The sequence below is a fragment of the Pogona vitticeps genome, chromosome 2, assembly GCF_051106095.1.
Source record: "Pogona vitticeps strain Pit_001003342236 chromosome 2, PviZW2.1, whole genome shotgun sequence".
Taxonomy (NCBI): Eukaryota; Metazoa; Chordata; class Lepidosauria; order Squamata; family Agamidae; genus Pogona; species Pogona vitticeps.
Genome location: NC_135784.1, coordinates 27,142,932 through 27,284,651, shown reverse-complemented (window position 1 = coordinate 27,284,651; position 141,720 = coordinate 27,142,932). Strand labels below are relative to the sequence as shown.

Sequence of the window (141,720 nt, the reverse complement as noted above, 5' to 3'; positions counted from 1 at the left end):
CATCATGGTTTTCTAGTGCAAGCGCCCTTGGCATTGTATTCCCAACAAAGCAGGTGGGGTTGAACCACCTGACCCGCTCCTACGCGGGGATTCTGATTCAGGGTGACCTTTCTGTTCAAATGGCCACTATCAAACCTGTCCCCCAAATTGGGTATGGCTGGTGTCATGTGCCACATCCAGAGACCCGGCAGTGGCTCATCACAGTGAAGATTTGGGGAAATTGCACTCATACAGAACGATTCGTCATAATGCAGCCAGGCCTCCCCTGCAAAATCTACATACGCCCTGTATATCAAATTGAGATATTGGAAGAGGGATTGTGTTCGCCACAGTTAAGCCTTAACAATCACCCCAGCATAAATTAAGAACCCTGGTAGCCAGTTGGACCATGTCCTATCCGGCTTCTTCATCCTACGCCTCTCCTTGTCCTTATCATCCTCCTTGTCCACGTGCTTCTTTTCCACATCTTTATTTAGCAACGCAAAAAAAAATCCAGATATTGATCCTTCTATATTTTTTCTTCAGTCGCTGGGGTGAGGTGATCACCCAAAGGCCTTGATTAATTGGCAGATGGTAAAGATCATAGAAGCACGGTATTATAACCCATGTCAGGGACAGACGGGTATGGCCACACACCCACGCCAGCCGCGGTGTTAAACTGGGCTGGTAATGCAACCTGAGGGTATGGCGTACCCCATCCTCCAAACTGCATGTTTGAACATAGCCACGGCGTTTTAGGAGTCTAATAAATAAATAAATAAAGCACCACTAATCTCTTCCCAGCACCGACCGTTGGGGAAGGGGAGAGAATGAGGGGGGAGAACAAGGTGAGCTGTGCTGATGAAGTTTTAACTCAGCATTGGCCCCAGCATTTTGGACTTCCACAAACAGAATCCTATGGTCAGTGGCCTCGCTGAGGCATGAAAAGATGGAGGCCTCCTTTGTCTTCCCTGAAGGACAGCCAAACATGCCAAAACAACTCCTTTTGGGACCCATGAAGTAGCCTGTGCTCTGGAGCTGTCCGTGGGACCAGCTGCGAAGCGAGCTGACCTGGCAGAATTGATTTTTGAACCCAATAATTATCAAAATCACAGTGATTTCTTACACTTCTCAGCAAAGTTCAACAGAGGATATTTTCCTCCTTTGAATCCCAGGTGAGAGCCTCAGAGCGACTCAGGAACTTCTTCTGTGCAAATCCTGGAAAAGCTAGTGCATAAAGACCACCTGGGCCACTGAGCACCTGGGGCTGATGCTGAGGAAAGGCAAGGTTTGTGCCGGAGTGAGCTTTAATTGAGCTAATCTCCCCTTCAGATGCGAGAAGAGGCGTCTGGGAGGCCCAATTGTATCAGAGAAGAGGCTGGCACTGAAGTCGTGCTCCTGAGGGGAGGGTTTGGCTTCTAACAAGTGGGCTCTGAGAACCAAGGAAGAGAGGATGGAAAGAACTTTACTGAGCATCTTCAGCTTGATCCAGTGGTATCTGCTGATGCTGATGCTGCCACCCTGTGCTTTTCATTTGGGGATCAAGAGACAATGCCCCTGGACGAAGATCAGAGATCAAAAGGCTTTCTTTAATTATTACAGGCCAGGAGATTACCAGATTACTGGGATCATAACTACCGGAAATTCGATATTTCAGCCGTATCATTTCTACAGTTCTCCCTCCAACAATGTTCTTGTGTAAGTAATGGTGACTGGTGCCACATTTTCCAATTTTCTCATGGCAAAAAGGAGACTTCTCTTATCTGGCTCTAGAGAATCATGTACTTCCCCCTCTCCTGCAGGTTTCGCTTAATAAACCAGGTTCTGGGAGTGGTTCATAAATGTAGAGGTGGCTCTAGTTATTTTGTGGCTACCTGAGGGGGGGGGGCTCCAGACTTTTTAGCCTCCCCACCTCTGAAGCTTATTTGCACTTTTATTCTGTTTCTATGGACACTCGCTATCTGAGTTTCAGATGAACAAATGATAGGCGAAATGATTGATGAAATAGCATCTTGTGTAACTAAAAATCATTGTGACCTCTGTAATGAAAGTGATTGTTTTCAAAAAGCTGGTTTTTATGAAAGCAAATGGTTGTTAAGAATTTTTTCCCACTTCTGTATTTTTCTTTGCTGTTGAGTTGATTGGACTTCTTTGCGGGTGGGTTTTGGGGCACATTTTACGCCCAGTCATATTCTGAACTTTTCTCTTCTTTAAATGTTAGCAATAAGGTGATGTTTGCCACTTGAATTTGGATTTGGCTGAAGTAGAAATATGTGCAGTTCCACGTGTAGGAAATACTGGAGGATGAAATAGGTGACTCTTTTCCCTTTACCCTAATATTTAGTAGAGCTGTATCTTAACTCTTTTCTATTTTTTAAAGAAAGGACATTTCTGTTGATTGATACACTTGTTTCAGTGACGCTGCTGGCAACCCCAGGAAAGAGGCTGAAAGATTCAAGCCCCAGCAGGAGAGCCAGGGCTGTGGACACAGGTGGTCCCAGATCCATTTTATTTGGTCACGTTGTTTCTGGGTTTGGGAGTTGCAGCGTTCCTAGGTGTGTTCATTATTGTTATGTGCCAAAGGCGAGGAGCAGCCAATGCAATGCAGCCAGAGTGGGTGAAATATGTTGGAATTTTTTCACAACACTGAGAAGTCTGGCCGCCGCATTCTGCACCACCTGAAGTTTCCGAATCAGCCTCGAGGCAGCCCCACGTAGAGCGCATTACAGTGGTCTAATCTTGATTGTTTATGATGTTTATGTTAAAAGTTTTCCCAAGACGTCTGGCTGTTCTTATGGTATCATTCTTTGCTTCATATCTCTAAATTCCTCAGCTTCATCTTGACTCAACATTAGAAGTATTGTTGTTTTCTGATTCTTTCATATGAATAGTAAAATAAGTTATTTTCTGATGGTTAATATCCGGTTCCAGTCCATTTTTGTTCATTCACACCAAGCGCTATAATTTTTGAATGTTCAATTTTTTGCTTTACAATTTCCAGTTTACCTTGGTTCCTATTTCTCATGTCCCATTGTCCAACTGCAGTTGAATTACGGCATCAGACTTTGCTGTGCATTAGCCACCAGCTATTGTGGCAACGTTAATCTAGTTGCTTCATTAGTAGCAGGGTTATTCTTCCTTGTCTTTTGCTTTTCCCTATCAGCTGATTGAGTGCCTTCCTCACTGTGCAGTTTTCTGGTGAGAAACATTCCTCCTTTTGCCTTCTTTCGCACAGCAACAAAAGTTACTTTGAGTGCCACAGCTCTTGTCAGTAATGACATCGTCCAGTAATGTTACTGCCTAGAAGCTGCCGTTCAGGAATTTATTTGCCCTCATCACCAGTAGAATGACCTGCTGATGTGACCAATTATGATCCTGATGACAGTGGACTCTCCTCATTATATTATATTGTCACAACCCTTTGAAACTCCCTCACCACATTTAGGTGTTCATCCAAGAGCAGGTGCAAGTACTTTGTGGTCTTTGCCAGATGTGTAGTGTGTTCCTGTACCTGAGGAGACCCAGCATGTAGCCTTGAATGCAGGAGACTTGTGGCGCAGTGATTTAACAGCTGTACTGCTGCCAAAACTGTGCTTAAGAGCCAGTGTTCAATCCCAGGTAGCTGTCACAAGGTTGGCTCAGAGTTCTATCTTTCCGAGGTTGGTAAAATGAGTACCCACTTTGCGGGAACGGGCAATGTGTAGCCTGCATAATTAAATTGTAAACTGCCCAGGAAGTGCTTGAAGTGCTATGGGGTGGTATATAAGCAACACGTTTTTTGACTAGCACTAGGGAGATTTGGATTCAAATTTCCACTGAGCCTTGATGTTTTCTTGAATTACTCACTTCTATGCAGCTTAATGAAGCAGAAAAGGAGAATAGGAGGATAAAGGAAGTAAGAAAAGTTGCAGGTAACCTATTGCAGAAAGCGATGACCCCACTGGAGAAGTCAGACCGCAGAGGAATCCCATCTTAACATATGAAACAATGAAAGCAAAGCTGCCAACTGTGGGATGTAAAAGAAATTTCTCTACTCAGTCTAGCACTCTGTTAGCTTCTCAGGATCTTCATTTCCACATCACAGGATACCTGTGACATCGGTTTCTCTCCTGAGATATAGGAGGTGAGAGGTGAAATTACACACCCAGCCATGAACTCCCTAATTTCTAGAGAATTTCCAGGGGGCTCAAGATGTAACCCTCTTGGAGCAAAACCACAACATGGCCTTGTGCTCCCTGAAATTTAACTCACTCCAATTGGCACAGATTGCAGCCTGCTTCTTTCCTTCCTGTATTTCCTTCCCTCAGTGGGTCCGAATCTTATCTCAAGGAGATCTCTCTTCTGTGCACGAAAGGTAGTTGGGACCCATTTTTAGGCTTTCGTATGCAATTCGGAATTGTTGTGAGGGTCAAACTTAATGTGCAGTAAAAGAAAGTGGCCTTTGTTTCTTTTCGTTCTTGGACTACATATATGAATAAATTTTGAATAGATGTTACAAGTCCAGTGTGAAGGTTAGGACTTCCCAAGAAGTCTCATTATTTCCTTGTACAGTGCTTGATGAGTCCCCTTTTTGTAACAGTCTAGAAGGCACGACATTCTGGCACGTCCTGCCCTTCTTGTTTGCTGTTCGTGAGATCAACGAGAAGCCAACCCTTTTACCCAACATGACTCTGGGCTACAACATCTATGAGAATCATTTCAGTGCAAGGACGACTTCGGAGGCTTTGGTGGACCTGCTGTCTGTGGGGCAGCAGCATGTTCCAAACTACCTCTGTGGGAAGCAGACTGGCTTGTCGGTGGTTCTGGAAGGGGCCGACTCAGAAATCTCCACCCAGATTTCAACAATATTGGACGTCTACAAGATCCCACAGGTATGAAAGGGGTGGAGGGTGAGTCGCCTTGTATTATTAAAAATCTCTATAGATTGCCACATTGGGGAGGGCAATGTCAGGGAGGGTGAAAGACAGATGATATAAATATTACAAGTGTTATTGATGCTCTTGTGTGGATATACATTACTTTTTGTTCCTCCCTTTGATGTTGAACCAATAATGAAGATCCCTGAGTTTTCATTTATATGATATCAGTTTTGATCCACAGAATCATGCATTTTCATACATCAGCTTTCCTGAGCGAGAAGTGGTAGACCTCATTTCACACAACCAGGTAAAGAAATAAATAGAAAAGAAGTGCAGGGAGGATTAGGACCTGGGAAACTGGCTTGAGAAAGCCAGGATAGCCATGTTATGTCCAACCTCTAGTGGAAAATGTAGAGGAACAGGGATGAGAAACAGCAACAACGATGGATGGATGTTGTGCATACCAGAGGAGTGAGTTATTCCAGGATGAAATGTAATTTAGATGCTGTAGAGAAAGGAAGGAAGGAGGGAAAGGGAATTTCGACAGAAGCAAGGGCTGGGCTAAATCAGGTAAAACAGTCCCAAATACATATCTCTCTCTCTCTCTCTCTCTCTAAGAGGGAAGCCATCTTCCAAAATGTTTTTAGATGGAGGAAGGTGCATTCCTTTACTGTAGCAACACAGCAGATAGTAAAAATCATTTTAGATCATCTGAGTAATCTGAGTTTTGTTCCCTTTCTTTCTCATTAGGTCAGTTATCGTTTTGTCAGTCAAATACCAAAGGAGACACACCAATATCCTTTTTTCTATCGAGCAGTCCCAAATCAGGAGCCTCCTTACCTGGGGATTGTCAAACTGCTCCTGCACTTCAGGTGGACTTGGATTGGCCTCCTGGCTCCAGATAATGAAAGCGGAGAAAGATTTATGGGCACTTTCTCGGTTGTGATCACTAAGAACGGCATATGTATTGCTTTCTCAAACAAAATACCCATAACGTTTTTTTTAAGAAGAACAGTTTCTGACTTGGTTTCCAATCTTAGCAGCACTGAAGTCAATGTTGTTGTCTGTCAAATAGACTCTCAGGCCATGATCTTTCTTGCATTGACAATTCAAAGAGTTGGAGTGATAAAAAAATCCCCTCTGGGAAAAGTATGGATTGCAACATCTTTGCAGGATCTTACCGTGAGATTGTTGTTCAGAATGTTTGATCTCCAGTACACCCATGTTTACTTGTCCTTCTTGATCCAGACCAACAAAGGGACACAATATAATGATTTTGAAACGATTCTCATTAATAATGACCAGTTAAGCAAGGCAGCATTTCGTTGTTTCTCTCCAAGAGATACGTTGTCTGTGAAAGTCTGGAACAGGTGCATTGAGAGAGAGAAGAGGGAGAATCTGCCCCAGGATGTGATCGAGAGGATCCTGTCTCAAGACAGCTACAGCATTTACAATGCCATCCAGGTTGTGACACAGTCTTTGCATGCAGCACACCTTTCCCGATCAAATTGGAGGAAGACAATGGGTGGGCATAGCCTGACAGCTCAAAGGATCCAGCCATGGCAGGTACTCCTTTCTATTCACAGAAGGGAAAACCGTTATTAATTGCTGAAACCAAGATCTGTGAGGGTCCTGTGGCAATGGAAGCAGATTTTCTGTGTGGGATCTGTTGTCCCAATGAACCATTCTCCACTTTCCAGTGATCAGTGAGGGTGGTGAAATGATCCTTTGTTAAAATGAGAATTCTCTTGATGTCCAGTTCACCAATCTGTTTCTCGGCTGCACAGACAAGTCTGGAGTCTCCTTACATGATAGGGTTCGGTCTCTACAGAATTTATGTATTGGCTGACCAGTTGGGGGAATGGTTCAGGGCTTCATAGCCTGTATCAGCCTCTTCTAAATGAGAACAGGCTCAGATATGAAGCCATTCTGGTTTGATTCCCTTACCCCACCCCCGATTTTACTAGATGCAATGGAGAGGATTTAGGTTTGCTTCCTGTTTTCCATGATTTTGGTTCGGCTTTAATTATGGTGAGGGCCAAGATGTCTAACAGGATTTCCTGATTGTCTAATGAGCTTGCTTGTCCTTTTAGCTTCATCCTTTTCTTAAAAATGTCCAGTATCACAATATTGCCATGAATGGAGTTTATTTGGATGAGAATGGGGAGCTGGCAGCCGACTTCCATATCGTGAACTGGTTAATGTTTCCCAACAAATCGACCGCTGGAGTAGAAGTTGGGCGTATAGAGAGACGGGACTCCCCTGAGATCAAGGTGACCGTTGATGAAAATGCCATTGGATGGTCCAGTTGGTTTAACCAGGTGGGAGAAACCACTTGTTTCATTTCAATCCCTTGATTTCCTCTTGATTTTTAAAAAGTCTATCTCATTTTCTTCCTTATGATCTTCCTGCGGTATCTTGGATATGAAAAGAGTGTTCCTGTACCAACAGGACTTTTACTCTGCTCATGTTCTGCACCTTATATTAAGATTAATTGCAAGATTATAGTAAATCATGTCCCGTACGTGGGGATCATCCACAACCAGGAGACAGAGGAGCCATATGAGATCTTGGAGAGTTGTGGAAGGACGGCAGGTCTCTTTTTTGCACAACACAAAGACTGCCTCCCTGCTGTGGGGATTGTTTGGTTTTCTGAAGGGAGGCAGGCCAAATGGAGCCCCTTGAGGTGCATATGCCATGCAGATGCAAAGATCATGCCAAATGCATCCTGGACCTCAACAGGACCTTAAGCTACCCTACTTAGCCTTGTCCAGCCTAGTCCCATTAAGCTGTCCAGACCATCCTAAATAAAAAAAGCAATGGTGTTAAGGGTGTCACTTGTTAATAAAACCCAGCATGCAATTAAAAGTCTCCCCTTAAGATCTTAACTATCCCAGAAATGATTTCCACTAATGCAGAAATGAATCTCCTAATGAACATGTTTTCTTTCAATGCTGCTTCTCCTGATGCTCAGACCGTGCCCTTTTCTAGATGCACCAAAAGTTGCCATCCAGGACATGTCAAGCTGGTGAAGGAGGGAGAGCCCGCCTGCTGCTATGGCTGTGCCCCGTGTGCAGGAGGAACCATCTCCACTCAGGAAGGTGGGTGACTCTGGGGCGACAGAGGTTTTCAGGAGAAGCATTACTAAGCATAACTCACCTGTACTGTCTGATTTTCACTGTAAATCCCACATCTGTTGTTTTCTGAAGAACATAAAAGGAGGGTTACCAAAAAGGGACGTCAGCATCCTATGCCTTTTGGCCCCAGTAGGATGTGTAGGGCCAGGTTTCTTGAGCCTATGGTAGAAAATCACCACTGTATGTGAGGTAATCTTCCACCCACTGGTGGGGAAAAAAAACAGAGGTCTAAGGTAAGGGTCCACTCACACACTGCAGAAGGTTCTTCAGAAGCATCTGAGACAGTTCCTCTATGTTACAGTAATACAGGTGGGGTTTGAAATGGACATCTGTTTTTGTAAGAGAATTCAACCAATTTGGTACATTTGGATGAGCTAAAGTAAGCAGTTTGAGTCGGGAAGGTAGAGTTCAAATCTGGTTAGATGTTATTAAAGAGGCATACCATACATCTGGGAGGATAAAATGGAAAACACTCAGGTATGCTGTACAGAGCCCCGGAAATGAATACCAGAATACAGATCTAAAATCAAGAAGATTAATAATTCCAACTCCTGCTTTATGCAGGAATTCAATTCAAATTAAATCTGATATATGGTTGTCTAATTTTCTCTTCAGTCCTCCAGTACCTCATGGGAGTTGACGACACTACTTCTGTTAATGAGGTCTAAACTATCATTGGCCTTTCTTGCAGCCACTTTGCACTTATCCCTTTAAAGTTTCATTCTGTTGTTTTCAGCCCATTGCTAAAACCTGTCAAGATTCTTTTGAATTTTGTTCCTGCCTTCTGAGGTATTAGCTCTTCCATCCAATGTTGTGTCATCAGGAAATTTTAGAGGCATTTCATGCACCCCCTCATCCAAGTCATTAATGGTGGGTGCAGGATTGAGCCTTGTGGTACCCCAGTTGTGCCACCACCTAGCACTGGCGGAAATTAGAGGGAACATTGCTTCCCAGACACTGAACATAAGGGGACGTTTATTGGAGCAGATCAGTGGATCATCTGGTCCAGCACCCTGTTTCTCACAGTAGCTACCCAGATACCATCAGCAGGAAGGCACAGTCCGTTGCTGTCATTGCCCTCAGCAGCTGGACTTCCTTTCATATTGCCTCTTAGCTGGATGGATGTATATAGCCATTATGATGAAAAAGCACTAATAGAAAAACCCTCTCTTCCCATCCCTATTACGTTCTTTTCATTTGTGTACTTCGTTATACAGTGGTGCCCCACATAGCGACGTTAATCCGTTCCAAGATTAACATCGCTATACGGAAACATTGCTAAACGGAACAAAAAACCCATAGGAATGCATTAAACCCTGTTTAATGTGTTCCTATGGGGAAAAAACTCACCGTTCAGCGAAGATCCTCTATAGGGCCACCATTTTCACCGCCTCAATAAGCGAGGCGCGAAACAAGCGGCCATTTTGGAACCGCCGATCAGCTGGGCTGTGGGCTCTTGCGAAGGAGAGTGCTTTGCCTGGAAGCCATTCGGATGCACCCTACCCTGCCCCCGCTGCCGCTGAGACCCTTCCGAGCCCTCAAAGGGCTTTCTCCAATGTCGGAGGGGGGCCCTTTGAGAGCTCGGAAGGCAAATGTCGGCGGTTGGCGGTGGCTTTGGGGTCCTTCCAAGGCCGCCGCCCACCACCAACATTTTCCCCCAGCTGAGCGGCGGGGGTCCCTCCGAAGAGGAATGCCTGTGGTGGCATCGGAATGATCCTTCGGAAGTGTCCTTCCAAGGCCACCGCCTGCATTTTCCCCCAGCTGAGCAGCGGGAGTGGTCCTTCGGAGGCTCCTGCCGCTCAGCTGGGGGAAAATGGTGCCTATGGGGAAAAATCGCAAAGCGATTTTTCCCCATAGGCAACATTGCAATTCGATTGCAAAAGTGATCGCAAAAAAGCCATCGCTATGCAGATTAGTCGTTAAACGGGGCGCTCGTTATATGAGGCACCACTGTATCTGGAATCTTATTGATCAGAGGCAGAATGTTGTGCTGCTGCCGACACTGCTGTTGTTCCTGTTTTTGTACCAGGCTGAGCCCCCTTCCACATCCTATCATCCCTGTGTTTTTCAGCCATTCATATGCTCTGTCTCACACAAATTCCGTTTTATGCTGACCTGCCTTTGATGCTGGACTGCATTTCCCATTTCCCTATGGAGGGCAGTTACAATCCATCAACATAGAGAGGCTATATATTCCCCATTCCCTTTTTGTAAATGAAAAAGACCAGTGATGATAACTGATGTAAGATGGATTATATGAATGCTGAAGCTGTTGTAATTCTTTCTAGACGCAGAAGACTGCGACAAATGTCCAGATGATCAATTTTCGAATGAGGACCGAGATCAATGTGTTGACAAAGTTATCAGCTTCCTCTCTTATGAAGAATCTTTGGGGATTTCCCTTACTTTCTTGGCCCTGTTTTCATCCCTAAATACACTCTTGGTGTTAGGTGTATTTGTGAAACACCGAGAAACGCCCATCGTCAAAGCCAACAACCGGGACCTCACCTATGTCCTCCTCGGCTCCCTCCTCCTTTGTTTCTTGTCCCCCTTTCTCTTCATTGGCCGACCCCAGAGAGTGACCTGCCTTCTTCGACAAACTGCCTTCAGTGTCATCTTCTCAGTTGCCGTCTCTTCCCTGTTGGCAAAAACCATCATGGTAGTGGTAGCCTTTATGGCCACTAAGCCAGGGAACACAATGAGGAAATGGCTGGGGAAGATTTGGGCCAACTCCATTGTCCTTTCTTGTTCTGGTATTCAACTGGGCATCTGCATTGTTTGGCTGGGCGTCTCTCCTTCATTCCCAGACTCTGACCTGCATTCCCAACCTGGACTTATCATACTGCAGTGCAACGAGGGCTCCGTTGTGATGTTTTATAGTGCCCTTGGCTATATGGGCTTTCTGGCTGCCACCTGTTTCACCCTGGCTTTCCTAGCCAGGAAGCTGCCTGGGGCCTTCAATGAAGCCAAGCTGATCACCTTCAGCATGTTGGTCTTCTGCAGCGTTTGGGTGTCCTTTCTGCCCACCTACCTCAGCACCAAAGGGAAGTACATGGTGGCCGTGCAGGTCTTCTCCATCCTATCCTCCAGTCTGGGGTTACTGGGCTGCATCTTTGTCCCCAAATGCTACATTATTGTGTTTAGGCCTGACCTGAACATCAAGGAGCATTTAATGTTAAAAACTCAGAATGATAACTGATCCTTCATTTTATTTCGGGGAAAATGACAGTTATTTTTCTCCTGTACTTACAATGAACTAGCGTTCAACACATTTTCTAACTTCACATTCACTGAGAGGACAACTAGAAGGGAAGAGAAAGATGAAGGTATTTGATCCCCTAGTACAGGAAAATTCATCAAAATGACTTATTTGAAAGTTTGAGTAATTTCAGTGGGCATCTCCTTCTCTACGGTGAGTGTGCCAATGATCTGTACTAAAAGTCACAAAGACTGTGGTCATGCATGGCTTAAGCAAGACTAGAGCTGAAGGGTATACAAGGCTGAGTCCGTGGCTGCTCCAATCATTTTTGTTTTGGGGAAACTGAATGTATGATTCTGTCTTCCTTGCACCATACAAGGGGACAAGTGGTGGAGAATGTTAACTTTAAAAGATTTAGCAGACGTTTCTCCTTGCGAAGTTTTGAGACAGGAATTTCCAGTGCACTAAATCACACTCAGATAGCAGGAATGCATGCAGAGAAATATATTTAGATGGCTATACAAACTGACAAAGTGTCCTCAGGAACTTAACATTTGGTAGTTGACAGGGCAGAACTTCACCAAGACAATCAAACAAGGAACTGCAAAGAACATAATGAGTCTTCCCTTAATTTATATTCCTTTACCCAATCAAATCAGGGTTTGCTTTAGGATAACTTATCTCTCACGGCTGTGTTTTTTTAGCCACCTGTACTCACCATAATCAATTGCTAATTACAACATATTTGTATATTTTCCAATTGGCTGAATAAAGTTGCATGTTCAGTTGATTTGCTTTCCTGCTTTTAGCAAGAGGTTGGACTCCATGGCCTTGTAGGCCTTTTCCAACTTCATTAGTCTATGGTTCTATGATTCCATAATGTCCCCAACATAACTTAAGGCAATGTGTGAAATTTGAAAGGTGTCTCAGAGGTCCAGATATTTGATCCAACCCACCCACCCACCAACACTCACTGAAGGGCTTTGAACCAGTATGGTGGAGTAAACAAAGCGTCCAAGTGAGAACCAGGTGATACAGGTTCGAATCCCTGCTCAACCCTGGAAACTCACTATAGACTTGGCAGAGGGAGCAAAGATAGAACCACTCCATCAACATGTGACCTCATACCCTGAAAACCTTATTAAAGTAGGTGTAAGTGGGAAGGGACTTAAGAGTAGAGAATGACATTCGCTAGGACTGTAGCCTTGACGACTGAGTGGGAGGTAGTTTATTTATTCAGTTTATTTATATGATTTGTATCCCGGCCATCTAGTCTATGCGACCACTCTGGGCGGCTTCCAATATAATATAAACAATTAACATAACACAAAGTTACACAAATATTCAAATGAAAACGTAAAAACCAGAAAAGTAAAGTAAAAATAGATAAAGAAAAAAGAAGAAAGAATCAAGTTTATGGGGCACTTCGTAGGACAATACATGCCGACAGATTTCTGTTGCCAGGGACAAGCACGGGGTTATAGGCCTGGGCCCTCACATGGCCTGAATGCCAGTGGTCCATGTGTGGTTGCTCTGATGTCCTTCCTTCAAGAACAGAATGGAAGATTTTGGAGACACGCCTTAAAGAAGGACAAGCTCTATTTGGCATCTTTCTTCATAAACCTTCACCAACTATTTCTACTGCAAAGGCTCAGCAGACAGGAGATCTCGCTGAGCTATGCTGTTTCAATCTCCAGTGCTGCCAATACACTGAGGCCTTGTGGGTGATTTAAAAGCGATTTTTATGCTCCATACATTTTGACAAACCCCCTCTCATGCTAAATATTACATGATTTTTTTTAAGGCCTGAGCTGAACAGCAAGAAGCATTTGATGCTCAAAACTCAGGATGGTACTTGATCCTACAATCTTCTTAAAAAATAGTTTTTGGCAATTTTTGTCAGCTGTAATTATAGCGAAGTTTATATGTTTCCTTAGTTAACATCTCTCTTCACTTCACATACGTATATTGAGATGAAAACTGGTGGTGAAGAGAAAGAGAAAGATATTCTATCCCTTAGTATGATCATAGGTCATAGGAACTCACACAGCATATTTGAAATACTCCCTTCGCTGCCACAAATCCATCTCCTAAAATCAGGGGTGGCCCAGGAGGCAGAGCAGCAACCTCCAGCTCCTGCCCACCTGTGGCAACTTGCGGAGCAACTAATACGAGACAACCTCTTTAGGGCAAGGGTTGCAGGACATTCCACAAATGTGCTGATGACAACATTGGAAGCCCTTCATACCCTCTTTCCCCGAAAATGAGACCTACCCTGAAAATAAGCCCTAGTATGATTTTTCAGGATCCTTGTGATATAAGCCGTACCCCCCGAAATAAGCCCCATTTCAGTGAAACCCGGCCCTCCATTCTTGTGCAGCAGCCAGAAGATGACATGACTTTATTTGCATAAATGTAGATTGTTGTACATGAAAACAAGCCCTAATGTGTTTTTGGAGCAAAAATTAATATAAAACCCTGTCTTATTTTCGGGGAAACATGTAGTTCAGGACCTTGCTACTTCTCTGAGTACCTTTCCCTCAAAATATCTCCTCATCCCACCCACACCTCTTCTACTGGGATGTTATGAGAGCTGACCCTGAGGAAGGCCCAGAAATCTGCCCCCCCCAAAAAAACTGTGTCTTTTCTGTGGTGGCTACAACTTTCTGGAACTGGCTGCCCTCTGGGGTTAAATTCCAAATTCCTCCTTGGCTTCTAGAGACAGATTAAACCTGACTGTTCACACAGACCTTTTATGCCTTCCCATAGATTCATCCTGTCGCCAGTAGTCAGGTTCCTCCCCCCCACGCCACTTTCCCTGTGCCTGTGAACTTGATGTCATCTGCCACTGCTGAATAGTATACTCTTTACTTGACAATTTGTTTCTTTTAGTGTTGTCTCAGTATTTAAGTCACTTTTTCTTATAGCTAATGTCCTCCCACCCCCTGATTTTCCTATGTTAATTATGTTACGGCTCTTCTGTGTACCGTATATATTATGCCCTTTGTTTGCTACCCAGTTTGGTGGCATGGCCACTAGCTGGGTGAGGTAAAAGTGTAATGAAATAAATAAGTAAATGTTTCTCTGTCTGAGGAAGTGAATTTATCCACAAAAGTTCACATTAAAAGAGTGCAGTTAGTCTTTAAGGGGCCCAAAGGGTTTTGTCCTTGCTCTTTCTCTGTAGAGAGAGTTGCTTCGAGTCAAGAAAATCATAAAGAGCCTCAGAGCAGGCTTTTAATGGGACAACAAACAGAGATTTCTCTTTAAGCAGACATTGTTCTCCTTGGCTGTTGCCCAGCCTCCCCACCCCCACCTTAGGCCTTTATCTTAAGAGAAATGCAGTTTGGCTGGAAATAACATTGGTCCCTGTTTTTAAAAAAGAAACACAAGTTTGTAATATTAGGAGAACAGCCAGTATACGGTATATTGAATCCAGAACAAAATCTTGTTGTCGGACATTTTCGGCCCTGTAATCTAGATCAGTGGTTCTTAACGTGGGCGATAATGCCCCCCAGGGGGCGATTTCATTTTTCAATGGGGCAGTAGAACGAAAAGGGGCGGTGTGGGGGCGCTGGAGCAGAAGGGGGCAGTAGGGGGGCGCTGGAGCAAGCCAAACCTGTGAAGATGGCTACAGCCTTTTTACAGTGTGCATGAAAGTATATTTTCCTCCAATCTTAATTTAGTTTCAGAGTTTTCGTCTTGAAATTTTTAGTTCCTGCATTGCAGTTTGCTTTCATGCCCTTTTTATATTTCTTTTTGCTTCTTAAAATTCGCTTGAAACTAAATCATTAAATGTTACTTTTGGGGGGCATTTCATTTTCTTGGAATTGAATTTTGTTTTCAGGGGTCATTGCATTTAAGTGTCTTAAATAAATAAATAAATAAATAAATAAATAAATAAATAAATAAATAAATAAATAAATAAATAAATAAATAAATAAGATATCATCACCGTGGGGAGGGGGGCGATGATAACTTCCTCAATGGCTCAAGGGGGCGTTTCTTTCAAAAAGGTTAAGAACCACTGATCTAGATTGGAAGGAATTAATTTAAACCCCTGAAAATCTTTATTCTCCCCTTTTAGTTCTAGGTCCCAAAGGCTCCCTTCTGCCCTTGGGATGTGGGGGAGGAAGCCTTAAATAGTCACGTAGGTTTCTCGGGCCATTTCACTATGTTCTGCAGGTTTTTCTTCCTAATGTTTCACTAGTCTCTGTGGCCGGCATCCTCAAAGGACTGGAGTCAGAACTCTGTGTTCCGGAGCTGGCATCTGAATGGCACAAGCCAGAATGTGGTTACAGTAGGAAGGGAACCCGACTCCCTCTTAAAATGGGATCGCTTGTTCTTAAAGGCCTGATTGATACGGGAGCTGATGTTAGCATTATTGCAAAGGAAGACTAGCCAGAAAGCTATCCCACCCAGCCAGTGAAGGACATTTGGGGAGTTGGAGGCTATGAGCAAGCCCAGAAAAGCCTTCAGCCCATTGTTCTGGACAGTCAAGGTGACTCTCCTAGACAAATCACAATCACTCCTTACATTCTGTATATTCCCTTTCCCATTTGGGGTCGGGATCTCTTGAAAAAGGTGGATGCAAAATTGCAGACAAATTTATAATCCAAAGGAAGGGGTGGTGGTGAGTGAAAGTCGATTTAAAAATCCCTGAACATTTGACATACTTTGAAAATCCTAATATGGGAGCTAGAAGTGACTTAACCAAGTGCAGGATGGCCAATGGGACAGAAAGGCAATGCATCCCAGAACATATGATGATAGATTTCTATTGCTAGACAGACATATGGATATAGGGATCGAGCTCAACATTGCCTGCATACCAGTGGCACTATGTCTGGTTGCTCCGAGGTCCCTCCTTCAAGAACACTATGACAGATTTTGAGTGTCGGGTGTGGGGAGGCACACTGTTTAGAATGACAAGCTTTCCTTGATCTCCTTTTTCTGATCCCCAGTACTCCCAACACTCTGAGGCATTGGGGACCACTGCTTTAAAGGGTATTTCTGTACTCCAGATATTTTGACATCCCTCTTCCTAGCTGGGATCCAGTGTGGTGCAGTGCACAGAGTGTGGGAATAGGATTAAAGAGATATGGGTTCCAATTCCCAATCAGCCATGGAAAAGTCACTGGGGCGTGGCAAAAGTCGAACATCTCTTACCTCTAGAAACCTATGAGGGTAGGCATAAGATGGAAGGGACTTCATGACACTTAACAAGAACCCTCAGAGAGAGCCTTGAAGGCCCAGAGCAATTCCCATGGGGCAGCAAAGTGCTCCATCCCAGGATACAGGTCAAATGTATGTTGCCAGAGACAGGCAAGTGAAGACAAGCCGAGGTCTCACTCTGACTATAAGCCAGTGGTACTGTGTCTGGCTGCCCTGAGATCCTCTCTTCAAGTATTGGAAGGTATTTTATGAGATGAAGAGGAGCTAGAGAAACTCTATTGAGATAAGATGTCATGAACTTTTTAGCCCACTATTTTTTATTTCATCGACGATGGCCCCCAGAAGACAGCGCTCGGTCCAGGCATCAGTGGGGAAGATTTGATAACTGATGAAACATGGCTTCCTTGAAGGAGGCACACCCATAAATATAGTGTGTGCCATCCTATGTTGGTTTGGCCATTTGGGCTCAGTGGCAGAGGCAGATACCAGCATTAATTTTCCACAGCATATTCAGCAGATGGTTTCTGTGAGGTAATGTGGGGAAATGAATAATATGGATTAAGGTTACCTTAATCTCCCCAAGTCCATAAGGCTGAAGACCAAGTGAAGTCAAATGTCTCCATGGTCAGCCGGGAAGAGCTATGGAAACTTACTTTTTGGACTTCCACACCCAGAATTACATGGTCAGTGGCCTCCTTTAGGCATGGAAAGATGGAGGCCTCCCTTTTGGGACCCATGAAGTAGACCCTGCGGCCGAGTGGCACAATAAGCATATTTTCTGGAGCTGTCCGTGGGACCAGCTGCGAAGCGAGCTGACCTGGCAGAAGTGATTTTTGAACCCAATAATTATCAAAATCACCGTGATTTATTACACTTCTCAGCAAAGGTCAACAGAGGATATTTTCCTACTTTGAAACCCAGGTGAGAGCCTCAGAGCGACTCAGGAACCTCTTGTGTACAAATCCTGGAAAAGGTAATGAATAAAAACCTCCTGGGCAACTGAGCACCTGGGGCTGATGCTGAGGAAAGGTGAGGGTTGTGCTTTAATTGAGCTAATCTCCCCGTCAGATGTGAGAGGAGGCATCCGGGATACCCTATTGTATCGGAGAAGAGGCTGGCACTGCAGTCGTGCTCCTGTGGGGAGGGTTTGGCTTCTAACAAGTGGGCTCTGAGAATCAAGGAAGAGAGGATGGAAAGAACTTTTCTGAGCATCTTCAGCTTGATCCAGTGGTATCTGCTGATGCTGATGCTGCCACCCTGTGCTTTTCATTTGGGGATCAAGAGACAATGCCCCTGGAAGAAGATCAGAGATCGAAACGCTTTCTTTAATTATTACAGGCCAGGAGACTACCAGATTACTGGGATCATAACTACCGCAAATTCTATATTTCGGCCATATGACTTCTACAGTTCTCCCTCCAGCAATATTCTCGTGTAAGTAATGGTGACTGGTGCCACATTTTCCAACTTTCTCCTGGCAAAAAGGAGATTTCTCTTATGTGCTTCTAGAGAATCATGTACTTCCCCCTCTCCTGCAGGTTTCCCTTAAGAAGCCAGGTTCTGGGGGCGGTTCATAAATGCAGAGGTAGCTCTAGTTATTTTGTGGCTACCTTTTCAAATGTGGCCAGTTCTCTGAGCAGTAACTGAGCAGGTGCTCCAGCCCTTTTATTTATTTATTTATTTATTTATTTATTTATTTATTTATTTATTTATTTATTTATTTATTTATTTATTTATTTATTTATTTATACCCCGCCTATCTGGCCCACCGGACCACTCTAGGCGGCTTCCAATATAAAATCAGATAATAAAAACATAGACAAATACATAATGATCAAACAGCAACATCAGTGAAATAAAGAAGGAAAAGTAAGAGAGAAATCAATAATTGGCTGGAGGGAAGGCCTGGATAAATAACCATGTTTTTAGTTGGGTTTTAAAGGTGCCCAGCGTAGGGGCCGCGTGAATCTCCGGAGCGAGATTGTTCCAGAGGCGAGGAGCCACCGCCGAGAAGGCCCGGTTTCATGTTTTCTCCTTCCGGGCCTTTCTTGGCATCAGGCTCCTCAGCCTCACCTCCTGACTCGTGCAGGTGATCCGGGTAGACTTTGGTGGGAGGAGGCGTTCCGCCAAATATCGAGGTCCTAAACCGTTTAGGGCCTTATAAGTAAGCATTAAAACTTTGAAGTTGACACGGAAACAGATGGGCAGCCAGTGCAATGCGGCCAGCGTTGGAGAGATGTGTTGGTATTTCCTAACTCCTGTAAGGAGCCTGGCCGCCGCATTTTAGCCTCCCCACCTCTGAAGTTTATTTACACTTTTATTCTGTTTCTATGGACACTCGACCTTTGAGTTTCAGATGAACAAATGAGAGGCAAATTGACTGCTGAAATAGCATCTTGTTTAACTAAAAATCATTATGACCTCTGTAATGTATTTCAGCGCCTGAAAGATATTGTTTCGGAAAAGCTGGTTTTTATTTAAAAAATGTTTGTTAAGAATTTTTTTTGACTTCTGTTTTTCTTTTCCTGTTGAGTAGATCGGACTTCTTTGCAAGTGGGGTTTGGGGCACAAATTTATGCCCAGTCATATTCTGAACTTTTCTTTTCTTTAAATGTTAGCATTAATGTGATCTTTGCCACTTGAATTTGGATTTGGGTGGATTAGAAATATGTGCAGTTCCACATGTGGGAAATGCTGGGGGATAAAAGCGGTGACTCTTTTCCATTTACCCTAATATTTAGTAGAGCTGTATCTTAACTCTTTTCTATTTTTTAAAGAAAGGACATTTCTGTGGATTAATACACTTGTTTCAGTGACGCTGCTGGCAACCCCAGGAAAGAGGCTGGAAGATTCAAGCCCCAGCAGGAGAGCCAGGGCTGTGGACACAGTTGGTCCCAGATCCAATTTTATTTGGTCAGGTTGTTTCCTGGTTTGGGAGTTGCAGCATTCCTAGGTGTGTTCATTATTGTTATGTGCCATGAAGTAGCCTCACACGTATGCTGACCCCATGAATGAGTGGCCTCCAAAATGTGATATCATTAGCAACTCTGCTTATCACTCTGAATGTCAAACCTTTAGCATCCTTTATGAAGCCACACCCTCTTCCTCTTTCTCTACTGCCTTCAGTTTTTCCTAGTATTATTGGCTCTTTCCTTGTTGTCTTCTCATGACCTGCTTAAAGAAGGACAAACTCCGGTTCATCATTTTTCCCCCGAGAGACAGTTTGGGCTTGATTTGATCAAGGACTCACAAGTTTTCTTTTTAACCGTCCAGGCTATAAGCAAAGCTATCTTTCAGCACTATATTATTATTCTTTAAAAAATATTCACATCAGTTTTCTTCATCATCCAATCTCAACCTTCTTCAGATTGCTTGGCTGCAGTTTCCAGTTTCTTTGATGACTGGATGCACTGGTAAAAATATGGTTTTTCTGTAGCTCTCATCTTTATGTTCTTAATGGTCAACTGCAATTTTATTGTGTATCTGGGTTTTTCTTTTGATAAACAAAATGTCTTTTATATTCTTCATTAATAATATCTCTGGTTTCTATCCATTGTAACTGTTGTTCATGATCCAGGGAGTTTAGTAATCAAAATTTAGTTTTATGTGGAATTTGAATTCATCAGAAATATTACTCTGATCATGGGGCATTCTTGGCAAAATACTGGAGTGGCATTGCCATTTCCTACTCCAGGTGGATTGCGTTTAGTCGGAACTCTCCACTATGTCCTGTCCATCTTGGGTGTCCCTGCATGGCATAGCCATAGCTTTTATTTTCTTGGGCTCCATGATCACTGCCGATGGAGACAGCAGCCACGAAATTAAAAGACGCCTGCTTCTTGGGAGGAAAGCGATGATAAACCTTGACAGCATCTTAAAAAGCAGAAACATTACCTTGCCAACAAAAGTCCGAATAGTCAAAGCTATGGTTTTTCCTGTCGTGATGTATGGAAGTGAGAGCTGGACCATAAAGAAAGCAGACTGCCAAAGAATTGATGCCTTTGAATTGTGGTGCTGGAGGAGGCTCTTGAGAGTCCCCTGGAGTGCAAGGAGAACAAACCTATCAGTTCTAAAGGAAATCAACCCCGAGTGCTCCCTGGAAGGACAGATCCTGAAGCTGAGGCTCCTGTACTTTGGCCATCTCATGAGAAGAGAAGACTCCTTGGAAAAGACCCTGATGTTGGGAAAGTGTGAAGGCAGGAGGAGAAGGGGACGACAGAGGATGAGATGGCTGGACAGTGTCTGCGAAGCAACCAACATGAACCTGACACAACTCCGGGAGGCAGTGGAAAATAGGAGGGCCTGGAGTGCTCTGGTCCAAGGGGTCACAAAGAGTTGGACACGACTAAATGACTAAACAACGATAAGAAATATTATTTAAATAATATTTTGTCACTATAATTATTTTATTGTTCTTTTCCAGCTTTATTCAGTTGTACATTTTGATATTAACAATTTGTGGCCAGTAGGAGAATCTGCTCCTGGTTTTGCTTTGGCTAGTGTAATACAGCTTTTCCATCTGCTACTTCTAATTGTCCACTTCATGGATTGCTGCCTAAATAGTTTCTGTCCTGAGGAGGTGAGAGGTGAAATTACATACCCAGCCATGAACTCCCTAAGTTTTAAAGAATTTCCAGGGGGCTCAAGATGTCACCCTCTTGGAGCAAAGCCACAACATGGCCTTGTGCTCCCTGAAATTTAACTCACTCCATTCAGCAAATATTGCAGCCTGCTTCCTTCCTACCTGCATTTTAATCCCTAAGTGGGTCCGGATCTTATCTCAAGGACATCTCTCATCCATGCACGAAAGGTAGTTGGGACCCATTTTTAGGCTTTCGTATGCAATTTGGAATTGTTGTGAGGGTCAAATTTAGTGTGCAATAAAGAAAGTGGCCTTTGTTTCTTTTTGTTCTTGGAATATATATATAAATAAATTTTGAACAGATGTTACAAGTCCAGTGTTAAGGTTAGGACTTCCCAAGAAGTCTCATTATTTCCTTGTACAGTGCTTGATGAGTCCCCCTTTTGTAACAGTCTAGAAGGCACGACATTCTGGCACCTCCTGCCCTTCTTGTTTGCTGTTCGTGAGATCAACGAGAAGCCAACCCTTTTACCCAATATCACTCTGGGCTACAACATCTATGAGAATCATTTCAGTGCAAGGACGACTTCTGAGGCTTTGGTGGACCTGCTGTCTGTGGGGCAGCAGCATGTTCCAAACTACCTCTGTGGGAAGCAGACTGGCTTGTCGGTGGTTCTGGAAGGGGCCGACTCAGAAATCTCCACCCAGATTTCAACAATATTGGACATCTACAAGATCCCACAGGTATGAAAGGGGTGGAGGGTGAGTCGCCTTCTATTTTTTAAAATCTCTATAGATTGCCACATTGGGGAGGGCAATGTCAGGAAGGGTGAAAGACAGATAATAGAAATATTAAAAGTGTTATTGATGCTGTTGTGTGGATAAAGGTAAAGGTAAAGGTAAAGGTTCCCCTTGACAATTTTTGTCCAGTCGTGTTCGACTCTAGGGGGCGGTGCTCATCCCCGTTTCCAAGCCATAGAGCCAGCGTTTTGTCCGAAGACAATCTTCCGTGGTCACATGGCCAGTGCGACTTAGACACGGAACGCTGTTACCTTCCCACCGAAGGTAGGGAAGGTAACAGCGTTGTGTGGATACACATTACTTTTTGTTCCTCCCTTTGATGTTGAACCAATAATGAAGATCCCTGAGTTTTCATTTATATGATATCAGTTTTGATCCACAGAATCATGCATTTTCATACATCACCTTTCCTGAGCCGGAAGTGGTAGACCTCATTTCACAAAAAAACAGCTTAAGAAATAAATAGAAAAGAAGTGCAGAGAGGATTAGGAACTGGAAAACTGGCTTGAAAAAGCCAGGATAGCCATGTTATGTCCAACCTCTAGTGGAAAATGTAGAAGAATAAAGATAAGAAACAGCAACAACAATGGATGGATGTCATGATACCAGAGGAGTGAGTTATCCCAAGATGAAACGTAATTTGGATGCTGTAGAGAAAGGAAGGAAGGAGGGAAAGGGAATTTCGACTGAAGCAAGGGCTGGGCTAAATCAGGTAAAACAGTCCCAAATACATCTCTCTCTCTCTCTAAGAGGGAAGCCATCTTCCAAAATGTTTTTAGATGGAGGAAGGTGCATTCCTTTACTGTAGCAACACAGCAGTTAGTAAAAATCATTTTAGATCATCCTAGGAGTCTGAGTTTTGTTCCCATTCTTTCTCATTAGGTCAATTATCGTTTTGTCAGTCAAATACCAAAGGAGACACACCAATACCCTTTTTTCTATCGAGCAGTCCCAAATCAGGAGCCTCCTTACCTGGGGATTGTCAAACTGCTCCTGCACTTCAGGTGGACTTGGATCGGCCTCCTGGCTCCAGATAATGAAAGCGGAGAAAGATTTATGGCCACTTTCTCGGCTGTGATCACAAAGAACGGCATATGTATTGCTTTCTCAAACAAAATGCCCATAGGGGTTTTTGTCAGAAGAACACTTTCTGACTTGATTTCCAATCTTAGCAGCACTAAAGTCAATGTTGTTGTCTGTCAAATAGACTCTCAGGCCATGCTCAATCTTGGATTGATAATTCAAAGAGTTGGAGTGTTAAAAAAATCCCCTGTGGGAAAAGTATGGATTGCAACAGCTTTGCAGGATCTTACCGTGAGATTGCTGTTCAGAATGTTTGATCTCCAGTTCACCCATGTTTACTTGTCCTTCTTGATCCAGACCAACAAAGGGACACAATATAATGATTTTGAGACGATTCTCTTCAATAATGACCAGTTAAGCAAGGCAGCATTTCGTTGTTTCTCTCCAAGAGATACGTTGTCTGTGAAAGTCTGGAACAGGTGCATCGAGAAAGAGAAGAAGGAGAGTCTGCCCCAGGATGTGATCGAGAGGATCCTGTCTCAAGACAGCTACAGCATTTACAATGCCATCCAGGTTGTGACACAGTCTTTGCATGCAGCACACCTTTCCCGATCAAATTGGAGGAAGACAATGGGTGGGCATAGCCTGGCAGCTCAAAGGATCCAGCCATGGCAGGTACTCCTTTCTGTTCACAGAAGGTTCCAGGGAAAACTGTTACTAATTGCTGAAATCAAGATCTGTGAGGCTCCTGTGGCAGTGGGAGCAGATTTTCTGTGTGGGATCTGTTGTCCCAATGAACCATTCTCCACTTTCCAGTGATCAGTCAGGGTGGTGGAATGATCCTTTGTTAAAATGAGAATTCTCTTGATGTTCAGTTCACCGATCTGCTTCTCGGCTGCACAGACAAGTCTGGAGTCTCCTTATATTAGTTTTTCCCCCAAGATGGTGCCGGAGACGGGCGGCTAGCGCTTCTTTCCACCGCACCGGCTTGCCTCTTGGATTTTCCTCACTTTTTATTTGTTTTTTCTTTCTGCTTTCTTTTTCTTTCCTTTCTTCTTTCTTCCCCCCTATTCTTTCCTTGGTCCTCCTCCTCGCCTCCCTGACGACTGGCTGCCGGACGGAGTGCGGGTTGGTGGAGCTGGAGCCAGGGCTCTAACGCAGGGCCGGAGTTGGGGCTTGATTGGAGTCTTCTGGCTTGTCAGCGGAGCTCGGAGGCTCAGAAGCCTTCACCCGCCCGCAGGAAGCGGTGTCTGAGCGTTGTGGGGGAACGGGCTTTCCGATCCAGGCTGACATTGGAGGCTGCCTTGGAGGGGAGAAGACTGGAGCCTGATGACCCGGCGCCCCCCCCCCCCCTTTGTGACGAGCTCTCTCCCGACTGCATGGTTGAGGCTGGAACCGGGACTGCTGAGTTTCCTGTAGCAAAAGGAGGTGGCTGCGTTGCCCAGGAGCTCTGCCTGCCTCGTGTTGCTGTGGTGGAGAGGCGGACCATCTCAAGCTCCGGTGGTGAGACGGTGGGGGGAAGACCCTGGGTGGCTGTGGGGAGAAGAGAGCCGACTTGCCAGGCGGCCACTATGTTGTTCTTTCGGACGGCAGCCTCCTTCCCTAGATCGGACTGTTCACTCTGCCCTTCCCGGACTGCGCACAAGGAACCCTTACCTCCCTTTCAAGGAAGGGAAAAGGGAAAGCCAGGGTCTGAGAACTTGTTTGCCTGGACTTTATTGCTTTTAACGCTGCCCACACTCACCACTGTAATGCAACTCGTGAGTAACATCCTCACTCCGACATCTCCCTTGCCATTAACATTTATATTAACAACTTCTGAAACAATAAAAACTCTAAGACCAGTAAAACTTAAAAGGACAAGGCTGCGAGGCGGAGGAGGACAGACTTGGACTAGATGAGGGAGTAATTTATTTGGGTGCTTTTTAAAAAACTTATTACTATTTTTTGTATTCGGGATTTTTAATTATAACACTGTATAATTTTGAACCATATTGTATTTGTCTCTGCACTTTGTTAAGTTGTGGTATTATTTAGGATTCTGCTTTTCTATTCTATTTTTTTCTTTTTCTTTCTTTATCTGGCATGGAGTGGCAGGCCTATTCGCCCAGTGATGGGCCTTTTAACATCACTGTGATCACGGGTAAAGGAAGATATGGTGTTGGCACAGTCCCTACTCATGTCAGAAGAATGATGAACAGATGTTTGATGGCTGTTCATTGTTCTGTGATCAACCCCCAGTATCGAGGTAGCCAGTCCAGCCAACCTTCCACTCTAAATCTGGTGCTGTTGAATGCCAGGACTGTATCCAATAAAACCCAGGTGATCCAAGACCTTATCCTGGATGAGAATGCAGACCTGGCATCCATAACCGAGACGTGGATTGGCGGGGAGGGGGGTCCTCCCCTGGCTCTCATCTGTCCGCTGGGTTATGCCATCCAGCACCAGGGTAGACTGGAGGGGCCATTGTTTATAAATCCAGCTTGGAGGTTACTAGGCGCTCCTCGGTGGTAAAACCAGTTCTAGAGGCACTCCACGTGTTGATAGGGGCCAGGGATGGTATTGGGATTTTGCTGGGTTACCGTGCCCCCTGCAACCCAGCCACTTCCCTTCCGGAGCTGGCCGACCTTGTCTCCGCGGCACTGTTGGGATCCCCAAGGCTTCTTGTCCTGGGTGATTTCAACGTCCATGCGGGGGCAGAGGTTTCTGGGCCAGCTCTTGAGTTCCTGGAAACCATGGCTTCCTTGAACATGTCCCAACATGTCAATGGCCCCACCCACGTGGGTGGCCATATGCTGGACCTGTTTTTTCCACCAATTGGAGCGAGTGTGGTCTGATGGTGACTGACCTTGTGTTGGTCCCCTTGCCATGGCAGATCACCATCTGGTAAAGTGTAACCTCACAGTGGCTCTCCCCCCTCGCAGGGAGCAGGGACCTATTTCTATGGTCCGCCCTCGAAGGCTACTGGATCCGGTTGGATTCCAGGACGCCATGAGAGGTGTTACGGCTGACCTGGCTAGTTCTCCTGTCGACGCTCTGGTGGATAGCTGGTCCACGGCTGCCACCAGGGCCATAGACACGATCGCGCCTAAACGCTCTCTCCGGCGCAGAACCCGCCCGGTGCCCTGGTTTAACCTGGAGCTTCGAGCGATGAAGCGAATAAGGAGAAGGCTGGAATGTAGATGGAGGAAGAACCCGGCAGATCATAACTGGATAGCTGTTAAGGTCACAACTAACCTTTACCTGAATAAGGTAAAGGCTTTATGTTGATCATTCTTCGCTAACCGGACATCCTTGACATCTCGGCGGCCTTTGATACCGTTGACCACAGTATTCTCCTGGGGAGGCTCTCCGAGTTGGGAATTGGTGGCTCGGCACTCACCTGGCTCCGTTCCTTCTTGGAGGACCGTCCCCAGAGAGTACAGCTTGGGGAGAGTGTCTCAGCCCCATGGAGTCTCAACAGTGGGGTTCCACAGGGGTCGATCATCTCCCCAATGCTCTTTAACATGTATATGAGGCCACTGGGTGGGGTCATCAGGGGATGTGGAGCTTCGTGTCATCAATATGCTGATGACACCCAGCTCTACATCTCCTTTTCACCAACTGCAGGTGATGCCATCCTGTCCCTTCAGCGCTGCCTGGGGGCCGTATTGCAATGGATGCAGAAGAACGGGCTGAGGCTGAACCCGGACAAGACGGAAGTTCTGAGGGTGGGTGCCCCCGTGGTAGGCGGCTTGGGTGACTCTCTCACATTTGGGGGGGTTGCCCTGGCCGTGAAGAGTGGGGTCCGCAGCCTGGGCATATATTTGGATCCAACGCTCACCATGGAAACGCAGGTGGCGTCAGTAGTCTGCACCGCCTTTTTCCATCTTTGGCGGATTGCCCGGCTGCGACCCTATCTCGACACGGGGACGCTCACTACCTTGGTGCATGCGCTCGTAATCTCAAGATTAGACCACTGTAACGTGCTCTACGTGGGGCTGCCTTTGAGGCTGATACAGAAACTTCAGGTGGTGCAGAATGCGGCGGCCAGACTCCTTACTGGAGTGAGAAAATACCATCATATTTCTCCAACGCTGGCCGCATTGCATTGGCTGCCCATTTGTTTCTGTGTCGACTTCAAAGTTTTAATGCTTACTTACAAGGCCCTAAACGGTTTAGGACCTCGATATTTGGCGGAACGCCTGCTTCCACCAAGGTCTACCCGGATCACCCGCGCGAGTCAGGAGGTGAGGCTGAGGAGCCTGGCGCCGAGAGAGGCCCGGAAGGAGAAGACATATATAGAGAGATTCGCGCGGCCCCTACGCTGGGCACCTTTAAAACCCAATTAAAAACATAGTTGTTTACTCAGGCCTTCCCTCCAGCCAATTCTTAATTTACTTATCTTTTCTTCTTTATTTTTTCTTTCTCTTACTTTCCCTATTTTTTTTTTATTTTATTGTACTTGTTATTGAATTAGTATGCACTTGCCTGTGTTTTATTGTTCAGTTTTGTATTGGAAGCCGCCTAGAGTGGACTGGTAGTCCAGATAGGCGGGGTATAAAATAAATAAATAAATAAATAAATAAATAAATAAATAAATAAATAAATAAATAAATAAATAAATAAATAAATAAATAAATAAATAAATAAATAAATAAATAAATATTATAGGGTTCGGTCTCTACAGAATGTATGGATCGGGTGCCCATTTGGGGGAATGGTTCAGGGCTTCATGGCCTGTATCAGCCTCTTCTAAATGAGAACAGGCTCAGATATGCAGCCATTCTGGTTTGATTCCCTCACCCCACCCCTGATTTTACTAGATGCAATGGAGAGGATTTCGGTTTGCTTCTTGTATTCTATGATGTTGGTTCGGTTTTAACAGATTCTACAGGAATGAATGACCTCCATTCTACATTCTGTTCTGCACAGCCCAGCTCAGCTCCTGCAAACCCAAGAGAATGGGCTGTTTAAGTGGGTAAATTCTTCTCCTATTTGCACCATTCCTTTTCCTGTTGCCTAAATTTATCCCAGTATTCTTTCATTTTGTCTTTTCTTCTCGTGATGTGCTCAAAATACTATTGTCTCAGTTTAGTCACTTTTGCTAACAGAGTTCAAGTTCTACGTGATCTAGTTATATTATTTAAAAAATCCCTAGTAATTCTGGTGAGGGCCAAGATGTCTAACAGGATTTCCTGTTTGCCTAATGAGCTTGCTTGTCCTTTTAGCTTCATCCTTTTCTTAAAAATGTCCAGTATTACAATATTGCCATGAATGGAGTTTATTTGGATGAGAATGGGGAGCTGGCGGCTGACTTCCATATCGTGAACTGGTTAATGTTTCCCAACAAGTCGACCGCCGGAGTAGAAGTTGGGCGTATAGAGAGACGGGACTCCCCTGAGATCAAGGTGACCGTTGATGAAAATGCCATTGGATGGTCCAGCTGGTTTAACCAGGTGGGAGAAACCACTTGTTTCATTTCAATCCCTTGATTTCCTCTTGATTTTTAAAAAGTCTATCTCATTTTCTTCCTTATGCTTTTCCTACGGTATCTTGGATATGAAAAGAGTGTTCCTGTACCAAAAGGACATTTCCCTTGCTCATGTTCTGTACCTTATATTAAGATTAATTGCAAGATTATAGTAAATCATGTCCCGTACGTGGGGATCATCCACAACCAGGAGACAGAGGAGACATATGAGCTCTTGGAGAGTTGTGGACGGCAATTCTCTTTTTTGCACAACACAAAGACTGACTTCCTGCTGTGGGGATTGTTTGGTTTTCTGAAGGGAGGCAGGCCAAATGGAGCCCCTTGAGGTGCAAATGCCATGCAGATGCAAAGATCATGCCAAATGCATCCTGGACCTCAACAAGACCTTAAGCTATCCTAATTAGCCTGGTCCAGCCTGGTCTCCAGACCATTCTGAATAAAAAAGCAATGGTGTTAAGGGTGTCACTTGTTAATAAAACCCAGCATGTAATTAAAGGTCTCCCTTAAGATCTTAACTATCCCAGAAATAATTTCCACTAATGCAGAAATGAATCTCCTAATGAACATGTTTTCTCTCAACGCTGCTTCTCCTGATGCTCAGACCGTGCCCTTTTCTAGATGCAGCAAAAGTTGCCATCCAGGACATGTCAAGCTGGTGAAGGAGGGAGAGCCTGCCTGCTGCTATGGCTGTGCCCCGTGTGCAGGAGGAACCATCTCCACTCAGGAAGGTGGGTGACTCCAGGGCGAAAGAGGTGATCAGGAGGCGCATAATTAAGCAGAACTCACCTGTACTCTCTGCTTTTCACTTTAAATCCCACATCTGTTGTTTTCTGAAGAACTTAAAAGGAGGGTTACCAAAAAGGAAGTCAGCATCCTATGCCTTTTGGCTCCAGTAGGATGTGTAGGGCCAGGTGTCAGAAGATCACAACTCTGTGTGAGGTAATCTTCAACCCCCTGGTGGGAAAAAAACAGAGGACTGAGGCAAGGGTCCACTCACACACTGTACAACGTTCTTCAGAAGCATCTGAGACAGTTCCTCTATGTTACAGAAATAGAGTTAGGGTTTGAGATGGATTTGTAAGGTTCTGTAAGAGAATTCAAACTGGTCTATCGGTACATTTGGATGAGCTAAAGTATGCAGTTTGAGTGGGGAAGGTAGAGTTCAAATCTGGTTAGATGCTATTAAAGATGCATACCATACATCTGGGAGGATACAATGGAAAACACTCAGGTATGCTGTACAGAGCCCTGGAAAGGAATACCAGAATACACATCTAATATCAAGACGATTAATAATTCCAACTCCTGCTTTATGCAGGAATTCAATTCAAATTAAATCTGACATATGGTTGTCTAATTTTCCCTTCAGTCCACCAGTACCTCGTGGGAGTTGGCGACACTACTTCTGTCAATGAGGTCTAAACTATCATTCATCTTTCTTGCAGCCACATCATACTGTTGGCTCTTCTTCTGCTTTTGATAGAAAACAATTAAAGATCCATCTCACACAAATTCTTTTTTATGCTGACCTCCCTTTGATGTTGGACTGCATTTCCCATGAACCTGTATCTCTCTACTATGGAGGGCAGTTACAATCCATCAACATTTCAAGGCTATATATTCCCCATTCCCTTTTAATAAATGAAAAAGACCAGTGATGATAACTGATGTAAAATGGATTATATGAATGCTGAAGCTGTTGTAATTCTTCGCAGATGCAGAAGACTGCAACAAATGTCCAGATGATCAATTTTCGAATGAGGAACGAGACCAATGTCTTGAGAAAACTATCAGCTTCCTCTCTTATGAAGAACCTTTGGGGATCTCCCTTACTTTCTTGGCCCTGTTCTCATCTCTAAATACACTCTTGGTGTTAGGGATATTTGTGAAACACCGAGAAACGCCCATCGTCAAAGCCAACAACCGGGACCTCACCTACGTCCTCCTCGGCTCCCTCCTCCTTTGCTTCTTGTCTTCCTTTCTATACATTGGCCGACCCCAGAGAGTGACCTGCCTTCTCCGACAAACTGCCTTCAGTGTCATCTTCTCGATTGCCGTCTCTTCCCTGTTGGCAAAAACCGTCATGGTAGTGGTAGCCTTTATGGCCACTAAGCCAGGGAACACAATGAGGAAATGGCTGGGGAAGACTTTGGCCAACTACATTGTCCTTTCTTGTTCTGGTATTCAAGTGGGCATCTGCATTGTTTGGCTGGGCATCTCTCCTCCATTCCCAGAATCTGACATGCATTCCCAACCCATGCTGATCATACTGCAGTGCAACGAGGGCTCTGTTGTGATGTTTTATAGTGCCCTTGGCTATATGGGCTTTCTGGCTGCCACCTGTTTCACCTTGGCTTTCCTAGCCAGGAAGCTGCCTGGGGCCTTCAATGAAGCCAAGCTGATCACCTTCAGCATGTTGGTCTTCTGCAGCGTTTGGGTGTCCTTTGTGCCCACCTACTTGAGCACCAAAGGGAAGTACATGGCGGCCGTGCAGGTCTTCTCCATCTTATCCTCCAGTCTGGGGTTACTGGGCTGCATCTTTGTCCCCAAATGCTATATTATTGTGTTTAGACCTGACATGAACACCAAGGAGCATTTAATGTTGAAAACCCAGAATGATAACTGATCCTTCATAAGACTTAAGAGTAGAGAGAGTGTAGCCTTGATGACTGAGTGGAAGGTAGTTTACTTATTCATTTTATTTATATGATTTGTATCCCGGCCATCTAGTCTATGCGACCACTCTGGGCGGCTTCCAATATAATATAAACAATTCACATAACACAAAGTTACACAAATATTCAAATGAAAACGTGAAAACCAGAAAAGTAAAGTAAAAATAAATAAAGAGAAAAGAAGAAAGAATCAAGTTTATGGGGCACTTCGTACGACAATACATGCCGACAGATTTCTGTTGCCAGGGATAAGCATGGGGATATAGGCCTGGGCCCTCACATTGCCTGAATGCCAGTGGCCCATGTGTAGTTGCTCTGACATCCTTCCTTCAAGAACAGAATGGAAGATTTTGGAGACACACCTTAAAGAAGGACAAGCTCTAATTGGCATCTTTCTTCACAAACCTTCACCAACTATTTCTACTGCAAAGGCTCAGCAGACAGGAAATCTCGCTGAGCGCTGCTGTTTCAATCTCCAGTGCTGCCAATACACTGAGGCCTTGTGGGTGGTTCAAAAGCGATTTTTATGCTCCATAATTTTTGACAACCTCCCTCTCATGCTAAATATTACATGATTGTTTTTAGGCCCGAGCTGAACAGCAAGGAGCATTTGATGCCCAAAACTCAGGATGGTACTTGATCCTACAATCTCCTTAAAAATAGTTTTTGGCAATTTTTGTCAGCCGTAATTATAGCGAAGTTTAGGTGTTTCCTTAATTAACATCTCTCTTCACTTCACATTCGTACATACATTGAGATGAAAACTGGTGGTGAAGAGAAAGATAAAGGTATTCTATCCCTTAGTATGGCCTTAGGTCATAGGAACTCACACGGCTGATTTGAAAGACTCCCTTCGGTGCCATGAATCCATCTCCTAAGATCAGGGATGGCCCAGGAGGCAGAGCAGCATCCTCCAGCTCCTGCCCACCTGTGGCAACTTGCAGAGCATCTAACACGAGACAACCTCTTTAGGGCAAGGGCATTCCACAAATGTGCTGATGACAACATTGGAAGCCCTTCATACCCTCTTTCCCCGAAAATAAGACCTACCCTGAAATAAGCCCTAGTATGATTTTCCAGGATGCTTGTCATATAAGCCCTATCACAAAAATAAGCCCCAGTTCAGTGAAACCCGGCCCTCCAGCCTTGTGCAGCAACCAGAAGAAGATGACATGACTGTATTTGCATAAATGTAGATTGTTGTACATCAAAAAAGTCCCCTCCAAACAAGCCCTAGTGCGTTTTTTGGAGCAAAAATTAATATAAGACCCTGTCTTATTTTTGAGGAAACATGGTAGCTCAGGACCTCGCTACTTCTCTGAGTACTTTTCCCTCAAAATATCTCCTCATGCCACCCACACCTCTTCTACTGGGATGTTGTAAGTGTCAACCCTGAGGGAGGCCCAGAAATCTGCCCCACCCCTGTAACTGGGTTCTTCCCTGGCCGGGGGAGCGCTGGTGGTGAAGGCGGGAAAGAGACACGGAGGCTCTTCATATAGTTCAACATTAACATTTTTATTACTAACAGAACTCAACTCATTTGTATCAAACGGGTCTTGTAAACAGTTGGCAGGTAATAAATGATACCTCTTGGAACGTACATCTCGTGGTCTTTCTTGTTCCCCTAATAAGGTGCTGGTCCGAATCTCTCGTGGTCGGTCATGGGATGCAGGGGGGCACTCCAGACAGCACACACCGTGCCACAACAAGGGTGCCTCGCCCAATCACCCTCCAAGGGTTTCTTCTGGCATTCCGGACTAGGGTGTATTACCCTCCTTCCGCCAGGGTGATTTCGCGGATATACTGTTACAGTCCATTCTAAAGGATCAAAAGTCTTTCCTCTACCTCCAGGTAATTTTGGATCGGGAGTAAACCTCCTCCCGTGGCTAAATTAGGGAAACCGGCTACAGCACTAACCGATGTCCCAAATATGAGCATGGGCTCGGTCTGAACCCCTCGGCTCTTTGATCTTTCTGGATCAACGTCAGGCCAAAGTCTGAAAGCCCGCGCATTTCCCTCTTCTTTTATCTCCTCCCAGATTATCAGATCTAACTCCTCCCCCCCTCATCGACAAGACACACCTCTGATGATCTCTCTTCTATTGCGTCTGTCTGATCTATTTCCATCAACACTTCCTCAGCACATCCACTCTCTTCTACCGTGCTTTTCTCCTCAGAGGACGGCACACTCTATGTCACTCCTTCAGAAGCCTCCAAAAACTGTGTCTTTTCTGTGGTGGTTGCAACCCTCTGGAGGTGGCTGCCCCGTGTGGAGTTGAAATCCAAATTCCTCCTTGGCTTCTGGAGACAGATTAAACCTGGCTGTTCACACAAACTTTTAATGCTTTCCTACAAATTCATCCTGTCGCCAGTAATCAGGTTCCCCCTCTTTTCCCTGTCCTTGTGAACTCGATGTCATCTGCCACTCTTGAATAGTATACTCTTTACATAACAATTTATTTCGTTTAGTATTACTGCAGTATTTGTTACGTCACTTTTTCTTATAGCTGATGTTCCCCCCCACCTCCTGCTTTTCCTATGTTAATTTTGTTATGGGTCTCCTACGTATATATTACTGTAGGTCCTTTGTTTGCTACCCAGTTTGGTGGCATGGCCACTAGTTGGGTGAGGTAAAAGTATAATTAAATAAATAAGTAAATGTTTTTCTGTCTGAGGAAGAGAATTTATCCACAAAAGTTCACATTAAGAGAGAGTTAGTCTTTAAGGGGCCCAAATGGTTTTGTTCTTGCTCTTTCTCTATAGAAAGAGTTGCTTCAGTCAAGAAGATCTTAAAGAGCTTCAGAGCAGGACGACACACAGAGATGTCTCTTCAAGCAGATGTTCTCCTTGGCCGTTGCCCAGCCTCCCCACCCCCACCTTAGGTCTTTATCTTAAGAGAAAAGCAATTTGGCTGAAAATAACCTTCATCACTGTTTTTAAAAAAGAAAGACGGGTTTGTAATATTAGGAGAACAGCCAGTATATATTGAATCCAGAGCAAAATCTTGTTGTTGGACATTTTCGGCCCTGTAACCTAGATTGGAAGGAATTAATTTAAACCCCTGAAAATCTTTATTCTCCCCTTTTATTTCTAGGTCCCGAAGGCTCCCTTTTGCCCTTGGGATGTGGGGGAGGAAGCCTTAAATAGTCACGTATGGGTGCTGAATTGATGGTGGAGGTCCTGATCCCACCAGAAGTCTTCTGACTTCAGTTTTTGACTGTTAAAGGCTCCCCACCAGCATCCCAAGCCTCAGAACATGAAAGGGACAGGAAAGGCGGAGAGGAAGCGCTCCATTAGTTTAAAGAAAAAAATGAAATATGGTTTTTGTAGGTTTTTCGGGCCATTATACTGTGTTCTGCAGGTTTTTCTTCCTAATGTTTCACCAGTCTCTGTGGCCGGCATCCTCAGAGGACTGGAGTTAGAACTCTTCTGTTCTGGAGCTGGCATTTGAATGACACAAGCCAGAATATGGTTACAGTAGGAAGGGAACCCATATTTGAATCAGGTTCAGCATGTTTAAATGAGTTTGGGGGGGAGGATGAATACACAATGCACAAGGACGCTCCGGACACATGTTTTCCCCGCAGGATATGCGTTTTGTCAGAAAGCGAATTATTTTGAGGTACCTCCAGTGGGTTGTTCATTTTCAGTCTGATGTAAAATTCAATTAATTTGAATCAATTCTTCATTAGTGAACTGTACAAGCACTACGTTTGCCTTGGAAGGAAGAAACAGGAGGTGGCGGGTGCATTCTGGTGGAGGAGAGCACTCCTTCCTACCCAAGCCTAGAAGCTGCTGCTCTCCATGTTTGTGTGTTGGTCTCTCCTCCACCTGTCTGTTCTTAATTTGCAGCAGCTCTTACCCACCTCCCCTCCATCCCATTGCATTGTCTGCTATCTCAAATAACGATAGTTTGACACAACTACAGAAAATTTTTAAGAAATTGAATTGCAAGGGGGGGGGGAAATGCCCTCAGTGTCAGAAAGGTTATCACTCAGCCAATTAATGCCGGTCTGTTCCAACACCAGGAAATTCCAAGTTGGGTGGACTTCCAGCCCCAGATCAAGTGGGGGGAACTCAGTGAATACTACCCCAGATCAAGAAATCTGACCTGCTACTGTTAACAGTGCTGATCATGATTTGATCACGGCTGAAGAGGTCGACTATCAATTCCCTCTCACTGTCTACAAAGTTAACACAGCACATCATGGACCAATTCCCAAAGACACTGTGGGTCTCATTCTCCCCCGCTCTAGCATCTCCGCATGGGGATTGATGGGGATTATGAGGGATCTCTCATTATTCAAACCACATATAATATACCACAGGCCCTTCCTGCAGGTGAACCTATCACTCAATTGTTGTTGCTTCCATTAACACAGATGGGTCCTTCTACCAACCTTCGTAATGGGAGTTTTAGTTCGATTTGCTGCCTTAACTACCATTGAGCACTCACAGCCCCGACTCCCTCTTAAAATGGGATCGCTTGTCCTTAAAGGCCTGATATATATGCGAGTAGGGTTGCCAGATGTCAGGCAAAAGGAGGACATGCCCTCCTTTTTAGCCTAATGTCCTCCGTCAGGAAGGGAAAGGTCAAATGCCAGGCTTTTGTATATTTTATGTTATAATTTTGGATGGGAGGGGGAGAGGTGGAAGGACCCCCTTCCCCCTGGCTTTCCCCTCCCCCACCTGCCCGTCCACCCCCGGTAGTTTGAAAAAAAAGACTCAATTGAATTTATTTTTAATTTTTAACATGACTGTTTCTTGGTCAGTTCACTAAGAGACATTTATTTGGCAGCTATTGTACTAATGTTGTATTGATTGTGGGTTTAAAGTGGATTCAATATGTCCTCCTTTGTCCTCCTTTTTGTCTTTCTATGTCCTCCTTTTTGTCTTTCTATGTCCTCCTTTTAGTACCAACGTATCTGGCATCCCTATATGGGAGCTGATGTTAGCATTATTGCAAAGGAAGACTAGCCAGAAAGCTATCCCACCCAGCCAGTGAAGGACATTTGGGGAGTTGGAGGCTATGAGCAAGCCCAGAAAAGCCTTCAGCCCATTATTCTGGACAGTCTAGGTGACTCTCCTAGACAAATCACAATCACTCCTTCCATTCTGTATATTCCCTTTTCCATCTGGGGTTGGGATCTCTTGAAAAAGGTGAATGCAAAATTGCAGACAAATTTATAATACAGGCCTCTATGCAATCTGACACAGCCTTGCCATTAACCTGGCTCCATGGACCACCTGTCTGGGTTGATCAATGGCCATTGTCTAAAGAAAAGCTGCATGTAGTGGAGGCCTTAGTTAAGGAGCAATTAGATCAAGGACATATAGAGTATTCCACCAGTCAGTGGAATACCCCCATTTTTATCATCAAAAAGAAATCTGGGAAGTGGCGTTTGCTACTTTATAGACCTGTGTACAACCATTCCCGACCTACTCAAAGATATCAGTGCAAAGTCTTTCCTCAGGGAATGTTGATGTCAACATTTTGTGGATCTAGCCCTAATCTTAAAGCCAGCTAATTTGTTATTAGGCAGCCTCGATATCTGCTGAACAGTATCTAGTTTCCTCTGCCAGGGGTAAGCCTAGCTCCTGTGCTATTGACTGAAAAGTGTTTAAAATGAATCTACATTTTCCTGTATTCCTTTCTCCATAAAAAAGTAACCATCCAAATAATGGGCCGTAGACTTACAGCCCGCCCTACTCTAAGTTTCCACTCAGTAAACAAGCTGAAACGCTCCAAAGCAGTGCACAAAACTGATCAGCCTATAGGTAATGCTCTGTCAATGTTAAAAAAAATCCCTGAAAATGAATTCTTAACAGGTTGAAATGCTGCAGGTGAAATGGCAAAATTTGGAAAGCTGATTTTAAATCACATTTCTCCAGCTCTGCCCCCACACAGCACTTTCGTACCATGCGAACCGCCTCATTAAAGAAGGTGTAGTGCACAGTACAAAGCTCCTGAGGGATGGTGTCATTAACCGATGCTCCCTCTGAGTAGGACAAGAGGTGTATTAGCCTTAACTCGCTTTAGGCCTTTTTGACACTAATCCCAATGACAAAACCCTCAATGTCTCCAAAGGAGCCATTTTAAAGGGTCCCAGCAGTCTCCCTTCTTTAACTTCTTTCTCAATATTCACCTGGACGACCTCTTCCATTCCGTACACCAATTTGAGGTTTTACACAAAAAACGCCTTGCGCTCGCCAGTTGCCGGAATCCTAAAGCCATATTTGAATCCCTCCAACAGGTAACTAGCATCCTCTCTGTGGGGATACTCCCTCAACCATTCTTCCGGAACTGTATCCTTAATTGGGCTGGGTCAATTAACCACATCCTGGGCCCTTATTCTGACACTGGGCCCCTTCTCTAAAACATGAGGTGGTGAGATGATGACCCCCACATGCTGAACACTCATGCCTGAAACATCATGGTTTTCTAGTGCAAGCGCCCTTGGCATTGTATTCCCAACAAAGCAGGAGGGGTTGAACCACCTGACCCACTCCTACGCGGGGATTCTGATTCAGGGTGACCTTTCTGTTCAAATGGCCACTATCAAACCTGTTCCCCAAATTGGGTATGGCTGGTGTCATGTGCCACATCCAGAGACCTGGCAGTGGCTCATCCCAATGAAGATTTGGGGAAATCGCACTCATACAAAACGATTCGTCATAATGAAGCCAGGCCTCCCCTGCAAAATCTACATACGCCCTGTATATCAAATTTAGATATTGGAAGAGGGATTGTGTTCACCACGGTTAAGCCTTAACAATCACCCCAGCGTAAATTAAGAATCCTGGTAACCAGTTGGACCATGTCCTATCCTGCTTCTTCATCCTACGCCTCTCCTTGTCCTTATCATCCTCCTTGTCCACGTGCTTCTTTTCCACATCTTTATTTAGCAACTGAAAAAAAATCCAGATATTGATCCTTCTATATTTTTTTCTTCAGTCGCTGGGGTGAAGTGATCACCCAATGGCCTTGATTAATCGCCAGATGGAAAAGATCATAGAAGCACGGTATTATAACCCATGTCAGGGACAGACGGGTATGGCCACACACTCACGCCACCCATGGTGTTAAACTGGGCTGGTAATGCAACCTGGGGGTACGGCATACCCCATCCTCCAAACTGCATGTTTGAACATAGTGATGGCGTTTTGGGAGTCTAATAAATAAGTAAGTAAGTAAGTAAGTAAGTAAGTAAGTAAGTAAGTAAGTAAGTAAGTAAGTAAGTAAATAAATAAATAAATAAATAAATAAATAAATAAATAAATAAATAAATAAATAAATAAATAAATAAATAAATAAAGCACCACTAATCTCTTCCCAGCACCGACCGCTGGGGAAGGGGAGAGAATGAGGGGGGAGAACAAGGTGAGCTGTGTTGATGAAGTTTTAACTCAGCATTGGCCCCAGCATTTTGGACTTCCACAAACAGAATCCTATGGTCAGTGGCCTCCCTGAGGCATGAAAAGATGGAGGCCTCCTTTGTCTTCCCTGAAGGACAGCCAAACATGCCAGAAAAACTCCTTTTGGGACCCATGAAGTAGCCTGTGCTCTGGAGCTGTCCGTGGGACCAGCTGCAAAGCGAGCTGACCTGGCAGAAGTGATTTTTGTACCCAACAATTATCAAAATCACAGTGATTTATTACACTTCTCAGCAAAGGATATTTTCCTCCTTTGAATCCCAGGTGAGAGCCTCAGAGGAACTCAGGAACTTCTTCTGTACAAAGCCTGGAAAAGCTAGTGCATAAAAACCACCTGGGCCACTGAGCATCTGGGGCTGATGCTGAGGAAAGGTGAGGGTTGTGCCGGAGTGAGCTTTAATTGAAGCTAATATCCCCGTCAGATGTGAGAGAAGGCATCCCGGATACCCAATTGTATCAGAGAAGAGGCTGGCACTGCAGTCGTGCTCCTGAGGGGAGGGTTTGGCTTCTAACAAGTTGGCTCTGAGAACCGAGGAAGAGAGGATGGAAAGAGCTTTACTGAGCATCTCCACCATGATCCAGTGGTATCTGCTGATGCTGATGCTGATGCTGCCACCCTGTGCTTTTCATTTGGGGATCACGAGACAATGCCCCTGGAAGAAGATCAGAGATCGAAAGACTTTCTTTAATTATTACAGGCCAGGAGATTACCAGATTACTGGGATCATAACGACCGCAAATTCTATATTACAGCCGTATCATTTCTACAGTTCTCCCAACAACAATGTTATTGTGTAAGTAATGGTGACTGATGCCACATTTTCCAATTTTCTCAGGGCAAAAAGGAGATTTCTCTTATCTGGTTCTAGAGAATCATGTATTTCCCCCTCTCCTGCAGGTTTCCCTTAATAAACCAGGTTCTGGGGGTGGTTCAGAAATGCAGAGGTACCTTGAGTTATTTCATGGCTACCTGAGCAAACCCTTTTAGCCTCCCCACCTCTGAAGTTTAATTGCAATTTTATTCTGTTTCTATGGACACTCGCTATGTGAGTTTCAGATGAACAAATGATAGGCGAAATGATTGATGCAATAGCATCTTGTGTAACTAAAAATCATTGTGACCTCTGTAATGAAAGTGATTGTTTGGAAAAGTTGGTTTTTATAAAAGCAAATGGTTGTTAAGATTTTTTTTCCACTTCTGTATTTGTCTTTGCTGTTGAATTGATGGGGCTTGTTTGGGGGTGGAGATTATGGGCACATTTTATGCCTAGTCATATTCTAAACGTTTCTCTTCTTTAAATGTTAGCATTAAGGTGATCTTTGCCACTTGAATATGGATTTGGGTGGAGTTGAAATCTGTGCAGTTCCACATGTGGGGAATGCTGGGGGATAAAAGAGGTGACTCTTTTCCCTTTACCCTAGTATTTAGTAGAACAGTATCTTAACTCTTTCTGTTGATTAATACGCTTGTTTCAGTGACGCTGCTGGCAACCCCAGGAAAGAGGCTGGAAGATTCAAGCCCCAGCAGGAGAGCCAGGGCTGTGGACACAGGTGGTCCCAGATCCAGTTTATTTGGTCAGGTTGTTTCTGGGTTTGGGAGTTGCAGCGTTCCTAGGTGTGTTCGTTATTCTTATGTGCCATCAAGTAGCCTCACACGTATGGTAACCCCATGAATGAGCGGCCTCCAAAATGTCATATAATTAGCACCTCTGCTTATCACTCTGAACGTCAAACCTTTAGCATCCTTTATGAAGCCCCACCTTCTTCCTCTTTCTCTACCGCCTTCAGTTTTTCCTAGTATTATTGGCTTTTTCTTTGTTGTCTTCTCATGACATGCTCAAAGTAGGACAAACGCCGGTTCATCATTCCCCCCCCCCCGAGAGACAGTTTGGGCTTGATTTGATCTAGGGCTCACAAGTTTTCTTTTTAACCATCCAGGGTATCAGCAAAGCTATCGTTCAGCACTATATTATTATTCTTTAAAAAAATATTCACATCAGTTTTCTTCATCATCCAATCTCAACCTTCCTCAGATTTCTTGGCTGCAGTTTCCAGTCTTTTTTGCTGACTGGATGCACTGGTAATAAAAATATTTACAATTCTAATATCTGAAAATCTTTAATGTCAAGATTAAAGCAACATACGTTTTCTGTAGCTCTCATCTTTATGTTCTTAATGGTCAACTGCATTTATTTGAGAGCATTTTATTTACCGTATTTTTTTCACCATAAGACACACCGCTCCATAAGACACACCAAATTTTTAGCAGAAGAAAACAGGGGAAAATAATGTTTTCTTCGTTCCATAAGACACACAGACTTTCCACCCCCGTTTTGTGGTAAAAAAGTGCATCTTATAGTGCAAAAATACGGTATTCATTTCATTGGCTTATGTTTCAAGCCATTCCTGCTTTCTACCTGAATATTTGGCATATTTTTAATTATTGATGTTAATCCCACCAGTTTTCAATCCTCCTTGATCTGAATCCAGTCTAATTTTCCATATAAAATGAGCTGATTACAGAATGAACAGATATGGAGATAAACACTTTTCTTATGCATCTGCTTATGGAAAAACATTCTTTCTCTCCACATTCTGTCCTAGCATTGAGTCTTGTCCATCAGGACAATCAAGTTATTGATGCACACCTATTTTTTTCTGTTACTTCAAATATTTTATAGGTATTCCATCCAATCCTGGTGATTTCTTTCTTCCAAGCACTTTGAGCATGACTTTCACTTTATATTCAGAAATTACAGGTTTTTCAATTGATATCTGTTTGCTTTGAGGATCTTCCGTAGAAGTCTTCAGTATACTGCTTTCTCCTTCTTTTTATTTCATCCTGGTGAGATGTTATGTTCTTCTGTTGATCTTTTAGCATTCGTAATGTAGGTTTAAATTTCCTTTTGACTTCTTTGGTCTTATAGAAGAGATCTCTTGTTTTCCCCTTTCTCTTGTACTATTTCTTTGCACTGAGTATTGTAAGGGTTATTTATCCTTACCCTATTTCTATAGATTTTTGCTTTTGATCTGTCCGTAACTATTTTACGTGTTTCTTCTATTGTATATTTGGCTTTTCTTTTGATAATCAATACAGTATGTCTTTGATATTCTTCATTAATAATATCTCTGGTTTCTTTCCATTGTAACACTCTCGGTTCTACTTTGGTTCATACCTGTGTGTTCCAGCCATCTATGATTGTCAGCACGTTGTGCTTTGATATGTGTGATCATTTTCCTCCTGGTCAATCATAAAAGCTTTTGATTTCTTTTTCTTCAGCATCTGAAAACCACTGGTTCTGCTTTGGTTCATCCTTATGTCTTCCAATCATCTATGATTCTCAGGAATCTCTGGTCAGTTTCTTCCTGGACCTTTTCATTACAGGTTTTGATTTCTTCTTCAGCATCTGTGCTGGTAACTTAGATGTGAATGCCGTTTATGTTAAAAGTTCTCCCAAGACATCTGGCTGATGTTATGGTATAATTCTTTGCTTCATATCTCTAACTTCCTCAGCGTCATCTTGCCTTAGCATTAGAGGTATTGTTGTTTTCTGATTCTTTCATATGCCTAGTAAAATAAGTTGTTTTCTGATGGTTAATATCCAGTTCCAGTCCATTTTTGTTCATTCACACCAAGCGCTATCATTTTTGAATGTTCAATTTTTTGTTTTACAATTTCCAGTTTACCTTGGTTCCTATTTCTCATGTCCCATTGTCCAACTGCAGTTGAATTACGGCATCAGACTTTGCTGTGCATCAGCCACCAGCTATTGTGGCGACGTTAATCTAGTTGCTTCATTAGTAGCAGGGTTATTCTTCCTTGTCTTTTGCTTTTCCCTACCAGCTGACTGAGAGCCTTCCTGACTGTGCAGTTTTCTAGCGAGAAACATTCCTAAGTGGTTCACCATTGCCTTCTTTTGCACAGCAACAAAAGTTACTTTGAGTGCCGCAGCTGTTGTCAGTAATGACATCGTCCAGTAATGTTGCTGCCTAGAAGCTGCCGTTCAGGAATTTATTTGCCTCCATCGCCAGTAGAATGACCTGCTGATGTGACCAATTATGATCCTGACAACAATGGACTCTCCTCATTATATTATATTGTCACAACCCTTTGAAACTCCCTCACCACATTTAGGTGTTCATCCAAGAGCAGGTGAAATTACTCTGTGGTCTTTGCCAGATGTGTAGTGTGTTCCTGTACCTGAGGAGACCCAGCATGTAGCCTTGAATGCAGGAGCCATGTGGCGCAGTGATTTAACAGCTGTACTGCTGCCAAAACTGTGCTTAAGAGCCGGGCTTCAGTCCCAGGTAGCTGTCCCAAGGTTGGCTCAGCCTTCTATCCTTCCGAGGTTGGTAAAATGATTACCCAGCTTTCGGGGTCGGGCAATGTGTAGCCTGCATAATTTACTTGTAAACCTCCCGGGAAGTGCTTGAAGTGCTATGGGGCGGTATATAAGCAACACGTTTTTTGACTAGCACTAGGGAGATCTGGATTCAAATCTCCACTGAGCCTTGATGTTTGCTTGAATTACTCACTTCTATGCAGCTTAACAAAGCAGAAAAGGAGAATAGGAGGATAAAGGAAGTAAGAGAAGTTGCAGGTAACCTATTGCAGAAAGCGATGACCCCACTGGAGAAGTCAGACCGCAGAGGAATCCCATCTTAACTTATGAAACAATGAAAGCAAAGCTGCCAACTGTGGGATGTAAAAGAAACCTTGTGCACACTGAAATTTAACTCACTCCAACTGGCACAGATTGCAGCCTGCTTCTTTCGTTCCTGCATTTTCTTCCCTCAGTGGGTCCGAATCTTATCTCAAGGAGACCTCTCTTCCGTGCACGATAGGTAGTTGGGACCCATTTTTAGGCTTTTGTATGCAATTCAGAATTGTTGTGAAGGTCAAACTTAGTGTGCAGTAAAAGAAAGTGGCCTTTATTTCTTTTCATTCTTGGAATATATCTTAAGACGCACATAATTTTTAGAGGGGTTAAACAGGGAAAATATATTCTGAACCAAATAGTGTAATAAAATATTTAATACACTATAACAGAATAACATTTGAACCATGTAAAGTGAACAGCAGTCAACAGTGGCATTAAGAACCATTACCACTGTCATTAACAAATGGAGAGACTTAAAGCTTTGTGTACTCATGTACCATAAATTTAATTCAAGAACATATAGACCATTATCAGCCAGTGATAAGACCTATACCACGCTACCTATATTTTACATTTCCTTTCATCCACCTCCTCCCCATGCTTATAGAAATGACAGATGAGATTGTTGTGCAACTCTGCCCATCTATAGCTCAATCCTATATTAAATTAGAAATGGTTTGTCTGATTGGGCACTGCATTGAGAGGTCCCTTTTAGTTGTGTGGAGGATAAATAGTGGAATTAAACTATTTAACAGCTGGTTTTCCTTATTTACTTTAGGTTATGCAAAAGAACAGCAACACAAAGCTTAACCTGATCCCATTCACCAGCAGTAGCACATGCTCAGCATAAGACCAAATCTCCATTTTCTGACATAATTGAACGTTTATAGCATGCAAGGCACAACACACAAAGCCAGGAACAATGTTCTTGACCAGCCAAAAAAACTGAATACAAACTATAGTAACTGAAATCAGGAAGCAGGTACTGTAATCTACTTAGAAGTCACGAGGCACAGTTAGTTTCCTTGCTGCAACACCCTTTGGAAATACATTCTCTATTAGATGCCCAGAACTAGTTGAAAAGTTTGCCAGTTGAATCCAAATTTCCCATAGAAATACATTGAAAAAGGTCAGAAACTTTAAAAAACCTAAAAGAAATTCATTTACCAGGTACTGTAGACTGAGCCTGGCTCTTCACGGTGCCTTGGTAGACCCCAGAACAACAAAAAAGAGCCCCAAACAGCTAAATGCCAGCAGGCAGCCTGCAGACGGCAGCCATTTTCTGCTCTTCTCCGTTCCTGCCCTTTCCCCACCTAACAGCTGATCAGCCACTTCCCAGGCAAGCAGGTTTCAACTCAAACGGAGCACCTTTTAATCCAAACAGGGTTTAACTCAAAACAAGAAGCTTATAAAGAAAAACAAGCAGCTCTCTAACTGCTTGGACTAGCAAGGAAGCAGACAAGCAGCCTCTTCACTAACTGAAAGTTTCAATTTCCCCTGCTTTCCCCGCCTTCCCCACATATTAGGTATGCTAATATATGTGCACTGGAGGATTGTGGGAGGAACATCTAGCCCCTGATGGGGGTCCTGTGGGACTGAGGAGCTCTCCTGGCCTCTTTCAGCACTGGGGCTGTGCAACCCTGTTCTGATCAGGAGGTGCAGCCAGGCGGTCACCATGCCTTTTGAGGGCAGGGCACACAAAGGGCCAGGAGGCTTAGGGGCCATTCAGACTCAGACCTGGCAGGGAAGATACCATTCTTGTAAGAGTGGTTTTCCCAGGGTAAGGCTCATCTATTGCACTTCAGATGAGCTGACCCCTGTGATTTCCCCAAATGTGGGAAAATCAACTGCCTAAATGGGGGACTATGTTTCTGGGTTTCCCCTGGTTTTTATAGAATTGTTCCTTCTCATTTGGTCATTGGCTGTTTGCATTGCTTGCTGCCACAGGCCTGTTTGCCTTCCTGGTTTTCCAGTTGAGCTGTAGGGAGCAGATCTTGGAAAGCCAGCAGTGCAGAATGCTGAGGTCTGAACAGCAAGCAGTCTCTGCTGCAAGTTCAGAGGCCTCCTGGCATGGCAGTGGGAGGCTTTTGGGTGGTGGTGGCTGGACCCTGGGTTATTGTATTCACTCCATAAGTCGCATGTACTATTCCTTCCACCTTTTTCGAGAGAAAAAGTGCGTCTTATGGAGCGAAAAATACGGTGTGTGTGTGTGTGTATGTATGTGAAGGTTAGGACTTCCCAAGAAGTCTCATTATTTCCTTGTACAGTACTTGATGAGTCCCCTTTTTGTAACAGTCTAGAAGGCACGACATTCTGGCACATCCTGCCCTTCTTGTTTGCTGTTCGTGAGATCAATGAGAACCCAACCCTTTTACCCAATATCACTCTGGGCTACAACATCTATGAGAATCATTTCAGTGCAAGGACGACTTCGGAGGCTTTGGTGGACCTGCTGTCTGTGGGGCAGCAGCATGTTCCAAACTACCTCTGTGGGAAGCAGACTAGTTTGTCGGTGGTTCTGGAAGGGGCCGACTCAGAAATGTCCAACCAGATTTCAACAATACTGGACATCTACAAGATCCCACAGGTATGAAAGGGGTAGAGGGTGAGTCGCCTTGTATTATTAAAAATCTCTATAGATTGCCACATTGCCACATTGGGGAAGGCAATGTCAGGGAGGGTGAAAGACAGATGATATAAAGACAGATGATATAAAGACAGATGATATAAATATTAAAAGTGTTATTGATGCTGTTGTGTGGATATACATTATTTTTATTACTCCCTTTGATGTTGAACCAATAATGAAGATCCCGGAGTTTTCATTTATATGATATGAGTTTTGTTTTTAGACAGAGGGAGGTGCATTCCTTTACTGTAGCAACACAGCAGTTAGTAAAAATCATTTTAGATCATCTCAGGAGTCTGTGTTTTTTTCCCTTTCTTTCTCATTAGGTCAGTTATCGTTTCGTCAATCAAATACCAAACGAGACACATCAATACCCTTTTTTCTATCGAGCAGTCCCAAATCAGGAGCCTCCTTACCTGGGGATTGTCAAACTGCTCCTGCACTTCAGGTGGACTTGGATTGGCCTCCTGGCTCCAGATAATGAAAGCGGAGAAAGATTTATGGCCACTTTCTCTGCTGTGATCACAAAGAACGGCATATGTATTGCTTTCTCAAACAAAATACCCATAGGGGTTTTTGTCAGAAGAACACTTCTGATTTCCAATCTTAGCAGCACGAAAGTCAATGTTGTTGTCTGTCAAGTAGACTCTCAGGCCATGTTGTATCTTGGATTGACAATTCAAAGAGTTGAAGAGTTAAAAAAATCCCCTGTGGGAAAAGTATGGATTGCAACAGCTTTGCAGGATCTTACCGTGAGATTGTTGTTCAGAATGTTTGATCTCCAGTTCACCCATGTTTACTTGTCCTTCTTGATCCAGACCAACAAAGGGACACAATATAATGACTTTGAGACGATTCTCTTCAATAATGCCCAGTTAAGGAGGGCAGCATTTCGTTGTTTCTCTCCAAGAGATACGTTGTCTGTGAAAGTTTGGAAGAGGTGCATTGAGAAAGGGAAGAGGGACAATCTGCCCCAGGATGTGATCGAGAGGATCCTGTCTCAAGACAGCTACAGCATTTACAATGCCATCCAGGTTGTGACACAGTCTTTGCATGCAGCACACCTTTCCCAATCAAATTGGAGGAAGACAATGGGTGGCCATAGCCTGGCAGCTCAAAGGATCCAGCCATGGCAGGTACTCCTTTCTGTTCACAGAAGGTTCCAGGGAAAACCGTTATTAATTGCTGAAATCAAGATCTGTGAGGGTCCTGTGATAGTGGGAGCAGATTTTCTGTGTGGGATCTGTTGTCCCAATGAACCATTCTCCATTTTCCAGTGATCAGTCAGGGTGGTGAAATGATCCTTTGTTAAAATGAGAATTCTCTTGATGTCCAGTTCACCAATCTGCTTCTCAGCTGCACAGACAAGTCTGGAGTCTCCTTATATTATAGGGTTCAGTCTCTACAGAATTTATGTATCAGCTGCCCAGTTGGGGGAATGGTTTAGGGCTTCATGGCCTGTATCAGCCTCTTCTAAATGAGAACAGGCTCAGATATGCAGCCATTCTGGTTGGATTCCCTCACCCCACCCCCGATTTTACTAGATGCAATGGAGAGGATTTAGGTTTGCTTCTTGTATTCTATGATGTTGGTTTGGCTTTAAGGGCTCTCCAGCAATGAATGACCTCCAATATGTTCTGTTCTGCACAGCCCAGCTCAGCTCTCCCAAACTCAAGACAATGGGCTGTTTAATTGGGTAAATTCACCTCCTATTTGCACCATTCCTTTACCTGTTGCCTTAAATTTATCCCAGTATTCTTTCATTTTGTCTTTTCTTCTCGTGATGTGCTCAAAATACTATTGTCTCAGTTTAGTCACTTTTGCTAACAGACTTCAAGTTCTACGTGATCTAGTTATATTATTTAAAAAATCCCTAGTAATTATGGTGAGGGCCAAGATGTCTAACAGGATTTCCTGATTGCCTCATGAGCTTGCTTGTCCTTTTAGCTTCATCCTTTTCTTAAAAATGTCCAGTATTACAATATTGCCATGAATGGAGTTTATTTGGATGAGAATGGGGAGCTGGCAGCCGACTTCCATATCGTGAACTGGTTAATGTTTCCCAACAAGTCGACTGCCGGAGTAGAGGTTGGGCGTATAGAGAGACAGGACTCCCCTGAGATCAAGGTGACCGTTGATGAAAATGCCATTGGATGGTCCAGTTGGTTTAACCAGGTGGGAGAAACCACTTGTTTCATTTCAATCCCTTGATTTCCTCTTGATTTTTAAAAATTCTATCTCATTTTCTTCCTTATGCTTTTCCTACGGTATCTTGGATATGAAAAGAGTGTTCCTGTACCAAAAGGACATTTCCCTTACTCATATTCTGTACCTTCTATTAAGATTAATTGCAAGATTATAGTAAATCATGTCCCGTATGTGGGGATCATCCACAAAGAGGAGACAGAGGAGACATATGAGCTCTTGGAGAGTTGTGGACGGCAATTCTCTTTTTTGCACAACACAAAGACTGACTTCCTGCTGTGGGGATTATTTGTTTGTTTTTTTGAAGGAATGCTAGCCAAATGGATCCCCTTGAGGTGCATATGCCATGCATCCTGGACCTCAACATGACCTTAAGCAACCCTACTTAGCCTGGTCCAGCCTGGTCTCCAGACCATCCTGAATAGAAAAAAGGAAGGGTGTCACTTGTTAATAAAACCCTGCATGCAATTAAAGGTCTCCCCTTAAGATCTCAACTCTTCCAGAAATAATTTCCACTAATGCAGAAATGAATCTACTAACTAGCATGTTTTCGCTCAACGCTGCTTCTCCTGATGCCCAGACGATGCCCTTTTCTAGATGCACCAAAAGTTGCCATCCGGGACATGTCAAGCTGGTGAAGGAGGGAGAGCCCGCCTGCTGCTATGGCTGTGCCCCGTGTGCAGGAGGAACCATCTCCACTCAGGAAGGTGGGTGACTCCAGGGCGAAAGAGGTGATCAGGAGGAGCATAATTAAGCAGAACTCACCTGTACTCTCTGCTTTTCACTTTAAATCCCACATCTGTTGTTTTCTAAAGGACTTAAAAGGAGGGTTACCAAAAAGGAAGTCAGCATCCTATGCCTTTTGGCCCCAGTAGGATGTGTAGGGCCAGGTTTCTTGAGCCTGTGGTAGAAAATCACCACTGTGTGTGAGGTAATCTTCCACCACCTGGTGGGAAAAAAAACAGAGGACTAAGGCAAGGGTCCATTCACACACTGTAGAAGGTTCTCCAGAAGCATCTGAGATAGTTGCTCTATGATACAGTAATACATAGAAGTGGGGTTTGAGAGGAATGTCTGTTCGTGTAAGAGAATTCAACCTTTTGTAAGAGAGTTCAACCAATTCGGTACATTTGGATGAGCTAAAGTATGCAGTTTGAGTGGGGAAAGCAGAGTTCAAATCTGGTTAGATGTTATTAAAGATGCATGCCAAACAACTGGGAAGATAAAATGGAAAACACTCAGGTATGCTGTAGAGAGCCCTGGAAAGGAATACCAGAATACAGATCGAAAATCAAGACAATTAATGATTTCAACTCCTGCTTTATGCAGGAATTCAATTCAAATTAAATCTGACATATGGTTGTCTAATTTTTCTTTCAGTCCTCCAGTACCTCATGGGAGTTGGCGACACTACTTCTGTTAATGAGGTCTAACCAGTGGTTCTTAACCTTTATTACTCAATTGTTTTTGAACTGCAACTCCCAGAAAACCCAGCCAGCAGAACTGATGGTGAAGGCTTCTGGGAGTTGCAGTCCAAAAACATCTGAGCAACAAAGGTTATGAACCAGTGGTCTAAACTATCATTGGCCTTTCTTGCAGCCACTTTGCACTTATCCCTGGAAAGTTTCATTCTCTTGTTTTCAGCCCATTGCTAAAACCTGTCAAGATTCTTTTGAATTTTGTTCCTGCCTTCTGAGGTATTAGCTCCTCCATCCAATGTTGTGTCATTTGGAAATTTGGGAGGCATTTCATGCACCCCTTTATCTAAGTCATTAATGGTGGGTGCAAGATTGAGCCTTGTGGTACCCCAGTTGTGCCATCGCATAGCACTAGCGGAAATTAGATGGAACATTGCTTCTCAGGCACTGAACATAAGGGGACGTTTATTGGAGCAGATCAGTGCATCATCTGGTCCAGCGCCCTGTTTCTCACGGTAGCTACCCAGATACCATCAAGGAAGGCACAGTCCGTTGCTATCATTGCCCTCAGCAGCTGGACTTGCTTTTCATATTGCCTCTTAGCTGGATGGATGTATATAGCCATTATGATGAAAATGCACTAATAGAAAAACCCTCTCTTCCCATCCCTACAACGTTCTATTCATTTGTGCAGTTCGTTATATCTGGAATCTTATTGATCAGAGGCAGAATGTTGGGCTGCTGCCGACACTGCTTTTGTTCCTGTTCTTTACCAGGCTGTGCCCCCTTCCCCATCCTATCCTCACTGTGTTTTTCAGCAATTCATATACTCTGTTTCACATAAATCCCATTTTACACTGACCTCCCTTTGATGCTGGACTCCCTTTCCCATGAACCTTTATCTCTCTAAAGGCAGTTACAAACCATCAACATCGAGAGGCCATATATTCCCCATTCCCTTTTAATAAATGAAAAAGACCAGTGATGATAACTGATGTAGGATGGATTATATGAATGCTGAAAGTGTTGTAATTCTTTCCAGATGCAGAAGACTGCGACAAATGTCCAGATGAGCAATTTTCTAATGAGGAACAAGATCAATGCGTTGACAAAGTTATCAGCTTCCTCTCTTATGAAGAACCTTTGGGGATCTCCCTTACTTCCTTGGCCCTGCTCTCATCCCTAAATACACTCTTGGTGTTAAGAATATTCGTGAAACACCGAGAAACGCCCATCGTCAAAGCCAACAACCAGCACATCACCTATGTCCTCCTCGGCTCCCTCCTCTTTTGCTTCTTGTCTCCCTTTCTGTTCATTGGCCAGCCACAGAGAGTGACCTGCCTTCTCCGACAAACTGCCTTCAGTGTCATCTTCTCAGTTGCCATCTCTTCCCTGTTTGCAAAAACCGTCATGGTAGTGGTAGCCTTTATGGCCACTAAGCCAGGGAACACGATGAGGAAATGGCTGGGGAAGACTCTGGCCAACTCCATTGTCCTTTCTTCTTCCAGTGTACAAGTGGGCATCTGCATTGTTTGGCTGGGCATCTCCCCTCCATTCCCAGAATCTGACATGCATTCCCAACCTGGGCTTATAATACTGCAGTGCAACGAGGGCTCTGTCGTGATGTTTTATAGTGCCCTTGGCTATATGGGCTTTCTGGCTGCCACCTGTTTCACCCTGGCTTTCCTAGCCAGGAAGCTGCCTGGGGCCTTCAATGAAGCCAAGCTGATCACCTTCAGCATGTTGGTCTTCTGCAGCGTTTGGGTGTCGTTTGTGCCCACCTACCTGAGCACCAAAGGGAAGTACATGGTGGCCGTGCAGGTCTTTGCCATCATTTCCTCCAGTCTGGGGTTATTGGGCTGCATCTTTGTCTCCAAATGCTACATTATTGTATTTAGGCCTGACCTGAACGCCAAGGAGCATTTAATGTTGAAAACCCAGAATGATAACTGATCCTTCATATTTTTGGGGGGGGGGGAGGAAATGACACTTATTTTTCTTCTGTACTTACAATGAACTAGTGTATTTCCCTAATCAACGTATTTTCTAATTTCACATTCACTGAGAGGAATTATTAGAAGGAAAGAGAAAGATGAAGGTATTCTGTCCCCTAGTACAGGAAAATGCATCAAAATGATTGATTTGAAAGTTTGAGTAGTTTCAGTGGGCATTTCCTTCTCTACGGTAAGTGTGCCAATGATCTGTACTAAAAGTCACCAAGACTGTGGTCAGGCATGGCTTAAGCAAGATTAGAGCTGAAGGGTGTACAAGGCAGAGTCTGTGGCTGCTCCAATCATTTTTGTTTGGGGGAAACCTGAATGTATGACTCTGTCTTCCTTGCACCGTACAAGGGGAAAAAGTGTTGGAGAATGTTAGCTTTAAAAGATTTAGCAGAAGCTTCTCCTTGCAAAGTCCTAAGACAGGAATCACACACCGATAGCAGGAATGCATGGGGAGAAATATATTTAGATGGCTATACAAACTGACATAGTGTCCTCAGGAACTTAACATACAGTAGTTGCCGGGGCAGAAATTCACCAAAACAATCAAACAAGGAACTGCAAAGAACATAGTAACACTTCCCTTAATTTATATTTCCTTTACCCAATCATATCAGGGGTTGCTTTAGGATAACTTATCTCTCACTATTGTGTTCTTTTAGCCACCTGTACTCACCATAATCACTTGCTAATTACAACATATTTGTATATTTTCCAATTGGCTGAATAAAGTTGCATGTTCAGTTGATTTGCTTTCGTACTTTTAGCAAGAGGTTGGACTCCATGGCCTGATAGGCCTTTTCCAACTTCATTAGTCTATGGTTCTATGATTCCACAATGCCCCCAACATATCTTTCTTCTAAGGCAATGTGTGAAATTTGAAAGGTCTCTCAGAGCTCCAGATATTTGATCCAACCCACCCACCCACCAACACCCACTGAAGGGCTTTGAACCAGTCTGGTGGAGTGAACAAAGCGTCCAAGTGAGAACCAGGTGATACCGGTTCGAATCCCTGCTCAGTCCTGGAAACTCACTATAGACTTGGCAGAGGGAGCAAAGATAGAACCACTCCATCAACATGTGACCTCATACCCTGAAAACCTTATTAAAGTAGGTGTAAGTGGGAAGGGACTTAAGAGTAGAGAATGACATTCGCTAGGACTGTAGCCTTGATGACTGAGTGGAAGGTAGTTTGTTTATTCATTTTATTTATATGATTTGTATCCCGGCCATCTAGTCTATGCGACCACTCTGGGCGGCTTCCAATATAATATAAACAATTTACATAACACAAAGTTACACAAATATTCAAATGAAAACGTGAAAACCAGAAAAGTAAAGTAAAAATAGATAAAGAAAAAAGAAGAAAGAATCAAGTTCATGGGGCACTTTGTAGGACAATACATGCCGACAGATTTCTGTTGCCAGGGACAAGCATGGGGATATAGGCCTGGGCCCTCACATGGCCTGAATGCCAGTGGCACCATGTGTGGTTGCTCTGACGTCCTTCCTTCAAGAACAGAATGGAAGATTTTGGAGACACGCCTTAAAGAAGGACAAGCTCTATTGGCCATCTTTCTTCACAAACCTTCACCAACTATTTCTACTGCAAAGGCTCAGCAGACAGGAGATCTCGCTGAGCGCTGCTGTTTCAATCTCCAGTGCTGCCAATACACTGAGGCCTTGTGGGTGGTTCAAAAGCCATTTTTATGCTCCATACTTTTTGACAACCCCCTCTCATGCTAAATATTACATGATTGTTTTTAGGCCTGAGCTGAACAGCAAGAAGCATTTGATGCTCAAAACTCAGGATGGTACTTGATCCTACAATCTTCTTTAAAAATAGTTTTTGGAGGCAGAGCAGCAACCTCCAGCTCCTGCCCACCTGTGGCAACTTGCAGAGCATCTAACACGAGACAACCTCTTTAGGGCATGGGTTGCAGGACATTCCACAAATGTGCTGATGACAACATTGGAAGCCCTTCATACCCTCTTTCCCCAAAAATAAGACCTATCCTGAAATAAGCCCTAGTATGATTTTCCAGGATGCTTGTCATATAAGCCCTATCACAAAAATAAGCCCCAGTTCAGTGAAACCCAGCCCTCCAGCCTTGTGCAGCAACCAGAAGAAGATGACATGACTGTATTTGCATAAATGTAGATTGTTGTACATCAAATATGTCCCCTCCAAACAAGCCCTAATGCGTTTTTTGGAGGAAAAATTAATATAAGACCCTGTCTTATTTTTGAGGAAACACGGTAGCTCAGGACCTTGCTACTTCTCTGAGTACTTTTCCCTCAAAATATCTCCTCATGCCACCCACACCTCTTCTACTGGGATGTTGTAAGTGTCAACCCTGAGGGAGGCCCAGAAATCTGCCCCATCCCCCAAAACTGTGTCTTTTCTGTGGTGGTTGCAACCCTCTAGAGGTGGCTGCCCCGTGTGGAGTGAAATTCCAAATTCCTCCTTGGCTTCTGGAGACAGATTAAACCTGGCTGTTCACACAAACTTTTTATGCTTTGCCACAGGTTCATCCTGTCGCCAGTAATCAGGTTCCCCCTCTTTTCCCTGTGCTTGTGAACTTGATGTCATCTGCCACTGTTGAATATTATACTCTTTACATAACAATTTATTTCGTTTAGTGTTACTGCAGTATTTGTTAAGTCACTTTTTCTTATAACTGATGTTCCCCACCCCCCACCTCCTGCTTTTCCTATGTTAATTTTGTTATGGGTCTTCTGCGTATATATTACTGTATGTCCTTTGTTTACTACCCAGTTTGGTGGCATGGCCACTAATTGGGTGAGGTAAAGTAAAATTAAATAAATAAGTAAATGTTTCTCTGTCTGAGGAAGAGGATTTATCCACAAAAGTTCACATTAAGAGAGATTTAGTCTTTAAGGGGCCCAAATGATTTTGCTCTTTCTCTATAGAAAGAGTTGCTTCGAGTCAAGAAGATCTTAAACAGCTTCAGAGCAGGACGACACACAGAAATTTCTCTTCAAGCAGACGTTCTCCTTGGCCGTTGCCCAGCCTCCCCACCCCCACCTTAGGTCTTTATCTTAAGAGAAAAGCAATTTGGCTGAAAATACTTCGTCCCTGTTTTTTTAAAAAAAACACTGGTTTGTAATATTAGAAGAACAACCAGTATATATTGAATCCAGAGCAAAATCTTATTGTCAGACATTTTCGGCCCTGTAACCTAGATTGGAAGGAATAAATTTAAACCCCTGAAAATCTTTATTCTCCCCTTTTATTTCTAGGTCCCGAAGGCTCTTACCCACCTCCCCTCCATCCCCATTGCATTGTCTGCTATCTCAAATAACGATAGTTTGACACAACTACAGAAGATTTTTTTTAAAATTGAATTGCAAGGGGAGGGGGGGGAAATGCCCCCGGTGTCAGAAAGGTTATCACTCAGCCAATTAATGCCAGTCTGTTCCAACACCAGGAAATTCCAAGTTGGGTGGACTTCCAGCCCCAGGTCAAGAGGGGGGAACTCAGTGAATACTACCCCAGTTCAAGAAATCCGACATGATACTGTTAACAGTGCTGATCATGATTTGATCACGGCTGAAGAGGTCGACTATCAATTCCCTCTCACTGTCTACAAAGTTAACACAGCACATCATGGACCAATTCCCAAAGACACTGTGGGTCTCATTCTCCCCCGCTCTAGCATCTCTGCATGGGGTTTATTTGTTGTACCAGGCGTCATTGATGGGGATTATGAGGGATCTCTCATTATTCAAACCACATATAATATACCACAGGCCCTTCCTGCAGGTGAACCTATCACTCAATTGTTGTTGCTTCCATTAACACAGATGGGTCCTTCTACCAACCTTCGTAATGGGAGTTTTGGTTCGATTTGCTGCCTTAACTACCATTGAGCATGCACAGCCCCGACTCCCTCTTAAAATGGGATCGCTTGTCCTTAAAGGCCTGATTTATATGGGAGTAGGGTTGCCAGATGTCAGGCAAAAGGAGGACATGCCCTCCTTTTTAGCCTAATGTCCTCCGTCAGGAAGGGAAAGGTCAAATGCAAGGCTCTTGTATATTTTATGTTATAATTTTGGATGGGAGGGGGACAGGTGGAGGGACCCCCTTCCCCCTGGATTTCCCCTCCCCCACCTGCCCGCCCACCCCCGGTATTTTGAAAAAAAAAGACTCAATTGAATTTATTTTTAATTTTTAACATGACTGTTTCTTGGTCAGTTCACTAAGAGACATTTATTTGGCAGCTATTGTACTAATGTTGTATTGATTGTGGGTTTAAAGTGGATTCAAATGAAACATTCAATATGTCCTCCTTTGTCCTCCTTTTTGTCTTTCTATGTCCTCCTTTTTGTACCAATGTATCTGGCATTCCTATATGGGAGCTGATGTTAGCATTATTGCAAAGGAAGACTAGCCAGAAAGCTATCCCACCCAGCCAGTGAAGGACATTTGGGGAGTTGGAGGCTATGAGCAAGCCCAGAAAAGCCTTCAGCCCATTATTCTGGACAGTCTAGGTGACTCTCCTAGACAAATCACAATCACTCCTTCCATTCTGCATATTCCCTTTTCCATCTGGGGTTGGGATCTCTTGAAAAAGGTGAATGCAAAATTGCAGACAAATTTATAATACAGGCCTCTATGCAATCTGACACAGCCTTGCCATTAACCTGGCTCCATGGACCACCTGTCTGGGTTGATCAATGGCCATTGTCACGCAGTGGAGGCCTTAGTTAAGGAGCAATTAGATCAAGGACATATAGAGTATTCCACCAGTCAGTGGAATACCCCCATTTTTATCATCAAAAAGAAATCTGGGAAGTGGCGTTTGGTACTTTATAGACCTGTGTACAACCATTCCCGACCTACTCAAAGATATCAGTGCAAAGTCTTGCCTCAGGAAATGTTGATGTCAACATTTTGTGGATCTAGCCCTAATCTTAAAGCCAGCTAATTTGTTATTAGGCAGCCTCGATATTTGCTGAACAGTATCTAGTTTCCTCTGCCAGGGGTAAGCCTAGCTCCTGTGCTATGGACTGAAAAGTGTTTAAAATGAATCTACATTTTCCTGTATTCCTTTCTCCATAAAAAAGTAACCATCCAAATAATGGGCTGTAGACTTACAGCCCGCCCTACTCTAAGTTTCCACTCAGTAAACAAGCTGAAACGCTCCAATGCAGTGCACAAAACTGATCAGCCCATAGGTAATGCTCTGTCGATGTAAAAAAAAATCCCTGAAAATGAATTCCTAACAGGTTGAAATGCTGCAGGTGAAATGGCAAAATTTGTAAAGCTGATTTTAAATCACATTTCTCCAGCTCTGCCCCCACACAGCACTTTCGTACCATGCGAACCGCCTCATTAAAGAAGGTGTAGTGCACAGTACAAAGCTCCTGAGGGATGGTGTCATTAACCGATGCTCCCTCTGAGTAGGACAAGAGGTGTATTAGCCTTAACTCGCTTTAGGCCTTTTTGACACTAATCCCAATGACAAAACCCTCAATGTCTCCAAAGGAGCCATTTTAAAGGGTCCCAGCAGTCTCCCTTCTTTATCTTCTTTCTCAATATTCACCTGGACGACCTCTTCCATTCCGTACACCAATTTGAGGTTTTACACAAAAAACCCCTTGCGCTCTCCAGTTGCTGGAATCCTAAAGCCATGTTTGAATCCCTCCAACAGGTAACTAGCATCCTCTCTGTGGGGATACTCCCTCAACCACTCTTCCAGAACTGTAACCTTAATTGGGCCGGGTCAATTAACCACATCCTGGGCCCTTATTCTGACACTGGGCCCCTTCTCTAAAACATGAGGTGGTGGGATGATGACCCCCACATGCTGAACACTCATGCCTGAAACATCATGGTTTTCTAGTGCAAGCGCCCTTGGCATTGTATTCCCAACAAAGCAGGAGGGGTTGAACCACCTGACCCGCTCCTACGCGGGGATTCTGATTCAGGGTGACCTTTCTGTTCAAATGGCCACTATCAAACCTGTCCCCCAAATTGGGTCTGGCTGGTGTCATGTGCCACATCCAGAGACCCGGCAGTGGCTCATCACAGTGAAGATTTGGGGAAATTGCACTCATACAGAACGATTCGTCATAATGCAGCCAGGCCTCCCCTGCAAAATCTACATACGCCCTGTATATCAAATTGAGATATTGGAAGAGGGATTGTGTTCGCCACAGTTAAGCCTTAACAATCACCCCAGCATAAATTAAGAACCCTGGTAGCCAGTTGGACCATGTCCTATCCGGCTTCTTCATCCTACGCCTCTCCTTGTCCTTATCATCCTCCTTGTCCACGTGCTTCTGTTCCACATCTTTATTTAGCGACTGAAAAAAAATCCAGATATTGATCCTTCTATATTTTTTTCTTCAGTCGCTGGGGTGAGGTGATCACCCAAAGGCCTTGATTAATTGGCATATGGTAAAGATCATAGAAGCACGGTATTATAACCCATGTCAGGGACAGACGGGTATGGCCACACACCCACGCCAGCCGCGGTGTTAAACTGGGCTGGTAATGCAACCTGAGGGTATGGCGTACCCCATCCTCCAAACTGCATGTTTGAACATAGCCACGGCGTTTTAGGAGTCTAATAAATAAATAAATAAAGCACTACTAATCTCTTCCCAGCACCGACCGTTGGGGAAGGGGAGAGAATGAGGGGGGAGAACAAGGTGAGCTGTGTTGATGAAGTTTTAACTCAGCATTGGCCCCAGCATTTTGGACTTCCACAAACAGAATCCTATGGTCAGTGGCCTCCCTGAGGCATGAAAAGATGGAGGCCTCCTTTGTCTTCCCTGAAGGACAGCCAAACATGCCAGAAAAACTCCTTTTGGGACCCATGAAGTAGCCTGTGCTCTGGAGCTGTCCGTGGGACCAGCTGCGAAGCAAGCTGACCTGGCAGAAGTGATTTTTGAACCCAATAATTATCAAAATCACAGTGATTTATTACACTTCTCAGCAAAGGTCAACAGAAGATATTTTCCTCCTTTGAATCCCAGGTGAGAGCCTCAGAGCGACTCAGGAACTTCTTCTGTACAAAGCCTGGAAAAGCTAGTGCATAAAGACCTCCTGGGCCACTGAACACCTGGGGCTGATGCTGAGGAAAGGCAAGGGTTGTGCCGGAGTGAGCTTTAATTGAGCTAATCTCCCCGTCAGATGCGAGAGGAGGCGTCTGGGAGGCCCAGTTGTATCAGAGAAGAGGCTAGCACTGAAGTCGTGCTCCTGTGGGGAGGGTTTGGCTTCTAACAAGTTGGCTCTGAGAACCAAGGAAGAGAGGATGGAAAGAACTTTACTGAGCATCTTCAGCTTGATCCAGTGGTATCTGCTGATGCTGATGCTGCCACCCTGTGCTTTTCATTTGGGGATCAAGAGACAATGCCCCTGGAAGAAGATCAGAGATCAAAAGGCTTTCTTTAATTATTACAGGCCAGGTGATTACCAGATTACTGGGATCATAACTACCGGAAATTCGATATTTCAGCCATATCATTTCTACAGTTCTCCCTCCAACAATGTTCTTGTGTAAGTAATGGTGACTGGTGCCACATTTTCCAATTTTCTCATGGCAAAAAGGAGACTTCTCTTATCTGGTTCTAGAGAATCATGTACTTCCCCCTCTCCTGCAGGTTTCCCTTAATAAACCAGGTTCTGGGGGTGGTTCATAAATGCAGAGGTAGCTCTAGTTATTTCGTGGCTACCTGAGGGGGGGCTCCAGGCCTTTTAGCCTCCCCACCTTTGAAGCTTATTTGCACTTTTATTCTGTTTCTATGGACACTCGCTATCTGAGTTTCAGATGAACAAATGATAGGCGAAATGATTGATGAAATAGCATCTTGTGTAACTAAAAATCATTGTGACCTCTGTAATGAAAGTGATTGTTTTCAAAAAGCTGGTTTTTATAAAAGCAAATATTGTTAAGATTTTTTCCCACTTCTGTATTTTTCTTTGCTGTTGAGTTGATTGGACTTCTTTGCGGGTGGGGTTTGGGGCACATTTTATGCCCAGTCATATTCTGAACTTTTCTCTTCTTTAAATGTTAGCAATAAGGTGATGTTTGCCACTTGAATTTGGATTTGGGTGAAGTAGAAATATGTACAGTTCCACGTGTAGGAAATACTGGAGGATGAAATAGGTGACTCTTTTCCCTTTACCCTAATATTTAGTAGAGCTGTATCTTAACTCTTTTCTATTTTTTAAAGAAAGGACATTTCTGTTGATTAATACAATTGTTTCAGTGACGCTGCTGGCAACCCCAGGAAAGAGGCTGGAAGATTCAAGCCCCAGCAGGAGAGCCAGGGCTGTGGACACAGGTGGTCCCAGATCCATTTTATTTGGTCAGGTTGTTTCTGGGTTTGGGAGTTGCAGCGTTCCTAGGTGTGTTCATTATTGTTATGTGCCAAAGGCGAGGAGCAGCCAATGCAATGCGGCCAGAGTGGGTGAAATATGTTGGAATTTTTTCACACCACTGAGAGGTCTGGCCGCCGCATTCTGCACCACCTGAAGTTTCCGAATCAGCCTCGAGGCAGCCCCACGTAGAGCGCATTACAGTGGTCTAATCTTGATTGTTTATGATGTTTATGTTAAAAGTTTTCCCAAGACGTCTGGCTGATGTTATGGTATCATTCTTTGCTTCATATCTCTAAATTTCTCAGCTTCATCTTGCCTCAGCATTAGAAGCATTGTTGCTTTCTGATTCTTTCATATGAATAGTAAAATAAGTTATTTTCTGATGGTTAATATCCGGTTCCAGTCCATTTTTGTTCATTCACACCAAGCGCTATAATTTTTGAATGTTCAATTTTTTGCTTTACAATTTCCAGTTTACCTTGGTTCCTATTTCTCATGTCCCATTGTCCAACTGCAGTTGAATTACGGCATCAGACTTTGCTGCGCATCAGCCACCAGCTATTGTGGCAACGTTAATCTAGTTGCTTCATTAGTAGCAGAGTTATTCTTCCTTGTCTTTTGCTTTTTCCTATCAGCTGACTGAGTGCCTTCCTCACTGTGCAGTTTTCTAGCGCGAAACATTCCTCCTTTTGCCTTCTTCGCACAGCAACAAAAGTTACTTTGAGTGCCACAGGTCTTGTCAGTAATGACATCGTCCAGTAATGTTGCTGCCTAGAAGCTGTCGTTCAGGAATTTATTTGCCCTCATTGCCAGTAGAATGACCTGCTGATGTGACCAATTATGAGCCTGACGACAATGGACTCTCCCCATTATATTATATTGTCACAACCCTTTGAAACTTCCTCACCATATTTAGGTGTGCAGGTGCAAGTACTTTGTGGTTTTTGCCAGATGTGTAGTGTGTTCCTGTACCTGAGGAGACCCAGAATGTAGCCTTCAATGCAGGAGCCTTGTGGCGCAGTGATTTAACAGCTGTACTGCTGCCAAAACTGTGCTTAAGAGCCGGGGTTCAATCCCAGGTAGCTGTCCCAAGGTTGGCTCAGACTTCTATCTTTCCAAGGTTGGTAAAATGAGTATCCAGTTTGCGGGCAATGTGTAGCCTGCATAATTAACTTGTAAACAGCCCAGGAAGTGCTTGAAGTGCTATGGGGTGGTATATAAGCAACACGTTTTTTGACTAGCACTAGGGAGATTTGGATTCAAATTTCCACTGAGCCTTGATGTTTCCTTGAATTACTCACTTCTGTGCAGCTTAACGAAGCAGAAAAGGAGAATAGGAGGATAAAGGAAGTAAGAGAAGTTGCAGGTAACCTGTTGCAGAAAGCGACGATCCCACTGGAGAAGTCAGACCGCAGAGGAATCCCATCTTAACTTATGAAACAATGAAAGCAAAGCTGCCAACTGTGGGATGTAAAAGAAATTTCTCCACTCAGTCTAGCACTCTGTTAGCTTCTCAGGATCTTCATTTCCACATCACAGGATACCTGTGACATCAGTTTCTCTCCTGAGATATAGGAGGTGAGAGGTGAAATTACACACCCAGCCATGAACTCCCTAATTTCTAGAGAATTTCCAGGGGGCTCAAGATGTCACCCTCTTGGAGCAAAACCACAACATGGCCTTGTGCTCCCTGAAATTTAACTCACTCCAATTGGCGCAGATTGCAGCCTGCTTCTTTCCTTCTTGTATTTCCTTCCCTCAGTGGGTCCGAATCTTATCTCAAGGAGATCTCTCTTCCGTGCACGAAAGGTAGTTGGGACCCATTTTTAGGCTTTCGTATGCAATTCGGAATTGTTGTGAGGGTCAAACTTAATGTGCAGTAAAAAAAAGTGGCCTTTGTTTCTTTTCGTTCTTGGACTATATATATGAATAAATTTTGAATAGATGTTACAAGTCCAGTGTTAAGGTTAGGACTTCCCAAGAGGTCTTATTATTGGCTTCTATCTAAAGAGCCCCCTTTTTGTAACAGTCTAGAAGGCACGACATTCTGGCACGTCCTGCCCTTCTTGTTTGCTGTTCGTGAGATCAACGAGAATCCAACCCTTTTACCCAATATCACTCTGGGCTACAACATCTATGAGAATCATTTCAGTGCAAGGACGACTTCTGAGGCTTTGGTGGACCTGCTGTCTGTGGGGCAGCAGCATGTTCCAAACTACCTCTGTGGGAAGCAGACTGGCTTGTCGGTGGTTCTGGAAGGGGCCAACTCAGAAATCTCCACCCAGATTTCAACAATATTGGACGTCTACAAGATCCCACAGGTATGAAAGGGGTGGAGGGTGAGTCACCTTGTATTTTTTAAAATCTCTATAGATTGCCACATTGGGGAGGGCAATGTCAGGGAGGGTGAAAGACAGATGATATAAATATTTAAAGTGTTATTGATGCTGTTGTGTGGATATAAATTACTTTTTGTTCCTCCCTTTGATGTTGAACCAATAATGAAGATCCCTGAGTTTTCATTTATATGATATCAGTTTTGATCCACAGAATCATTCCTTCTCCTACATCAGCTTTCCTGAGTGAGAAGTGGTAGACCTCATTTCACACAACCAGGTTAAGAAATAAATAGAAAAGAAGTGCAGGGAGGATTAGGACCTGGGAAACTGGCTTGAGAAAGCCAGGATAGCCATGTTATGTCCAACCTCTAGTGGAAAATGTAGAGGAACAGGGATGAGAAACAGCAACAACGATGGATGGATGTCGTGCATACCAGAGGAGTGAGTTATTCCAGGATGAAATGTAATTTAGATGCTGTAGAGAAAGGAAGGAAGGAGGGAAAGGGAATTTCGACAGAAGCAAGGGCTGGGCTAAATCAGGTAAAACAGTCCCAAATACATCTCTCTCTCTCTAAGAGGGAAGCCATCTTCCAAAATGTTTTTAGATGGAGGAAGGTGCATTCCTTTACTGTAGCAACACAGCAGATAGTAAAAATCATTTTAGATCATCTGAGGAATCTGAGTTTTGTTCCTTTTCTTTCTCATTAGGTCAGTTATCGTTTTGTCAGTCAAATACCAAAGGAGACACACCAATACCCTTTTTTCTATCGAGCAGTCCCAAATCAGGAGCCTCCTTACCTGGGGATTGTCAAACTGCTCCTGCACTTCAGGTGGACTTGGATCGGCCTCCTGGCTCCAGATAATGAAAGCGGAGAAAGATTTATGGGCACTTTCTCGGTTGTGATCACAAAGAACGGCATATGTATTGCTTTCTCAAACAAAATACCCATAACGGTTTTTTTCAGAAGAAAAGACTTGATTTCCAATCTTAGCAGCACTGAAGTCAATGTTGTTGTCTGTCAAATAGACTCTCAGGCCATGCTCTATCTTGGATTGACAATTCAAAGAGTTGAAGAGTTAAAAAAATCCCCTGTGGGAAAAGTATGGATTGCAACAGCTTTGCAGGATCTTACCGTGAGATTGTTGTTCAGAATGTTTGATCTCCAGTACACCCATGTTTACTTGTCCTTCTTGATCCAGACCAACAAAGGGACACAATATAATGATTTTGAGACGATTCTCATTAATAATGACCAGTTAAGCAGGGCAGCATTTCGTTGTTTCTATCCAAGAGATACGTTGTCTGTGAAAGTCTGGAACAGGTGCATTGAGAAAGGGAAGAGGGACAATCTGCCCCAGGATGTGATCGAGAGGATCCTGTCTCAAGACAGCTACAGCATTTACAATGCCATCCAGGTTGTGACACAGTCTTTGCATGCAGCACACCTTTCCCGATCAAATTGGAGGAAGACAATGGGTGGGCATAGCCTGGCAGCTCAAAGGATCCAGCCATGGCAGGTACTCCTTTCTGTTCACAGAAGGTTCCAGGGAAAACCGTTATTAATTGCTGAAATCAAGATCTGTGAGGGTCCTGTGGCAATGGAAGCAGATTTTCTGTGGGGGATCTGTTGTCCCAATGAACCATTCTCCACTTTCCAGTGATCAGTCAGGGTGGTGAAATGATCCTTTGTTAAAATGAGAATTCTCTTGATGTCCAGTTCACCAATCTGCTTCTCGGCTGCACAGACAAGTCTGGAGTCTCCTTATATTATAGGGTTCGGTCTCTACAGAATTTATGGATCGGCTGCCCAGTTGGGGGAATGGTTTAGGGCTTCATAGCCTGTATCAGCCTCTTCTAAATGAGAACAGGCTCAGATATGCAGCCATTCTGGTTTGATTCCCTCACCCCACCCCCGATTTTACTAGATGCAATGGAGAGGATTTAGGTTTGCTTCTTGTTTTCCATGATTTTGGTTTGGCTTTAATTATGGTGAGGGCCAAGATGTCTAACAGGATTTCCTGATTGTCTAATGAGCTTGCTTGTCCTTTTAGCTTCATCCTTTTCTTAAAAATGTCCAGTATTACAATATTGCCATGAATGGAGTTTATTTGGATGAGAATGGGGAACTGGCAGCTGACTTCCATATCGTGAACTGGTTAATGTTTCCCAACAAGTCGACCGCTGGAGTAGAAGTTGGGCGTATAGAGAGACGGGACTCCCCTGAGATCAAGGTGACCGTTGATGAAAATGCCATTGGATGGTCCAGTTGGTTTAACCAGGTGCGGAAAACCACTTGTTTCTCTTCAATCCCTTGTTTTACTCTTGATTTTTAAAAATTCTATCTCATTTTCTTCCTTATGCTTTTCCTACGGTATCTTGGATATGAAAAGATTGTTCCTGTACCAAAAGGACTGTTCCCTTGCTCATGTTCTGCACCTTATATAAAGATTAATTGCAAGATTATAGTAAATCATGTCCCGTACGTGGGGGTTAGTCATCCACAACCAGGAGACAGAGGAGCCATATGAGATCTTGGAGAGTTGTGGAAGGATGGCAGGTCTCTTTTTTGCACAACACAAAGACTGCCTCCCTGCTGTGGGGATTGTTTGGTTTTCTGAAGGGAGGCAGGCCAAATGGAGCCCCTTGAGGTGCATATGCAATGCAGATGCAAAGATCATGCCAAATGCATCCTGGACCTTAACAGGACTGTAAGCTACCCTACTTAGCCTGGTCCAGCCTGGTCCTATTAAGCTGTCCAGACCATCCTGAATGAAAAAAAGCAATGGTGTTAAGGGTGTCATTTGTTAATAAAACCCAGCATGCAATTAAAAGTCTCCCCTTAAGATCTTAACTTTTCCAGAAATGATTTCCACTAATGCAGAAATGAATCTACTAACTAGCATGTTTTCTCTCAACGCTGCTTCTCCTGATGCTCAGACCGTGCCCTTTTCTAGATGCACCAAAAGCTGCCATCCAGGACATGTCAAGCTGGTGAAGGAGGGAGAGCCCGCCTGCTGCTATGGCTGTGCCCCGTGTGCAGGAGGAACCATCTCCACTCAGGAAGGTGGGTGACTCCAGGGCGAAAGAGGTGATCAGGAGGAGCATAATTAAGCAGAACTCACCTGTACTCTCTGCTTTTCACTGTAAATCCCACATCTGTTGTTTTCTGAAGAATTTGAAGGGAGGGTTACCAAAAAGGAAGTCAGCATCCTATGCCTTTTGGCCCCAGTAGGATGTGTAGGGCCAGGTTTCTTGAGCCTATGGTAGAAAATCACAACTTCACTGTGTGTGAGGTAATCTTCAACCCACCGGTGGTGGAAAAAACAGAGGACTAAGGCAAGGGTCCACTCACACACTGTACAAAGTTCTTCAGAAGCATCTGAGATAGTTACTCTATGTTACAGTAATACAGGTGGTGTTTGAGACAGACATCTGTTTTTGTAAGAGAATTCAACCTTGACTATCGGTACATTTGGATGAAATAAAGTAAGCAGTTTGAGTCGGAAAGGTAGAGTTCAAATCTGGTTAGATGTTATTAAAGATGCATACCATACATCTGGGAGGATAAAAAGGAAAACACTCAGGTATGCTGTACAGAGCCCCGGAAATGAATACCAGAATACAGATCTAAAATCAAGAGGATTAATAATTCCAACTCCTGCTTTATGCAGGAATTCAATTCAAATTAAATCTGACATATTGTTGTCTAATTTTCTCTTCAGTCCTCCAGTACCTCATGGGAGTTGGCGACACTACTTCTGTTAATGAGGTCTAAACTATCATTGGCCTTTCTTGCAGCCACTTTGGACTTATCCCTGTAAAGTTTCATTCTCTTGTTTTCAGCCCATTGCTAACACCTGTCAAGATTCTTTTGAATTTTGTTCCTGCCTTCTGAGGTATTAGCTCTTCCATCCAATGTTGTGTCATCAGGAAATTTTAGAGGCATTTCATGCACTCCCTCATCCAAGTCATTAATGGTGGGTGCAGGATTGAGCCTTGTGGTACCCCAGTTGTGCCACCACCTAGCACTGGCACAACTGGGGAACATTGCTTCTCAGGCACTGAACATAAGGGGACATTTATTGGAGCAGGTCAGTGGATCACCTGGTCCAGCACCCTGTTTCTCACACTAGCCACCTAGATACATTCGGGAACACCATCAGCAGGAAGGCACAGTCCGTTGCTGTCATTGCTCTCAACAGCTGGACTTGCTTTTCATATTGACTCTTAGCTGGATGGATGTATATAGCCATTATGATGAAAATGCACTAATAGAAAAACCATCTCTTCCCATCCCTACTACGTTCTTTTCATTTATGTAGTTCGATGTATCTGGAATCTTATTGATCAGAGGCAGAATGTTGGGCTGCTGCTGACACTGCTTTTGTTCCTGTTTGTTACCAGGCTGTGCCCCCTTCCACATCCTATCATCCCTGTGTTTTTCAGCCATTCATATGATCTGTCTCACACAAATCCCGTTTTATGCTGACCTGCCTTTGATGCTGGACTGCATTTCCCATGAACCTTTATCTCTCTACTATGGAGGGCAGTTACAATCCATCAACATCTCGAGGCTATATATTCCCCATTCCCTTTTAATAAATGAAAAAGACCAGTGATGATAACTGATGTAAGATGGATTATATGAATGCTGAAGCTGTTGTAATTCTTTCTAGACACAGAAGACTGCGACAAATGTCCAGATGATCAATTTTCGAATGAGGACCGAGATCAATGTGTTGACAAAATTATCAGCTTCCTCTCTTATGAAGAACCTTTGGGGATCTCCCTTACTTTCTTGGCCCTGTTCTCATCCCTAAATACACTCTTGGTGTTAGGTATATTTGTGAAACACCGAGAAACACCCATCGTCAAAGCCAACAACCGGGACCTCACCTATGTCCTCCTCGGCTCCCTCCTCCTTTGTTTCTTGTCCCCCTTTCTGTTCATTGGCCGACCCCAGAGAGTGACCTGCCTTCTCCGACAAACTGCCTTCAGTGTCATCTTCTCAGTTGCCGTCTCTTCCCTGTTGGCAAAAACCGTCATGGTAGTGGTAGCCTTTATGGCCACTAAGCCAGGGAACACGATGAGGAAATGGCTGGGGAAGACTTTGGCCAACTCCATTGTCCTTTCTTCTTCCAGTGTACAAGTGGGCATCTGCATTGTTTGGCTGGGCGTCTCTCCTCCATTCCCAGACTCTGACCTGCATTCCCAACCCATGCTGATCATACTGCAGTGCAACGAGGGCTCTGTTGTCATGTTTTATAGTGCCCTTGGCTATATGGGCTTTCTGGCTGCCACCTGTTTCACCCTGGCGTTCCTAGCCAGGAAGCTGCCTGGGGCCTTCAATGAAGCCAAGCTGATCACCTTCAGCATGTTGGTCTTCTGCAGTGTTTGGGTGTCCTTTGTGCCCACCTACCTGAGCACCAAAGGGAAGTACATGGTGGCCGTGCAGGTCTTCTCCATCCTATCCTCCAGTCTGGGGTTACTGGGCTGCATCTTTGTCCCCAAATGCTACATTATTGTGTTTAGACCTGACCTGAACACCAAGGAGCATTTAATGTTGAAAACCCAGAATGGTAACTGAGCCTTCATTTTATTTCGGGGGAAATGACCGTTATTTTTCTTCTGTACTTACAATGAACTACCGTTCAACATATTTTCTAACTTCACATTCACTGAGAGGACAACTAGAAGGGAAGAGAAAGATGAAGGTATTTGATCCCCTAGTACAGGAAAATTCATCAAAATGACTTATTTGAAAGTATGAGTAATTTCTGTGGGCATCTCCTTCTCTACGGTGAGTGTGCCAATGATCTTTACTAAAAGTCACAAAGACTGTGGTCATGCATGACTTAAGGAAGACTAGAGCTGAAGGATATACAAGGCTGATTCCATGGCTGCTCTAATCATTTTTGTGTAGCCTGCATAATTAAATTGTAAACCGCCCAGAGAGTGCTTGAAGTGCTATGCTTTGCTTTGCTTTGCTTTGTTTTGGGGAAACTGAATGTATGATTCTGTCTTCCTTGCACCAAACAAGGGGACAAGTGGTAGAGAAAAATTTAGCAGAAATTTCTCCTTGCGAAGTCTTGAGACAGGAATATCCAGTACAGTAAATCACACACAAATAGCAGCAATGCATGCAGAGAAATATATTTAGATGGCTATACAAACTGACATACGTAGTGTCCTCAGGAACTTAACATTCAGTAGTTGATGGGGCAGAACTTCACCAAGACAATCAAACAAGGAACTGCAAAGAACATAGTAACTTCGCAAAGGCTTTCACGGCCGGGATCTACTGGTTGTTGTGGGTTTTTCGGGCTTCTTTGCCATGTTCTGAACCACCTTCAGAACACATCCAAGAAGCCCAAAAAAACCATCACAACCAACATAGTAACTCGTCCCTTAATCTATATTTCCTTTAAGCAAGAAAATCAAGGTTTGCTTTAGGATAGCTTATCTCTCACGGCTGCGATTTTTTAGCCACCTGTACTTACCATAATCAATTGCTAATTACAAAATATTTGTATATTTTCAATTGGCTGAATAAAGTTGCATGTTCAGTTGATTTGCATTCCTGCTTTTAGCAAGAGGTTGGACTCCATGGCCTTGTAGGCCCCTTCCTACTTCATTAGTCTATGATTCTATGATTCCACAATGCCCCCAACATATCTTTGTTCTAAGGCAATGTGTGAAATTTGAAAGGTCTCTCAGAGCTCCAGATATTTGATCCAACCCACCCACCCACCCACACCCACTGAAGGGCTTTGAACCAGTATGGTGGAGTGAACAAAGCGTCCATGTGAGAACCAGGTGATACAGGTTCGAATCCCGGCTCAGTCCCGGAAACTCACTATAAACTTGGCAGAGGGAGCAAAGATAGAACCACTCCATTAACATCTGACATGCCCTGACAACCTTGTTAAAGTAGGTGTAAGCGGGAAGGGACTTAAGAGTAGAGAACGACATTCCCCAGGGCTGTAGCCTTGATGACTGAGTGGAAGGTCGTTTATGGGGCACTTTGTAGGAGAATACATGACGATAGATTTCTGTTGCCAGGGACAGGCATGGGGATATAGGCCTGGGCCCTCACATTGCCTGAATGCCAGTGGCACCATGTGTGGTTGCTCTGATGTCCTTCCTTCAAGAACAGAATGGGAGATTTTGGAGACACGCCTTAAAGAAGAACAAGCTCTATTTGACATATTTCCTCATAAACCTTCACCAACTATTTCTACTGCAAAGGCTCAGCAGACAGGAGATCTCGCTGAGCACTGCTGTTTCAATCTCAAGTGCTGCCAATACACTGAGGCATTGTGGGTGGTTTAAAAGCTATTTTTATGCTCCAGACATTTTGACGCCCCCCCCCCCCAAATGCTAAATATTACATTCTTGTTTTTAGGCCTGAGCTGAACACCAAGGAGCATTTGATGCTGAAAACTCAGGACAGTACTTGATCCTACAATCTTTTTTAAAAATAGTTTTTGGCTATTTTTGTCTGCTGTAATTATAGCAAAGTTTCTATGTTTCCTTAATTAACATCTCTCTTCACTTCACATACGTATATTGAGATAAAAACTGGTGGTGAAGAGAAAGATAAAGGTATTCTATCCCTTAGTATGATCATAGGTCATAGGAACTCACACGGCTGATTTGAAAGACTCCCTTCGCCGCCACGAATCCATCTCCTAAGATCAGGGGTGGCCCAGGAGGCAGAGCAGCAACCTCCAGCTCCTGCCCACCTGTGGCAACTTGCAGAGCATCTAACACGAGACAACCTCTTTAGGGCAAGGGTTGCAGGACGTTCCACAAATGTGCTGATGACAACATTGGAAGCCCTTCCTCATTTAGGGCCTTGCTATTTCTCTGATAACCATTCCCTCAAAATATCTCCTCATCCCACCCACACCTATTCTACTGGGATGTTGTGAGAGGCGACCCTGAGGAAGACCCAGAAATCTGCCTGACCCCCCCCCCCCCCCAAATGTGTTTTTTTCTGTGGTGGTTGCAACCCTCTGGAGGTGGCTGCCCTCTGGGGGTTGAATTCCAAATCCCTCCTTGGCTTCTGGAGACAGATTAAACCTGGCTGTTCACACAAACTTTTTATCCTTTCCCACAGATTCATCCTGTCGCCAGTAGTCAGGTTCCCCCCCCTTTCCCTGTGCCTGTGAAAATGATGTCATCTGCCACTCTTGAATAGTATACTCAGCACTTAATAATTTATTTCTTTTAGTGTTGCTGCAGTATTTGTTAAGTCACTTTTTCTTATAACTGATGTCCCCCCCTCGATTTTCCTATGTTAATTTTGTTATGTTTTTGTTTGTGGATTTATCCACAAAAGTCCACATTAAAAGAGATCTATTGGTCTTTAAGGGGCCCAAATTGTTTTGTTTTTGCTCTTTCTCGGTAAAGAGAATTGCTTCGAGTCAAGAAGATCTTAAAGAGCTTCAGAGCAGGCTTTTAATCAGTCGACAAACAGAGGTTTGTCTTCAAGCAGACATTCTCCCAGCCTCCACACCCCCACTTTAGGTCTTTATCTTAAGAGAAAAGAAATTTGGCTGGAAATAACCTTTGTCCCTGTTTTAAAAAATGAAACACAGGTTTGTAATATTAGGAGAACAGCCAGTATATATTGAATCCCGAGCAAAATCCTGTTGGTGGACATTTACGCCCCTATCAACTAGACTGGAAAGAGTTCAGTGATGCTTTGTCCCAAATCAGTGGGCCATGGAATTGCATCATAAGTCTGGATGAAGTCTAGCTTTTAACTTCTCTGCAAAAGAATGAAAATGTGTTACTGATTTATCATCTCATCAGGGAGAGCCTGAACGTCACAAGCCAGAACGTGGTTACAGTAGGAAGGGAACCTGTATTTGAATCAGGTTCAGCATGTTTTAAATCGATGGGGGATGAATTCACAGGGATGAATACACAATGCACGAGGAAGCTCTGGAAACATGTTTTCCCCTCAGGATATGTGTTATTTTGTCAGGAAGTGAATTATTTTGAGGCACCACCAGTGGGTTGTTCATTTTAAGTCAGATGTAAAATTAAATTAATTTGAACCATTTCTTCATTTGTGAACTGTAAAAACACTGTGTGAAATTCTATTTCAAAATACCGAAATACTGGACAACACCAGTCAGACTGCACAGGGAAGCCATTAAATCCACAAGCACTAGCAGAACTTCAACAAAAAAGAGGAAAGTTTGAAACTCAACAAAACTTGGCTCCCAGCTCTCAAAAATACAGCGTGCAAAAGATAACAAACTCTACCCAGCCACAAGGACTGGGGATCACTACACACAAAAGACCAGCTAATGACACCCATCAACCACAGTGACAGATAATCTCTCCTTCTTATCTCAACAATACACCCACAATAAGACACACTAATCACCCATCTGCAGAAAAAGACAAAAGCCCATATCACAGCCATAAATACACCACTCCCAAGCCAACTACACCAGAACACAGAGTGGTGTCCTCTGAAGATGCCGGCCACAGAGACTAGTGAAACGTTAGGAAGAACAAACTTCAGAACACGGCCAAAGAGCCCGAAAAAGACACAACAACCATTAGATCCCAGCTTTGAAAGCCTTCGTGAATACCTTAATGAATTCTTAATGCAACGCTTCTTACTTCAAGTATCAAATTATACTCTTATGTAATTTATTACATGCTAACAATGCATCAAATAGCCATTGACTTCCATATCTAAATTGATGATGAACTTAAACTTCTGCAATTATTTGATAATTTCCTTATCAATATGGCACATCATGGACCAATACCCAAAGACACTGTGGGTCTCATTCTCCCCCGCTCTGACATCTCTGCATGGGGTTTATTTGTTGTACCAAGCATCATTGATGGGGGTTATGAAGGACCTCTAATTATTCAAACCTTGTCTAATATACCACAGGCCCTTCCTGCAGGTGAATCTATCGCTCAATTGTTGTTCCTTCCACAAACACAGATGGGTCTTTCTACCAACCCTCATAGGGGTTTTTGGTTCTACTCGAGTTGCTGCTTTAACTACCATTGAGCACTCGAGCCCTGACTCCCTCTTAAAATGGGATCGCTTGTCCTTAATGGCCTGATTGATACAGGAGCTGATGTTAGCATTATTGCAAAGGAAGACTGGCCAGAAAGCTATTCCCACCCAGCCAGTGAACGACATTTGGGGAGTTGGAGGCTATGAGCAAGCCCAGAAAAGACCTCAGCCCATTGTTCTGGAAAGTCTAGTTTACTCTCCTAGACAAATCACAATCACTCTTTATATTCTGCCTATTTCCATCTGAGGTTGAGATCTCTTGAACAAGGTTGATGCAAAATTGCAGACAAATTTATAATACAGGCCTCTTTGCAATCTGACACAGCCTTGCCATTAACCTGGCTCCCTGAATCACCTGTCTGGGTTGATCAATGCCCATTGTCTAAAGAAAAGCTCCACACAGTGGAGGCCTTATTTAAGGAGCAATTAGATCAAGGACATATAGAGTATTCCACCAGTCTGTGGAATACTCCCATTTTCACCATCAAAAAGAAATCTGGGAAGTGGCGTTTGCTACTGCTACATGACCTTCAGGAAGTTAACAAGCGCATTCAACCTATGGGCCTTTTACAATGCGGCTTACCTAATCCAAATTTGATACCCCAACACCAAGAGTTAATGATAGTGGGTCTTAAGGACTGTTTTTTCACCATTCCTTTGGCACCACAAGACAGGGAAAAAATTGCCTTTACAGTCCCTGTGTACAACCATTCCCAACCAACTCAAAGATATCAGTGTAAAGTCTTGCCTCAGGGAATGTTGAATTCCCCAACTTTTTGTCAACATTTTGTGGCTCTAGCCCTACAGCAATTCCTTTGGAACACCCTGAATTGCTGGTATATCATTACATGGATGACATTTTGGTGGCGGGGCAATCTCTCCCCGCTACTGTCTATGATTCTCTAGGTAACTGCTTAGAGAAAAAAGGCCTTCACATAGCTCCAGAAAAGATACAAACCATACCTCCCTTTCTTTATCTAGGGCACAAACTGTTGCAAGCTACATCTTCTCCATTACAAGAACTAGAAACTCCATCTCAATTTACATTAGTGCAGTTGCAACAGTTCCTCGAACACTTAAATTGGGCTCGTTCATTTTTGTGCCTTCCTACCCATGAATTCCCCTTCATGGATTGCTGTCTTGTCATGGCGAAGGGGCTTGAGTAACTCAGAGAAGCTATGGGCTATGCCGTGCAGGGGCACCCAAGATGGACAGGTCATAGTGGAGAGTTCTGACTAAAGCAATCCACCTGCTGGCAATGCCACTCCAGTATCTTTGCCAAGAACGCCCCATGATCAGAAACAAAAGGATAAGATATGACGCTGGAAGATGGGCCCCTCAGGTCGGAAGGCGTCCAACATGCTACTGAGGAAGAGCAGAGGACAAGTATAAGTAGCTCCAGAGCTAATGAAGTGGTTGGGCCAAAGCCGAAAGGACGCTCAGCTGTGGACGTGCCTGGAAGTGAAAGGAAAGTCCAATGCTGCAAAGAAAAATACTGCATAGGAACCTGGAATGTAAGATCTATGAACCTTGGTAAGCTGGATGTGGTCAAACAGGAGATGGCAAGAATAAACATCGACATCCTGGGCGTCAGTGAACTAAAATGGACAGGAATGGGTGAATTCAACTCAGATGATTATCATATGTACTATTGTGGGCAAGAAGCCCATAGAAGAAATGGAGTAGCCCTGATAGTCAACAAAAGAGTGGGAAAAGCTGTAATGGGATATAATCTTAAAAATGATAGAATAATGTCAATACGAATCCAAGGCAGACCTTTCAACATCACATTAATCCAAGTTTATGCACCAACCACCATTGCTGAGGAAACTGAAATTGAACAATTTTATGAACATTTACAACACCTTCTAGAACTGACACCAAAGACAGATGTTCTCATTCTAGGGGACTAGAATGCTAAAGTAGGGAGTCAAGAGATAAAAGGAACGACAGGGAAGTTTGGCCTTGGAGTTCAAAATGAAGCAGGGCAAAGGCTAATAGAGTTTTGTCAAGAGAACAAGCTGGTCATCACAAACACTCTTTTCCAACAACACAAGAAGCGACTCTATACATGGAAGTCACCAGATGGGCAATATCAAAATCAGATTGATTATATTCTCTGCAGCCAAAGATGAAGAAGCTCTTTACAGTCAGCAAAAACAAGACCTGGAGCTGATTGTGGCTCTGATCATCAGCTTCTCATAGCAAAATTCAAGCTTAAACTGAAGAGAGTAGGAAAAACCACTGGGCCACTCAGGTATAATCTAAACCAAATCCCTTATGAATACACAGTGGAAGTGAAGAACAGATTTAAGGAACTAGATTTGGTGGACAGAGTGCCTGAAGAACTTTGGATAGAGGCTCGTAACATTGTACAGGAGGCAGCAACAAAAACCATCCCAAAGAAAAGGAAATGCAAGAAAGCAAAGTGGCTGTCCAATGAGGCCTTAGAAATAGCAGAGAGGAGAAGGGAAACAAAATGCAGAGGAGAAAGGGAAAGTTATAGAAAATTGAATGCAGACTTCCAAAGAATAGCAAGGAGAGACAAGAGGGCCTTCTTAAATGAACAATGCAAAGAAATAGAGGAAAATAACAGAAAAGGAAAAACCAGAGATCTGTTCAGGAAAATTTGAGATATTAGAGGAACATTTTGTGCAAAGATGGACATGATAAAGGACAAAAATGGAAGGGACCTAACAGAAGCAGAAGACATCAAGAAGAGGTGGCAAGAATACACAGAGCAATTATAAGAGAAAGATTTGGATATCCCAGACAACCCAGACAATGTAGTTGCTGACCTTGAGGCAGACATCCTGGAGAGTGAAGTCAAGTGGGCCTTAGAAAACCTGGCTAACAACAAGGCCAGTGGAGGTGATGGCATTCCAGTTGAACTATTTAAAATCTTGAAAGATGATGCTGTTAAAGTGCTACATTCAATATGCCAGCAAGTTTGGAAAACTCAACAGTGGTCAGAGGACTGGAAAAGATCAGTCTACATCCCAATCCCAAAGAAGAGCAGTGCCAAAGAATGCTCCAACTACAGTACAATTGCACTCATTTCCCACGCTAGCAAGGTTATGCTCAAAATCCTACCAGCGGAGCAATTAATAATCTGTCTAACGATAAGAGTGTGTTTTCTTTTCTAGGTGCATCGGAACAGAGCTTTGTGAAAATGGCAAATGGACAGACTTCTCCTGTGGCTGGAAAGGGAAAGGTTTATGTATCAGGTTTGAAAAGGGAATTTAATAATGCCTTATATGTTCCCAATCTGGAAACAAATATTCTCAGTATTTCAATGTTAACAAAAGAAGGATATACAGTAACATTTGAAATAACATGTGTATTATAAAGAGAAGAAATGATGTTTGTGACAAAGTGAGAAAAGAAAATGATTTGTATGTACTGACTGATAACAAAGAAGTTAATGTAGTAAGGAATGTATTGCATAGGAGGCGTGGGCATGCAAGCTTTAAAGTAATAAAGAAAATGGAAAGCTTTGCCACATACTTCAGCAGTATGTGGACTGAGAACTCCCAGAAGTACAAGCTGGATTCCGAAGGGGCAGAGGAATTAGAGACCAAATTGCTAACATGCGCTGGATTATGGAGAAAGCCAGAGAGTTCCAGAAAAATATCTACTTCTGCTTCATTGACTATGCAAGAGCCTTTGACTGTGTGGACCACAGCAAACTATGGCAAGTTCTTAAAGAAATGGGAGTGCCTGACCACCTTATCTATCTCCTGAGAAACCTATACGTGGGACAGGAAGCAACAGTTAGAACTGGATATGGAACAACTGACTGGTTCAAAATTCGGAAAGGAGTACAAGGCTGTATATTGTTCCCCAGTTTATTTAACTTATATGCAGAATACATCATGCGAAAGGCTGGACTGGAAGAATCCCAAACTGGAATTAAGATTGCCAGAAGAAATATCAACAACCTCTGATATGCAGATGATACCACTCTGATGCCAGAAAGTGAGGAGGAATTAAAGAACCTCTTAATGAGGATGAAAGAGGAGAGTGCAAAAAACAGTCTGAAACTCAACATAAAAAAAAAAGATCATGGCCAGTGATCCCATCACCTCCTGGGAAATCGAAGAGGAAGATATGGAGGTAGTGACATATTTTATTTTCTTGGGCTCCATGTTCACTGCAGATGGAGAGAGCAGCCACAAAATTAAAAGACGCCTGCTTCTTGGAAGGAAAGTGATGACAAACCTTGATAGCATCTTAAAAAGCAGAGACATCACCTTTCCAACAAAAGTCCGAATAGTCAAAGCTATGGTTTTTCCTGTAGTGATGTATGGAAATGAGAGCTGGACCATAAAGAAAGCTGACCGCCGAAGAATTGATGCTTTTGAATTGTGGTGCTGGAAGAAGCTCTTGAGAGTCCATGTAGGCTCTTGAGAGTCCCCCATCTCACCCAACTGTTCTCATGAGACTAGGTGTCCTGCGTTATGCAGGGAGGGAGGCAAAGATGAGCCATGCTGCTGAAGTTTTGACTCATTATTGCTCCAAGCATTTTGGACTTCCACACCCAGAATCCCATGGTCAGTGGCCCCCTGAGGCATGAAAAGGTGGAGGCCTCCTTTGTCGTCCCTGAAGGACAGCCAAACATGCCAGAACAACTCCTTTTGGGACCCATGAAGTAGCCCCTGCGGCCGAGTGTCACAATAAGCATATTTTTTGGAGCTGTCTGTGGGACCAGCTGCGAAGCGAGCTGACCTGGCAGAAGTGATTTTTGAACCCAATAATTATCAAAATCACCGTGATTTATTACACTTCTCAGCAAAGGTCAACAGAGGATATTTTCCTCCTTTGAATCCCAGGTGAGAGCCTCAGAGCGACTCAGGAACCTCTTTGTGCAAATTCTGGAAAAGGTACTGCATAAAGACCTCCTGGGCCACTGAGCACCTGGGGCTGATGCTGAGGAAAGGCAAGGGTTGTGCCGGAGTGAGCTTTAATTGAAGCTAATCTCCCCTTCAGATGCGAGAAGAGGCATCTGGGATACCCAATTGTATCAGAGAAGAGGCTGGCACTGCAGTCGTGCTCCTGAGGGGAGGGTTTGGCTTCTAACAAGTTGGCTCTGAGAACCAAGGAAGAGAGGATGGAAAGAGCTTTACTGAGCATCTCCAGCATGATCCAGTGGTGTCTGCTGATGGTGATGCTGCCACCCTGTGTTTTTCATTTGGGGATCAAGAGACAATGCCCCTGGAAGAAGATTAGCGACCGAGAGACTTTCCTTAACTATTACAGGCCAGGAGATTACCAGATTACTGGGATCATAACTACAACACATTCTATATTTCGGCCGTATAATTTCTACCATTCTCCCTCCAGCAATATTCTTGTGTAAGTAATGGTGACTGGTACCACATTTTTTCAACTTTCTCATGGCAAAAAGGAGACTTCTTTTATCTGGTTCTAGAGAATCATAAACTTCCCCTCTCCTGCAGGTTTCCCTTAATAAACCAGGTTCTGGGGGTGGTTCATAAATGCAGAAGTACCTCTAGTTATTTCATGGCTACCTGAGGGGGGGGGCTCCAGCCCTTTTAGCCTCCCCACCCCCGAAGTTTATTTGCACTTTTATTCTGATTCTATGGACACTCGCCCTCTGAGTTTCTGATGAACAAATGATAAGCGAATTGACTACTGAAAGAGCATCTTGTGTAACTAAAAATCATTGCGACCTCTGTAATGTATTTCAGCCCCTGAAAATGATTGTTTTGGAAAAGCTGGTTTTTAGAAAAGCATTTTTTTTCCACTTCTGTATTTTTCTTTGCTGTTGAGTTGATTGGACTTTTTTGGGAATGGTGTTTTTTGGCACATTTTATGCCCAGTCATATTCTGAATTTTTCTCTTCTTTAATTGTTAGCATTAAGGTGATCTTTGCCACTTGATCTTGGATTTGGGTGAAGTAGAAATATGTGCAGTTCCATGTGTGGGAAATACTGGAGGATAAAATAGGTGACTCTTTTCCCTTTACCCTAATATTCAGTAGAGCTGTATCTTAACTCTTTCCTAATTTTTAATTTTTAAAGAAAGGACATATCTGTTGATTAAAACACTTGTTTCAGTGACACTGCTGGCAACCCCAGGAAAGAGGCTGGAAGATTCAAGCCCCAGCAGGAGAGCCAGGGCTGTGGACACAGGTGGTCCCAGATCCATTTTATTTGGTCAGGTTTTTTCCGGGTTTGGGAGTTGCAGCGTTCCTAGGTGTGTTCGTTATTCTTATGTGCCATCAAGTAGCCTCACACGTATGGTGACCCCATGAATGAGCGGCCTCCAAAATGTCATATCATTAGCACCTCTGCTTATCACTCTGAACGTCAAACCTTTAGCATCCTTTATAAAGCCCCACCCTGTCATATTTAGTCTTCCTCTTTCTCTACCGCCTTCAATTTTTCCTAGTATTATTGGCTTTTTCATTATTGTCTTCTCATGACGTGCTCAAAGTAAGACAAACTCAGTTTCTTCATTTTTCCCCCTAGAGACAGTTTGGGCTTGATTTGATCAAGGACTCACAAGTTTTCATTCTAACCATTCAGGGTATTAGCAAAGCTATCTTTCAGCACTATATTATTATTATTTTAAAAAAATATTCACATCAGTTTTCTTCATCATCCGATCTCAACCTTCTTCAGATTTCTTGGCTGCAGTTTCCAGTTTCTTTGATGAGTGGATGCACTAGTAAAAAATATTTACAATTCCAATATCTGAAAATCTTTCATGTCAACATTAAAGCCACATACGTTTTCTGTAGCTCTCATCTTTATGTTCCTAATGGTCAACTGCATTTCTTGAGAGGATTTTATTTATTCATTTTCATTATTGTATGTTTCAAGTCATTACTGCTTTCTACCTGAATTTTTGGCATATTTTTAATTATTGAAGTTAATCCCACCAGTTTTCAATCCTCCTTCATCTGAATCCAGTCCCATTTTCCATATGAAATGAGCTGAATACAGAATGATATGTAGATACTGAATACAGATATGTAGATACAGTAAATGTCACACTTTATGGATGCTTTTTCTTATGGAAAAACATTCTTTCTCTCCATATTCTGTCCTAGCATTGGGTCTTGTCCATCAGGACAATCAAGTTATTAATGCATACCCATTTTCTTCTGTTACTTGAAATAGCTTTATGGGTATTCCATCCAGTCCTGGTAATTCTTCCAAGCACTTTGAGCATGACTTTCACTATATATTCAGAAATTACAGCTTTTTCAATTTCAAAGAAATTTGTTTGCTTTGAGAATCTTCTATATAAGTCTTCAGTATACTGGTTTCCCCTTCTTTTTATTTCATCCTGTTGAGATATTATGTTCTTCTGTTAATCTTTCAGCACTCGTAATGTAGGGTTACATTTCCTTTTTACTTCTTTGGTCTTATAGAAGAGATCTCTTGTTTTCCCCTTTCTCTTGTACTGTTTCTTCGCACTGAGTATTGTAAGGGTTATTTATCGTTACCCCATTTCTAAAGATTTTTTGCTTTTGATCTGTCCTTAACAATTTTATGTGTTTCTTCTATCATCTATCTGGGCTTTTCTTTTTACTATCAAAAAGTTTGAGTGCCACAGCTGTTGTCAGTAATGACACCGTCCACTAATGTTGCTGCCCAGAAGTTGCAGGTAACCTAATGCAAAAAGCGATGATCCCACTGGAGAAATAAGACCTCCGAGGAATCCGATCTTAACTTATGAAACAATGAAAGGAAAACTGCCAGCAAATGGATGTAAAAGAAACTCCTCCACTGAGTCTCCCTAATTTCTAGAGAATTTCCAGGGGGCTCAAGATGTAACCCTCTTGGAGCAAAACCACAACATGGCCTTGTGCTCCCTGAAATTTCACTCACTCCAATTGGCACAGATTGCAGCCTGCTTCCTTCCTTCCTGCATTTTCTTCCCTAAGTGGGTCCGAATCTTATCTCAAGGAGATCTCCCTCCCGTGCACGAAAGGTAGTTGGAACCCATTTTTAGGCTTTTGTATGCAATTCTGAATTAGTGTGAGGGTCAGACTTAGTGTGCAATAAAAGAAAGTGGCCTTCGTATCTTTTGGTTCTTAGAATACATACAGTATTTGAATAGATGCTACAAGTGGGGTGCCAAGGTCAGGACTTCCCAAGAAGTTTTATTATTTGCTTCTACCTCACTCACAGAAAGAGTACTGATCTTAAAACTTTCTAAGAGCAGAGCTTGGAAATAGTATGTTGGGAATGAGATTCTAACATATTTTTGCACAGAAACTTGGGTGTCCTTAATTTTGACTTCTGCCTAATGAGCCCCCATTTTGTAACAGTCTAGAAGGCATGTCATTCGACAACATCCTTCCCTTCTTGTTTGCTGTTCGTGAGATCAACGAGAAGCTAAACCTTTTACCCAATATCACTCTGGGCTACAACATCTACGAGAATCATTTCAGTGCAAGGACGACTTCTGAGGCTTTGGTGGACCTGCTGTCTGTGGGGCAGCAGCATGTTCCAAACTACCTCTGTGGGAGGCAGAAGGGTTTGTCGGTGGTTATGGAAGGGGCCGACTCAGAAATCTCCACCCAGATTTCAACAATATTGGACATCTACAAGATCCCACAGGTATGAAAGGGGTGGAGGGTGAGTCTCCTTCTAGTTTTTAAAATCTCTATAGATTGCCACATTTGGGGGCAATGTCAGGGACAGTGAGAGATAGATAATATAAATGTTAAGAGTGTTATTGATGCTGTTGTCTGGATACACATTACTTCTTATTTCTAATTTTGGTGTTGAATCAATAAAGAAGATCCTTGAGTATTCATTTAGTTATTATCAGTTTTGATCCACAGAATCATGCATTTTCATACATCAGCTTTCCTGAGCCAGAAGTGGTAGGCCTCATTTCACCAAACAGCTTAAGAAATAAATAGAAAAGAAGTGCAGGGAGGATTAGGACCTGGGAAACTGGCTTGAGAAAGCCAGGATAGCCATGTTATGTCCAACCTCTAGTGGAAAATGTAGAGGAACAGGGATGAGAAACAGCAACAACAATGGATGGATGTCCTGCATACCAGAAATGTCAGGTAGCCCAGAATGAAATGTAATTCAGATGCTGTAGAGAAAGGAAGGAAGGAGGGAAAGTGAATTTTGACAGAAGCAAGGGCTGGGCTAAATCAGGTAAAACAGTCTGAAATATGTCTCTCTCTTTCTGTGAGGGATGTTATCTTCCAAAATGTTTTTAAATGGAGGAAGGTGCATTCTTCTACTGTAGCCACAGTTAGGAACTGAGCTAAAATCATTTTAGATCATCTGAAGAATCTGAGCTTTGTTCTTTTTCTTCCTCATTAGGTCAGTTATCGTTTCATCAGTCAAATGCCAGAGAAGAAACACCAATACCCTTTTTTCTATCGAGCAGTCCCAAATCAGGAGCCTCCTTACCTGGGGATTGTCAAACTGCTCCTGCACTTCAGGTGGACTTGGATCGGCCTCCTGGCTCCAGAAAATGAAAGCGGAGAAAGATTTATGGGCACTTTCTCAGCTGTGATCACAAAGAACAGCATATGTATTGCTTTCTCAAACAAAATGCCCATAGGAATTTCCTTCACAAGAACATATTATACATTGGTTCCCAATCTTAGCAGTACTAAAGTTAATGTTGTTGTCTGTCAAATAGACTCTCAGACCATGCTCATTCTTGCAGTGATAATTCAAACAAGTGGAGTGACAGTGGGCAAAGTGTGGATTTCAACAGCTTTGCAGGATCTTACCGTGAGATTGTTGTTCAAAATGTTTGATCTCCAGTTCACCCATGTTTACTTGTCCTTCTTGATCCAGACCAACAAAGGGACACAATATAATGATTTTGAGAAGATTCTCTTTAATAATGACCAGTTAAGCAGGACAGCATTTCGTTGTTTCTCTCCAAGAGATACGTTGTCTGTGAAAGTTTGGAAGAGGTGCATTGAGAAAGAGAAGAGGGAGAATCTGCCCCAGGATGTGATCGAGAGGATCCTGTCTCAGGACAGCTACAGCATTTACAATGCCATCCAGGTTGTGACACAGTCTTTGCATGCAGCACACCTTTCCCGATCAGATTGGAGGAAGACAATGGGTGGGGATAGCCTGGCAGCTCAAAGGATCCAGCCATGGCAGGTACTCCGTTTTGTTCACAGAAGGTTCCAGGGAAAACTGTTATTAATTGCTGAAATCAAGATCTGTGAGGGTCCGGTGGCGGTGGGAGCAGATTTTCTGTGTGGGATCTGTTGTCCCAATGAACTATTCTCCACTTTCCAGTGATCAGTCAGGGTGGTGAAATGGGCCTTTGTTAAAATGAGAATTCTCTTGATGTCCAGTTCACTTATCTGCTTCTCAGCTGCACAGACAAGTCCGGACTTTATACGATAGTGTTCAGTCTCCACAGAATTTATGTCTTGGCTGCCCAGTTGTGGGAAGGATTTAGGCCTTCATAGCCTGTATCAGCCTCTTTTAAATGAGAACAGGCTCAGATATGCAGCCATTCTGGTTTGATTTCCTAATCCCCACCCCCGATTTTAATAGAGTCAATGGTGAGGATTTCAGTTTTCTTCTTGTATGCCATGATGTTGGTTTGACTTTAACAGATTCTCCATGAATGAGTGACCAATACGTTCTGTTCTGCACAGCCCAGCTCAGCTCTCTCAAACTCAAGACAGTGGGCTTTTTAATTGGGTAAATTCATCTCCTACAGTATTTGCATTTTCCCTTTTCCTGTTGCCGTAAACTTATCCCAGTAGTCTTTCATTGTGGCTTTTCTTCTCGTGATGTGCTCAAAATACTATTGACTCAGTTTAGCCACTTTTCCTAATAGACTTCCAGTTCTTCATGATCTAGTTATATTATTTTAAAAACCCTACTAATTATTCCAAGCTCCAAGACTTCCAGGCTAACAAGAACTGATGCATTTGACTCCCTGAAATCACTATAGTTTTCAGGTGAACCATATGGTGAGGGCCAAGTTGTCTAACAGGATTTCCTGATTGTCTAATGAGCTTGCTTGTACTTTTAGCTTCACCCTTTCCTTAAAAATGTCCAGTATTACAATATTGCCATGAATGGAGTTTATCTGGATGAGAATGGGGAGCTGGCAGCCGACTTCCATATCGTGAACTGGTTAATGCTTCCCAACAATTCGACCGCTGGAGTAGAAGTTGGGCGTATAGAGAGACGGGACTCCCCTGAGATCAAGGTGACCGTTGATGAAAATGCCATTGGATGGTCCAGTTGGTTTAACCAGGTGGGAGAAACCACTTGTTTCTCTTCAATCCCTTGATTTCCCCATGATGTTTTAAAATCCCATCACATTTTTTCCTTATGATCTTGCTACAGTATTTTGGATTTCAAAAGTGTTTTCCTGTACCAAAAGGACTGTTCTCTTGCTCATGTTCTGCACCTTGTATTAAGATTAATTGCAAGATTATAGTAAATCATGTCCTGTACATGGGGATCATCCACAAACAGGAGACAGAGGAGCCATATGAGGTATTGGAGAATTGTGGAAGGACGGCAGGTCTGCTGTGGGGATTGTTTGGTTTTCTGAAGGGAGGCAGGCCAAATGGAGCCCCTTGAGGTGCAGATGCCATGCAGATGCAAAGATCATGCCAAATGCATCCTGGACCTCAACATGACCTGAAGCGACCCTACTTAGCCTGGTCCAGCCTGGTCTCCAGACTATCCTGAATAAAAAAAAGCAATGGTGCTAAGTGTGTCACTTGTTAATAAAACCCTGCATGCAATTGAAGGTCTCCCCTTAAGATCTCAACTCTTCCAGAAATAATTTCCACTAATGCAGAAATGATTAACTAGCATGTTTCTCTCAACGCTGCTTCTCCTGATGCCCAGACGATGCCCTTTTCTAGATGCACCAAAAGTTGCCATCCAGGACATGTCAAGCTGGTGAAGGAGGGAGAGCCCGCCTGCTGCTATGGCTGTGCCCCGTGTGCAGGAGGAACCATCTCCACTCAGGAAGGTGGGTGACTCCAGGGCGAAAGAGGTGATCAGGAGGAGCATAATTAAGCAGAACTCACCTGTACTCTCTGCTTTTCACTGTAAATCCCACATCTGTTGTTTTCTGAAGAACTTAAAAGGAGGGTTACCAAAAAGGAAGTCAGCATCCTATGCCTTTTGGCCCCAGTAGGATGTGTAGGGCCAGGTTTCTTGAGTCTGTGGTAGAAAATCACAACTTCACTGTGTGTGAGGTAATCTTCAACCCACCGGTGGGGGAAAAAACAGAGGACTAAGGCAAGGGTCCACTCACACACTGTACAAAGTTCTTCAGAAGCATCTGAGATAGTTCCTCTATGTTACAGTAATACAGGTGGTGTTTGAGACAGACCTCTGTTTTTGTAAGAGAATTCAACCTTATCGGTACATTTGGATGAGCTAAAGTAAGCAGTTTGAGTGGGGAAGGTAGAGTTCAAATCTGGTTAGATGTTATTAAAGATGCATACCATACCTCTGGGAGGATAAAAAGGAAAACACTCAGGTATGCTGTACAGAGCCCCGGAAATGAATACCAGAATACAGATCTAAAATCAAGAGGATTAATAATTCCAACTCCTGCTTTATGCAGGTATTCAATTCAAATTAAACCTGACAGATGGTTGTCTAATTTTCCCTTCAGTCCTCCAGTACCTCATGGGAGTTGGAGACTCTACTTCTGTTAATGAGGCCTAAAATATCATTGGCCTTTCTTGCAGCCACATCACACTGTTGGCTCATATTCTGCTTTTGATAGGTAACAAAGATTCTTCTGAGTTGTGATATACCTGAGCCAGCTGTCCCTCTCCTGTAACTGTTCATGTCTTTTTCCTCCTCTAGCAGTAGAACTTTACACTTATCCTTATAAAATTTCATTCTGTTGTTTTCAGCCCATTGCTCAAACCTGTCAAGGATCTTTTGAATTTTGTTCCTGCCTTCTGAGGTATCAGCTCTTCCATCCAATGTTGTGTCATCATGCATTTCCTGCACCCCTCATCCAAGTCATTAGTGGTGGGTGCAGGATTGAGCCTTGTGGTACCCCAGTTGTGCCACTGCCTAGCACTAGCTGAAATTAGAAGGAACATTTCTTCCCAGACACTGAACATAAGGGGATGTTTACTGGAGCAGATCAGTGGATCACCTGGTCCAGCACCCTGTTTCTCACAGTAGCTACCCAGATACCATGAGCAGGAAGGCAGAGCCCGTTGCTGTCATTGTCCTCAGCAGCTGGAGTTGCTTTTCATATTGCTGGATGGATGTATATAGCCATTATGATGGAAAAGCACTAATAGAAAAACCCTCACTTCCCATCCCTACAACGTTCTATTCATTTGTGTAGTTTGTTGTATCTGGAATATTATTGATCTGAGGCAGAATGTTGTGCTGCTGCTGAAACTGCTGTTTTTCCTGTTCTTTACCTGGCTGTGCCCCCTTCCACATCCTATCCTCCCTATGTTTTTCAGCCATTCATATGCTCAGTCTCACACAAATCCCCTTTTATGCTGACTTCCCTTTAATGCTGGACTGCATTTCCCATGAACCTTTATCTCTCTACTATGGAGGGCAGCTACAATCCATCAACACTGAGAGGCTATATATTCCCCAGTCCCTTTTAATAAATGCAAAAGACCAGTGATGATAACTGATGTAAGACGGATTATATGAATGCTGAAGCTGTTGTAATTCGTTCTAGATGCAGAAGACTGCGACAAATGTCCAGATGATCAATTTTCAAATGAGGACCGAGATCAATGCATTGACAAAACTATCAGCTTCCTCTCTTATGAAGAACCTTTGGGGATCTCCCTTACTTTCTTGGCCCTGCTCTCATCTCTAAATACACTCTTGGTGTTAGGAATATTCGTGAAACACAGAGAAACGCCCATCGTCAAAGCCAACAACAGGCACCTCACCTATGTCCTCCTCGGCTCCCTCCTCCTTTGCTTTTTGTCTTCCTTTCTATTCATTGGCCGACCCCAGAGAGTGACCTGCCTTCTCCGACAAACTGCCTTCAGCGTCATCTTCTCGGTTGCTGTCTCTTCCCTGTTTGCAAAAACCGTCATGGTAGTGGTAGCCTTTATGGCCACTAAGCCAGGGAACACGATGAGGAAATGGCTGGGGAAGACTCTGGCCAACTCCATTGTCCTTTCTTCTTCCAGTGTACAAGTGGGCATCTGCAGTGTTTGGCTGGGCATCTCCCCTCCATTCCCAGACTCTGACATGCATTCCCAACCTGGGCTTATCATACTGCAGTGCAACGAGGGCTCCGTTGTGATGTTTTATAGTGCCCTTGGCTATATGGGCTTTCTGGCTGCCACCTGTTTCACCCTGGCTTTCCTAGCCAGGAAGCTCCCTGGGGCCTTCAATGAAGCCAAGCTGATTACCTTCAGCATGTTGGTCTTCTGCAGTGTTTGGGTGTCCTTTGTGCCCACCTACCTGAGCACCAAAGGGAAGTATATGGTGGCCGTGCAGATCTTCTCCATCCTATCCTCCAGTCTGGGGTTACTGGGCTGCATCTTTGTCCCCAAATGCTACATTATTGTGTTTAGACCTGACCTGAATGCCAAGGAGCATTTGATGTTAAAAATCCAGGATGATAACTGATCCTTCATTTTAGGGGGGGAAACTGTCACTTCTATGTCTTCTGTACTTACGATGAACTAGCGTATTTCCTTAATCAACATATTATCTAACCACATTCACTGAGGGAACAAGTAGAAGGGAAGAGAAAATGGTATTCTATCCCCTAGTAGAGGAAAATTCAACAAAATGACTTATTTGAAAGTTTGAGCAGTGTCAGTGGGCATTTCCTTCTCTATGGTGAGTGAGCCAATTGGTCACACAGGTGGGTAGTGTGGATAGAACAGGTTTCAGTGAGTCCCCTAGCAATCATAAGTAATGCATGGTGCTTCTGATCTCCCAGTGCTGCGGATCATGTGATTACAGTGTTTGGGCGGGAAGATGCACTGGGGCCGTGCCCGGACAACCAGTCAACAATGAGGAGGAGGTTTATTGCTCTGTATGGAAGTGAGAGCTGGACCATAAAGAAAGCAGACCGCCGAAGAATTGATGCCTTTGAATTGTGGTGCTGGAGGAGGCTCTTGAGAATCCCCTGGACTGCAAGGAGAACAAACCTATCAATTCTAAAGGAAATCAACCCTGAGTGCTCACTGGAAGGACAGATCCTGAAGCTGAGGCTCCAGTATTTTGGCCATCTCATGAGAAGAGAAGACTCCTTGGAAAAAACCTTGATGTTAGGAAAGTGTGACGGCAAGAGGAGAAGGGGACGACTGAGGATGAGATGGCTGGACAGTGTCTGCGAAGTAACCAACATGAAATTGACAGAACTCCGGGAGGCAGTGGAAGATAGGAGGGCCTGGCGTGCTCTGGTCCATGGGGTCACGAAGAGTCGGACACGACTAAACGACTAAACGAAACGAAGGTGCCATTAAACCCAGAACTGTTTTTATTGAGTACGATATCTGATAATATAGATAAGTCAAAGGAATATATAGCTATATATATATTGTTACGGCAGCCAGAATTCTATATGCTAAAAATTGGAAAAGCCCAACAGTACCGAAAGAAGATCTTATTGAAAAGATATGGGAAATAGCAGAAATGGATATTCTATCAGAAGTCATGAAGGACTTATCCCTTGCAAAAGGAATAGAAAGATGGGATCTATTCAACAAGTAGACTGAATCAACAGGCAGTATGTGAATGGCATATATTGAAATAAGAACTTAATCTAGAAGGCAGAAAAGAGTAAACAGAATAACTTAAAATCTTGATATGGCAATAGGTATAGAATGGATGTTAATATGTTATTGTCTCCCCTCTTCCTCATTAATTCCAATCCCATTTTTCCTTTCTGTCACCCTTTATGTTAAAAAAATAAAAAAAATTGGGGGGAAAAACAATGAGGAGGAGTTCCAAGGTGGGCAAATTTGGGTCAGCCGGGTTCTCACTTTCTTCACGACCACGGGGACTTGGGGCTTGGGACTTGCCCATTATCTTGGTTAGGGGTCCATTGAGACCCCTCTGCAGAACCTGATTCTGCACTACCGCAGGACCCCCCTTTCATCAAAGGAATTTAATGATTAGTTAAATAAAGTGTGGCCCATGTTTATTCCACATATTTGTCTCATGTCTTGATTCCGGGGTGGGGGGGGGTAATGTGTTTGGCCACAGTGAAGGCCAGAGTATGGGAAACAAACACAAAGAGTTGAAAATCTTAGCTCAGGAGAGTACATATGACTTCATAGAGATAAATGAAACTTTTTGGGATGACTCCCATGACTGGAACTCAGCAATTGAAGGGTATAAATTGTTCACAAAGGAAAAAATAGAAAGGGAGGTGGAGTAGCAGTACAGTGGTGCCTCGCTAGACGATAATCCGTTCCACTGAAATTGCTCCCTAGCGAAATCATTGTCTAGCGAAAAGCAAATCGTCATCTAGTGAAAATCCATTTGCGAAGCAGGGACCAAACATTATCCAGCAAAATTCCCCCATAGGAATCACTGTTTTGCGAATCGCTATAGCGATCGCAAAAAGTAAATGTCTAGCGAAAAAACTGTCATGCGCGGTAACTGTCTAGCAAGGCACCACTGTATATGTCAAAAACACACATTCCTGCACAGGAGGAAGAGCATTGTTCTCCCATCTGGATTAATATTTGGGCAAAAAATAAATGGAACATAGTGGTTGGAGTATACTACCGACTGCTCAATGAAGAAGATGTGGATAAAACCTTTGAAAAACAAATTGTAAGAATTTCAAAGAAACACAATGCAGTAGTAATGGGAGATTTCAATGATCCTGGTATCTCTTGGGAGGCAAATTCTGCCAAACATGGCCCTTCTAAGAAATTCCTGATTTGTGTAGCTGATAATTTTCTATTATAAAAAGGGGGGAAAGAAACTAGAAGAGTAGTTATCCTGGACTTGATTCTAACCAACAGAGGTGACTTTGTGGAAGAAGTGTCAGCAAGAGGGACTCTTGGGGAAAGTGACCATTTGAGTTCTTAATTACAAAGGACACAAAAGCAGAGTGTAGCTACATGTCTACTCTGAACTTTAGGAAAGCAAGTTTTTAAAAACTCAGAACACTGCTAGATAAGGTCTCATGGCAGGAGAGCCTAACCACCTTATCTATCTCCTGAGAAACCTATACGTGGGACAGGAAGCAACAGTTAGAACTGAATATGGAACAACTGATTGGTTCAAAATTGGGAAAGGAATACGGCAAGGCTGTATATTGTCTCCCTGCTTATTTAACTTAAATGCAGAATACATCATGCGAAAGGCTGGACTGGAGGAATCCCAAGCCGGAATTAAGATTGCTGGAAGAAATATCAACAACCTCTGATATGCAGATGATATCACTCTGATGGCAGAAAGTGAGGAGGAATTAAAGAAGCTCGTAATGAGGGTGAAAGAGGAGAGTGCAAAAAAAAAAAACCGCTCTGAAACTCAACATCAAAAAAAAACTAAGATCATGGCCACTGGTCCCATCACCTCCTGGGAAACAGAAGGGGAAGATATGGAGGCAGTCACAGATTTTACTTTCTTGGACTCCATGATCACTGCAGATGAAGACAGCAGCCACGAAATTAAAAGACGCTTGCTTCTTGGGAGGAAAGCGATGACAAACCTTGAGAACATATTAAAAAGCAGAGACATCACTTTGCCAACAAAAGTCCGCATAGTCAAAGCTATGGTTTTCCATGTAGTGATGTATGGAAGTGAGAACTGGACCATAAAGAAAGCTGACCACCAAAGAATTGATGCCTTTGAATTGTGGTGCTGGAGGAGGCTCTTGAGAGTCCTCTGGACTGCAGGGAGAACAAACATATCCATTCTAAAGGAAATCAACCCTGAGTGCTCACTGGAAGGACAGATCCTGAAACTGAGGCTCCAATACTTTGGCCATCTCATGAGAATAGAGGACTCCTTGGAAAAGACCTTGATGTTGGGAAAGTGTGAAGGCAAGAGGAGAAGGGGACGACAGAGGATGAGATGGTTGGACAGTGTCTGTGAAGCAACCAACATGAATTTGACCCAACTCGGGGAGGCAGTGGAAGACCTGGCGTGCTCTGGTCCATGGAGTCACGAAGAGTCGGACACAACTAAACGACTAAACAATGATGAGGTGGGAGGTGCCAAATATCGAGGTCCCAAACTGCTGACAACCTACCCTATATGGTTGAAGGCACCAATCTTTTTTTATTCGGATACACAACAAATTGCTGCAGGTGATATACTGGCACCAGCCAAACCGGCGCCGGGTTGACCAGCTTCCTAAATTCCTGGAACTCTATACTCATGGCCAGGTACCCTTTTCATGTCTTGGTGCCAGGGCCAAGCCTATTGCTCTTTCTGCATCTTCACACCAATTTGCCAAAACTCTGGGGGCTAAGTCTATGGGAAGCCGTTGGCTCCAGGTCTAGCTCCCTGAACCACTCAATCTGTTCGCGCAAGAATGCATCAGCTAGTCTATTGTCTATGCCTGGTATATGCTGGGCCTGCACTAATATGTTAAACTACAAGGCCCATAGCGTGAATGCTCTAACTAATGTCTTTACTCATTCAGATTGCGACGTCAGGTAGTTTATGATATAAAGAACTGCCTGATTGTCACACCAAAATTGCACCACGGAGTTTCACCACTCCTCCGCCCATAGCCATAGCAAACCAACCATTGTGAAAAATTCTAGAAATGTCAAATCCCTGGTAATGCCAGACCTATGCCATTCTTCTGGCCATGTGCTGACTCACCGTCTACCTCTAAAATAGATTCCAAACCCCTAAGATCCAGCAGCGTCTGATTGTACCTGAAAGTCTGCCTTCAGTCCTTTGTCACCTCTCCAAAATGATATCCCATTGAACTCTGATAGAAATTGACTCCGAACTCGGAGGTCCTCCTTCATACAACATATACACCTAGTCCTGTGTAAAGGGTGTTGCAGACCCTTCATTGCGTTGCAAAGCCAGTGCTAAAATGCACGCCCGGGCACCACAACTCTGCAAGTGAAATTAAAGAGGCCCACAATCTCCTGGAGCGCTCACAGAGAAAACTTTTTCCTTTCCAAAAGTGCAATTATCCTAATCTTAAGGTCAGCTTTTCCCTTTGCAACAGTGCAATTATCCTAATCAGCTAATTTGTTATCTGGCTGCCTCAATATCTGCTGAACAGTATTGTCAGCAAACACGGGTCCAAAAACACGTGTAAGCCTGGACAGAGAGCAATCAGGAGTTTGCACATGCTAAAATGGGCTGAGTGAGTCCAAACTCAGCTAGCCAAGATACAACACTCCTTCTCACAGGTCTGCCCACATAAGAACACCCTGGTACTCTCAGATATTATTATGAAAAGGTCAAGTGGGCTTTGTAGTCCTTAGACTTAACTTGCACCACTGACAGGACTCTAAGTAAGCTAGGCCGAGGCAGCACTCTCAGATGACCCTATGACAAGTGTACTGTTCAGAAAACCAAATGAGTTTTATAATCTTTATTTTATTAAAGATAAAGCATGTTACTAAGTATCAAAGCCAGATTAAACCAAAGCAAATAAACTAGCATTGTGCTGGTTAGTTACCAAGATGTAGTGAGGCAAAGAAAACATGAAAAATAGAAAAGTGTTCAAAAACCTTACAAAAACACAAAAAGCCATTAAAAAGAATAAAAACAGTTCCAGTCCAGTAATTCATTAGTAAAAACAAAATAATCCAAGTAGGTTATAAAAAGGCTATAGTCCTCAGTGATCCTGTAGAACAAGAATCCTGTACTAAAAAGAAAAATTCAGTAAAAGTCCCATTATCCTTAGAAAAGTCAAATCCAGTAAATGTACCATAGTCCTTACAAAATTACAAGAGCATAGTCCATATGGAGTATTCCAAGAAAAGAAGTCCATAAAGAATATTCCATATAACAGTCCATAGAAAATAGTCCATGCATAGTCCTTAGGGAAAAATCCCATAAGTTCAAGGATAATCCAGTATAGTAAAGGTTAGTCCCATGTGTCACGAATGACTGAAGGATCGGTCTTGAAAGACAATGTCCATAGGCAAAAAGTTCCTTTTTCAAGAGTAACTGGCAAGGGCTTATCGCACCTTCCCACGATGTCATCCAATCAGAGTTCGTTACTAGGCAAACAGTCCTGTTGCACCACATGACTTCTTTCCCATACACAGCAGATGTTATTTGGGTTTTCTGTGGTTTCGCATAAAGTCACAACAATTCCCATCTAATAACACCGAGTCCGTTTCTCAGGCTGTCAGAATAACATTCTCTCTGCTCGCCTAGTAAATAACTTGTCAGCATAGTAAAGATCCTTTATGCAAAGAAACAAGATGGAACCTCTCTGGCTCATTTCTTAATTACAAAACCCATATGCCTTAAAAGATTTTAACTCAAAAACCCATCTCATCACAAGTATCTAGTTGAATACCTAGAAAAGTAAGGGATGTGGCTGGTCCCTCTGTTTTTACCTCTGCCAGGGGTAAGCCTAGCTCCTGTGCAATTGATTGAAAAGTGCTTACAATGAATCTACATTTTCCTGTATTCCTTTCTCCACAAAAAAGGTAATCATCTAAATAATGAGCCGTAGACATACAGCCCACCCTGCTCCTAAGTTTCTACTCAATAAACGAGCTGAAATGCTCAAGTGCAGTGCATGAAACCGAACAGCCCATAGGAAAAGCTCTGTCAATGTAAAAGAGTCCCTGAAAATGAATTCTGAACAGGTCAAAATCCTGTGGATGAACTGGCAAAATCCAGAAAGTTGATTTTATATCAAATTTCACCAGCTCCACCCCCACACCGCTCTTTTGTACCATGTGAACTGCCTCATCAAAGGAGGGGTAGCGCACGATACAAAGCTCCTAAGGGATGGCATTGTTTACTGACACTCCTTCTGGGAAGGAGAAGAGCTGTATTAGCCTAAACTCGCCTTGGACCTTTTTTGGCATTATTCCATAGGTCAGGGAACAGGGGTAAATTACCCCAAATTGGGTACAAGTGAAAATGCTGGGGGTAATGAGCAGACTGCTACCCCGCTCCCTCCCACCCCCACCATCTGCAGCCAAACATCAAATTGTAAGCCACCTCTCCCTGTTACTTCCTGGTTGCAGCAGGCACTTGTAAATCCTCCATTGGTTTAGACATCGGAGATAAGCTCCTTGATTGGTTGCAGCTGTGGATTAGCCCCAGGCAATCAATCAATCAATCCGGGGCTTCTGAATGACTGCTTCCTCCAGAAATGACTGCAAACAAGCAGGAGGGAGGAAAGGATCAAGGAGCAAGCAAGGGAAAGGAGGGAAGAAAGGTGCGAGAGACCAAGGACTTCATCAAGCTTATTTAAATATACAAAATGGAGGGAGAAAATGGAGGGAGGGTGGGTGGATGGATGGGTGTGTGTGTGTGTGTGTGTGTGTGTGTGTGTGTGTGTGTGTGAGAGAGAGAGAGAGAGAGAGAGAGTGAGAGAGACTGACTCAAAACTGTGAAAATGAACAGTCAAGCAAAAGAGAAACTTTGAATTAAGGCGGGGGGAAAGGGTGGCTTTTTCCCCCCAAAATTGTTATTTTTTTTACATAAGGGGTGACAGAAGGGAAAAAGGGACTTGGGATTTATGAGAAAGAGGAGAGACAATAACATACTAACAACCATTCTATACTTATTGCCATATCAAAGTTTTAAGTTATACTGTTTACTCTTTTCTGCCTTCTAGATTAAGTTCTCATTTCAATGTATGCTATTTACATGTTGCCTGTTAATTTAGTCCATTTGTTGAATAGGTCCCATCTTTCTGTTGCCTTTTGTAGGGGATAGGCCTTCATGACTTCTGATAAAATGTCCATTTCTGCTATTTCCCATATTTTTTCAATAAGATCTTCTTGTTTCGATATCGTCGAAATTTTCCAATTTTTAGCATATAGAATTCTAGCTGCCGTAAAAATATACACAACTATATATTCTTTTGACTTATCCATATTATCAGGTATCATACTCAATAAAAACAATTCTGGGGTTAATGGCACATTACAGGGCAATATTTGTTGTAACATAGCATGTACTCTTTTCCAGTATTTTTTCGCTATTCCACATGACCACCACATATGATAATAACTTCCCACTTGTGTTTCACATTTCCAACACTTATTTGATACATCTGTATACATCTTTGACAGTTTTTCTGGGGTCATTTTGTATATGTTCTCTTTAAGATTAACCGATCTTGTAAATTTTGTTACTTTGCCATATTTTCAGCCATTGATCAATATCAATATTATGCCCTATGTTTTGTGCCCACTTTATCATACATTCCTTAACCATTTCATCCTGAATTTTGATTTCCAACATATAGTTATACATTTTCTTAACAGTTTGTTCTTTTGACCCCAACAGCAGCTTATCAAAAGTCGTTTACTCTGAATAAAAAACCCTTTATTTTATATTTTATATATCTAGATTCTAACTGTGCTCTAGGCCACCAGTCTATATGAATATTCTGTGACTCTAGTTCCTCCTTAGACCTTAGTTCCCCATCCTTTTTTAATAAATCAATACACACTAATCATCCCATCTCACAGCCATAAATACTCCACGCCCTAGCCAAACTACACCAGAGCACAGTTTGCTGTCCTCTGAAGATGCCGGCCACAGAGACTGGCGAAACGTTAGGAAAAACCACCTTCAGAACACGGCCAAGAAGCCCGAAAAACCCACAACAACCAAATCTTGATATCTTAAAAGGTTTGCTTTTGTCATGAGTCTAGGTTGTGTAAAGGCCTCTATCGGTGACACCCATGCAGGTATTTTGTAATAAATTTGTTGTATAATCTTTCTCCACATTCCCATAACGCTCTTCTTATCATGTGTGAGTTAAAAAAAATTTGTTCTTTATCCTTTTTATACCATAGATAAGCATGCCATCCTAATTGCAAATCATGTCCTTCCAAGTTGAGTAATCTATCATTTTCTAGAATTATCCACTCTCTTATCCAATCTAGGATACAAGCTCTATAGTACAGAACCCAGTCCAGAAGACCAAAGCCACCCCTCTGTTTAGCATCTTGCATTGCCTTAATTTTGATTCTTGGTTTTTTGCCTTGCCATATGAATCTCATGATTATCTTGTTAAGTTCTTTTTAAAAGGACTGTTTTAGTATGATAGGAATTGATTGAAATAAAAATAAAATTTTGGAAAGGGTGGCTTTTTAAGGTGCTGTCTAGGTTTATCATTGCTTTCCTTCCAAGAAGCAGGAATCTTTGAATCTCGTGGGTGCTGTCACCCTCTGCAATGATCATGGAGCCTAAGAAAGTAAAATCTGTCACTGCCTCCATGTCTTCCCCTTCTATTTGCCAGGAGGTGATGGGACCAGTGGCCATGATCTTAGTTTTTTTGATGTTGAGCTTCAGACCATTTTTTGCACTCTCCTCTTTCACCCTCATTAAGAGGTTCTTTAAGTCCTCCTCACTTTCTGCCATGCTTTTGTGTAGTCAATGAAGCAGAAGTAGATGTTTTTCTGGAACTCTCTGGCTTTCTCCATAATCCAACACATGTTAGCAATTTGGTCTCTAGTTCCTCTGCCCCTTCGAAATCCAGTTTGTACTTGTGGGAGTTCTCAGTCCACAGACTGCTGAAGCCTGCCTTGTAGGATTTTGAGCATAACCTTGCTGTGTGTGTGTTTAGTCGTTTAGTCGTGTCCGACTCTTCGTGACCCCATGGACCAGAGCACGCCAGGCCCTCCTGTCTTCTACTGCCTCCCGGAGTTGTGTCAGGTTCATGTTGGTTGCTTCGCAGACACTGTCCAGCCATCTCATCCTTGGTCGTCCCCTTCTCCTCTTGCCATCACACCTTCCTAACATCAAGGTTTTTTCCAAGGACTCTTTTCTTCTCATGAGATGGCCAAAGTACTGGAGCCTCGGCTTCAGGATCTGTCCTTCAAGTGAGCATTCAGGGTTGATTTCCTTTAGAACTGATAGGTTTGTTCTCCTTGCAGTCCAGGGGATTCGCAAGAGCCTCCTCCAGCACCACAATTCAAAGGCATCGATTCTTCGGCGGTCTGCTTTCTTTATGGTCCAGCTCTCACTTCCATACATCACGACAGGAAAAACCATAGCTTTGACTATTCGGACTTTTGTTGGCAAGGTGATGTCTCTGCTTTTCAAGATGCTGTCAAGATTTGTCATCGCTTTCCTCCCAAGAAGAAGGCGCCTTTTAATTTCAGGGCAGCTGTCTCCATCTGAAGTAATCATGGAGCCCAGGAAGATAAAATTTGACACTGCCTCCATATCTTCCCCTTCTATTTCCCAGGAGGTGATGGGACCAGTGGCCATGATCTTAGTTTTTTTGATGTTGAGTTTCAGACCGTTTTTTGCACTCTCCTCTTTCACTCTCATCACAAGGTTCTTTAATTCCTCCTCACTTTCTGCCATCAGAGTGGTATCATCTGCATATCGGAGGTTGTTGATATTTCTTCCGGCAATCTTAATTCCGGCTTGGGTTTCTTCCAGTCCAGCCTTCCGCATGATGTATTCTGCATATAAGTTAAATAAGCTGGGGGACAATATACAGCCTTGCCGTACTCCTTTCCCAATTTTGAACCACTCAGTTGTTCCATGACCAGTTCTAACTGTTGCTTCCTGTCCCACATATAGGTTTCTCAGGAGACAGATAAAGTGGTCAGGCACTCCCATTTCTTTAAGAACTTGCCATAGTTTGCTGTGGTCCACACAGTCAAAGGCTTTCGCATAGTCAATGAAGCAGAAGTAGATATTTTTCTGGAACTCTCTGGCTTTCTCCATAATCCAGCGCAAGTTAGCAATTTGGTCTCGAGTTCCTCTGCCTCTTCAGAATCCATAACCTTGCTAGCGTGTGAAATGAGTGCAATTGTGCGGTAGTTGGAGCATTCTTTGGCACTTCCCTTCTTTGGGATTGGGATGTAGACTGATCTTTTCCAATCCTCTGGCCACTGCTGAGTTTTCCATTGATGATGATTTAAAAAAACACTGGTCCTTTGATATTGGGCTGTGGCAGCATGGTGTGTGACATGACCTTTAGCCTGGTTTGTTCCTTTTTGCACACCACACATAGAATGATTAAAGTGGTAGGGAAAGCCCCCCACCCTTCTGCGTTGGCTGTCTCTAGCAAGCATGAAATTGCTAGCACTACTCTGGCAGCCACTTATGATGATTAAATCCTCTGCGAGCTAGCAAAAATTTAATGCAACTTGCTAGGCGCATTGGACACCTTACAACTCCCTATACCACACCATGGCTGAAGTACAACGTGTTCCAGCAAAAATAGTGCACATCTTTATCAAATTTGGTGCATCCTGCTAGTTCGGTACACAGCCTGTGTAGATTCAATAATATTTTTAATTCAAATAATGCATGATTTCCTTCCTTTCAAATCAAGGGGGTAATGTCAGCGTATATAAATTTTTGGGGGGTAAAAGGTAAAAAAGTTCCCTGACCCCTGCATTACTCCCAATGGTGAAATCCTCAGTGTCTCCAAGGTAGCCATTTCAAAGGGTCTCAGCATTCTCCCTTCTTTAACTTCCTTCTCAGTCTTCGCCTGGATGACATCTTCCATTCCGTACACCGGTTTGAGGTTTTGCGCAAAAAAACACCTTGCGCTCGTCAACTGCCGGAATCCTAAAGCCATGTTTGAAGCCCTCCAGTGGTAACTAGCATCCTCTCAGTGGGGATACTCCCTCAGCCATTCTTCCAGAACTGTAACCTTAATTGGGCCGGGTCAATAAACCACCTCCTGGGCCCTTATTCTGACACTCGGCCCCTGCTTGTCCAACTCACCTGACGAACTTGTCGCTAGGCTTGATTCGTCCCTTTCATGAAGCTGTTCAGGGCTGGCCGCTTGTCCCTCGTCCTGGGTGTCACATCAGGCTGCTGCTCCACCTCAAGAACAAGAAATCTAGCCATTAGATCATCAGCTATGGCTTTAAGTTTAGCCCTACGATGGCCCTTAGAATCCTTTACTGGTCTATGTGGCTGAGTCTCACAGGACGGTGGAGCCTGTCTCGCCGGACTCTCGGCCTCCAGTGCAGAATTTTTTTCCTGCAGTTGCTGCCAAATTGGTCAGGATTCCTTGTCAGATGAAGACTGAGGCGGAGACACCTGGGGAACTGGCCTTTTCTCGACCGGCTGCTTTCCATTTTTATTGCCCTGACCCTTACGCAAGGCCATTATGTATCTAGCTATAAGACCAGTCGAGGGATCCTGTGTGTTCCAGTGGCTACTCTCCGAATTCAACTGATATCACTCGCTACTTGGCTAGAAGTAGGTAATCACCCTATAAATCCCGTTATGAAGCAAAAGCACTCCTGTCCTGGTATTAATAAGCTTTTTTAAAAAATTCAATTCATGTATTAGTAACTGCAGTAATTAAATGATACTTCTTTGATCAATTAAACAGTATAACAAAGAACTTTTTAGTCTTCAATTAATTTCCTCTAATCAACTTATCAAGCTGAATTAATATTATTAAATGTATAAATTCCTTAATGAATTCTTAATGCAACACTTCTTACTTCAACTATCAAATTATGCTCTTATGTAATTTAAGACAAGCTAACAATCTATCTTCACTGGAAGGACAGATCCTGAAGCTGAGGCTCCAATACTTTGGCCATCTCATGAGAAGAGACGACTCCTTGGAAAAGACCCTGATGTTGGGAAAGTGTGAAGGTAGGAGGAGAAGGGGACGACAGAGGACGAGGTGGATGGACAGTGTCTTCGAAGCAACCAACATGAATTTGTCACAACTCCAGGAGGCAGTGGAAGATAGGAGGGCCTGGCGTGCTCTGGTCCATGGGGTCACAACTAAACGACTAAACGACAACGAACAATCCATCAAATAGCCGTTGACTTCCTTACCTAAATTGATGATGAACTCAAACTTATGCAATTAATTGATAATTAATTGCCTTATTCTTGTATGTATCTCTTCCAAGGTAACTGAGAGCCAACTTGGTCCAATTTTTTTAAAAAAATTATTTTTACTTTTTTTTTCGACCTTTGACAGTAATGAGGATAATCTATCTTCTGTGCCTCACTAAACAACTAATATATTATCTATTATATTATATTATATTATTTATTTATTTTGTATTTATTATTTTGTTATTATTATTATCATCATCATCGTCATCTTGCCAGCGCCAACCGTTGGGGAAGGGGAGAGAATGGGGGGGAGAGAATGAAGCCCAGGTGGCCTTGGGACAACCATTCCTGTCTCGCGCGACAAGAGCTGGACTCAAAAAGGTTGCACTGCACCCTAGCTGACGTGAGTCCCACCAGACCCCACCAACCATAAGTCCACAGATCAGTGCCAACGCTGCCCCGGACCTCCGGTTCCTTCTGTTACGGATAGTTCCATTCCCTACTAATGTCGCCCCTTTATTATGATGATGATTATCTATATTTTATTTCATTTTTATTTAGTTTATTTATTTTTATTTTTAATATTCAGGGCTCTGCTCTCACCTTCCTACACTCCAGCTGTGCCACGGCACGAGGTGTGTGAGCTGCACGGTTGCACCCCCTATGTAATTTGTTGTTGTTTAGTCATTAAGTCATGTCCAATTCTTCATGATCCCATGGACCAAAGCATGCCAGGCCCTCATGTCTTCCACCGCCTCCTGGAGTTTCGTCAAAGTCATGTTGGAAGTTTTGGTGACACTGTCCAACCATCTCCTCCTCTGTCGTTCCCTTCTCCTCTTGCCTTCCCACTTTCCCAACATCAGGATCTTTTCCAGGGAGTCTTCTCTTCTCGTGAGATGGCCAAAGTATTGGAGCCTCAGGATCTGTCCTTCCACTGAGCACTCAGGGTTGATTTCCTTCAAAATGGATAGGTTTGTTCTCTTTGCAGTCCAGGGGACTCTCAAGAGTCTCCTCCAGCACCACAAGTCAAAAGCATCAATTCTTTGGCAGTCAGTCTTCATTATGGTCCTGTTCTCACGTCCATACATCGCTACTGGAAAAACAATGTACAGTGGTGTCTTGCAAGACAATTTTAATTCGTTCCGCAAAAATCGTTGTCTTGTGAAAAAATCGTCTTGTGAGGTTCCCTATGCACTGGTCTAAAAAAAAAGTGTCTTCCAAAGCATCGGTCTAAAAAAAAATCTTGCGAAGCATCGGTCTAAAAAAAAGTCTTGCAAAGCACGGTCATAGAAAAAAACACCTTGCGAGGCAACATAGTGATTGCAAAAAACAACCGTCTTGCGGGTTTTTCGGCCCACAAGGCAATCGTCTAGCAAGGCACTGCAGTATGTAATTACCGGATCTCAATACAATAAGTAATTAGAAATTAATTAAAGCAATCTGTAACATTTAACTCAGATTGATTAAATAAATTCCCCAAAAATGTCAAAAATCGATAATGAAACCGCGGGGAGGGGGGAGCCAATGCTACTCCCCAGCCTCCGGAGTGTTGTTGTGTTTAGTCCTTGCCACTGACGCAGCAAAAAACCATTTGAAGCAACGGAGCTCTATCCTTGCTGATGCCAGGAAAGGAAGAGGGTGTGGAGAGGGGGGAACATCTCTTAAATAACGTTCCCCCCTCTCACCCAACTGTTCTCATGAGACCAGGTGTCCTGTGTTATCCAGGGAGGGAGGCAAAGACGAGCCACACTGCTGAAGTTTTAATTGATTATTGGCCCAAGCATTTTGGACTTCCACCCCCAGAATCTTATGGTCAGTGGCCTTCCTGAGGCATGAAAAGATGGAGGCCTACTTTGTCTTCCCTGAAGGACAGCCAAACATGCCAGAACAACTCCTTTTGGGACCCATGAAGTAGCCTGTGCTCTGGAGCTGTCCGTGGGACCAGCTGCGAAGCGAGCTGACCTGGCAGAAGTGATTTTTGAACCCAATAATTATCAAAATCACAGTGATTTATTACACTTCTCTGCAAAGGTCAACAGAAGATATTTTCCTCCTTTGAATCCCAGGTGAGACCCTCAGAGCGACTCAGGAACTTCTTCTGTACAAAGCCTGGAAAAGCTAGTGCATAAAGACCTCCTGGGCCACTGAGCACCTGGGGCTGATGTTGAGGAAAGGTGAGGGTTGTGCCGGAGTGAGCTTTAATTGAAGCTAATCTCCCCTTCAGATGTGAGAGCAGGCATCCGAGATACCCTATTGTATCAGAGAAGAGGCTGGCACTGCAGTCATGCTCCTGCGAGGAGGGTTCGGCTTCTAACAAGTTGTCTCTGAGAACCAAGGAGGAGAGGATGGAAAGAACTTTACTGAGCATCTCCAGCTTGATCCAGTGGTATCTGCTGATGCTGATGCTGCCACCCTGTGCTTTTCATTTGGGGATCAAGAGACAATGCCCCTGGAAGAAGATCAGTGATCGAGGCTTTTTCTTTAATTATTACAGGCCAGGAGATTACCAGATTACTGGGATCATAACTACCACAAATTCGCTATTTCGGCCGTATCTTTTCTACCGTTCTCCCTCCAGCAATATTCTTGTGTAAGTAATGGTGACTGATGCCACATTTTTTTCAACTTTCTCATGGCAAAAAGATTTCTCTCATCTGGTTCTAGAGAATCATGTACTTCCCCTCTCCTGCAGGTTTCCCTTTCCACATGTGGGAAATGCTGGAGGATAGAAGAGGTGACTCTTTTCCCTTTACCCTAGTATTTAGTAGAGGTTTATCTTAACTCTTTCCTAATTTTTAAAGAAAGGACATGTCTGTTGATTAATATCGTTGTTCCAGTGACGCTGCTGGCAATCCCAGGAAAGAGGCTGGAAAATGCAAACCCCATCAGGAGAGCCAGTGCTGTGGACACAGGTGGTCCCAGATCCAGTTTATTTGGTTAGGTTGTTTCTGGTTTTGGGAGTTGCAGCGTTCCTAGGTGTGTTCATTATTGTTATGTGCCATCAAGTAGCCTCACACGTATGGCGACCCCATGAATGAGTGGCCTCCAAAATGTCACATCATTAGCACCTCTGCTTAGCACTCTGAACGTCAAACCTTTAGCATCCTTTATGAAGCCGCACCCTCTCATATTTAGTCTTCCTCTTTCTCTACCGCCTTCAATTTTTCCTAGTATTATTGGCTTTTTCATTATTGTCTTCTCATGACGTGCTCGAAGTAAGACAAACTCAGTTTCTTCATTTTTCCCCCTAGAGACAGTTTGGGCTTGATTTGATCAAGGACTCACAAGTTTTCTTTCTAACCATTCAGGGTATTAGCAAAGCTATCTTTCAGCACTATATTATTATTATTTTAAAAAAATATTCACATCAGTTTTCTTCATCATCCGATCTCAACCTTCTTCAGATTTCTTGGCTGCGGTTTCCAGTTTCTTTGATGAGTGGATGCACTGGTAATAAAAATATTTACAGTTCCAATTTCTGAAAATCAACATTAAAGCCATATGGTTTTTCTGTAGCTCTCATCTTATGTTCTCAATGGTCAACTGCAATTATTTGAGAGCATTTTATTTATTCATTTGCATTATTGTATGTTTCAAATCATTGCTGCTTTCTACCTGAATTTTTGGCATATTTTTAATTATTGAAGTTAATCCCACCACTTTTCAATCCTCCTTCATCTGAATCCAGTCCCATTTTCCATATGAAATGAGCTGAATACAGAATGATATGTAGATAATGAATAAAGATATGTAGATAACAGTAAATGTCACACTTTTCGGATGCTTTTGCTTATGGAAAAATATTCTTTCTCTCCATGTTCTGTCCTAGCATTGGGTCTTGTCCATCAGGACAATCAAGTTATTGATGCACACCTATTTTCTTCTGTTACTTCAAATAGCTTTATGGGTATTCCATCCAGTCCTGGTGATTCCTTTCTTCCAACCACTTTGAGCATGACTTTCACTTTATATTCAGAAATTACAGCTTTTTCAATTTCAAAGAAACCTGTTTGTTTTGAGGATCTTCTATATAAGTCTTCAGTATACTGCTTTCCCCTTCTTTTTATTTTATCCTGTGGAGATATTATGTTCCTCTGTTGATCTTTCAGCAGTCGTAATGTAGGCTTAAATTTCCTTTTGACTTCTTTCGTCGTATAGAAGAGATCTCTTGTTTTCCCCTTTTTCTTGTACTATTTCTTTGCACCGAGTATTGTATGGGTTATCCTTAACCCCTTTTCTCAAGATTTTTTGCTTTTGATCTATCGTTAACAATTTTATATGTTTCTTCTATCATCTATCTGGGCTTTTCTTTTTACTATCAAAAAGTTTGAGTGCCACAGCTGTTGTCAGTAATGACACCCTCCACTAGTTTTGCTGCCCAGATGCTGCCCTTCAGGAATTTCTTTGCCTCATCACCACTAGAGCGACCCATTCTCTCCTGCTGATATGACCATTAATCCTGAAGAGAGTGGACTCTCCTCATCACATTGCCGCAACCCTTTGAAACTCCCTCACCACATTTTGGTGTTCATCCAAGAGCAGGTGAAATTACACTGTGGTCTTTGCCAGATGTGTGTTCCTGTACCAGCATGTAGTCTTGAATGCAGGTGCCTTGTGGTGCAATGGTTTAACAGCTGTACTGCTGCCAAAACTGTGCTTAAGAGCCGGGGTTCAATCCCAGGTAGCTGTCCCAAGGTTGGCTCAGCCTTCTATCTTTCCTAGGTCAGTAAAATGAGTACACAGCTTTCGGGGTCGGGCAATGTGTAGCCTGCATAATTTACTTGTAAACCGCCCAGGAAGTGCTTGAAGTGCTATGCGGCTGTACATAAGCAGCACACATTTTGACTAGCACTAGGGAGACTTGGATTCAAATTTCCACTGAACCTTGATGCTTCCTTGAATTACTCACTTCCATGCAGCTTAAAGAAGCAGAAAAGGCGAATAGGAGAGTAAAGGAAGTAAGAGAAGTTACAGGTAACCTATTACAGAAAGCGATGATCCCAATGGAGAAGTCAGACCTCAGAGGAATCCCATCTTAACTTATGAAACAATGAAAGCAATGCTGCCAACTGTGGGATGTAAAAGAAACTCCTCCACTCACTCTAGTGCTCTGTTAGCCTATCAGGATCTTCATTTCCTCATCACAGGCTACCTTTGACATCAGTTTCTGCCCTGAGATATAGGAGGTGAGAGGTGAAATTACATACTCAGCCATGAACTCCGTAATTGTTAAAGAATTTCTGGAGGGCTCAAGATGTAACCCTCTTGGAGCAAAACCAGAACATGGCCTTGTGCTCCCTGAAATTTAACTCACTCCAATTGGCACAGATTGCAGCCTTCTTCCTTCCTTCCTGCATTTTCTTCCCTAAATGGGCCCTTTTCTATGCAATTCTGAATTAGTGTGAGGGTCAGACTTAGTGTGCAATAAAAGAAAGTGGCCTTTGTATCTTTTGGTTCTTAGAATACATATTTGAATAGATGCTACAAGTGGGGTGCCAAGATCAGGAAGTTTTATTATTTGCTTCTACCTTACTCACAGAAAGAGTACTGATCTTAGGACTTTGTAAGAGTAGAGCTTAGAAATAGTATGCTTGGAGCTGAGATTCTAACATATTTTTGCATAGAAAATTGGGTGTTCTTAATTTTGACTTCTACCTAATGAGCCCCCTTTTTGTAACAGTCTAGAAGGCACGACATTCTGGAACATCCTTCCCTTCTTGTTTGCTGTTCGTGAGATCAACGAGAACCCAACCCTTTTACCCAATATCACTCTGGGCTACAACATCTACGAGAATCATTTCAGTGCAAGGATAACTTCTGAGGCTTTGGTGGACCTGCTGTCTGTGGGGCAGCAGCATGTTCCAAACTACCTCTGTGGGAGGCAGAAGGGTTTGTCGGTGGTAATGGAAGGGGCCAACTCAGAAATCTCCACCCAGATTTCAACAATATTGGACATCTACAAGATCCCACAGGTATGAAAGGGGTAGAGGGTGAGTCGCCTTCTATTTTTTAAAATCTCTATAGATTGCCACATTGGGGAGGGCAATGTCAGGGAGGGTGAAAGACCGACGATATAAATATTAAAAGTGTTATTGATGCTGTTGTGTGGATACAGATTACTTTTCAGTCCTACTTTTGCTGTTGAACCAATAAAGAAGATCGTTGAGTTTTCATTTATTTGATATCAGTTTTGATCCACAGAATCATTCCTTTTCATACATCAGCTTTCCTGAGCCAGACATGGTAGACCTCATTTCACACAACCAGGTTAAGGAATAAATAGAAAAGAAGTGCAGGGAGGATTAGGACCTGGGAAACTGGCTTGAGAAAGCCAGGATAGCTATGCTATGTCCAGCCTCCAGTGGAAAAGGCAGTGGAACAGGGAGGAGAAACGGAAACAACACCAGGTGTATGTCATGATACCAGAGGAGTGAGGTAGCCCAGGATGAAATGTAATTCAGATGCTGTAGAGAAAGGAAGGAAGGAGGGAAAGGGGATTTCTACAGAAGTAAGGGCTGGGCTAAATCAGGTAAAACAGTCCGAAATATGTCTCTCTCTCTTTCTATGAGGGAAGTTATCTTCCAAAATGTTTAAAGATGGAGGAAGGTGCATTCTTCTACTGTAGCCACAGTTAGGAACTGAGCTAAAATCATGTTAGATCATCTGAAGAATCTGAGCTTTGTTCTTTTTCTTCCTCATTAGGTCAGTTATCGTTTCGTCAGTCAAATGCCAGAGAAGAAACACCAATACCCTTTTTTCTATCGAGCAGTCCCAAATCAGGAGCCTCCTTACCTGGGGATTGTCAAACTGCTCCTGCACTTCAGGTGGACATGGATTGGCCTCCTGGCTCCAGATAATGAAAGCGGAGAAAGATTTATGGGCACTTTCTCGGCTGTGATCTCAAAGAACGGCATATGTATTGCTTTCTCAAACAAAATGCCCATAGGAATTCCCTTCACAAGTACATATTATACATTGATTCCAAATCTTAGCAGTACTAAAGCCAATGTTGTTGTCTGTCAAATAGAGTCTCAGACCATGCTCATTCTTGCAATCTTAATTCAAACAAGTGGAGTGATAGTGAGGAAAGTATGGATTGCAACAGCTTTGCAGGACCTTACAGTGAGACTGTTGTTCAGAATGTTTGATCTCCAGTACACCCATGTTTACTTCTCCTTCTTGATCCAAACCAACAAAGGGACACAATATAATGATTTTGAGACGATTCTCTTCAATAATGACCAGTTAAGCAAGGCAGCATTTCGTTGTTTCTATCCAAGAGATACGTTGTCTGTGAAAGTCTGGAAGAGGTGCATTGAGAAAGAGAAGAGGGAGAATCTGCCCCAGGATGTGATCGAGAGGATCCTGTCTCAAGACAGCTACAGCATTTACAATGCCATCCAGGTTGTGACACAATCTTTGCATGCAGCACACCTTTCCCGATCAAATTGGAGGAAGACAATGGGTGGGCATAGCCTGGCAGCTCAAAGGATCCAGCCTTGGCAGGTACTCCTTTCTGTTCACAGAAGGTTCCAGGTAAAACTGTTATTAATTGCTGAAATCAAGATGTAGGAGTGTCCTGTGGCAGTGGGGGCAGGGTTTCTGTGTAGGATCTGTTGTCCCAATGAACCATTCTCCACTTTCCAGTGATCAGTCAGCGTGGTGAAATGATCCTTTGTTAAAATGAGAATTATCTTGATGTCCAGTTCACTTATCTGCTTTTCGGCTGCTCAGACAAGTTCGGACTCTACGATAATGTTCTGTCTCCACAGAGTTTATGTATCAGCTGCCCAGTTGGGGGAATGATCTGGGTCTTCATGGCCTGTATCAGCCTCTTCTAAATGAGAACAGGCTCAGATAGGAAGAAACCTAGTTTGGCGGCGGACGAAATTGGCAATTTATAGGCCCGTTGGCAATGAGCAAAGTGGTTGAGAGGGTGGTCGCTGACCAGCTTCAGGCCCACTTGGAGGAATCAGATGCCCTGGATCCATTTCAGTCGGGCTTCAGGCCGCGCCATGGTACAGAGACGGCATTGGTCGCCCTGTATGATGACCTGTTGAGGGAGGCCGACAGGGGCAAAATGTCTCTGTTGGTCCTCCTCGACATCTCGGCAGCCTTTGATACCGTTGACCACGGTATCCTCCTGGGGAGGCTCTCTGAGTTGGGAATTGGTGGCTTGGCGCTTGTCTGGCTCTGTTCCTTCTTGGAGGACCGCCCCCAGAAAGTGCAGCTTGGGGAGTGTTTCAGCCCCGTGGAGTCTCAATTGCGGGGTTCCACAGGGGTCGATTATCTCCCCAATGCTGTTTAACATATATGTGAGGCTGCTGGGCGGGGTCATCAAGGGGTGTGGAGCATTGTGTCATCAATATGCTGATGACACCCATCTCTACATCTCCTTTTCACCAGCTGCAGGTGATGCCGTCCTGTCCCTCCAGCGCTGCCTGGGGGCTGTACTGCAATGGATGCAGGAAAATGGGCTGAGGCTGAATCCGGACAAGATGGAAGTTCTGAGGGTGGGTGGCCCTGTGGATGGTGGCTTGGGTGACTATCTCATGTTTAGGGGGGTGACCCTGGCTGCAAATAGTGGGGTCCGCAGCTTGGGGGTACACCTGGACCCGACGCTCACCATGGAAACGCAGGTGGTGTCGGTAGTCCGCACCGCCTTCTTCCATCTTTGGCAGATAGCCCGGCTGTGACCCTACCTCGACACGGGGGCGCTCACTACCTTAGTACATGCGCTCGTAATCTCAAGATTAGACCACTCTACGTGGGCCTGCCATTGAAGCTGATGCGGAAACTTCAGGTGGTGCAGAATGCAGCAGCCAGACTCCTTACTGGAGTGAGAAAATACCAACATATTTCTCCTACCCTGGCCATGCTGTACCTCATTGACTTCAAAGTCTTAATGCTCACCTACAAGGCCCTAAACGGTTTAGGACCTCGATACCTGGCAGAACGCCTGCTCCCATCAAGATCTACCCGGATCACCCGCACGAGTCAGGAAGTGAGGCTGAGGAGCCTAACGCCGAGGGAGGCCTGGAAGGAAAAGACACGAAATCGGGCCTTCTCGGCGGTGGCTCCTGGCCTCTGGAATAAACTTCCCCCGGAGATTCGTGCGGCCCCCACACTGGGTACCTTTAAAAGTCAACTAAAAACATGGATGTACATTCAGACCTTCCCTCCTGTCAATACTTAATTTTCCCTTTATTCTTTCTTTCTTTATTACCTGTTTTTAGTACTGTACAGACTGCCCCGTTTAATGACGAAACTGCATAGCGAAGATTTTGCGATTGAAAAAGTGATCGCATTATGATGTTTTAAATAGGAAAAAATCGCTTTGCGATGATCGGTAAGCTGTTTCGCTTACCGATTATCGCATAATGATGATTTTCCAACAGCTGATCGGCGGTTCCAAAATGGCCGCCGGGTAAAAAACATGGCCGCCTGCTGTTTTCTGGGATGGATTCCTCGCATACCGGGCAGCGAAAAAGGCCTCCGTATGGAGGATTTTCGCTTAAAGGTGAGTTTTTAGCCCATAGAAACACATTGAAGGGGTTTCAATGCATTCCTATGGGCTTTTAAAAATCGCATAGTGACGAAATTGCTTTGCAGCGGTTTTTGCTGCACGGATTATCGTCGCCATGCGGGGCACCACTGTATTTGTTATGGATTGTTTATGTAAAATCTTTGTGTTTTTATTGTATATATGATCATGGGAAGCCGCCCAGAGTGGTCAAATAGACCAGATGGGTGGGATATAAATCAAATCAAATCAAATAAATAAATAAATAAATAAATACAGCCATTCTGGTTTGATTTCCTCACCCCACCCCCAATTTTACTAGATGCAATGGTGAGGACTTGGGTTTTCTTCTTTTATGCCATGATGTTGGTTTGACTTTAACACTCGCTATGAATGAGTGACCAATACGTTCTGTTCTGCACAGCCCAGCTCAGCTCTCCTAAAACTCAAGACAGTGGGCTTTTTAATTAGGTAAATTTATTTTATTTTTATTTATTTATTTTTGGACTTATATACCGCCCCATAGTGCTACAATTCATCTCCTATTTGCATTTTTCCCTTTTCCTGTTCCCTTAAACTTATCCCGGTATTCTTTCATTGTGGCTTTTCTTCTCGTGATGTGCTCAAAATACTATTGATTCAGTTTATCCACTTTTGTTAATAGAGTTCCAGTTCTACATGATCTAATCAGATTCTTTTAAAAAAACTCTACTACTTAGTCCAAGCTCCAAGACTTCCAGGCTTTCAAGAATTGATACATTTCCCTCCTTGAAATCACTGCAGATTTCAGGTGAACCATATGGCGAGGGCCAAGTTGTCTAACAGGATTTCCTGATTGTCTAATGAGCTTGCTTGTCCTTTTAGCTTCATCCTTTCCTTAAAAATGTCCAGTATTACAATATTGCCATGAATGGAGTTTATTTGGATGAGAATGGGGAGCTGGCGGCTGACTTCCATATCGTGAACTGGTTAATGTTTCCCAACAAGTCGACCGCTGGAGTAGAAGTTGGGCGTATAGAGAGACGGGACTCCCCTGAGATCAAGGTGACCGTTGATGAAAATGCCATTGGATGGTCCAGTTGGTTTAACCAGGTGGGAGAAACCACTTGTTTCTCTTCAATCCCTTGATTTCCTCTTGATTTTTAAAAATTCTATCTCATTTTCTTCCTTATGTTTTTCCTACGGTATCTTGGATATGAAAAGAGTGTTCCTGTACCAAAAGGACATTTCCCTTCCTCATGTTCTGCACCTTATATTAAGGTTAATTGCAAGATTTCAGACCTGGGCAAAGTGCGGCCCTCCAGATCAGTGGTTCTTAACTTTTTTGAAAGAAATGCCCCCTTGAGCCATTGAAGTTATCATCGGCCCACCTCCCCGTGGCGATATCTTTCTTATTTATTTATTTATTTATTTATTTATTTATTTATTTATTTATTTATTTATTTATTTATTTATTTATTTATTTATTTATTTATTTATGACACTTAAATCCAATGACCCCTGAAAACAAAATTCAATTCCAAGAAAATGAAATGCCCCCAAAAAGTAACATTTAATGATTTAGTTGCAACCAAATTTTAAGACTCAAAAAGAAATATAAAAAGGGCATAAAAACAAACCGCAATGCAGGAACTAAAAATTTCAAGACGAAAACTGTGAAACTAAATTAAGATTGGAGGAAAATATATATTCATGCACATTGTAAAAAGGCTGCAGCCATCTTCACAGGTTTGGCTTGCTCCAGCGCCCCCCTACCGCCCCCTTCTGCTCCAGCGCCCCCACGCCACCCCTTTTCGTTCTACCGCCCCCCTGATAAATGAAATCACCCCCTGGGGGGCATTATCGCCCACGTTAAGAACCACTGCTCCAGATGTTCCTGAACTGCAAGTCCCAACATTCCTCATTGTGTGGGCTAGGCCCAGCTCTCCTCACACTATTGGCTGTGTGGGCTAGGCCCAAATCTCCTCACTATTGGCTGTGTGGGCTAGGAATTATGGGAGTTGCAGTTCAGCAACATCCGGAGGGCCGCACCCCTAATCATGTCCCGTACGTGGGGATCAGAGAAGCACATCCACAACCAGGAGACAGAGGAGCCATATGAGCTCCTGGAGAGTCATGGATGGACGGCAGGTCTCTTTTTTGCACAGCACAAAGACTGCCTCCCTGCTGCGGGGATTGTTTGGTTTTCTGAAGGGAGGGAGGCCAAATGGAGCCCCTTGAGGTGCATATGCCATGCAGATGCAAAGATCATACCAAGTGCATCCTGGACCTCAACAGGATCTTAAGCTACCCTACTTAGCCTGGTCCTATTAAGTTCTCCAGACCATCCTGAATTAAAAAAAGGAAGGGTTTTAAGGGTGTCACTTTTTAATAAAACCTAGCATACAATTAAAAGTCTCCCCTTAAGATCTTAACTCTTCCAGAAATGATTTCAACTAATGCGGAAATGAATCTACTAACTAGCATGTTTTCTCTCAACGCTGCTTCTCCTGATGCTCAGACCGTGCCCTTTTCTAGATGCACCAAAAGTTGCCATCCAGGACATGTCAAGCTGGTGAAGGAGGGAGAGCCCGCCTGCTGCTATGGCTGTGCCCCGTGTGCAGGAGGAACCATCTCCACTCAGGAAGGTGGGTGACTCTGGGGTTAAAGAGGTTTTCAGGAGGAGCATAAGTAAGCATAACTCACCTGTACTCTCTGCTTTTCACTGTACAGTGGTGCCTCGCTTAACAAGCGCACCGTTTAACAATGAATCCGCATAGCGATCTATTTTTTTAGATCACTAATGCGATTGCATTGCGATGTTCTGAATAGGAAAACATTGCATTGTGATGATCAGAAGGCGTTTCGCTTACCGATTTTCGCATTGTGATGGTTTTTAAACAGCTGGTCGGCAGTTCCAAAATGGCCGCCTGGTGCCCAAAATGGCCACCACAAGTGTTTTTTGCACCCTGCCCTCGCTTACCGAGAGCGCGAAAATGGCGGCGTTATGGAGGATCTTCGCTGAACGGTGAGTTTGAGCCCCATAGGAATGCATTAAACGTAGTCTAATGCGTTCCCATGGGTTTTTCCTTTCCATTTAGCAATGTTTCCCCATAGCGACGATTAATCTGGAACGGATTAACATCACTATGTGGGGCACCACTGTAAATCCCATTTCTGTTGTTTTCTGAAGAACATAAAGGGAGGGTTACCAAAAAGGAAGTCAGCATCCTATGCCTTTTTGCCCCAGTAGGATTTGTAGGGCCAGGTTTCTTGAGCCTGTGGTAGAAAATCATAACTTCACTGTGTGTGAGGCAATCTTCAACTCACCGGTGGGGGAAAAAACAGAGGACTAAGGCAAGGGTCCACTCGCACACTGTACAAAGTTCTTCAGAAGCATCTGAGATAGTTCCTATATGTTACAGTAATACAGGTGGTGTTTGAGACAGACCTCTGTTTTTGTAAGAGAATTCAACCTTATTGGTACATTTGGATGAAATAAAGTATGCAGTTTGAGTGGGGAAAGCAGAGTTCAAATCTGCTTAGATTTTATTAAACATGCATAGCACACATCTGGGAGGATAAAAAGGAAACCACTCAGGTATGCTGTACAGAACCCTGGAAGGGAATACCAGAATACAGATCTAAAATCAAGAGGATTAATAATTCCAACTCCTGCTTTATGCAGGAATTCAATTCAAATTAAACCTGACAGATGGTTGTCTAATTTTCCCTTCAGTCCTCCAGTACCTCATGGGAGTTGGAGACTCTACTTCTGTTAATGAGGCCTAAAATATCATTGGCCTTTCTTGCAACCACATCACACTGTTGGCTGATATTCTGCTTTTGATAGATAACAATTTAAAGATCCTTCTCAGTTGTGATATAACTGAGCCAGGTGTCCCTCTCTTGTAACTGTTCATTTGTTTTTCCCCTCTAGGTGTAGAACTTTGCACTTATCCCTGTAAAGTTTCATTCTGTTGTTTTCAGCCCACTGCTCAAACCTGTCAAGATTCTTTTGAATTTTGTTCCTGCCTTCTGAGGTATCAGCTCTTCCATCCAATGTTGTGTCATCATGCATTTCCTGCACCCCTCATCCAAGTCATTACTGGTGGGTCCAGGATTGAGCCTTGTGGTACCCCAGTTGTGCCATCGCATAGCACTAGCGGAAATTAGAGGGAACATTGCTTCTCAGGCACTGAACATAAGGGGACGTTTATTGGAGCAGATCAGTGGATTATCTGGTCCAGCACCCTGTTTCTCACGCTAGCCACCCAGATACATTGGAGAACACCATCAGCAGGAAGGCATAGCCCGTTGCTGTCATTGCTCTCAGCAGCTGGAGTTGCTTTTCATATTGCCTCTCAGCTGGATGGATGTACAGTATAGAGCCATTATGATGGAAAAGTACTAATAGAAAAACCCTCTCTTCCCATCCCAACTACATTCTGATATATATTTTTATATTATTTTTAACAAAGGGTAACAGAAAGAAAAAGTGGATTGAGGTTAAAGGGGAAGAGGAGAAACAATGACATACTAACATCCATTCTATACATATTGCCATATCAAAATTCCAAATTGCTCTTTTTACTATTTTCTGCCTTCCAGATTTAAGTTCTCATTTTAATGTATGCTCTTCATGCGATGTCTGTTGACTCAGTTGCCTTTTGTAAAGGACAGTCCTTCATCACTTCTGATAAAATGTCCATTTCCGCTGTTTCCCGTATCTTCTCTATAAGATCTTCTTGTTTCAGTACCCTCAGACTTTTCCAATTTTTGGCATAAAGAATTCTAGCTGCAGTGACTATGTATATAACTATATACTCCTTTGTCTTATCTATGTTATCAGGTATCATACTCAATAAAAAGAGTTCTGGGGTTAATGGCAGCTTACAAAGCAATATTTGTTGCAATACAGCATGTACTCTTTTCCAATACTGTTTCACTACTCTACATGACCACCACATATGATAATAGCTTCCCACATGTGCTTCACATTTCCAACACACATTTGATACATCTGTATACATCTTCGACAATTTTTCTGGAGTCATATGCCACCTGTAAAACATCTTATATATATTCTCCTTAAAATTAACCGATCTTGTAAGCTTTATATTATTTTGCCATATTTTCAACCATTGATCAATATCAATATTATGCCCTATGTTTTGTGCCCACTTAAGCATACATTCTTTAACCATTTCATCTTGTATTTTAATTTCTAACAGATAATTATACATTTTCTTAACTATTTTAGCTTTAGAACCTAATAAAAGCTTATCAAATATCGTTTGTTCTGAGTAAAAACCTTCTATTTTGTCTTTTATATACCTAGATTCCAGCTGTGCTCTGGATCACCAGTCTATGTAAATATTCTGTGTCTCTAGCTCTTCTTTAGACCTTAATTCACCATCCTTTTAAAAATAAATCTTGATATCTTAAAAGTTTTGCTTTCGTCATAAGATTAGGTTGTGTAAAGGCCTCTATAGGCGATACCCATACAGGTGTTTTTTGATAAATTTGTGGTATAATCTTTTTCCACGTTCCTAATAAAGCTCTTCTTATCATATGTAAATTAAAATGCTTTTGCTCTTTATCTTTTATACCATAAATAAGTGTGCCAGTCTAGCTGTAAATCATGTCCTTCCAAGTTGAGTAATCTATCATTTTCCAAAGTTATCCATTCTTTTATCCAATCTAAGATACAAGATTGATAATACAGAACCCAATCTGGAATACCAAAACCAGCCCTCTGTTTGGCATCTTGCATTCCTTTAATTTTAATTCTTGTTTTTTTACCTTGCCATACAAATCTCATGATTATCTTATTAAGTTCTTGGAAAAAGGTCTGTTTTAATATGATAGGAATTGTCTGAAATAAGAATACATTTTTTGGCAAGACACTCATTTTAATTGTCGCAATTCTTCCCAACAATGATAATTATAGTTTATCCCATTTCTCCAAATTGTTGTGTATCTCCTTAATCAATTTCATATAATTACCTTTAAATAATGTACTCGTCTTCTTTGTAATTTGGATCCCTAAATATCTAATTCTCTTTTCCTCTTGGAAGTTCGTCTTCTCTACTAACTTCTGCCGTTCTTGTTCTCTTATATTCTTAATAAGTATTTTTGTTTTCTTTTGGTTTATTCTCATTCCTGCCATATCACCAAAGTTTTTCAATGTCAAAAGCCTGAAGCTTGTAAGTTTGGCCTTTTACTTTCAATCCTTTCAATTCCTTTTTATCTCTGATTTGTACGGTTAATATTTCTAGAGTCAAAATGAATAGTAGTGGGGAGAGTGGACTCCCCTGTCTGGTACCTTTCTGTATTTGTATTTCTTTTGACAGCTCACCGTTAATTCTCACTTTTGCCTTTTGTTGAGTATAAATTGCTTTAATTAGCTTCAAAAATCTTTCTCCAACGTGCAGTGCATCCAGCAAGTACAACATAAAATTCCAATCGAGATTATCAAAGGCTTTCTCCGCATCCAAGAATATCATGGCCATCTGTTTCTCCGGGTGTGCTTCATAATATTCCAGGGAGTTTAGGACTATCCTTATATTATTTTTCATCTGCCTTTTTGGAAGAAACCCAGACTGATCTTGCTGTATTAACTGGATTAAAATTCTTTTCATTCTGGTTGCCAGGATAGTCGCATATATTTTATAATCCACATTCAACAATCAGATCGGTCTATAATTTTGAATTTCTTTACCCTCCGTATTTTCCTTGTGGATAAGGGAGATTATCGCTTCAGTCCATGTTGTTGGTATTTTTCCCTCTTCTTCGACACATTCTAAAAGCTTCTTAAATGACTTAAGTAATACCTCTTCCAATTCTTTATAATATTCCGCTGGTAACCCATCTGGGCCTGGTGCTTTCACATTTTTTTGTTTTTTGAGAGCTTCTGTAATTTCTGCATATGTTAAGGACTCATTTAGGGACTGAATTTGTCCTTTAGTCAATTTCATTTTGTTGTGTTTCCATATATATTCTTTCTGAGCTTCTTTGTCAACTTCTTTTTTCTTGTATAGCTTCCGATAGAAGGCCTCAGCAATCTATTTCTTCCTGTTGGAATTTGTCCACTCCTTTTTCATCTTTCAAAGTTCGTATTATTGTCTTCTCCTTCTCTTTCCTTAATTTATATGCTAGCCATCTTCCCGGTTTATTTGCGTTCTCAAAAAAATATAGCCATTATGATGAAAAAGCACTAATAGAAAAACCCTCACTTCCCATCCCTACAACGTTCTATTCATTTGTGTAGTTTGTTGTATCTGGAATCTTATTGATCAGAGGCAAATGTTGTGCTGCTGCTGAAACTGCTGTTTTTCCTGTTCTTTACCAGGCTGTGCCCCCTTCCATATCCTATCCTCCCTATGTTTTTCAGCATTTCATATGCTCTGTCTCACACAAATCCCGTTTTATGCTGACCTCCCTTTGATGCTGGACTGCATTTCCCATGAACCTTTATTAAACATGCATAGCATGTTTAATAAAGGAGGGCAGTTACAATCCATCAACATCGAGAAGCTATATATTCCCCATTCCCTTTTAATAAATGCAAAAGACCAGTGACGATAACTGATGTAAGATGGATTATATGAATGCTGAAGGTGTTGTAATTCTTTCCAGATGCAGAAGACTGCAACAAATGTCCAGATGATCAATTTTCGAATGAGGACCGAGATCAATGTGTTCACAAAGTTATCAGCTTCCTCTCTTATGAAGAACCTTTGGGGATCTCCCTTACTTTCTTGACCCTGCTCTCATCTCTAAATACACTCTTGGTGTTAGGAATATTCGTGAAACACCGAGAAACGCCCGTCGTCAAAGCCAACAACCGGGACCTCACCTATGTCCTCCTCGGCTCGCTCCTGCTTTGCTTCTTGTCTCCCTTTCTATTCATTGGCCGACCCCAGAGAGTGACCTGCCTTCTCCGACAAACTGCCTTCAGTGTCATCTTCTCGGTTGCTGTCTCTTCTCTGTTAGCAAAAACCGTCATGGTAGTGGTAGCTTTTAAGGCTACTAAGCCAGGGAACACAATGAGGAAATGGCTGGGGACGACTTTGGCCAACTCCATTGTCCTTTCTTGTTCTGGTATTCAAGTGGGCATCTGCATTTTTTGGCTGGGCGTCTCTCCTCCATTCCCAGACTCTGACATGCATTCCCAATCCATGCTGATCATACTGCAGTGCAATGAGGGCTCTGTGGTTATGTTTTATGGTGCCCTTGGCTATATGGGCTTTCTGGCTTCCACCTGTTTCACCCTGGCTTTCCTAGCCAGGAAGCTGCCTGGGGCCTTCAATGAAGCCAAGCTGATCACCTTCAGCATGTTGGTCTTCTGCAGTGTTTGGGTGTCCTTTGTGCCCACCTACCTGAGCACGAAAGAGAAGTACACGGTGGCCGTACAGGTGTTTGCCATCATTTCCTCTAGTCTGGGGTTACTAATTTGCATCTTTGCTCCCAAATGCTACATTATTGTGTTTAGACCTGACCTGAATGCCAAGGAGCATTTAATGTTAAAAATCCAGGATGATAACTGATCCTTCATTTTAGGGGGGGGGGACTGTCAGTTCTTTGTCTTCTGTACTTAAGATGAACTAGGGAATTTCTTAATCAACATATTATCTAACTTCACATTCACTGAGGGGACAAGTACTGTAGAAGGGAAGAGAAAGATGGTATTCTATCCCCTAGTACAGGAAAATTCAACGAAATGACTGATTTGAAAGTTTGAGCAGTGTCAGTGGGCATTTCCTTCTCTAAGGTGAGTGAGCCAATTGGTCACACAGGTGGGTAGTGTGGATAGAACAGGTTTCAGTGAGACCCCTATCAATCATAAGTAATGCATGGTGCTTCTGATCTTCCAGTGCTGCGGATCATGCGATTACAGTGCTTGGGCAGGAAGATGCGCTGGGGCCGCGCCCGGACAACCAGTCTACAATGAGGAGGATGCTTGAGGTCCAGGGTGGTCAAATTTGGGACAGCCGGGTTCTCGCTTTCTTCATGACCACGGGATCTTGGGGCTTGGGACCCGTCCTTTATCTTGGTTAGGGGTCCATTGAGACCCCTCTGCAGAACCTGATTCCGCACTACCGCAGGACCCCCCTTTCATCAAAGGAATTTAATGATTAGTTAAATAAAGTGTGGACCATGTTTATTCCACATATTTGTCTCGCGTCTTTATTCTGGGGCAGGGGGGTAATGTGTTTGGCCACAGTGAAGGCCAGAGTATGGGAAACAAACACAAAGAGTTGCAAATCTTAGCTCAGGAGAGTACATATGACTTCATAGAGATAACTGCAACTTGGTGGGATGACTCCCATGACTGGAATACAGCAATTGAAGGATATAAATTGTTCACAAATAACAGAAAAAATAGAAAGGGAAGTAGAGTAGCAGTATATGTCAAAAACACACGTTGGCTGATGCTCAGCCAAGCAGAGTCCCTGAGCCTTCACCCTCCAAAAAGAAGACGAGAAGACTAGTTGTAGTAGGAAACTCTCTACTGCATGGGATTGAAACTGAAATGTGCCAGGAAGATCCATGGACTCACCATGGATGACAGATTAGGGATGTGATGGAAGCATAATCAACCCTCCTAAAACCTACAGGTACATATGTCTCATCCACAGGGAAACAAATGATACAGCCAAGGTGAACTGTGATACATCAGATTTCTAAGCTCTGGGGAGGAAACTCAAGGACTTTGAGGTCCAGATAGCATTTTTAGGTCTTCTCATCCATCCTATAAATACTCAGGAGTAGAAAGGAAAGAAAAATATTCCATATGAACAATTAGCTACAAAAGTGGTGCCTACATGAGAAATCTGGATTTTGGGACCATGGGCTATGTTTCCTGGAAGAGGGACTGCTGGTGAGTGATGGATGGTACCTCACAAGAATTGGGAAGAATGCATTTGGCCACAATGAAGGCAAACACAAGGAGCTGAAAATCTTAGTTCAGGAGAGTACATATGACTTCATAGAGATAACTAAAACTTGGCGGGATGATTCCTATGACTGAAACACAGCAATTGAAGGGTATAAATTGTTCACAAAGAACAGAAAAAATAGAAAGGGAGGTGGAGTAGCAGTATATATCAAAAACACACATTCCTGCACAGGAGGAAGAGTGTTGTTGTCCCATCTGGATTAATAATTGGGCAAAAAAACAAAAGGAACATAGTGGTTGGAGTCTACTACGCACTGCCCAATGAAGAAGAAGATGTGGATAAAACCTTTGAAAAACAAATTGTAAGAATTTCAAAGAAACACAATGCAATAGTAATGGGAGATTTCAATGATCCTGGTATCTCTTGGGAGGCAAATTCTGGCAAACATGACCCTTCTAAGAAATTCCTGATTTGTGTAGCTGATACTTTTCTATTACAAAAAAAAGGGAGGGAGAAACTAGGAGAGTAGCTATCCTGGACTTGATTCTAACCAACAGAGGTGACTTCGTGGAAGAAGTGTCAGCAAGAGGGACTCTTGGGGAAAGTGACCATTTGTGTTCTTAATTACAAAGGACACAAAAGCAGAGGGTAGCTACATGTCTACTCTGAACTTTAGGAAAGCAAGTTTTAATAAATTCAGAATACTGCTAGATAAGGTCTCATGGCAGGACAGCCTAACAGGAAAAGGAGTCCATGATGAGTAGGGGTGTCTTAAAAAGGAAATTCTGAAGGCACAGCTACAAACAATCCCAAAAAGAAAGAAAAGATGGAAGACGGGGCGGGGAGATCAGTGTGGCTTCAGAAAAAGCTCAGAGAGAACCCGAAGAGAAAAATGGATGCATGAACAAGTTGGAAGGAAGGTCACCCCAGAAAGGAAGAGTACTGGCAAGTAGCAAAGAATTGGAGGGATGGCATTTGGAACCATCTCTCAGATCTGCTTTGATTTGTATTCTTGCATTGAGTAGGAGTTTGACTCGATAGCCTTATAGGCCCCTTCCAACTCAGTTATTATATGATTCTTTGACTTAGGAAGGCAAAAGCTGAGAATAAGCTGAGGCAAGAAATTCTAAAAGCAACAAAAACACATTCTTCAGACTCAAGCACTGAAAAAAAACATGAAATCTAACAGGGACAAGTGCAAAGTTCTACATCTACAATTAAAAATCAAATGTACAGTTACAAGTTGGCATATACTTGGCTCAGTAACACCATAAGTGAAGAAAATCTACAAAATTGTTGATCACGAGCTGAATATGAGCCAACAGTGTGATGTGGTTACAAAAAAGGTCAATGCTGTTTTAGGCTACATTAAGAGAAACAGGGTCTCCAAATCCCATGAAGTACTAATTCCCCTCTATTTGGCACTGGTTAGGCCTTCTGCTTCATTGACTAAGCAAAAGCCTTTGACTGTGTGGACCACAGCAAACTATAGCAAGTCCTTAAAGAAATGGGAGTGCCTGACCACCTTGTCTATCTCCTGAGAAACCTATACGTGGGACAGAAAGCAACAGTTAGAACTGGATATGGACCAACTGATTCGAAATTGGGAAAAGACACACTCATTAGGCCCATTAGGAAGAAACCTAGCTTGGCGGCGGATGAAATTGGCAATTATAGATCCATCGCCAACATTTGTTTCTTAAGCAAGGTGGTCGAGAGGGTGGTGGCCGATCAGCTTCAATTGCTCCTGGATGAAACAGATGCCCTGGATCCATTTCAGTTGGGCTTCAGGCCGCGCCACGGTACAGAAACGGCATTGGTTGCCCTGTGTGATGACCTACTGAGGGAGGCCGACAGGGGCAAAGTGTCTCTGTTGGTCCTCCTTGATATCTCAGCGACCTTTGATACCATTGACCACGGTATCCTCCTGGGGAGGCTCTCCGAGCTGGGAATAGGTGGCCTGACATTGGCCTGGCTCCGTTCCTTCTTGGAGGACCGTCCCCAGAGAGTTCAGCTTGGGGAGAGTGTCTCGGCCCTGTGGAGCCTCAACTGTGGGGTCCCACAGGGGTCGATTATCTCCCCAATGCTGTTTAACATCTATATGAGGCCGCTGGGTGGGGTCATCAGGGGGTGTGGAGCTCTGTGTCATCAGTATGCGGATGACACCCAGCTCTACATCTCCCTTTTGCCAACCGCAGGAGATGCCTGGAGGCTGTACTGCAATGGATGCAGGAAAACGGGCTGAGGCTGAACCCGGACAAGACGGAGGTGCTGAGGGTGGGCCCCCCACAGTTGAGGATTTGGGAAACTCCCTCTCTTTTGGGGGGGTGACTCTGCCCGCCAAGGATGGGGTCCGCAGCTTGGGGATCCATCTGGACCCGGCGCTCACCATGGAATCACAGGTGGCATCGGTGGTCCGCACTGCCTTTTATCACCTTAGGCGGATAGCCCAGCTGCGGCCCTACCTTGATGTGGGGGCGCTCACTACCTTGGTACATGCGCTCGTAATCTCAAGATTAGACTGCTGTAATACGCTCTACGTGGGGCTGCCTTTGAGGTTGCTGCGGAAACTACAGGTGGTGCAGAATGCGGCGGCCAGATTACTCAGTGGAGTGAAAAAATTCCAACATATTTCGTCCACTCTGGCTGCATTGCATTGGCTGCCCATCCGTTTCCGCATTGATTTCAAAGTGTTGATGCTTACGTATAAAGCCCTAAACGGTTTAGGGCCTCGATATCTGGTGGAACGCCTACTCCCACCAAGATCTACCCGTGTCAATTGTGCGAGCCAGGAGGTGAGGCTGAGGAGCCTGACGCCGAGGGAGGCCCGGAAGGAGAATACAAGAAATCGGGCCTTCTCGGCGGTGGCTCCTCACCTCTGGAATAATCTACCTCCTGGGATTCGCGGGGCTCCTTCGCTGGGTATCTTCAAAAATCAATTGAAGACATGGATGTTCCGGCAGGCCTTCCCGCCAGACAATTCCTGACATTCCTTTCCTTCCCCTTTCCACTGTTTTCTATTTTTGCAGTCTTTATTATTTATGCTGTTTTATACATGTTTACTCTTATTATTCTTTGTTTGTTAGCCGCCTAGAGTGGTCCTGAGCTGACTAGATAGGTGGGATATAAATAAAATAAAATATAATAAAATAAAATAAAATAAAATAAAATAAATAAATAAATAAAATAAATAAATAAATAAATAAATAAATAAATAAATAAATAAATAAATAAATAAATAAATAAATAAATAAATAAATAAATAAATAAATAAATTTAAAGAATCCCAATAAAAATAGTTTTGCCCAGGAGCAGGAGGACACTAGCTTCGTGGGTTGCGTTGAAGCAGCCAGTTCACCTACTTTATTGTCTCCTGAAGCCCTGAGAGATCTTGCCTGGATAAGGATTTTTTATATAGGGAAAAGTCCTTAGAAGTGGCAGAGCCAAGCTTGGGAAGTACTCTTGGAAAGGAGAAAGGCTTGTATGAGACCCAGGAAAGAGCATTCTGCCCTGAGGACCAAGTAGTGGGACTGAGATCTATAGAGGGGAGTAAACTGCTTTTGGCAGGGTCGGAACCTATAGATGTGTTGCACCAGCACTGGAGGGCTAGCGAGTCTATTAGCTCTGCAGCTGAAAAAGGCCCTAAAACCTTGCAAAGCAAACCCCCTACCTAGCACATCAGTGAAGAAAGAAATAGAATGAGTTAACAAGCTCAGTGCATCTAAAACAAACCAATCATTTGAAACTGCACTTGAAAGAAATTATCCTGAGAATCTTAAAGTTACCCGTGATAGTGGTCCCCCACACAGGATGTACCTGTGGGTGAACTTGTGAGTGAGGAGGAAGGCATAAGCCCTGATATCTTAAAGAAGGACACATCCAGAGATGTTCAGAAGGAGGAGAAGGAACTGCCTATTCTTTCCCCAGCTGAGAAAGTGGAGCCCTGAGCCAGAAAGAAAGCAGGCTTCACAAGGAAATGGCAAGCCAAGGACATCCAGTGGACATCAGAGGGCCCGATGACTGCCAGTCGACTGAAGAGAATGCAGAAGAAGGAGCCGGGGATCATCAGAGGAACCCCTGAGTGCCAGCAGTCATGTGACCAGCTGAAGGAGGCAGTAACAACCAGATCAGTCCACAGTGCACCTTACTACAGCTGGAGGTTCACCATCTTCATGGAGGTATTGAGCGTTGGACTTGGAGATGTGCTGTGCAAAGCAGATGATAGTGGGAATGTGCAAGACTTGGACTTTGTAATCCACAGCATAAAAGGGACTCAGATTGTGGATGCTGGTACCTTGCCTCAAAAGCCAAATGATTAATGGGGAGATAAACAAAATGGGTATTGTATAATAAATGTTCTGTTTGTGTATAGTGATGAAAAATTTAATATTGATGGACTGAAACATGTAGAATGATTCAAGGACTTTTAAAATAAACTTGAATGGACTAATGAGTAACCGTTCAACTATTTATGTAAATTTCCATGATTATGTTATATTTCTGTAAGGTTGTGAGGTTAAATGTCGTGAGTATAAATCAAAAGGTAAAATATGCAATTGACTTGTATTGCAATGTTTAGAGTGATAAGATATTGTGATTGTTATACAGTGGTGCCCCGCTTGACGACGACCCCACTTGATGACGAAATCGCTTGACAAGTTTTTTGCGATCGCTGTTGTGATTGCAAATGATGGTTCCAATGGGTTTTTTTGCATTACGTTGATTAGGAGCCTGCTTCGCGAACCATTTGTTCACTAAACGATGATTTTTCCGGTTCCACAAAATGGCTTCCCTCCCTTTGCAAAATAGCTGCTTTCTGGACCCCTGCTTCGGAAGACAGTGTAACGTGGCAGGCCACTCCAAAGTCACTGCCAACTCCAGGCCTCTCAGAATGACCACCACGCCACTACACACTCTTGCTGCCACCAACCTTTCCTTTAAATAAAAAGGACAAGGGTTTCTTTCAAAAATAAAACTGGTTTATTGATTACAAAATAAAATAGGTAAATCACAGGATGATAATCACGATGTAAATCACTGCTTCTTATTTAATTAATCACATAGACTTCCCCTCACTGACACCTTAGGCACACAGGCCTCTAACTAACTCTGTCTCTCCAGATCTCACTCTGGTTCTCTGACTCAATCTCTATCTGTCTTCACACACTCTTTACCCCCCTTTTTTATACCAGCTCCTCCCCTTCAGTTCCACCCTCTGTCACACCATTGGCTGATGATTCACTGCCCAGCTGTGACGGACAGGTGAGGTCATGGCTCCCCGTTACAACAGTGATTTTAAACAGCTGATCGGCAGTTCTCTAAGGGCGATCTTCACTGGACAATGAGGTATTTCCCCACTGGAACACATTAACTGGTTTTCATTGCATTCCAATGGTTTTTTTCTTTTCGCTTAACAGTGATTTTCCTGGAACTGATTATTGTCATCAAGCAGGGCACCACTGTAATAAATATTGTCATTGCTTGCAGAATGTTGCCAGAGGGTAAGTAGAGTTTTTATGCAATGATGCATGTTTGTTTGGGATGGAAAATGTGTTTCCCCTCCCAAACAAACATATTTAAGGGGGGAGGAATGTAGTGTTCACCCTTGTTACGCAATAAGTTATGTATTATTCATGAGTTATATGCTAATGTGGTTAAGAGGTGGGTCCACAAGAGATGTTAAAAAGCCTGAGAGAGGAGGAGTTAGCTAAGTCGGGACTGAATTGAGTTCAGTCTGTGTTAGGAATCAGAGAGAGAAGGAGGGGGTCTGAGAAGTGATTAGTCTGAGTGTAAACTGTGATAATTACTACAGAAGGTTAATATTAAAGTTTGATGAAACTTGAAGAATGTGCTTATGAATTGTACCAGAAACCAACTGTAATTAATGAACCTGTTCTATTCAAAAGTCAGTACTGAATGGACCTTCATCTTTTCTAAGTAAAGTAAATTGATAAGGAGATCAACTGGTGGTAGCGTGTTGAGTAGTGTTTTGCTTTGCCTTTGTGAGCTCTGTGTTTCGTGAGACAAACAGGGGCCATGAGGGTGAACACCACAGCAACCAACATGAATTTGACCCAGCTCCGGGGGGGGGGGCAGTGGAAGACAGGAGGGCCTGGCATGCTTTGGTCCATGGGGTCACGAAGAGTCGGACATGACTTAACAACTAAACAACAACAACAATCCCCAACTTCAGTCACAAAAGGCGATGTTATATTGAGGCACTGTCTCTCCCACAGCTTCATAGAGCCTTCACTGAACTTAGATTTCAGCAGATGCCCTCTGCATATCTTGAAGGGAAATACAAAAGAATTCCAGTTAGAGAATTCAAATATCTGTTTGGCTGCAACCAGAGAGAAGACATAATCCACTATTTATTGTTCGGCCCCCTCTATAAGGGCTACAGAGAAATATTTTTGTAATTTATTACCCAATTGTTCCCTAATTGCACATCCAAGGAATTAGTATTAAGATTGCTTATTGACAATCAACCATTCATTACATATTGCTGTAGCACTATTTGCGTTGGCAGCCAAGAAGCTGAGGTCTGGTTTTCTCAAGGACCATAATGCCACTTGATAAATAAATAAATAAATAAATAAATAAATAAATAAATAAATAAATAAATAAATAAATAAATAAATAAATAATTTAATGATCCATGGTTTAGTCAGTGTTACTCAAAGAAGGTCACATTTTAAAATATATAGTTCTAAAATATATGTTTTTAAAACTTGGATTTTCTTATACATATCAAACATTGCATATTGTAACTCCTTTGGCCATAAAACAATAAAGTTTTGACTGAGTTACTGCAATTGTGTGTACATCATGAGTGTCTCTCTTCTCTAAAGGTCACCCAACACTTTGCCTGAATGGTTCCCTCTGTCACCCATGAAACAGATTACACTGTTTTGGCACACAAACATGTTTTCTCTAGCTGCACAGCTACATACTGAAGCATCTGGCAAACCAAGAGTGCTGTAGGAGTCAGGTTTGCCCCCTAATAATTATGAAAATCACGGTGATTTATTCAGGTTTTCACCAAAGCTCATGGGGCCGTGTTTTGCCAAGCATAGACTCTGAAACTGACACAAGAGTAGACTCAGCAACTTCTCTTCTACAAAACTTGGAAACGCTAGTGCATAAATACCTCCTGGGCCACTCAGTGCCTGGGGCTGATAATGAGGAAAGACAGGGTCTGTGCCAGAGTGATTGTGTCAACTCCATCCCTGCTTCAGATTTGAAGGCAGCAGTCCTGAACTCCTGTTTTTTTCCGAGAAGGCACAGCAGCTGTACTCTTATAGGAGTGTTTGTTTTCTAACTAGTTAGGTTTGAGTCTAATGACAGATTGTTTGGGAGGAGAGAATGGAGAGAGCTTTCTTAGGTGCCTCCTGCATGGCATGGCGGCATCTGCTGATGCTTACATTGTCACTCTGTTTTTACCGTGTGGGGCTTAAGAGACAATGCCCCTGGAAGAAGATCCGTGATCGAAAAGCTGTCTTTAATTACTACAGTCCAGGAGATTATCAAATTTCTGGGATCATAGCTACTACAAATACCATATTCCTACCATATGATTTCTCCGCATCTCCTGTAACCAATTTTTACCTGTAAGTAGTGGTGACTGAAGGCACATTCTGTGTGTGTTTGTGTTTGTGTGTGTGTCTCTGTGTGTGTTAGCCCCTATTTAATTTAGGGGAAAGGTTTCTGGGATTTGTAGAAATTCTCCTTGGGTGGCTCTAGTTACTTCGCAACCTAGCCTTCCAAATGCTGCAACTTCTGAGGTTGATCCTTAGAAACACAGCAGTCACTTCACAAAGCAACAGTCAGTACCACTTGGTGATGTTGTCAAGAATGATGCTACTGGCACTCATTCACTAGGTGTGCAGTTTTAAGTGTGAAATGCAAAGATTTCTGTTTTCTTAAATGATGCAAGAATTTCATACACTTGCCCAGTCAACCCCACCACATCCCTTTTATTCCAGTATACAAGGCATGATCTTCTGGGACATCCTGCCCTTCTTGTTTGCTGTACGTGAAATCAATGAGAACCCAAAGTTCTTGCCCAATATCACCCTGGGCTACAACGTCTATGAGAATTATTTCAATCCAAGAATGACTTCTGAAGCTTTGGTGGACCTGCTGTCTGTGGGGCAGCAACATATTCCAAACTACGGCTGCGGAAGGAAAAACAGAATGCTGGCAGTTCTAGAAGGGGCCAACTCTGAAATCTCCACGCAGTTTTCAACCATGCTGGACATCTACAAAATCCCACAGGTAGGACCGGGGTGGAGAACGAGCCCACTCCCACTTTCCCATTTCTCCAGCAATATCTTGAATGCTACACTGATGGGTCTATAGAGAGTCATTACTAAAAGAAGGAGATGTGTTTTTGTATTCATTGGTGTATGTACACATTCATTTTGTCCTTTGTCTTCTTGCATTACCCAATTTTGTGGCTCTTGAGACAGTAGAATTCAAGGTTGTCAGGTTTCATTCCTTAAAACCTTGAATGATCCAGAGAGACTATTAGTGCAGTTCTGTACAGCAACCATCCTCAATCTGGTCTCCTGCAGACCTGGTGTACTGCCTAATAACCCTTAGAGCTGGGAACAATGGGAAATATAGTGCAATTTATCTGCAGGGCATGTATAGGATGCGGAAAGCTGAGATACAGATGGAGGCTACTGCAGAGTGTCCTTGGCTCGGAAAAAAATTGTCAATGGAAAATGAAAGATTTGTGCCCTGCATATGAATTCTTTTGAAAAATGTATTTTATCACTTTGATTTGGAATACATTGTCTAGGATGCTAAATGTGGATTTTTCACAGGAAAGCTAAATATTTGTTGTATCAAGAGAGTAGCCAAAGAAGCAGTAGTAAGATGAATTTTACTCTGTGCCATGAGTCTCCACCAACCCATGGCAACTTTCTAACTGAGGGATAAGTGAATAAGGACCAAAAAATAAAAATGGTACAAATAAAGTATAGAGAGCTACAGTTCTTTGCTATGGGGTGGGAAATGAAAAGGACAAGCTGTTAGAGCTTTCCCTTTATTCAACGTAAAATAAAAGTAAAATAACAGCAGCAATGAGAACTTGGGAGACTGCATTAGGAAGGACACAATACCAGCATTCGAAGGGTCACATCCAGAGTAAGGATAGTAAGGATATGTCCAGCCTGTGAGATGGAGAGGAAGACCAACAACAAAAGGCATCTTCTGCCTTTTCTCTTATAGGGAGAGAAAAGAGACAGGGAAAAGGGTTTACATGGGAGCAAGTATGGGGCATAATTATTTCAGATAAGTCCCATTATCTGCTTCTCTTTGAGAGACATAATCATTCAATGTGCTTTTCAATGCAGGAAGGTTTATTATTTGATATAAGCTACACAGTAGTTAGTAGTTGCGCTGAAAACTGTTTGAGATCGAGATTCAAGAAACATCTGTGATTGTCATTAAAATCTGTCTCCCATCCCTCCCCCACCCCACTTTCCTAAACAGGTCAGTTATGGTTTTATCACTCAGATTTCAAGGAATAAAGATCGCTTCCCATTTTTCTATCAGACAGCCCCAAAACAAGAACCTCCTTTCCTGGGGATCATCAAACTCCTCCTTCATTTCAAGTGGACCTGGATAAATATTCTCGCTCCAGAGAATGACAGTGGAGAAAGATTTGCCAGCAGTTTTTCATCCGTAGCCACAAGCAACGGTATTTGTGTTGCATTCACGTACAGGATGCCTATGATGAATGTTTATAGAAAGATAAATATGCTTTTTCTTCTTTTGAATACTAAAGCCAATGTACTTGTTTGTCAGTTGGACTCTCAAGCTATGGCCACTTTATTGGTGGTAACGCGAGAGGTTAATATGCATTCTGCAACTGTTGGAAAAGTTTGGATCACAACAGCTTTGCAGGACCTCAGTGTGAGGCTGCTGTTCAAATTGGCTGATCTCCAGCACACCCATCTTTATTTGTCTTTCTTGATCCAGACAAACAAAGCAACACGATATGACAACTTTGATGAGCTGCACTTTGACATTAAGCAATATGGGCAGAAAGCGTTTCATTGTTTATATTCGAAACACAGCATGTCTGTGAAAGTCTGGAAAAGGTGTTTAGAAGGAAAGAACTGGGAGAATCCACACCAGGCTGTCACAGAGAGAATCCTGTCTCAAGACAACTACAGTATTTACAAGGCCATCCAGGCTGTGGCACAAACTTTGCATGCAGCTGAGCTGTTCCGATCCAATTGGAGGAGGAGGAGGAGGCGTTTGGACAGACGGGCACCTCCGTGCGTCCCACCCTGGCAGGTACTTCTTTTTCTTCATTCTTTCAGGTAAAATCCCTATCAACTGCTGACATCTTGAAACTGGAGGAGCCTGTGACTCGGGCATCAGAGTTTCTGTGGGGTAAGAAGTGGCCCAGTCAACAGTTCTCCACCTGCAGATTGTCAGAGTAGACTTTGTCTAGAGAGGTGGGGTATAAGTCCAAATAAAGTAAAGATGGGATGTAAAAACTTTCCTGTGACACAATAGGAGTAGGTGGGTTGGTGGGTTGGTGGGTTGTTATGTATGTTGTTATGTATGTATGTGTGTGCGTTTGCTTGTTTGTTTTTACTCAAACTTTCTCGCCCAAAGGACCCAAGGCAGCTCACATAATTAAACAGACAATATTTAAATGCAAAAAAAATAGTTTTAAAATTTTTAACAGGTATTATATTTATACTGATAATTAAAATTAATGCTAAAGAAATATTAGAAGCTGTAGAGCAAAACAGTCCATTCAAAACCTCCTCTCAGACACCCAGTCACTAAGGAAAAACCTGCCTAAAGAGAAAGGTCTTTGATACAATCATAAAGTAATTCAGTTGGAAGATCTACAGTGGGGTCTTGACTTGAGAACTTAATCCGTATTGGAAGGCGGTTCTCAAGTCAAAAAGTTCTCAGGTCAAATCTGCATTTCCCATAGGAATGCATTGAAAACCATTTGATCCGTATCTGCTCTTTTCCGACCATAGAAACTAATGGGAAACTGCTATTCTGCCTTCGACCACTAGAGGGGGATATTTTGTTTCTTTTTTTCTTAGGTCAAGAAAGGTTCAGGGAAGGCAGGGAAAATACAGTCCAGGCAGTCCGAAGACTGTCTCCCAACCCACTCTCTAAACGCTGGGAGGAGTGAGGAAGCAGACAGGCACCCTTTTCACTGGCCAACAGTTAACTGAAAGTTCACATTTTGCACTTTCCCTGCCTCCCACGAGGTTTTTTATAAGTTCTTAACTCAAATCTAAGTATGTAAGTCAAGTCGATATTTTCCTATGAGAGTGGTTCTTAAGTCAAAATGTTCTTAACTCAAGCCGTTCTTAAGTCAAGACCCCACTGTATAAGGCCACCAAGTCAAAGCTTCTGCTCAGTGCAGGAATCCAGATCAAAGCAGGTTTGCCAGATGATTGTCCCATTTTCTCTTCAATATCTCCAGTATTGCCTGCTTGAGGAAAGATAGCAAAGTTGGATCCAGCCTGGTTTTTCACGGGAGGGAGTTTCAGAGTCTGGGAGTTGTTTCATATCCACATGACGGCCAAGCTGGACTGGATGTGAATGGTTTTGTCTGCAAAGTGCTTTGCAAATTCTTCAAAGCAAGCTGCAGTGTGCTTTGTGGCTTCTAGTGATGTTAGAAATAAATAAACACAGTCTAACATTCTGCTGACCTGGTCTCAGATATGCTGCTGGAATCTCGTAACGTCAGTGGGTTGAGTCTTCTTGGCCCCCACCAACTTCTCCTAAATGCTAACAGGTTTTGTCTCATAGCAGAGCATACACTAGTTTGCATTTATCTTTCATGTACTAGATGTGATGGTGGTAATGGGGAGTACAGAGGTACTTATTGAGTCTGTTTTTCATATGCTGTCCACTAAACAATTGTTAATTGCTTGTTTTAATATATAAAAGGTCCCTTTTCTTGAGTACAGGCATGAGTTGCCGGGGGATTCTAGCTCTTGTAGTAAAAAAAGAAAGGAAAGAAAAAGAAAAGGGTTTTTTAAAGTTAAATCCGTTAAATCAATTCAATTTAGGAGCCTCGTGGCGCAGTGGTTAAAGCGCTGTACTGCAGCTAAAACTGTGCTCACGACCAGGGGTTCAAATCCCAGGTAGCCGGCTCAAGGTTGACTCAGCCTTCTATCCTCCTGAGGTCGGTAAAATGAGTACCCAGCTTGCTGGGGGGGCAATGTGTAGCCTGCATAATTAAATTGTAAACCGCCCAGAGAGTGCTTGAAGCGCTGTGGTGCGGTATATAAGCAGCACGCTTTGCTTTTTTTTTTTTTTTAAGAAGAAGTTATTTTTCATACTCTAAGAAAACCTCATATTTTCTGAATAAAAATCCTAGAGTCTCCCATCACCTGAATGAGGCTTATTGCTCCTGTAATCCAAACAGGGTTGGTACTTTATTGATAGATTGAGAAGTTTTGAAGAAGAGCCCCCCTTGGGTAAAACACTGAATGCGAGAGGCGGGGTGGAAATTCAAGAATGGATCTTAGGTCTCTTGTAACTGTAAAAACTGAATTTACATATCAACTGCGGTCAAACTAAATTCTTAGGGGGTACATACGTATTCCTTATGATTAGCTTGTTTTTCTCTCCATATTAACATTTTCACAGTGGATTTCAGAGTTGCAAATGGAGCCAAAGACCAATCACAAGACAAAACCTGCAAAATGTGGTGGTGAGGGAAAGCATACTCCAAAACTAACCTTTCAGTTTTTCATTACTTAAAAAAGCAAATTTTTTGCTTTTTATGCATCTCTGCTGCTTACATACCATTTGCCATCTACATATGTCTCATTTGCTCCTCTTAAACAGCAGAGATCACTAGAGGCTGGAGTAAATTCAGCTGCTGCCCATTTTAGTGATATTCTCCCCTTTAGTTAGTTTTGGTTGAAGACCCAGATGCTATCTTTATTTACTATTGGAGTTCATTGTCGTTATTTAGCCTTCCCTTGGTTTATGTAATTGGTGTGTTGATTTGTTTCATGTATTGTTTTGTTTGGGGTGAAGGGTAGGGTTTTATGTTAAAATGAAAGACCACCTAGAGTAGTGGTTTCCAGTAAATGGAGCAGTATATAAATGTCAAACATTCAGGGCTGAATAATAGGATTCCCTGTGTGTTTAATGAGCTTGCTTCTTCTTCTAGCTTCATCCCTTCCTGATAATCTTCCAGCATTACAATGTTTCCATGAATGGAGATGAGTTCCATGAGAATCAGGATTTGGCAGCCAGCTTTCATATCATGAACTGGGTGAGGTTCCCCAACAAGTCCACTGCTGGAGTAGATGTTGGGCGCATAGAGAGATGGGACTCCTCTGATCTCAAAATCGCCATTGATGATAGTGTCATTGTGTGGCCAACATGGTTTAACCAGGTGGGGGGAAAACAACTTGTTTCCTTTTATTCTCTTCAATAGATCTTACCAGGAAATCCCAAGCATATCTACTCTAATGTCTATCCCTCTGAGTTCAGTGAGGCTTATTCGTACATACAGTAAATGGGTAAGACATTCCAGCATAAAGCAAAAATGATGCTGATGAGAATGATGCCATACGAGAACTTGTGGACAGAAACTACACATTTGCAGGTAGCCTGCAATGAGCTTTTTACTATAGCTCATCTACAAAAGGGCAAAAGACTTTGGTTACAAATCAGCTGGCAGTTGGCTTTGCTGATATTGCTCCATCTTCCATGCTAGTCCCAGTATATATTTGGCAGCTGTTACCAATAAAGTTGCAGCCCATTTTTACTTCCAATGCCTGTGTGTTTTGTGATTATTTCATACTAGCCTGGGACCACTGCCTGATGGCTTGGAGAACAGAGCCATATGAATAAAATCCTTTATTAATATTAAAAACAGCATCCTAATGAACACATTTTCCTGGATGGCCTTTTGTAGACTGCACCTTTCTCTAGATGTACTAAAAGCTGCCGCCCTGGACAAGCCAAGCTGACTAAGGAGGGAGAGCCTGTCTGCTGCTATGACTGCACCCCCTGTGCTGAAGGCGCCATCTCCACTCGAGAAGGTGGGTGACTCAAGGGCAAAACAGCAGGGAAGATCTGGCTGTAGATTTCCTGCTTCCTGCAGCAGGCTGGGCTTCTAGGAGCCCTGAGGTGTTTCCCAGCTCTACAGTTTTAGGATTACTGTATATGATTTAAGGTATTCAGGAGGGGAATCCTTAAAGATGAGGACAAAACAAAAAGGAAGATTTAGCTGTAGATTTCCTGCAGCACGTTGGACTTGATGGGCTTTTGGGGTGCTTTCCAGCTCTCTGGATCAAGGATTGTATGATTCAGAAAAGAATTGAATAGCCTTTATGGCCACTATAAATTTGTTTTATATTTCCTAATTAAGCACTTCCCTACCACTCTACTGTTATCCCAACTGGAGCTTGATCAATAGTCCTTCTTTTGATTGGGCAGAAACTCTCATTCTCATAAAAAAGGGACTTCCTCAGCCCTTTTATGCCAGTATGTTTTCGGGAATGTTGATGCTTAGGTTGAACCTGAAAAACTTCTTCCTGGCCACTGAGGATAAGGAAGACACCTGTTGCACCACATCAGTGGACCATAATATCAGTAGCCTGTTTCCCACAGTGGACAAACAGATATATCTGGGAAATCCATCAGCAGAGTCAGAAGGCATACCTTTTTCCTGAGAGCCATTGCTCGCAGCATCTGCTCTTCCCTTTACATATTTCCTCTATATCAGAATGATCCATATAGCCATCACACCCCTCTTGTGGTATATACTCTTTCTGAAATGTTCTTAAAAGCTTCTACAACTCATATCAGATGCAAAAAACTGCAAGAACTGTCCAGACAATCAATATTCGAATGAGGACCGAGATCAATGTGTTGACAAAGTTATCAGCTTCCTCTCTTATGAAGAACCTTTGGGGATTTCCCTTACTTTCTTGGCCATGTTTTCATCCCTAAATACACTCTTGGTGTTAGGGATATTTGTGAAACACCGAGAAACGCCCATCGTCAGAGCCAACAACCGGGACCTCACTTATGTCCTCCTCGGCTCCCTTCTCCTTTGCTTCTTGTCCCCCTTTCTATTCATTGGCCAGCCCCAGAGAGTGACCTGCCTTCTCCGACAAACTGCCTTCAGCGTCATCTTCTCCGTTGCCGTCTCTTCCCTGTTGGCAAAAACCGTCATGGTAGTGGTAGCCTTTATGGCCACTAAGCCAGGGAACACAATGAGGAAATGGCTGGGGAAGATTTGGGCCAACTCCATTGTCCTTTCTTGTTCCAGTGTACAACTGGGCATCTGCATTGTTTGGCTGGGCATCTCTCCTCCATTCCCAGACTCAGACATGCATTCCCAACCTGGGCTGATCATACTGCAGTGCAACGAAGGCTCTGTTGTGATGTTTTATAGTGCCCTTGGCTATATGGGCTTTCTGGCTGCCACCTGTTTCACCCTGGCTTTCCTAGCCAGGAAGCTGCCTGGGCCCTTCAATGAAGCCAAGCTGATCACCTTCAGCATGTTAGTCTTCTGCAGTGTTTGGGTGTCCTTTGTGCCCACCTACCTGAGCACCAAAGGGAAGTACATGGTGGCCGTGCAGGTCTTCTCCATCCTATCCTCCAGTCTGGGATTACTAATTTGCATCTTTGTCCCCAAATGCTACATTATTGTGTTTAAGCCTGAGCTGAACACCAAGGAGCTTCTGATGCTGAAAACAAAGGATGGCACTTGATTCTTCATTAAAAATAAATGAATTGGCAGTTTCTTGTCCTCTGTAGATACAGCGATGTTCATATGTTTCCTTAATTGACAGCACTTCACATATATTGAGATGAAAACTAGTAGTAAACAGAAGAACAAAAGTATTCTACCACCTTGTACAGTGACAGGATGCAAAATGACCTATTTGAAGTCAGGACTTGTAAGTGTACTACCGATGCGTAGCACTGGTCACCAAGAACACGGTTGTGTATGACATAAGCAAGTCTAGACCTGAAAGGTGTATGTGGGTGAGTTCATGGCTCTGAACTCAATTTGTTTTGTGGGGATAGAATTCATGACTCTCTTCTCTTTGTGCCCTACAAGGGGAGAAATGTTACATGACATGTTCTTCTGGGAGCATGTGACAGATTAATAGCCAAGGTGCACTGGATTGTCCATGGCAAAAGTGTTAGCCTGTCTTTCTTGGCTCCATGTGGCTACTTGAAATGTAGGAGAATTTCATTTTTGGTTTGTACCCTGTGTTCTAATGATCCATGTGTCTATGTGCAATGCTAATAAAGAATGTGAGGGGAAAATCTGTTTGGTGAAGAGCAGTGTATTCTTAACACAAATAAATAAATGAGGGGAAAATGAATGGAATGGTTCTTTCTCTGACCCACATGAAAGTATTTCAGTGGTTTCTAGCCTTGGTCCTCTAATGGTGTTGGCTTGCAGTTTGAACATCCTCAGCACTGGCTGGGGCTTCTGGGGTTTCAAATGTGACAACATCTGGTGACCCATGCTTGTGAACTTGTGTATGTTCTGTGCCATGAGGTCAGAGCTGACTAATAGCAACCCTAATTGATATTGAAGGAATCGTTTTACCAGGCCTATTCCCTCAGTGGGTCTCCATGCCCAAATGGGGTCCAAACCCTGTTCTCCAGAGTCCTAGTCCATTATTCCCTCCAGTCCACCACATTGGGACTCCTTGTGAACTAATACGCTACAACTACTAGCCTTCTGCAACTCGCCCTCAGGTGGACACCATCCAATGTCAGTGGCATGGTGTACCATAGTGGGCGTATCTGGCAGTGGCAGCAGTGGGATTAGCAGCTGGAGGCAAGGATGCTTTCAGTTCAGTTTCCACAGTGCCCACAACATAGGTTTACTCTGAGGCAAAGAACGTAATGACAGATTTTACGCTTGGGAAAACACACCTTAAAATGACATACTTTCTTTTAGCATCTGCATTCATCAACTTGATGAATTCATCCCACTATTTTAACTGCACAGAGTTAACTCTCAGCAGATTGTAGCTCTTGTTAAGGTCTGCTTTTCTCCCCTCCCAACAGTCAGAGGCATTATGAATTCTTTAAACGGTATTTCTCTGCTCCAGACATTTTGACATCCTTCTCTCAAGCCAGTGTGATGCCATTCCCTACGGGCTGGATTAATATTCAGGAGGTATGGGCTCAGGTTCCTACTCAGTCGTGGAAAGCCATTAGGGTGTGGCACAGGTAGACTGCTCCCGAAACATCTCATACATTGAAAAGCTATCAGGGTGGCATAAACTGGGGGTAACTTCTCGGCACATAACAAGAATCCTCAGAGAGAGGACAAAGCATTGCCTGCCCAGGGCCATTCCACGGGACAGTAAGGAGCTCCAAATATATGTTGCCAGAGACAATCAAGTGGAGACAGGCCTAGGCCCCACTCTGACTGAAACCTGAAAATAGGTCTTATTTTCAGAGCGGATGGGGGAAGAGCCTTGAGATACTTTATACTCTGAGAAGCTGTACTTCGTATAAACTATGGTGAACATTCAATCACTTATTTTCTATCTTGGAGGAAGGCCCCAGAAGACAAACATAGATCCAGACATGACTAGGGAAGAGTGGGTGACCGATGAAACATGGCCTCCTAGAAACCGCACCCATGAGATAGTGTGTGCCATTTTATGTTCTAGGAGGCCTTATCTAGCACTAGTGGCAGATGTCATCAGCCTGAGGTGATGGTGAGCGGCCATTTAAATTTTCTACAGCATGCCCAACAGACACTTGCAGTGAGGTATTGTGGGGAAAGGAAAGGCTGTCTTTGAACATCAAGGCTTCCCTCCCTTCCAAGGCGGAGAGTACTCTCTCTATTACCTCACGTACCATCTATATGCGGCAATCCAATGGGGCAGCAAGAGAAACCAACCCACAGCCTAGGTGTGATTTGCTACATTGCCACAGATAGGCCTAGCGTGGACCACAGGCTAACAGTTCTAACTCAGATTTCCCTAAAGTTCCTCACTCCATAAGGCTTACAGAACGATTGAAGTCAGATGTCTCAGTGGCCAGCTGAGAGGAGCTATGGAAAATTGCACTTTTGGATTGCAACTCTCAGAATCCCCTGGCAACAATGGTGGGTGGCCTCCCGAGACATAAAAAGATGGAGTCCTCATTTCTCTTCCCTAAAGGCCTGCCAAAAATACCCAAACTGCTCTGTTTGAAGCCCATGAAGCAGACTCTACTACATGTTTTCTCCTGCTGCACATGGAACCATCTGCCAGAGCTGGCATCAGGGATTCTTCAACCCAATAATTATCAAAATCACAGTGATTTTTAAAACTTCTTTTCAAAGTGCAACAAGGGATGTTTCCAACACACCTCCTTTGAAACTGATGTGAGAACCTCAAAGCAACTCACTAACTTTTGATATTCATAGCCTGGAGAAGCTAAAGCCTAAATACCTCCTGGACCACAAAGCACCTGGCAATGAGATTTATCTCCAACGTGGTGTGGTTGCATCACTGATGCCTGGAAAGGCACCAATTATATTATGCTGATAGCAAGATTCAGCATCATGTATTCTATTTGAAGAAATAGGGGTGCCCCCCCAAAAAAAATTATAATAATGAAACGTGGTCCTTGGATCAGCACCAAGTTTGGCTCAGATGTAGCAGAAAATATTGGGTTTTCTTATAAATTGCCAGTATTATAAATGGACTGAACTTTTGACCCTGCAACTCAAAACCCAATTCAAAAAACATTAACTACTTGCTGGCCAAACATTGAACTTCTCTCAGTGAAAATATTTTTAATAGATATTTTAAAAGGTGGACAATACTATTCAGCAGCTGATACACTGGGGTGAAAGTTAATTAAAACAGAGGTAAACCGACTGATTTCCTCTTTCTTTCTTTCTTTCTTTCTTTCTTTCTTTCTTTCTTTCTTTCTTTCTTTCTTTCTTTCTTTCTTTCTTTCTTTCTTTCTTTCTTTCTCCTTCTTTTACCCCGCCCATCTAGATTCAACAAATCTACTCTGAGCGGCCTATGTGAGCAAACATGGGTCCAAAAACACGTGTAAGCCTGGACAGAGAGCAATCAGGAGTTTGCACATGCTAAAATGGGCTGAATGAGTCCAAATTCAGCTAGCCAAGATACAACACTCCTTCTCACAGGTCTGCCCACATAAGAACACCCTGGTACTCTCAGATATTATTATGAAAAGGTCAAGTGGGCTTTGTAGTCCTTAGACTTAACTTGCACCAGTGACAGGACTCTAAGTAAGCTAGGCCGAGGCAGCACTCTCAGATGACCCTATGACAAGTGTACTGTTCAGAAAACCAATTGAGTTTTGTAATCTTTATTTTATTAAAGAATAAGCATGTTACTAAGTATCAAAGCCAAATTAAACCAAAGCAAATAAACTAGCATTGTGCTGCTTAGTTACAAAGATGTAGTGAGGCAAGGAAAACATGAAAAATAGAAAAGTTTTCAAAAACCTTACAAAAACACAAAAAGCCATTAAAAAGAATAAAAACAGTTCCAGTCCAGGAAATCATTAGTAAAAACAAAATAATCCAAGTAGGTTATAAAAAGGCTATAGTCCTCAGTGATCCTGTAGAACAAGAATCCTGTACTAAAAAGAAAGATTCAGTAAAAGTCCCATTATCCTTAGAAAAGTCAAACCCAGTAAATGTACCATAGTCCTTACAAAATTACAAGAGCATAGTCCATATGGAGTATTCCAAGAAAAGAAGTCCATAAAGAATATTCCATAGAACAGTCCATAGAAAATAGTCCATGCATAGTCCTTAGGAAAAAATCCCATAAGTCCAAGGATAATCCAGCATAGTAAAGGTTAGTCCCATGTGTCACGAATGACTGAAGAATCGGTCTTGAAAGACAATGTCCATAGGCAAAAAGTTCCTTTTTCAAGAGTAACTGGCAAGGGCTCATCGCACCTTCCCACGATGTCATCCAATCAGAGTTCGTTACTAGGCAAACAGTCCTGTTGCACCACCTGACTTCTTTCCCATACGCACCAGATGTTATTTGGGTTACGGTGATTTATCAAAGAGTCACAACAATTCCCATCTATCTAATCACACCGAGTCCTTTCTCAGGCTTTCAGAATAACATTCTCTCTGCTCGCCTAGAAAACAACCTGTCAGCATAGCAAAGATACTTTATACAAAGAAACAAGATGGAACCTCTCTGGCTCATTTCTTAATTACAAAACCCATATGCCTCAAAAGATTTTAACTCAAAATCCCATCTCATCACAGCCTACAGTCTGAGTATAAAAGAAAAATTAAAACAACAATATCAACAACATAGACACAGGGAAAGTCCAAGATGGGAAAACACAGGGAACCAAGTGATGGAAGGGGGGAAGGCCTGCATGTAGAACCAAGTCTTCAGACTGTTCTTAAAAACTCCCAGCGAGAGTGCCAGGCAAATCTCAAGGGGCAAGGTGTTCCAGAGGTGAAGGGCCACTGCTGAGAAGGCCCGGTTTCTAGTTCTCTCCTTCTGGGCGTCTCTTGGAATCAAGCCCCTCACCCACCCAGACTGGCTAGATCAAGTGACACAAGTACAGCTAGGAGGAAGCAGGAGCTCTGTCCATTATCGAAGTCCTAAACCATTTAGGGCTTTACATGTAATCATTAATACCTTGAAGTCAATGCAGAAACGAATGGGCAACCAGTGTAATGTCGCCAGAGTGGGGAAAATGTGATGATATTATTTCATTTCAGTTAATAATCTGGTGGCTGTGTTCTGGACCATTTGTAGTTTCCATATCAATCTCATGGGCAGCCCCACGTAGAGCTCATTACAGTAGTCTAATCTCGAGATTACGAGCGCACGGACTAGAGTGGTGAACGCCCAACATCAAGATAGGAGTGCAACTGGGCCATTCGCTGAAGATGTAAATGGACAGTGCAGACTATAGACGTTACCTGGGACTCTATGGTAAGCCCTGGGTCAAGATGGACCCCCAAGCTGCGGACCACACTCTTTGTGGTGAGAGTCACCCCCCCCCCCAAAAAAATGAGAGGGAGCTTTGCAAACCACTGATAGGAGGGGCTCCCACTCTCAAAAATTCCGTCTTGTCCGGGTTCAGCCTCAATCCATTATCCTGCATCCACTGCAGTACAGCCCACAGGGAGTGCTCAAGGGGCACAATGGCATCCACTGGTGATGGAAAGAAGGAAATGTAGAGCTATGTGTCATCAGCATACTGATGACACAAAGCACTAGACCCATGGATGGCCCCACCTTGAGGGCTCATATAGATATTAAACAGCACTGAAGAGATGATCGAGCCCCGTGGCACTCTGCAATTCAGGAGTCACAGTGCCAATACGCTCTCTCCAAACTGAACTCTCTGAGAATAGTCCTCCAAGAGGGACCGGAGCCAGGCCACTGATCCCAAACTCGGAGAGCCATCCCAGGAGGATACCGTCTGAGATATCAAAGACGCCATCAAAGGTGTCTGAGATATCAAAGACTTTTTGCCCCTATCGGCCTCTCTCAATAGGTCATCAAGCAGGGCATCCAATGCCATTTCTGTACCGTAATGTGGCCTGAAGCCCGACTGGAATGGATCCAGGGCATTGGTTTCATCCAAGAGAGCCTGAAGCTGATCAGCCACCACCTTCTCTACAACCCTGCTAAGGAAGAAAACATTGGAAACGGTCCTATAATTGCCAATGTTGTTTGCTGCCAAGCTCAGTTTCTTCCTAATGGGCCTAATGAGAGTCTCCTTGAGGTCAAGGGGAACCCTGTCCTCCTGGAGAGGCCCATTAATTACTGCAGTGGCCCATTCATTGCCACAGACCTGGGTGCTTTGATTAGCCAGGCCGGGCAAGGGTCAAGGAGGTGAGGGCACGGCTGGAGTCAAGTGCCTTCTCAACCTCAAGTGACGTCATGGGCTGAAAGTGAGTTTTTCTCACTGGACAAGACAGTGTGCTGGATGTCTCGGCTCAATCTACTGGTTTCAAATAGGGGGTTAGGTCTCGGTGGAGGGTCTCCACCTTAGATTTAAAAAATGCTTCAAATTGCTCAGGTGAGATACTAGGGGAGACCAATCACTGTGACCAGTTCCAGATAGATCACGTACTATGCGGAATGATTCTGTCTGCTGGTTGGAAGCTTCACTTATCTGGACAGCAAAGTAAGCTTTCTTTGCAGCCTTTATCTTCGAAAGGTAAAAGTTAGACGCGATTCTAGCAGCTTTTAAGCTATTTTCCATTAGCTTCCACCTCCTCCCATCATGCTTCATAGCTCTCAGCTGCTGATTAAACCAGGGCACTTGTCAAGCTCTGCAATGGAGAGGATGTTTATGAACAATCGTGTCCACAGCCCTGATGGCAGCAGTGGTCCAGCCGTCAACCAGAGCTTTGAGAGGAGTGCCAGCCAGATCTTTGGTATCCCTTTCATGGAATCCTATAGGATCCTGTAGCGTGTGACAGGAGATCACTTACATAGATCCCTGCTCCCCACGAGGGGGGGGAGCCACTGTGAGGCATTTTATTAGGGGGAATCCATCCATGACAGAGGGGACAGAGACAAGGTTAGTCACCCTCAGACCACACTCCCTCTGCTCAGAAGATAATACCAGGTCTAGCATGTGACCGCCCACGTGGGTGGGGCTGTTAAGATGTTGGGACATGTCCAAGGAAGCCATGGTTCCCTAGAACTCAGGAGACAGACCGGAAACCTCCGTCTCTGCGTGGATGTTGAAATCACCCAAGACGAGTAGCCTTGAGGATCCCAACAGAGCCATGGAGATGAAGTCCGCCAGCTCTGGTAAGAAAATGGATGGATTGTAGGGAGCACAGTATGCCAGTAAGATCCCAATACCATCCCTGGCTCCCAATTGACTCATGGAGGGCCTCCAGACCAGGTGTCGTCACAGCGGAAAGCCTAAGAACCTCCAGAGTAATTCTATATGCAACGGCTACACACACATCCGTTCCCCCCCCCATCTGCCCTGGTGTTGGACAGCATAAACTGGAGGACAGGCAAAGGACAGAGGGATACCCCCGTCACTACGCATCCAAGTTTCAGTTATGCATGCCAAATCTGTATCCTTCTCCAGGATAAAATTGTAAATCAGCTGGGATTTATTGGATACAGATCTGGCATTCAACAACACCAGTTTCAGAGCGGAGGGGTAACTGAGCGGGCTACCTCGAGGGTGACAGTTGGTCATAGAGCTAGAACAGTGGACACCCTTCAAACATCTGTCCACCGTTCTTCTGGAACGAGTGGCTATTGTGCCAGCGCCATATCTCCCTCTACCGTAATCACCTGGATATTTAAAGGACCCTCGCTGGGGGGGAGAAGCCTTCTACTCCAATCCAAAATGAAAGAGAAAAAAGATGAAAATAAGAAACCTAATAATTAATGAATGAAGAAAATTAACAAAAT

At 43.3% G+C, this 141,720-nt stretch overlaps 10 protein-coding genes and 1 pseudogene across 10 annotated transcripts in view; all 11 read left to right on the top strand.

Moving 5' to 3' along the window:
* Positions 1 to 4,643: 4,643 nt before the first annotated feature.
* On the top strand, positions 4,644 to 12,579 carry LOC140703676 (vomeronasal type-2 receptor 26-like). Its single transcript, XM_078386849.1, has 4 exons — positions 4,644 to 4,850; positions 6,932 to 7,159; positions 7,328 to 7,433; positions 10,264 to 12,579. Exons 1-4 carry the CDS (start codon positions 4,644 to 4,646, stop codon positions 11,172 to 11,174), a joined length of 1,452 nt encoding a protein of 483 aa, XP_078242975.1. The 3' UTR covers positions 11,175 to 12,579.
* An 8,566-nt stretch (positions 12,580 to 21,145) lies between these two features.
* LOC140703675 (vomeronasal type-2 receptor 26-like) lies at positions 21,146 to 31,037 on the top strand. The gene is made up of 6 exons (XM_072987031.2): positions 21,146 to 21,156; positions 21,381 to 21,672; positions 23,110 to 23,325; positions 27,963 to 28,190; positions 28,827 to 28,953; positions 29,941 to 31,037. The coding sequence occupies exons 1-6, from the start codon at positions 21,146 to 21,148 to the stop codon at positions 30,849 to 30,851; spliced, it is 1,785 nt and encodes a 594-aa protein (XP_072843132.2). The 3' UTR covers positions 30,852 to 31,037.
* Positions 31,038 to 44,723: 13,686 nt separating this feature from the next.
* LOC140705217 (U1 spliceosomal RNA) lies at positions 44,724 to 44,878 on the top strand (annotated as a pseudogene).
* Positions 44,879 to 45,132: 254 nt separating this feature from the next.
* LOC140703684 (vomeronasal type-2 receptor 26-like) lies at positions 45,133 to 47,998 on the top strand. The gene is made up of 3 exons (XM_078386848.1): positions 45,133 to 45,167; positions 45,290 to 45,581; positions 45,950 to 47,998. Exons 1-3 carry the CDS (start codon positions 45,133 to 45,135, stop codon positions 46,901 to 46,903), a joined length of 1,281 nt encoding a protein of 426 aa, XP_078242974.1. The 3' UTR covers positions 46,904 to 47,998.
* Positions 47,613 to 52,608, top strand: LOC140703683 (vomeronasal type-2 receptor 26-like). The gene is made up of 2 exons (XM_078386847.1): positions 47,613 to 47,784; positions 50,289 to 52,608. Exons 1-2 carry the CDS (start codon positions 47,613 to 47,615, stop codon positions 51,197 to 51,199), a joined length of 1,083 nt encoding a protein of 360 aa, XP_078242973.1. The 3' UTR covers positions 51,200 to 52,608.
* Positions 52,609 to 57,784: 5,176 nt separating this feature from the next.
* On the top strand, positions 57,785 to 79,657 carry LOC140703680 (vomeronasal type-2 receptor 26-like). The gene is made up of 5 exons (XM_078386846.1): positions 57,785 to 57,789; positions 61,632 to 61,923; positions 63,994 to 64,221; positions 64,880 to 65,006; positions 66,619 to 79,657. The coding sequence occupies exons 1-5, from the start codon at positions 57,785 to 57,787 to the stop codon at positions 67,527 to 67,529; spliced, it is 1,563 nt and encodes a 520-aa protein (XP_078242972.1). The 3' UTR covers positions 67,530 to 79,657.
* A 660-nt stretch (positions 79,658 to 80,317) lies between these two features.
* On the top strand, positions 80,318 to 82,273 carry LOC140703667 (vomeronasal type-2 receptor 26-like). The gene is made up of 2 exons (XM_078386845.1): positions 80,318 to 80,599; positions 81,326 to 82,273. Exons 1-2 carry the CDS (start codon positions 80,318 to 80,320, stop codon positions 82,271 to 82,273), a joined length of 1,230 nt encoding a protein of 409 aa, XP_078242971.1.
* Positions 82,274 to 83,063: 790 nt separating this feature from the next.
* Positions 83,064 to 94,681, top strand: LOC110071221 (vomeronasal type-2 receptor 26-like). The gene is made up of 2 exons (XM_078386844.1): positions 83,064 to 83,235; positions 85,686 to 94,681. The coding sequence occupies exons 1-2, from the start codon at positions 83,064 to 83,066 to the stop codon at positions 86,594 to 86,596; spliced, it is 1,083 nt and encodes a 360-aa protein (XP_078242970.1). The 3' UTR covers positions 86,597 to 94,681.
* Positions 94,682 to 103,345: 8,664 nt separating this feature from the next.
* On the top strand, positions 103,346 to 117,528 carry LOC140704289 (vomeronasal type-2 receptor 26-like). Its single transcript, XM_078386843.1, has 6 exons — positions 103,346 to 103,441; positions 104,563 to 104,871; positions 105,602 to 105,860; positions 106,182 to 106,303; positions 109,287 to 109,500; positions 116,043 to 117,528. The coding sequence occupies exons 1-6, from the start codon at positions 103,346 to 103,348 to the stop codon at positions 116,951 to 116,953; spliced, it is 1,911 nt and encodes a 636-aa protein (XP_078242969.1). The 3' UTR covers positions 116,954 to 117,528.
* Positions 117,529 to 126,301: 8,773 nt separating this feature from the next.
* LOC110070920 (vomeronasal type-2 receptor 26-like) lies at positions 126,302 to 135,014 on the top strand. The gene is made up of 5 exons (XM_078386842.1): positions 126,302 to 126,583; positions 127,808 to 128,056; positions 131,490 to 131,717; positions 132,243 to 132,369; positions 133,139 to 135,014. The coding sequence occupies exons 1-5, from the start codon at positions 126,302 to 126,304 to the stop codon at positions 134,047 to 134,049; spliced, it is 1,797 nt and encodes a 598-aa protein (XP_078242968.1). The 3' UTR covers positions 134,050 to 135,014.
* Positions 135,015 to 140,614: 5,600 nt separating this feature from the next.
* Positions 140,615 to 141,720, top strand: part of LOC144587179 (vomeronasal type-2 receptor 26-like) — an 8,984-nt gene continuing 7,878 nt past the window's right edge. The window contains exon 1 of the mRNA XM_078386840.1: positions 140,615 to 140,745. Within this exon, the coding sequence (XP_078242966.1) occupies positions 140,615 to 140,745 (131 nt within the window). The remainder of the gene's footprint in view (positions 140,746 to 141,720) is intronic.

Excerpts from the sequence above, each read along its gene's own strand:
- LOC140703676 (XM_078386849.1), top strand. The coding sequence starts at position 4,644 with ATGACTCTGGGCTACAACATCTATGAGAATCATTTCAGTGCAAGGACG. Across the intron at positions 4,851-6,931 it reads ACGTCTACAAGATCCCACAG|CTTCATCCTTTTCTTAAAAA; the intron begins GTATGAAAGGGG and ends TTGTCCTTTTAG. Across the intron at positions 7,160-7,327 it reads GGTCCAGTTGGTTTAACCAG|ATTAATTGCAAGATTATAGT; the intron begins GTGGGAGAAACC and ends CCTTATATTAAG.
- LOC140703675 (XM_072987031.2), top strand. Across the intron at positions 21,673-23,109 it reads ACATCTACAAGATCCCACAG|ACCAACAAAGGGACACAATA; the intron begins GTATGAAAGGGG and ends TTCTTGATCCAG. Across the intron at positions 23,326-27,962 it reads GCATTTACAATGCCATCCAG|CTTCATCCTTTTCTTAAAAA; the intron begins GTTGTGACACAG and ends TTGTCCTTTTAG.
- LOC140703684 (XM_078386848.1), top strand. The coding sequence starts at position 45,133 with ATGTACTATTCCTTCCACCTTTTTCGAGAGAAAAA. Across the intron at positions 45,168-45,289 it reads CACCTTTTTCGAGAGAAAAA|TCTAGAAGGCACGACATTCT; the intron begins GTGCGTCTTATG and ends TTTTTGTAACAG. Across the intron at positions 45,582-45,949 it reads ACATCTACAAGATCCCACAG|GTCAGTTATCGTTTCGTCAA; the intron begins GTATGAAAGGGG and ends CTTTCTCATTAG.
- LOC140703683 (XM_078386847.1), top strand. The coding sequence starts at position 47,613 with ATGAATGGAGTTTATTTGGATGAGAATGGGGAGCTGGCAGCCGACTTC. Across the intron at positions 47,785-50,288 it reads AAATGCCATTGGATGGTCCA|ATGCAGAAGACTGCGACAAA; the intron begins GTTGGTTTAACC and ends AATTCTTTCCAG.
- LOC140703680 (XM_078386846.1), top strand. Across the intron at positions 61,924-63,993 it reads ACGTCTACAAGATCCCACAG|CTTCATCCTTTTCTTAAAAA; the intron begins GTATGAAAGGGG and ends TTGTCCTTTTAG. Across the intron at positions 65,007-66,618 it reads AACCATCTCCACTCAGGAAG|ACACAGAAGACTGCGACAAA; the intron begins GTGGGTGACTCC and ends AATTCTTTCTAG.
- LOC140703667 (XM_078386845.1), top strand. The coding sequence starts at position 80,318 with ATGTCATTCGACAACATCCTTCCCTTCTTGTTTGCTGTTCGTGAGATC. Across the intron at positions 80,600-81,325 it reads ACATCTACAAGATCCCACAG|GTCAGTTATCGTTTCATCAG; the intron begins GTATGAAAGGGG and ends CTTCCTCATTAG.
- LOC110071221 (XM_078386844.1), top strand. The coding sequence starts at position 83,064 with ATGAATGGAGTTTATCTGGATGAGAATGGGGAGCTGGCAGCCGACTTC. Across the intron at positions 83,236-85,685 it reads AAATGCCATTGGATGGTCCA|ATGCAGAAGACTGCGACAAA; the intron begins GTTGGTTTAACC and ends AATTCGTTCTAG.
- LOC140704289 (XM_078386843.1), top strand. The coding sequence starts at position 103,346 with ATGACCATTAATCCTGAAGAGAGTGGACTCTCCTCATCACATTGCCGC. Across the intron at positions 103,442-104,562 it reads TGGTGTTCATCCAAGAGCAG|CCCCCTTTTTGTAACAGTCT; the intron begins GTGAAATTACAC and ends CTACCTAATGAG. Across the intron at positions 106,304-109,286 it reads GCATTTACAATGCCATCCAG|CTTCATCCTTTCCTTAAAAA; the intron begins GTTGTGACACAA and ends TTGTCCTTTTAG.
- LOC110070920 (XM_078386842.1), top strand. The coding sequence starts at position 126,302 with ATGATCTTCTGGGACATCCTGCCCTTCTTGTTTGCTGTACGTGAAATC. Across the intron at positions 131,718-132,242 it reads GGCCAACATGGTTTAACCAG|ACTGCACCTTTCTCTAGATG; the intron begins GTGGGGGGAAAA and ends GGCCTTTTGTAG. Across the intron at positions 132,370-133,138 it reads CGCCATCTCCACTCGAGAAG|ATGCAAAAAACTGCAAGAAC; the intron begins GTGGGTGACTCA and ends AACTCATATCAG.